Source organism: Arvicanthis niloticus, chromosome 26 (genome assembly GCF_011762505.2).
Source record: "Arvicanthis niloticus isolate mArvNil1 chromosome 26, mArvNil1.pat.X, whole genome shotgun sequence".
Taxonomy (NCBI): domain Eukaryota; kingdom Metazoa; phylum Chordata; class Mammalia; order Rodentia; family Muridae; genus Arvicanthis; species Arvicanthis niloticus.
Window position 1 is genome coordinate 14542893 of NC_133434.1, and position 139761 is coordinate 14682653.

The 139761-nt window shown below is 47.8% G+C and overlaps 7 protein-coding genes, 1 long non-coding RNA gene and 1 pseudogene across 12 annotated transcripts; 5 read left to right on the top strand and 4 right to left on the bottom strand.

Annotated features, from left to right (window-relative positions):
- Positions 1-849: 849 nt before the first annotated feature.
- Positions 850-2721, top strand: Apoa1 (apolipoprotein A1). Its single transcript, XM_076925024.1, has 4 exons — positions 850-944; positions 1159-1220; positions 1367-1520; positions 2060-2721. Exons 2-4 carry the CDS (start codon positions 1178-1180, stop codon positions 2655-2657), a joined length of 795 nt encoding a protein of 264 aa, XP_076781139.1. The 5' UTR covers positions 850-944; positions 1159-1177; the 3' UTR covers positions 2658-2721.
- Positions 2722-5529: 2808 nt separating this feature from the next.
- On the bottom strand, positions 5530-7733 carry Apoc3 (apolipoprotein C3). Its single transcript, XM_076925026.1, has 4 exons — positions 7642-7733; positions 7045-7112; positions 6802-6925; positions 5530-5809 (listed from the first exon to the last, which is right to left on the bottom strand). Exons 2-4 carry the CDS (start codon positions 7097-7099, stop codon positions 5695-5697), a joined length of 294 nt encoding a protein of 97 aa, XP_076781141.1. The 5' UTR covers positions 7100-7112; positions 7642-7733; the 3' UTR covers positions 5530-5694.
- Positions 7734-12941: 5208 nt separating this feature from the next.
- Positions 12942-15608, top strand: Apoa4 (apolipoprotein A4). Its single transcript, XM_076925025.1, has 4 exons — positions 12942-13093; positions 13290-13387; positions 13670-13796; positions 14461-15608. The coding sequence occupies exons 2-4, from the start codon at positions 13339-13341 to the stop codon at positions 15446-15448; spliced, it is 1164 nt and encodes a 387-aa protein (XP_076781140.1). The 5' UTR covers positions 12942-13093; positions 13290-13338; the 3' UTR covers positions 15449-15608.
- On the bottom strand, positions 14610-18291 carry LOC143439139 (protein SET-like; annotated as a pseudogene).
- An 8651-nt stretch (positions 18292-26942) lies between these two features.
- On the bottom strand, positions 26943-30826 carry LOC143439136 (uncharacterized). Its single transcript, XR_013107533.1, has 2 exons — positions 28446-30826; positions 26943-27242 (listed from the first exon to the last, which is right to left on the bottom strand). It is a non-coding gene; the product is annotated as an uncharacterized LOC143439136 (long non-coding RNA).
- A 9874-nt stretch (positions 30827-40700) lies between these two features.
- On the top strand, positions 40701-43767 carry Apoa5 (apolipoprotein A5). 2 transcript variants are annotated; one of them, XM_076925028.1, is made up of 4 exons: positions 40701-40761; positions 41214-41268; positions 41357-41456; positions 41881-43767. In XM_076925028.1, exons 1-4 carry the CDS (start codon positions 40729-40731, stop codon positions 42845-42847), a joined length of 1155 nt encoding a protein of 384 aa, XP_076781143.1. In that variant the 5' UTR covers positions 40701-40728; the 3' UTR covers positions 42848-43767. The 2 variants fall into 2 exon arrangements, with proteins under 2 accessions (XP_076781143.1, XP_076781144.1); XM_076925029.1 differs by lacking the exon at positions 40701-40761 and adding an exon at positions 40845-40983.
- Positions 43768-44421: 654 nt separating this feature from the next.
- Positions 44422-53336, top strand: Zpr1 (ZPR1 zinc finger). Its single transcript, XM_076925027.1, has 14 exons — positions 44422-45312; positions 45412-45573; positions 45991-46081; positions 46404-46474; positions 47479-47565; positions 47845-47967; positions 48332-48379; positions 48629-48695; positions 49009-49079; positions 49818-49907; positions 50479-50589; positions 51432-51518; positions 51680-51745; positions 52822-53336. Exons 1-14 carry the CDS (start codon positions 45142-45144, stop codon positions 52954-52956), a joined length of 1380 nt encoding a protein of 459 aa, XP_076781142.1. The 5' UTR covers positions 44422-45141; the 3' UTR covers positions 52957-53336.
- A 1481-nt stretch (positions 53337-54817) lies between these two features.
- On the top strand, positions 54818-75569 carry Bud13 (BUD13 spliceosome associated protein). 3 transcript variants are annotated; one of them, XM_076925031.1, is made up of 11 exons: positions 54818-54996; positions 57435-57525; positions 57908-57992; positions 58774-59466; positions 60928-61145; positions 67646-67748; positions 68058-68196; positions 68427-68611; positions 68833-68914; positions 74528-74603; positions 75185-75569. In XM_076925031.1, the coding sequence occupies exons 1-10, from the start codon at positions 54854-54856 to the stop codon at positions 74601-74603; spliced, it is 1815 nt and encodes a 604-aa protein (XP_076781146.1). In that variant the 5' UTR covers positions 54818-54853; the 3' UTR covers positions 75185-75569. The 3 variants fall into 3 exon arrangements, with proteins under 3 accessions (XP_076781146.1, XP_076781145.1, XP_076781147.1); XM_076925030.1 differs by lacking the exon at positions 74528-74603 and having other exon boundaries at positions 54819-54996; XM_076925032.1 differs by lacking the exons at positions 54818-54996; positions 74528-74603 and adding an exon at positions 57688-57821.
- A 2470-nt stretch (positions 75570-78039) lies between these two features.
- Positions 78040-92920, bottom strand: LOC143438869 (uncharacterized). Of its 2 annotated transcripts, none has more exons than XM_076924540.1 (12): positions 92596-92696; positions 88279-88356; positions 87102-87190; positions 86210-86328; positions 85635-85872; positions 83864-84002; positions 82784-82934; positions 82008-82181; positions 81147-81285; positions 80939-81055; positions 80485-80624; positions 78040-78295 (listed from the first exon to the last, which is right to left on the bottom strand). In XM_076924540.1, exons 2-10 carry the CDS (start codon positions 88308-88310, stop codon positions 81000-81002), a joined length of 1137 nt encoding a protein of 378 aa, XP_076780655.1. In that variant the 5' UTR covers positions 88311-88356; positions 92596-92696; the 3' UTR covers positions 78040-78295; positions 80485-80624; positions 80939-80999. The 2 variants fall into 2 exon arrangements, with proteins under 2 accessions (XP_076780655.1, XP_076780656.1); XM_076924541.1 differs by lacking the exon at positions 92596-92696 and adding an exon at positions 92819-92920 and having other exon boundaries at positions 78041-78295.
- Positions 92921-139761: the final 46841 nt, after the last annotated feature.

Below are 139761 nucleotides of genomic sequence, written 5' to 3' on the forward strand. Positions count from 1 at the left end.
GTCTCCAAAAGGAAGGAAGAGAGGGGGGAGAGAAGGAGAGAGAAAGGAAAGGAGGGAGGGAGGGAGGGAGGGAGGGAGGGAAAGAAGAAGCTGACAGCTCCATGTCGGCCTCTGTCATTTCTTCAGAAGTGTCAGAGGGGTCTTGGCCCTCTGCCTGGGGACCTGAGCCCCTCTGCATTTCACCTGGCCAATTACCAGATGCCTCAGTTGCTCTTGGATTTGGGGTTGGGAGTTTGGCTAAGCATGTGGCATCTGGAGAGATGAATCCCCAAACCTGGGGGAACAGAGTGAGGTGAAAGGGGGAACCCCTTGGAATGCAAGAAAACTTTGGTGTGAGGATTTGAGTGCAGGAGCCCAAAATTCCTCACTCCCACTCTGTTCCAGGCTCAGGACACTAGCAACAGAGGAGCCCAGGAGTGGGCTACATGGAACTATCTTTTTGTTTGGTTTTGTTTTGTTTTTGTTTTTTCGAGACAGGGTTTCTCTGTATAGCCCTGGCTGTCCTGGAAGTCACTCTGTAGACCAGGCTGGCCTCGAACTCAGAAATCCGCCTGCCTCTGCCTCCCAAGTGCTGGGATTAAAGGTGTGCGCCACCACCGCCCGGCTACACGGGATTATCTTTAAGAACACATACAGAGCAGGATGGGGCAACTGCCTTACCCCTAGGGACCCCTGGAGTCTGCAGTCACTCCCTGCTGCCCCCACCTGAACCCTTGATCCCAGCTCTGCAGCCCCCGCAGCTTCCTGTTTGCCCACTCTGTTTGCCCAGCCTCAGGAACAGAGCTGATCCTTGAACTCTAAGTTCCACATCGCCAGCAAAAGCAAGCAGTGACAGGGCCAGGCTGAGCTTATCAGTCTCCCGGCCCAGCCCCTGCCCACACACATATATATATAGGTCAGGGAAGAAGAGCTGGACACCCAGACTGTTAGAGAGCTCCAGGGAGGTAAGTCCTACCGTAGGCTACGCTAGCTCCCCAGGGCCGCCCAGCTGAAGCTCCGCTGTCCAAACCAATACCATGGTCAGCCAGCACCTTTTCCCACTCTAGAGAATTCTTCCACGGGCTTGAATGTGTGTAGAGCCTCTCCATGACAGTGCCTCCCTTCAGCCCAGCCCTCCTCCTCCTCTTCCTCCTCCTCATCCCCCTCCTTCTTCTTCAGGTCACCCACACCCTTCAGGATGAAAGCTGTGGTGCTGGCAGTGGCTCTGGTCTTCCTGACAGGTAGGTGCCTCTTGGCCTCCGTGGTCTACCTCCCTGGGCAGAGAGAACAGAATTCCCACTGCTCTCCTCCCTGACTGCAAGTCTGACATTTCAGCTCAGGCCCCAGCCAAGAGCTGACCTAACATGGGTCTCCCCTCCATCCCCAGGGAGCCAGGCTCGGGTCTTCTGGCAGCAAGATGAACCCCAATCCGAATGGGACAAAGTGAAGGATATGGCTACTGTGTATGTGGAGGCGGTCAAAGACGGCGGCAGAGAATATGTGTCCCAGTTTGAATCCTCCGCCTTGGGCAAACAGCTGAAGTAAGGAAGGACCTAGCATGGGGCCTGGAGCAAGGCAAAGGCTGTCCATCCAGGGTGGGCAGAGAGACCTGTGAGAAGATGCTATAACTGAGCTGGCTAGACCTTCACCTGCTTTCCTACCAGTGAGGCACTAATGGCAGGTTCCGATGAAGGTCTAGGGATGGGATCCATCTGGCTGTTTGGGTAACCAGAGGCCCTCATTCAGCCTATGAGTGCAAAATCCCTTTTCCCTAGTAGCCCCCAGTACTGGTCAGACAGCACAAAAAATGAGACTGGCCTCGCAACCGACACCAACCGCATCTGTGTTCTTGGTGCCTTAGACCATATGTACAGAGGGATGGGGGGAGGCAGGGAATTAGAGGGTTGAATGTTCAGGAAGACTAGGATCATAGCAACTGCACATTTGGGGACAGGTGGCACCCAGGCCTGACCCCAGGTATCACGTGCTTCGATCTGCAGACCAGGGGCAGTGCAGGATGCACTGGTAAAGGAATCTGATTTACCTGGGGCCATCTCTCAGTCGCTCTCTCCCCCTCTAGGCTGAATCTCCTGGACAACTGGGACAGTCTGGGTTCAACTGTTGGTCAACTGCAGGAACAGGTGGGCCCATTGACTCGGGAGTTCTGGGAGAAACTGGAGAAAAAAGCAGATGGGATAAAAGAGGTGATGAATACGGAGCTGGAGGATGTGAAGCAGAAGGTGCAGCCCTTCCTGGACGAATTCCAGAAGAACTGGCAAGAGGAGGTGGCACTCTACCGCCAGAAGGTAGAGCCTCTGTGCGCAGAGCTGCATGAGAGCACGCGCCAGAAACTGCAGGAGCTGCAAGAGAAGATGAGCCCTCTGGCCGAGGAGTTTCGCGACCGCATACGCATGCGCGTAGACTCGCTGCGTGTACAGCTAGCGCCCCACAGTGACAAGATGCGGGAGCACCTGGCCCAGCGTCTAGCTGAGCTCAAGGACAACCCTACCCTGATCGAGTACCACACCAAGGCCCAGGACCACCTGAAGGCAATTCGCGAGAAAGCCACACCCGCGCTGCATGACCTGAGCCATAGCCTGATGCCCATGCTGGAGACACTTAAGACCCATGTCAAGAGTGCGGTCGACAAGGCCAGCGAGACTCTGTCCTCCTGGTGAGGCGCCCGCCTTCACTCCCCACCCCTGCATTGGCTTTCTTACAATAAATCTTTCCAAAGTGGAATAGCTTCTTTCTTTGGGGGACATAGGGAGGGCACTAAGGGGACATCAAGGGACATGGGACATGTACTTCAGTGAGGATTTCTTTATACGAGACTTCTCAGCTCTTCAAGCTCACTCAAGCTGGGCACCTGGCTGGTTTACAGTATGAGACAGGATCCCTTCCTAAGAAGGCTCAGAGGGAAATGGATGGTCAGGCAAAGCAACAAGGGACCCCAAAAGGGCCCCACAGAGGCTCAGACCACTAGTGCTGTAACCCAGGTTGGGAGTGGCTGGGAATAGGACTGGCTTTGAGAGGACTGGTTTCTTATGCTAAAAGTGTTTTCCTGGTGGGGTCCACAGGGTACTGAATAGGAGTCTTCCATTCCCTAGAGCCAGGATTCCTCTAGGAGCCATAGAGACTTGAATTATTGGGTGGCTGCTAATAAAATGCCTGGAGCTTAACCTGCTCGCAGTCGCTCACCCCAAACCTCTCAGCAAACAATTCCCTTTGACCTTTCCCTCTGCACACCCACACAGTGGTTTCCTCATCCAGAACCTGGCGGGCTGCAGCCGCTCTACCTGACAGCTGGGTACAAAATCAAACAAACAAGCAAAAAAAAAACAAAACAAAACAAAACAAAACAACCCACTTCGGGGTGTTGATCATCACACATTTATTAAAGAGACCTTCATATCCGTGTCTAAATCCTGAAGAATGGCCTGTAAGTCCACATCAGCTGGGGAAGCTGAGCTGGGAGGTCCAAAGTTGGTCACTGCAGGAAAGGCGGGTCAGGATGTGTTGTTCCTTCTTTAAAAAAACCTTTATTACATTGAGCTGGTAAGGTGGCTCATCAGGTAGAGACACAGAAGCCTGAGGACCTGAGTTCAGTGCTTGGCAGACACACACACACACACACACACACACACATCCCACAAATATAAATAAGGTTAATTTAAAATATTTAAATTTGGCTGGGCGGTGGTGGCGCACGCCTTTAACCCCAGCACTTGGGAGGCAGAATCAGGCAGATTTCTGAGTTCGAGGCCAGCCTGGTCTATAGAGTGAGTTCCAGGACAGCCAGGACTACACAGAGAAACCCTGTCTCGAACCCCCCCCCCCAAAAAAATTTTTTTTCTGTATTAGACTTATTTAGTGTGTGTGCGCTTGTGTGTGCGCTTGTGTGTGTGTGTGTGTGTGTGTTCACGTGCCACAGAACATGTATGGAAATCATCAGAGGCCAACGTGCAGATACCTCTTCTCTTTTTCCACCCTGTGGGTCCCAAAGATCAAACTCAGGTCACCAGGATCAGTGTAGCAAGTGCCGCTATTAGCTAAGCCATCTTGCCAGTCCTTATTTATTTACCTTTGTAATCATTTTATTTGGAGACAGTGTCTCCAGTAGCCCAGGCTGGAAGAGATGAGCTCTGATCTTTCTGCCTCCATCTCCCAGGTACTGGGGGTTACAAGGATGACCCACCACTGTTATTCTGTGCTGAGACTCAAACCCAGAGCTCTGGGCACGCTAGGCAAGCAGTCTACCACCTGAGCCACATGCCAAGCCCAGGCTGATCGTTATTTAGATCAGCCTGCTATGGGCACCCACAATTATTTTTTTTAAAAAAAAATATTTTTAGGTGTACCCAAGCACTCATGTTTATGAGAATGAGGATGCATGCAGAAAGACTCTCACTCCAACAGTCTTTCTCTCATCTGGCCCCTCTTCATGCCTGTGTTGGTATGCAGGCGGTCTTCAGCCATCTGGAGAGTCTTTCTCCATCTCCGGTGTATCTTCATGAGCCCCTGGATACAGGGGCAGGTTTTTAAATCCACAACCACGAGGATCCACATTAGACATTAAGCCAGGTTTGGGTAGGAAGAGTTCCAGGTGTGGAACACTGAGACTTCCGGCTCATGGCGGACAGGAAGAGAAACCCCTGTTGGATTTCCAGAGAGAACATAGTCCAGTCTGCTAGTTGTACCAATGCAGTCTGGACAGGAGCCTCCAACACCTGGCAGAGGCTTTTCCCATGCCAGCAAAGTGGAAAATGGAAAGCCCTGCTGTGTGCTTGGTCTTGAGACAGGGCAGCCACTGGCACTCTCTGAACATTGGTCTTTCATTCTATAATGTGCAAGACCTATTTTGTGACACCGGGTCTCTTTGAAGTGAGTGTTTAGGGGTGGTAGAAACATAATAAGCAGTCCCTTTGGGAGTCTGAGGACACTGGGTCTCCATTCCAGTCTAGGAGGTGACCCAGTGTAGCTATCACAATGAGGACTGTTTGCTAGGGGCGTGCAGATGCAAAGCCTTCTGCTTTTAGACGCTACCATCCCACTTCCATGACAAACCTTCAGCGGAGGGGCAGATTGTACCCACTTTATTCGTAAGAAATGGAGGGAGCGACGATGCAGTGGGGTTGAGACTTATCCAACCAGCCTCCTGGCCTGCCTCCTTCCTTTCAGCCTGTTTAAAGGGGCCAGGCAGCCTGGGCCCTGCAAACCAGCTGCACAGGTTTGGTGATCACATATGACCTTAAGCCTGGAGGTGACATGAAAGTGCTAGCTAGACAGATACTACACTCCAGTCCCACTGGCCATGCTGTCCCACACTCGACAGGGTTAGCACAGATTGTAATTGCGAGTCTGTTACACAATTTGCTCTTTCACATAAACCCATCAAATCAAGTGGGGAAGCAGAGTTAGTCCGACTTACAAGGGAGGAATCACCCCAGAGACCACTAAAGAGATAGATGATCTACAGTCCCAGGCCCACCCACTCAACAGGTCTAGCTCATTCCCATGCCCAGACATCAAGGCACATGGGACACCCACTTGTGGCGGCTTCTTATCCAGATTTATTAGCTTGTTTAGTCGAGGTCTGGGGAGGGGTGAAGACATGAGAATATACTTTCCCCTTACAGCAACCTTCAGGGGCCACCTGGCAGGCCTAGGAGTCCAGCAGGATGGATAAACAGGCACATTTGGAACATAGACATCTCACGGCTCAGTTGGTTGGTCCTCCTCAGGCATAGAATCCCAGAGGCCAGTGAACTTGTCAGTAAACTTGCTCCAGTAGTCTTTCAGGGATCTGAAGCGATTGTCCATCCAGCCCCTGGGGGTTAAAGCAGTAAGAGGCATCCATAGGGGAGGGTGTGTGAGAGGATCCTCTGTAATCAGCTAGACCCAGGACTGCACCCAGGGCTCCACTGACCCCCTAAGCCACCAGCACCACCCTACCTAGCACCACCCCAGAACCACCTGCAGCTACCTCCCAGAGCGGAAGAGATGGTGAAGGAGCACCCTAAGAAACCCCACCTTCATCAAGTTTGGATCAGACCCTCATTGCCTCCCATCTAATCTCCTCTCAGGCCTGAGGCATCAAACCCTGGGGAGGTAGATACTAAGGTCAGCCTGCCTTTGTAGTCCATACAAATAGTAACCTTGAGGCAGCCCATTTGTGGCTGTAAGTGGGTGGGGCAGAAGGGGGCCAGTCTCTCATTTGAAACATTACTGGATGGCTTTTAAGCTGTGCGATCTAGGCCAGGTTACCTAACTCTTTATCTTTTGCAAAACTGGGTATGTAATATCCTCCCGAGAGCCTGTTCTGGGGAAGGGACTGTCAATATCGTTTGCTACATAGATAACTATAAAATGTCAGCCAAAGCCATTGGCCAGAGTGTGATGTTTCATAGTGGGCAAGATGCCTAACTAGACTGAGCCCAGGGATGGGAAACAAGGCAGACCCCCTCATCCCCCAGCCCCCACTCCCCCCACCTGACTCCTTACTTCTGACCCCTACCCCCTGCATACAAGCAGAAACCAGAGCAGGCAGGCCTCCCAGAGTGTGCCCTCTTCCCTGTGCTCAGAGAAGGAAACCTGCAGCAAGGCTAAATGCTCCTCAGACTGCTCTGAGGAGAAGCACAAGATATAGTGGAAGCCTGCTTGCCCTGCCTGTCATCTTAGTCACAGCATCCAGCAAAGGCCCCATGAGGGACCAGAGGCTTAGACAGGTCCCAGGCCCTGGTGGGCCATAGTCTCTGTGCCAGGGTCTTAGCACCAGGGCAGGAGAGGAGAGGACACAGGAAAGGAAGCCAGTGTGCATACCTGGTCACCACAGCTATGTCAGATGTCTGCATGCTGCTTAGTGCATCCTGGACCGTCTTGGAGGCCTGCTCCATGTAGCCCTGCATAGAGCCCAGCAGCAAGGATCCCTCTCCCTCATCAGCTCCTGCAACAGAGCAGAGTTGAGCCATGTCAGCCCTCAGCTCCTGTCCAGCCACTGCTTATCAGGGCAGGGTCCCCAGACCAGCTCACACAGAAACCCCAGCCCCACTCCCACCAGCTTACGGGCAGATGCCAGGAGAGCCAAGAGGGCCACAACGAGGAGCATCCGGGGCTGCATGGCACCTATGCACCTGAGAGAGACCATCTTGTGAGAGGGAACTGTGGGTCTGTCACATCTAGGCACTTCCCTAGAGAATGCCATAGCCCCTGGGCCATGAATCCCAAGCCTTTTCTCCTATTGATATGGGCTCTCAGACAGAGAACCACAGGAGACCCAGAGCCCCAGATAAGGTGGAGCATAGAGCGAGACACCTACCCATTCTCTGCCCTGATATGCTAAGAAACAACAGGTTTCTTCTCTCTAGGCCTCAGTTTTTCAGTCTGGGGGAAGCATAGATACCAAAGACTTCTAATAGCTCAGGGCAAGCCAAACGAGGGACAGCATGACCCAGTTCCAGTCAGCTCTGCCACTACCCAGTGCAAGGCTTTTGCTCCAGTGGTCTCCCTTTCCTCAGCTTCTAGCCCTCCCTCACCCACCAGGAACCCAAGGGTTGAGGCCATGAAGCCCAAGCCTCCTGTGGGCTAGCTAGCTGGGTGGCAAGAGCTTCCTCCAGTTCTTTGTCTCCTCGGCCTCCTTCCTCTCCTCCCCAGGGGCATTACCTGGAGTAGCTAGCTGCTTCTAGGGACAAAACTGAGCAGACAAGCAGGAAGGCCTCTGACCTGTTTTATATTGGCTCCAGGATGGAACAGCAGGCACAGAAGGCCCAGTGAGCTGGTCAAAGGTCACCTGCTGAGCAGTCCAGACCAGAGCCTGAGGCAGGGAGACCATGCAGCCAGCTGCCAGAGGAGTTGAGAAATCCCTCTGAGATTGTCCATGCTTTTCACGCCCACCTCCACAACCAAGGGATCAGCTACTGGCTCACCTAGATAAGGCTGGTGAGACAGGAAAAGACAAGGGACAAGCCTTGGACCTCAGGCCCACTTTAGCTCTTCACACTTGACTATCCAGACCCATCTCTCCCACCCAAAGCCCAAACAACAGCCTGGAGCCAGTGACAGGCTCCTTCACAGAAGCCACCTGAAAGAAAGCCTTACAGTAGAAAGGAATGGGGAATCTGTGGTGCAGCATGGAACAATGGCAGAAGTCGGGTGGGAGGTGACAGAGTGAAGGTCACATGCCCCCACCCCACCTTCACCTCAGGCCTCCAGTTGTGGCTGTGTTCCCAATAGTCTTCTCTGCTGTAGGGGGTTAGTGAGAGAAAGACAAAGGTCACATGAAACCTAAGGCCTTGCCCCTCCCCCACCTCCTCCACAGGCCTCTTCTTGCCCTCTGGACTTAGTAACCCTGAGATAGGAGCAGGGCCCATGGCTGGATGATATCTTACCCCAACATAAACCCTGGTTGTGAGAATCTACAAGCAGCAAGGTACAGAGAGGCCATTCACAAAGAAGGTGAGGATGAAGAAGGCACTCGGGGGCAACTAAGATGTCCCCTGAGCTAGGACTGAGACCCACAGCCTAGTCAGGCAGCATCAGAGGACATTGTCTTCTGGATGCAAAGACTTTGGAGCCAGGAAATCCCAGGTTTGGGGTTTTTTGTTTGTTTATTTGGTTGGTTGGTTTTAATTCTTTAATTCTTTTTTTTTTTTTTCTTTTCTTTTTGGAGACAGTGTTTCTCTGTGTAGCCCTGGCTGTCCTGGAACTAGCTCTGTAGACGAGGCTGTCTTTGAACTCAGAAATCTGCTTGCCTCTGCCTCCTGAATGCTGGGATTATAGGTGTGAGCCACTATCTGGCAAAATCCTAGATTTAATGCTACCTTTGGGATTGGAAAAATAGGCCAGTTGGGTAAAATGCTTATCTTGTAAGTAGGAAGACCATAATTCAATCCCCAATACCCATGTACAGCGTAAGTGTGGTGATGTCCCCTTGTAATCCCAGCACTGGGGATAGGAAAATAGGTAGCAGGCCAGGAGTTGATAGCCAGCCAGTGTAGCTTCTTCAGTGAGCCCCAGATACCACTGAGAGACTTGGTGAACAGCTCTTGGAGAATAATACCTGGAACTGACCTCTGGCTCCACAGGTGTGCACGTCACACATGCCTATGCACTTCACACAAACACATTAGCAAGGGATGCCTTTGACACTGACTCACAGGGTCTGTGGTCAGATGTCAACAGGATGGGACACTGATTTCCCAGAGTATAGAGAAACACAGCAGCTGGCTCAGGGAAGGACTCAGTTTCCCTACTTCCCAAATGCTGACAGCCTAGTCAGAAGCAGCAGGAGGTTTCCATGCAGAAACGGGGGCTTGCTGTACGCAGCAACCTCTCTGAACGAAATCTCAGCCTGAGAAAAGAGCCTGGCTCTCCCCTCTGCACTCTCAATCTCTGTCTTTGGCTGAGACTCGAAACTCATCTATCAGAAATTCATTCTTTTGATGTAAGACTGTTGTCTGGTGTAGCTATGAGAGCATTTGCTTATGAGTCCAGCACTCAGGAAAACCATGTTGGAGGTCAGCTTGGACTACATAATGTGACTCTGTCTCAGAACAATTTGTTTTCTGGTAAAATGTAAGTTGTCCAAATTATCTAACTTAGACATTACTCATTCCATTTTATGGCTAAAAAAACCAAAGGCCCAGTGGGGTGAAGGCCTGCTCAACACATACCACCCAGCAGTGGAAAATCTGGATCTCAGCACCCGAGCTGGTCCTCGGCACCCATTTATACCTAAGCTTCCTCTGAGAAAAGTCCTTGGTGAAGCTGCACTGTGTGTGGCAGAGGGAGCTGCTACGTTCGTTTTTCTTCTCAACTGTTTCTTGTTCCCGGGCAAAGGCCAAATAAGGATCAGATCCCAATCTGGGGTGTGGTACCAAGCCCTTGGCCCTGAGAATGATGTTAACAGGCTGACTGGGTAATTTCCCATTGGTAGGGAGGGTCTGATAAGCCTGCCATCTCCCCTGTATAGAACATGGTCACTGAATCAAGAAAAATCAAAAGATACCAATAGAGAGTTCCAGGCATGTGACACTTCGCAGCACAGAGAACTTAGGTGTATGAACCCCACATACTCGCTGGCATGCAGGTGATACCTTGGAACCTGGGTTCTGGAACTTAGTCCCTTCTAAAACACTTGTGCCCTCTCGGCCATAGGAGGCCTCTTGGTGGCTTTCCGGCCTAAGGTCCTCTTGAGAGAGGACCTTACAGACCCAGTGCCATGGAGGAATCAGCAGTGGGGGAGTGTCATAATTTCTTTTCCTGTTGCTATGATACAATATCCTGATGGGAACAAAGTGAGGGGTTATCCTGGCTCCCACGTGGGGAGTCATGGTGGCAGGAACTTGAAGCAGCTGGTCACATCACATTTACAACTAACAGCCATTTACAACTAAGAGCCATGAGATGTCAGTTCTCAGCTCAGCTTGCTTTCTTCATTGTGTATAGCCTGGGATCCTCCCATCCAAAGGCACCCCCCCCCCCAAATCAGGTGATTCAGGATTCTGTCAAATTGACAGTTAAAATTAACCACCACAGTGTGGAAGATGTCTTCAATGTTTGGGCTGAGAATGGCCCTCAGGAGTGAATTGCCATCCTGTTTCTGGCTAACAGCAGGTTGGGTACATAAGAGTCCCAGGGCTCTATTCGGATCCTGTATGGACAGAAAGAGATGAGATACAGCTATCAGCCTTACTGGCCATGAGCTCTGTATGAGCACAGGCGAGGAGACTGAGGATCAGACAGAGACGTGAGGCCAAGACCATTTGATCCTCTGTGTCCAAGGCTGGCTATAAGGTAGCCTGTTCTTTTCCCCTAAAGCTGAGACATGGGGTTCTCATTTTGCCTCAGCCTCTATGCAAATCACCAGCAGGTACATATGAAGTATGCCCCAGTCTTGGAGAAGTCAATATGACAATTTGTGACATGCCAGGAGGCGGTACAACCTCCCTGCAGGGGCTGGTGCCTACGTGAGTGCTGGACACACATGTGTGCACGATGTCCCAGTCTCTTAGCTCAGAGTCAAGTTCTGTGCCCATGGACAACTCAGATATATATGCATATCAGACAGTCCATCACTGGCAACCATTCTTGAACAAATTTAGGTAACACAGGTCTTCTCAGAGAGGGTACGAATGGGCAAGTACCTCTGGACCTGTCCCACGCTGATAGCACCTGGTACTCAGCTTGCAGGTCCAAGAGGTGGGGCTGTAGCTCAGGTGTCCTACGTGACTCGTCCCCCATCAGTTCTGACCTTTGGGCCCAGCAAAGGCTGGACCAGGCCTGATTAGACAAAGCAAAATGAAGATCAATGAATGGGTCAATGGTACAGAGAGACAAACCTTTTGAGGCAAAACATAGCTAATATTCAATGAGCACCTACGGGAAGCCAGATTATCTCACAGAATCTTCGAAACCAAGGCTCATCCAAAACCACACAGCACATACTGTATGGAGTTCAGATGCAAACGCAGGGAGTCGACTCCAGAGCCTGGACTCAGAAAACACTGAAAAACCACCAAGATGACTCAGTGCACAAGGTCACCCGGCCTGATGACATCAGTTCAATACCCTGGAAACCAAACAGTAGGAGGAGAGGACATTTCCAGTTCTCATCTGACCTCTAGTCATGTGTTGTGCTGCATCCTCACCCCCCACCAAATATTAGTAAATAAAAAAGATTATTATTATCATTGTTTTTGCTTTTTTGAGACAAGGTTTCTCTGTGTAGTCCTAGCTTCCTGGAACTCACTTTGTAGACTAAGCTGTCCTTGAACTCACAGAGACCCACCAGCCTCCACTTCCTGAGTATTGGGATAAAAGGCGTGCACCACCACACCTGGCATAAGTTAAATTTTTAGAACTCACTAAGCATGGCTGCTCTAGGAAGAAGTGAGCTCCTGGCCACTCGGGGAAGCTAGAGCAACGTGAGGAGCAGTGCAGTGTAGTGGGACCCAGAAGAGGAGGGTAGGTGTTCACCTGTCTTCAGTCCCATGAGACAAGCCAATCTGGACACTTTTTTTTTTTTTAAATGGATGGCAACACAGCAAACCAGATTGGGCACAGTCGTGGTCTATTCTAATGGCTGTCATTTCACAAATGCTGTCTTGTGTACAGCAGTCAATGGGACAGTATAATGGGTGCCATCATCTAGTCCCTGGTGTGGTCCACCAAGGCTCCACACTGACCGCAGCCTGGCATCTTTCCTGTGGCTATCTTCTGCAATTGTATGTGTGGACATATTTGGAGTCTCAGTAGGAGGTCAAAAAACTCACTTTCCACAGTAGTGTCTGTCACCTTCTTTGGGGGGGGGGAGTTTGAGGAGAAAGAGAGAGAGAGAGAGAGAGAGAGAGAGAGAGAGAGAGAGAGAGAGAGAGAGAGGGCATTCTGTATGGAGGCTCTTGCATATGGCTGGGGACAGTGGGACAGCAATCAAGCCTTAGCTAGCCCCACTCTCTCACTTTTGCCTCTAGCCCACTTGGTGACCCTCTGAGGGAAAGAGTGGCTCTCCCTCTGCCACCATCAGAAGAGGGTCGTGTTCTCTCCTACCTTCCTATAATTTCAGCCCTTACTCTGGGATAACCCTCCCTCCCCCCCCCCACACACCAATTTCACAAGTACCACATATTTTAATGTAACAAACTACACATTATTCAAAGGAGAAACTTGAAGCTTCGGATAACTAGACGGAGGTGACCTAACTTGACAGTCATGAGACACAAAGCACACTTATGATTAACTCCTTTGATCCTGGGTTCTGATCCTCTCCTGACCAAGGGAGTCACAGACACCTAAATTGATGGTCACTGCTTGCTGCAGCCCCGTGCCATCTCTGGGCCTGGTACAATTTCTGTAGCTGATGTTCTGAGACAGAGTTAGGGTTGCTGTCAGCTGTCAGAGTGGAGGCTGTCTCATTGCAGTGGAGAGAGGAGACCTGGACCTTGTTCTCCCAGACTGGCACAGACCCAGGGCTGCCAACAGAGCCCTTGGGGCCTCAGTTCTGCTCAGGGACTCCCCTAGATTCCCAGGCTGGCTCCTCCTGGAGCTTCTGGGTATCCTTTCCAGCCTCTTGGACAGGGTGGAGCCAACCCAACAAGACTGCTTCCTTCTGCTGCCTGTGAGCTGTCAGCTTCCACGTTGTCTTAGGGTCACTAAAGTCCAAGAGGCCTCCTGGGAGTGTGTCACCCTCCAACGTGGAGTCACACTGGGGAGGAGGCGGGGAGAGAGGGCTGGAGGGGCTTTAAATGAGTGGCTGGCCTTGCCTGCAGTCAATCTTCACTGCAATACAGGTGAATCGTTTCTTCTGACTCTAGGAAACATCCAGTGTAGCTGAGACTGTCGCAGCCCAGTGAGGAGCCCAGGATGTTCCTGAAGGCGGCGGTGCTGACCCTGGCCCTGGTGGCCATCACCGGTGAGTAGACATTGCTCTCCAGCAGTTGTAGCGTATGAGAGGTAGCAAGAAAAGCCAGCTCCAGAACTGGTGGACAGCTCAGGGCAGCCTTGCGTTTGTCCAGCAGCTCATGGGAGAACAGGCCTTCGTTCTCCCTGGCACCCGTGCTCCCTGGGTTATCCCAGGAATGGGGAAATAGTTTGGGTTCTCCAAACTCCAACATCATCCAGTTCAGAGCTGAGGCAGAGGGACCGGGAGGAAGATGCATCCTCATAAATTACTTACCTTCTGCTCTCTGCCCAGGCGCCCGGGCTGAAGTCACTTCAGACCAGGTGGCCAATGTGATGTGGGACTATTTTACTCAGCTGAGCAGCAATGCCAAGGAGGCCATGGAACAGCTTCAGAAGACAGATGTCACTCAGCAGCTCAAGTAAGTGGATCAGTCTGCAAGGCTAGGCCTTCTTGAAGCCCATAGCTGTCCTCAGAGGTGGGACACCAGCCCTTGGAGTCCTTCTGTCCTCACTAAAGGAGTCTTGTCTCCGTGGACCTAGATCCTCCCTATAAACAGGGAAGCTGGACCCAGGGATCCATCCCTATAGTACCTTCCTATCTGCATGTGCTAGAGATCGGTATATAGCCAAATCCCATCACAAAGTCTTGGTAGAAAGGACATGAGCTGCCTGGGCAAACAGGGGAAGGGAAGCTGGTATTTTGGGGGACACACTGAGCTCATGCAAGGACATCAGACCCTGTGCCACTGGAAGACATGTGTTGCACAATGTGACCATGGGCTGAGAGGGATGTCAAAGTCCAGTCCCATTCTTTATCCACAGGAAAGGAGAGCAAACTTCTCGTCACATGGTGGGTAGATAAGGATGCAGAGGCTCAGCAGAAACCTTGCAGATAAAACTCCAAAGGCAAACTAATCCTAAGAAATTTCCTGAAAGCATGACCTACCCCAAGGGAGGGCCAAAGGGACAAGGTGGGGGGTCTCTGTTCCCATGGACACACTCCTGACCTAGGCAGGTGTATAGAACTAAGCGTTCTACAAGCGTATCTAATGGTGTTTTCTTCTCTCCATCCTTTCCCTGAAGTACACTCTTCCAGGACAAACTTGGGAACATTAATACATATGCCGATGACCTGCACAACAAGCTGGTGCCCTTTGCCGTACAGCTGAGTGGGCATCTAACCAAGGAAACCGAGAGGGTGAAGGAAGAGATCAAGAAGGAGATGGAGGACCTTCGTGCCCGCATTATGCCCCATGCCAACACAGTAAGCCAGACGTTTGGTGAAAACATGCAGAAGTTGCAAGAGCACCTGAAGCCCTATACCACAAACCTGCAAGCTCAGATCAACACACAGACCCAGGAAATGAAGCTCCAGCTGACCCCCTACATCCAGCGCATGCAGACCACGATACAGGAGAATATGGACAACCTGCAGGCCTCCGTGATGCCCTTTGCCAACGAGTTAAAGGACAAGTTTAACAGGAATATGGAAGAGCTCAAGGGGCACCTAAACCCCCGGGCCGACGAGCTGAAGGCCACGATCGACCGGAACCTGGAGGATCTGCGCAGGAGCCTGGCCCCTCTTGCCGTGGGCGTGCAGGAGAAACTCAACCATCAGATGGAGGGACTGGCCTTCCAGATGAAGAAGAACGCAGAGGAGCTCCAGACCAAGGTCTCCACAAATATCGACCAGCTGCAGAAGAATCTGGCCCCGCTGGTGGAGGATGTGCAAAGCAAGCTGAAGGGCAACACGGAAGGGCTGCAGAAGTCTCTGGAAGACCTGAACAGGCAGCTGGACCAGCAGGTGGAGGAGTTCCGGCGCACTGTGGGGCCCATGGGGGAGACGTTCAACAAGGCTCTGGTGCAGCAGTTGGAGCAGTTCAGGCAGCAGCTGGGTTCCGATTCGGGGGACGTGGAAAGTCACTTGAGCTTCCTGGAGAAGAGCCTGAGGGAAAAGGTCAGCTTCTTTATGAGCACCCTGGAGAAAAAGGAGAGCCCCGATCAGCCCATAGCCCTTTCCCTCCCGGAGCAGGTCCAGGAGCAGGAGCAGCCCAAAACTCTGGAGAGCTGAGCTGTCCCTGGTGCCCTCAGCCCATCACAGCAGCAGACACCTGCCCTGCCCCACCTGTCTGTCACTCTGTCCCCAAGCACTTCTTGTACCAGTTTGAGGACACATGTCCTGTGGGAGATGATGCTTCATCTCACTACTCAATAAAGCAACTGAGAAATTAGCCTGTCGGGTTGCCCTGCAATTCCTTGGGGGCTGGCCTGAGGTGGGGAGGAAATCAATGCTTGGCAAAGCCGAGCAGCATCTGGCATGAACTGGGGGATATGGAGGTAGGGCCAGCAATGAGCCTGTGGGTGGGTCAGGGGGTTGGTGTGCTAGAGAGGAAAATTCAGAAAAGATACCACTATCAGAAAACAAAACATATCCCCCTTCCAGCCGTTTAGCCAGCAAACAGTTATCAAATGTCCTCCAGGTTCCAGTCAAGATTCTGAGCATCAGTCAAAACAGCCTTTGTTGCATTGTGTGCCTGGAGGTTGGGTTTCATGCTGACAGGGACACTTGGAGAACAGCAAGATACAGTCCCTGACTTTAAAGAATTAACTGTACAGCAAGTCGCTTCTTTGTGTGTGTGTGTGTGTGTGTGTATGTGTGTCACGCGCATATTGATTTTATTGTAACAAAGCAGCTTGTACACTTCAACATTTAAAGTGAACATCTTTTTCCTTCCAGTGAAAATCAAAAAGAGGAAAAAAAAAAAAGAAAATAAATTAAAAATAAAGTTACAATAGAGAATGTCAACTCCAAATAAAACCCTACAGGTTCTGCTGATTCTCCCATTGTGTGGCAGGGCTCAAGTCATCATCAGGAGAGAATTTTATTTTAAAAGTGTCACCTTAAACTGCAAGGATGTCTGTTAGCCATCACAATTAAACATGCCAAAGGAGAAGCCATGTTGTCAGATGCCCACCTACCCCTTCCCCCTACACCTCAAACCCACCCTTGTTCACCATCTATATCCCCCCTTTTTACTTTTTTTTTCTTTTTATTAAACAAGAGAAAGTAGACAGTTATGTGTTGGTAAATGCTAACTGTCTGCATTCACATAGAGACACAGTGTAATCTCTGAGCCCAATACACAGAGAAAAGAAAAAAGCTAGAATTCTATACACTACTACCCAGGGGTCTAGCACCCTCCAGCCCCCAGCAGAGCCAAGGGAAATGGAGGGCTTTTCTTTTTTCTCAACAGAGCATGGTGGTGGTGTTGAATCCACAAGTTTTTGAGACAAGAAAGGATAAAAATGAATTTAGGACAGAAACGTGGAGATTCTTTTCTTGCTGTATTTTGCTCAAAATATTTTCCCCCAAATTAGTTGAAAACCATGAAGTTGAGACCTCAAAAACAGGGTGACTGAGCACAGAGGGACAGGGCGGAAAGGACTGCAACTTGCTCCCAGGGACTGGAGAAAATTAAAAAATAGAAAATAAAAAAGAAAGTTGGAATCCGTCAATCTTCTGTGCTAGTCATCCTCGCCTCCATCCTCCTCTCCTTCATCAATATCTTCCAACCCTTCTTCCTTCTTTTCCTCCTCCTCCTCCTCTTCCTCTTCCTCCTCCTCTTCCTCCTCCTCTCCCCCCTCCTCCTCCCCCTCCTCCTCCCCCCCTCCCCCTCCCCCCTCCTCCTCCTCCCCCTCTCCCCCTCTTCTTCCTCTTCCTCTTCCTCTTCCTCTTCCTCTTCCTCTTCCTCTTCCTCTTCCTCTTCTTCTTCCTCTTCTCTTCCTCTTCTTCTTCTTCTTCTTCTTCTTCTTCTTCTTCTTCTTCTTCTTCTTCTCTCCTTCTTCATCATCCATATCAGGACCCAAATACTACAGCAAGGGATTTGGCCAAATATCATCTTTGATGACCTCTCCTAACTCGTCAGCACCTGCATCAGCATGGTCAGTAAACCAGGCTAAGAAGCTCTCCGGCTCTTCCTGCTGTCTCTTCCTGCTGGCCTTATTCTGCGTTTAACTTGAGCGTTTTGTCAAATCCTTTCCGGATTTCCATTTGATTTTGGTGGACTTTGAAGACGGGTCACCACTGTCATTCAGATGAAATTCTTTGGAGAGAACTTTATTTTCAAAGAAAGGATTTTCATCAAAATAAACACCTATTCTGTAACCTGATTTAATGTCTTCAAATCCTGTCACTTCAACTCTAGTCAAACAGTGCAGAGCCTCCTTGTCTTCCTCCCCAAGCGGTGCAGACACTTGTGGATGGTTGACAAATGTTGTCACCCCGAAATTTGGGATTTTGGCGATCAATTCTGACCTCTTCTGAAAAAATGGTTGGTGGAGTTTGTTATATTTTTGTTCTACTTTCAAAATTTCCTCACTGGCTTGTTCAGTAATTCTGTCTATTTCATTTTGTACTTCATCAATATATTCAATTGCTTCTTGCTGTTCTTTTTCTCCCTTAGGCAGGCCCGGAGAGGCCAACTTGTCCTCCAGCTTCGGGGCAGCAGCCGGTCTGGGTTTCTTGGGCTAAGGCAGGATGGCAGATTGCTGCCATGGCCGGAAGACAGAGGCCAGAGCCCCAATGTTCATAGCAGGGAGAAACTCGCAGGAACTGGCAAGTCGCTTCTTGTATGTGTCTGTGCCTTTGTACTTATTTATACAAAGGTAAGCCATTCTATCCCACTGTAAAGTATTCATGCTTGCTAGAGAATTTTCTCCACCTATGGATAAACCTGTTGACTCCAGAGTCGTATAATAGATGCCACAGGATATGAACCAGTCTTGGCAGCAAAGGTGGAGCAGGTGCTGGAGCTTGCAGAGAATCCTGGCATGCTCTGCCCAGGAGCCTCCTGATGGACGGCTTGCCTGTCTATGACAGAACTGGTGGTTGCTGGGGCTAAGAGATGAACCCATCAGAGGACCCAAATGGCTTTCAACCACAGGTGGCTGCAGTCTCTGGAATGAATTCTCCCCTGCCCTTGGAGACTTAGAGCCTCCCCAAGGAGGGGGTCTCAGAGTAGAGCTAGTTCAGGGGTTCCTCCCAAAGGATTTCACATACTGGCTGTAACCTCTGACTCAGGTCTGCAAGTCACACCCCTCTGCCTCAGAGCGGGTAGAGTCCCCCTGGGATGAACTGGAGCATGCTGTGGGTGGTCCCAGCTGCTCTAGCCTTCTCCTTCCCTTCCGAGGCTTCCTCTGGGTGTCATAAGCCCAGGCCTGGGTTTGCATCCTAGTTTCCAGATACCTACTGGGTAATTTGGGGCAGGTAACAAAACCTGTTTTGGAAAGGAAAAATGAGGAAAATGGGGCCAGAGTTATTCAGGAGGTATGATGGTGCCAGCACTTAATACAATTATAATAACAATGTAAATACTAAACAAGTGTGTGTGTGTGTGTGTGTGTGTGTGTGTGTGTGCACGTGTGCTGTGCTGCCCTAGTGTAGCAGACACCTAAGAAATGTCCTCTTTTGCTCACATCCCCAGACACCAGATCCAGGCCACCAAACACTTCGAATCCCCCCCTGCCCATGCTAACCTCAGCCGATTGGGCCAAACTGTCACAGTTGCTTCCACTTATGACCCCTAGCAGGGAAGACACAGGTGACCAGGTGATCAGGTGACCAGGTGACCACGTGATCACACTCAGCAAGGATACCTGACAGCAGGAGTCTGGCTGACTGGCTTTAAGAAATGCTTGCTTAGAACCCTGAGGCACTAATAGGAGACAGGACAAAGGCTAGTTGGTGTTCTGAGCTGGTCTGGAAGGTTCTGGTAGATCCTTAGGTGAGCTCTGCCTCTCAAAGCTCCTGAGTCTCCCAGACCCTTGTTCATAGTACAAATCCTGAGGACCCCTGAGCTCTTTCCTGCTGTCTCTAGGACTGTCAAACACATTTCCTAGGGTCCTGCCGTACTCCTGGTTTCTCGGAACGAGGGCATACTTGCTTACTTTTTCTTGATCCAGGATGTCACTCCTGGCCTCCAGTCTTTTAGGTCACTGCTTTCTGCTTCTTTAGGTCACATGCTTCTGGGTCACAGCATTGCTTTTGGCTGCTTTAATGGACTGGGTATTCCTGTCCCCTCAAATTCATGTATTGAAGTGAACACGTGTGGTGCATGCGTGCGTATTTGGGTGGACGGTTGCATGTATAGGTCAGAGGAGAACCCTCAAGAAAACCACTTGTTTCCTTTGGGATAGGGTCTCCCATTAGCCTGGAGCTCACCAATTAGGGCTGACAGGCTGAGCAGTGAGCGACAAGGACCCACTTGCCCAAGCCTCCCTGAAATGAATGTTTGAACCATTCCTAACATCCATGTGATGCTGTCAGGTCAAGTATGGTGGCACATGCCTTTAATTCCAGCACTCAGAAGACAGAAGCAAGTAGATCACAATGAGTTCAAGGCCAGCCTGGCCTACTGGGGAAATTCCAAGCCAGCCAGGGCTATATATAATGAGACCCTATCTGAAACAAAAACAAAGAAACAAACAAAAGAGACTGCTTCAGATTGGTTTATTTTACCTCCTATTGTTGCTATTCAGAGATGTGTAAACCAACTGTGGCCCCTAGGTCTTTTCAAATGTCCTATGAGGAAAACTCCCCTCCAGATTCAGCTGGCTCCCAGCCAGAAATGATAATGAAGGCCTCAACCCAGTATCAGGTTTCCCTCCCCTCTACCAGTAAATGGGTCCTGGACGCAGGACAGGAGTGGAAGTATCTCAGGTGGAAAATGACCTAGATGCCACTGTCAGGGCAAAGAGACACACTAGTAAAATTGAGAAGATGGCGTCAGCTTAAAGGAGAACTGAGAGGCAGTTTAAGGGAAATCAGAGAGAAGCAGGGAACACTCGGCTGCAACACAGGGCATGGATGGGCTCCTTCTGAGAGTGCCAGAGTAGAAAACAATTTCATCCAATTGTGTGCGGTGGCGGCTCACACTTTTAATCCCAGCACTCGGAGGCAGGCTGGGAGGCAGCAACTTTGTGAGTTCAAAGCCAGCCTGGTCTACAGAGTGAGATCCAGGACAGCCAGGAACTACACAGAGAGACCCTGTTCCCTACACACACACACACAAAGAAAAAGAAGACAATCATTGCAAAGAGACTCAATTTAGGCTTAAATCTTATATTCTCTTCCTTTAATTTTAAAACTACATTTATTTGTGTGTGTGTGTGTGTGTGTGTGTGTGTGTGTGTGTGCATGTAAGCCATGAGCCTCTCCCAGACTTGCCCCTGGTGGTCTATAAGGATTGTGCGTGGTTTGAAAGTATACACATGACCTCTTTATACTTCTAGTCATTGATTTGACCTAAAGAAACTCTAATGAGTCTCAATTATTCCCACGTGCTTTAGAAGCTTCAAGCGTTAGATGAGACATAACAACTTCCAACAATGCAAATAAAAGGCGGGAAGTTAAGGTTAGATTAGATTAATAGGTCTTCTTCTGGTTTTTTTTTAAAGTTTGCAACAAAAAATAATTTGTGTTCATTAAAAAAAAAAAAAAAAAAGAGCTGCTATCAGGAGCGGAGGCCTTTGGGAGAGGGTGAGGTCTTTAAGAACAGGATTGGAATTCTCACTTATGGAAGGATCCCCATGGAAAGTCCTCCTTGCTTCTAATGTCAGACATAGCTAGACAGCGCCATCTATGAGCCAGGAGGTGGCCTCCACCAGATAGCTGATTGCTGGAACCTGTGTCATGGAGAGTCATGGGCTATGGGAGATAAATGTGTGTGTGGGCGAGAGAGAGGGATGGGGGCGGCGGGAGAGAGAGCAGACAAGCAAGCCGGGTCTATTTGCTTATTATCATTGTGAAATTCGTGTTTCTATGAGCCTCCGTGTCTATGGTATTTTGTTAGAACAGGCTGAGTAGGTTTCTGACAACAGCTACCCAGCTTCCGAAAGTTCCTTGCCTTGCCTGGGGAATTTCCCTTTGAGGAAGTTTTGGTTTCTGGGTTCTTGTTTTGTTTTTTTGTTTGTTGTATGTTTTTTGAAAAAGGGTCTCGGGTATCCCAGACCGGTCTCAAATTTGCTATGTAACCAAAGATCACCTTGAACTTCTGATCCTCCTGGCTCCATGTCCCAAATGATGGAATTACAGATGTGCGCCATCACCTCTGGCTCTCTGGTGAGTTTTATTTTTAATTTTCTTATTTACACATTTATTTGTTTGTGCATTGGTTGACTGATTGTGTATGTGTGTATGGACACACGCACCTGAGTATATGCATAGGTATGTATGTGTGCACTCCAGCCCTGGTATGTATGTAAAGGTTTGAGGACAACTTTCAAGTATGGGTTTTCTCCCTTTACCATGAGGGAGCTGGAGATTGGACTCAGGTAATCTGACTTGACAGCAAACACCTTTACTTGCTGAGCCATCTCCCTTTTGAGGGAGGTCACCTGTGACTCCTAGTATAGATGCCAAACAGCGGCCTCTTACAGCCTGGTATGGTGTTGCAGGCCAATACTCCTAGAATCAGGAGGCTGAGGCAGGAGGATTATGAGTTTGGGGCCATACTGGACTTCACAGAGAGAACCAATGTGGAAGGTAGGAAGGAATGAAGGGAGGGAGGGAATGGAGGAGGGAGGAAAGGAAGAAGAGAAGAGGGGAAGGAAGAAACTAAAGAAAGGAAAGAAGGAAGGAAGGACAGGAGGAGGAGGGACAGAGAGGTGGCATAGCTCTCCAGTGGTGTGGTTTATGGTGCCAACAGCTAGATTTTTCTCCTGCTTTCCCTGATGCTGCTTTTCTAAGCTATGTACTCCAACTTTGCAGAATATTTGAAAACTTAGTTCAGTCAATTCAACTTTGGCTCAAATCTTCCAGCACAGGGGTCCATGGATAGCAAATAAGAGCCTCACCCCACACGCCTACCCATTCTTTCTTTGGGAGTCCCACATGCCTTGGCCTTTGGAAGCCATAGTCTCTTCTCTGCCCGCACAAGTCATGCTGGCCTGTTGGCAGGAAGCTCAGTCCTCAGCAGATTGGAAGCTCCTCAGGGAAAGAGCCATCCTCCTTGTGCTAAGACAGTGACTGGATTTAGCTTCTCATAGCCCAGGTAGGCCTAGGTCATCTCTAGCAGCTAAATCACTGGACAAATGGAAAGTGACATCTGTCTGGGCTTGGGTGACCAGTCCCATCTGTCCTGTTCAGGGACCCTCTGACAGCTGCTCTTAAAATTTCCATGAGGTCCTGAGTCCAAGGGGAAAGGAGGGTAGTCTTGATATGGGTCTAAGAACTTCTGTGATTTTTTTAGAGAGAGAGAGAGAGAGAGAGAGAGAGAGAGAGAGAGAGAGAGAGAGACTCTAGAACAGCTTGGCCCTGAACTTGCCTGTAGCTAAGGATGACTCTGGAATACTGATCCTCCTCCCATCCCCCACCTACCACATTCTGAGATTATGTCTGGTTTATCCAGTGCTGGAGCCTGAACTTGGAGTCTTGTGTATGCTTGTCAATCACTCAACTGCTGGAGTCACATTCCCAGCTTTGTTATTATATTTGAATGTGTGATGGTCTGGCTCCATAGTCCAGAACAGCCTTGAACTCCTGGCCCAAGGGTCAGCCCCTAAATTCTGGGATTACAAATGTACATCGCCATTCTCAGATTAAATTTTTATTTATGAAATATATATCCCAAAGATTTTTAAATTAAAGATATGTTGACAATTACATAGTACTTGTCGCCATGATGTCCTGCCTCGCCACAGGTCCAAAAGTAACAGGCTAACTGGCCTTGGAACCTCTGAAACCCTTAAAGAAAACAAACCGTTTTGTTTTGCTTTTCGTTATTAGGTTGATTTATCTTGGGGTATTTGTAATGGTGACAGAGAGCTGATGAACACAAGATTGTATTCGAATGTGACAGCCTAAGACAGTGAAGAGACTCTTAAGGCAGTGAAGAGACTCAGTCAGAGAACACTGTTAAATAGTGCGAGTTGGGTGCTGAACAGGAGACCCTGAAAAATGGCCGGAAGGAGATTTGAAATCCAGAGGGCTTCAGCAGGCCTTTGGAGAGTACAGAGGGAGGAGGGGTTGAAGAAGGGGAAATGAAGTCCAAGAGAAAGCTAACCACACTTCTGAGATTGCCGGTGAGAAATGCCCACTAGCAAGGCCTGTGGGGTTTTCTTCTGGTGACAAAGCCAATTCTCGTTCACTAATGTGAGGTGCTTCTGAAAAACACTTATCTGTGTTAAGTGAGTTGTATAATCCTTGTAACAGACGGCAACCTCAGTGGTGAAGAGGAGAGGTAAAGGCTGTTGGGTCCCTGGGGGTGGACCTGGGATTCGAACATGCGATATACCACTTTTCTGTTAGCTGCCAAGCTGTGACAGTGAAATCTTCACAGATGAGTAGGGACACTCCCGTCTAAGGGGCAAGCTTGGGTCCCATCTCATCATGTGCCAAGCCCAGCATCAGGCTTTCATAGGAAAAATGAAGCCGGAAGCTAAAGGAGCGGCTCCCGGGACTCTTGTGAGGAGGAGGGGGTTTCCATTTTTATTTTATAAATTTCTAAAACATTGGATTTTTTCCCTGTTTTTATTTATTTATTTATTTATTTATTTATTTATTTATATCCCAAATGCTCTCCCCCCACTCCCCCTGAAGAGTTCCACCCCTCCCCTTTGCCTCTCCTCTGAGAAGGTAGTCCTTTCCCAGGTACCCCCCAACCCTGGTGCATCAAGTCTTTGCAGGATTAAGCACATCCTGTCCCACTGTGGCCAGACAAGGCAGCCCTCTGCTACATATGGAGGGGGGAGGCTCAGACCAGCCTGTGCTTGCTCTTTGGTTGGTGGCTCAGTCTCTGGGATCTCCCGGGGGTCCAGGTTAGTTGACACATTCTGTGGGGTTTTCCTGGTTTTCCGAGACAGGGTTTCTTTAAGGATCCCTGGCTGTCCTGGAACTTGCTCTGTAGATAACACTGAGTTCAACTTGTGGGATTTAAAATGTGAGCCACCACCACCCTGCAAACATTAGAATGTTTTCAAACAAGATTGATTTTTATTTTCTGTGCATGAGTATTTTCCTTGCGTGCGTGCGTGTGTGTGTGTGTGTGTGTGTGTGTGTGTGTGTATCACATACGTGCTTGGTGCTCACAGAGATTTGAAGAAGGCATCCGATAGCCTTGAACTGGAGTTACAGACGGTTGGGAGGCACCACGTGAGTGCTGGGAGCTGAGCCCAGGTTCTCTGAAAGAGCTGCAAGTGCTTTTAACCTCTGAGACATCCTTCCAGACCTGGACAATGGAAAAATTTTTTTTTAAGATTTATTTTTGTTTTATGTGTATGAGTGTTTTGCCTGCATGTGTGTATGTGTACCACATGTGTGCCTGGTGCTTTCAGAGGTCAGAAGAGGGCGCCAGGTTTTCTTGAGCTAAAGTTACAAACACTGTGAGTCACCATGTGGGTACTGAGAACCAAGACCAGGTCTTCAGCAAGTACTGTTAACCACTGAGCCATCCTTCCAGCCTGAGATTTGGGATATAAACATGAAGTTTTGTACTACTTTTTCTTTCCTTCCTTCCTTCCTTCCTTCTTTCCTTCCTTTCTTTTTTTTTCCTGTTTTTTCGAGACAAGGTTTCTCTGTGTAGTCCTGACTGTCCTGGAACTCACTCTGTAGACCAGGCTGGCCTCGAACTCAGAAATCCGCCTGCCTCTGCCTCCCAAGTGCTGGGATTAAAGGTGTGCGCCACCACTGCCTAGCTGCGTGTGGTCTTGGGAGAGGAGCTAGACAGTACACATGGGAATGGATAAGGGTAGGAGGTTCCTTTTCCACAGCCATGGGGAAATCACTATCCCAGCTGGAGGAAGACCTTTCAGTGTAGCTATTTTCTGGTCACCTATGATTCTGCTGGTAACTCCTCCCCCATTGCTTCGTAAATAAACCCAGTAAACTTATTGTTTCCACAGTGAACTTTGGAGTTGAACCTAGGTTTGTTAATGGATCTCAAGAGGAGGGGTAGATAGTTATGTCTTCCCCAGGAAAGAAACTAGCCTGGGGTTCTCTGAGGATGTCTATGTCTGAGAATAAATAGAGTGGCTTCCTGGTGGTCCTGCCAAGGATGACGAGCAGCTGATGGCAGAAAAGCACATCAGAGAGCCTGGAATTTCAGAGCCTGGGAGGGAGGTTCTGAGATGGTGGGTTAGTGCTCTGGGTATTAAAGACCTGGGACTTAGAACTGTCATATCAATGTAGGACTGGGGGGCACTTGTGTCCCTGATCATAACTGTAGACTGGTCCCTTAATTTAGGCCTCCCCTAGTTTATACAATAAACATTTGTTCAAGCAATAATGACTGGAATTTACAAATCTTTTCTTGCTAAGTCTTATGCACGTGTTCATCTGGATGAAGTAACACCAAGTTAGTTGTTTCTTGGGGGGATTATGCCCGCTTAATCTCCTCCATCCACTGATGGTCCCTGCACTCCTCCATGTTGGTACTCGCACGTTAGGTGGTCTCTCTCCTACTGTAGGAGGCTGACCTGTGTGATCAAGGAGCTGTTGTGGAAGGCAGACTGTATGTGTCCAAAGTGGGGGTGTCGAGGGCATTGCGGCTCCCCAATTCTTTCTCTGGAACCACCACAGTCAGGAAGATAGCCACGATGTCTGAGGATATTCCAGCAGAACTATGGAGAGTTCCCCATAGGAACGAATGGAAACTCTGCCCCAAACTTGCCAGCCGCGTGCACGAGCTACCTTGGAAACAGACCGTATCACCACATCCCCAGGCTCAGCCCAGCCTTTACATGACGATTGCTTCTGCTTGCAGCCTCCTGACACCCACAGAAATGGCAAGATCAGGCCGAGGAGATAGCTGGTAAAGTGCTTGCCATGAAAGCTGGGGGACCTGAGTTTGATATGGCTGAGTCTTGGATACTGCTGTTTCTAATCCACATGTGGGTGCCTCTGGCCAGTGTTCTGCTAGGATGCCCTAGAGGTTTGAGAATCCAGCGTGGTGAGCAAGCTGGAGCTCACCTTTCCCCATGGTCAGCTTAGGGCCAGCAAACTCAGGCCTGCTGAAGTCATCAGAACTGGCTTATTGGCTTCATCACTCCCCCAAAGTTCTTGTGGGTTATTCTTCCCTCTTCCTGTCCTTTAGAGTCTAAATATTTTCTGCAAAACAATCTCTTCTCTGTTTTTGTTTGTTTGTTTGTTTTCCTAGACAGAGTTTCTCTGTGTAGCCCTGATTGTCCTGGATAGCACTCTGTAGACCAGGCTGGCCTTGAACTCACAGAGATCTGGCTGCTTCTGCCTCCTGAGCACGGGGATTAAAGATGTATGCTACCTTCACCTGGCTTCTCTTCTCTGTTTTTAGGAGAGGTTCAGCCCCAAGTGAAAGCAAGTACATGTCCTCTGTTAGCCATTTTTTGGTACACATGTCTACAGAAGCAGCCTAGACAGATTGCCAAAGGCTCTGCATCCCTGGTGCTAGGCGCCTGGGAGGGCTGCGATACTTATGGCAAAGGATTTATGGACAGGATGGGGCTTGTCCAGTGCAATGTTCTTCCCTTTACACTTCCAATTGGAGGAAAATAATCACGAAGTATGTGTATCTCACAGAGAATGTTCATTATAATCTTATTTATAAGTTTATTTTATTATTTTTAAAGTTTCTATATGTACAGATGTACGTGTGTGTGTGTGTGTGCGTGTGCGTGCGTGTGTGTGTGTGTGTGTGTGTGTCTGGGATGGGGAGATGGCTCAGTAGGAAAAGTGTCTGCCTCACAAGCACAAATACTTGAATCTGGAGCCGCAGAAATCATGGGAGAGCCTAAAGAGGCAGCGCGTGGTAACCCTAGCTCTGAATTCTGAGGCTCGTTGTCTGGCAGCCAAGTTGAATCACGTACGTGAACTGCAGGTTCAGTGAGAGCGATTCCTTCAAAAAATAAGGTGGAGGGTGGTTAGGAAACTGCTGTCCTGATGTCAGCCTCTGCACGCATCTGCACACACATCTGCACACACATGTACACTGCATATACAATACAATAAAAACGTATACGTTAACATATTCCCAGATAAATAATATAGAAGAATATATACCTGTTGATCGTAAAATTATGAGGGAGTGTCTTTCTATTTGTTTATGTATATCTTCACATTTTCTGTATTGTGTCCTTTTATAAGATGAACTTGGGAAGGGGCAGAGACAGAGGAACCCAGTATGAGTTCAAATGTAGCCTGGTCTACATAGCTTATTAGAGCTACACAGAAATCCTGTCTCAAAGAAAGAGATAGAGAGATGGAAATGAGAGAGAGAAAGAGAGATAGAGAGAGAGAGACAGAGACAAGAGAAGACAGAGACCCAAATATAAAGCTTTTGGTTAATTTATGCATTTTAATATTTTAATAGGTAAGATCTCATACTCCAAAGGGCCTGTTTATTTCTACCTTTGGATTGTGTCAGGCCACTTGGAGCTTGTCCATGAGTTTACTTTTACTGTTTGTTTGGGTTTGTTGTTTGTTTCTGTGGTGCAGTATACTGCGGACTGAACCCAAGCTTGAATATCCTGGACTGGCTCTATGCCTTGAGCCAGTGACCTTTTATGGCAGTGTTGTATTGACCCCAGGACTGCTTGTCGGCTAGGCAAACACTCTGTCAAATGAGCTACATTCCCAGCTCCGTGACTCAGAAGACCCGCTATACAGAGGTGGGAGGGTCCCTTGAATCTAAGAGTTTGAGGCCAACTCGGGTAACATTGTGAAACCTTGTCTCAGAAATAATAGTGTGGAGCGGTGGCTCGTGGCTTTATTCCCAGCACTCGGGAAGCAGAGGCAAGTAGACCCCTGTGAGTTTGAAGCCAGCCTGGTCAACACAGTGAGTTTCAGGTCAGCCAGGGATACATGGCAACATCTTGTCCAAATAAATAAAAAACAAATAAACACCCTCTGAGCTATTTCTTTCATGCTATTTGGTGAAGCCCTCTTCTGTGAACCTGGCATGGCTTCTTTCTGGTTATGATCATTATGTAACTGGTTGAACCATCCTCTTCCCAAGATTCCAGGAAACCCAGAGCCAGTGTGAGGGTCAGGTCCTACACGTTTGACACCTCTTACTGCCTCTGTGATTGGGTTTTCTTACCAGCTCATAATCTGCTGTCTTGACATCGTTCTCTGGTCATCAGGTTTTCCTCTCTCGTCCTCTTGCCCTATATCTCCACCTATATCTCTCTCTGTCTTCATTTCCTGTAACCTTAGATCTCTGTTGATGAACAGGGGTCTCTCTAAAGACAAGCGGCACAAATAACATTTATCTTGTCTGGCACAGGGGCACGGTGTTTACTCACAGTGCTGGGTACATCTTGTGGTATCAGTCTACGTCATTGGCCCCACCTAGCGTTGCGCCATCAACAGGTGTCACTGTCATAAACATCAGGTTGAGGTCACTTCACAGACTCCGTGGACCATGGCCTCAGAGGGCAGACCGGTTAAAGAGGCATGTTGGAGGCCTGGGAACTTGGTGTCCTAGCTGTAGCTAGATTGACTTCTGACTATGAGGAGTTTGAGGGAGGAGGGAGACTGAGGAGGAGGAAAGAGGGCAGCCCCACTCTCAGAGTGACTTGGTAGCCTGCACCTTGACTTGACTGGCTAGCCTCTGCCTGGACCTGGGCTTCTTTTCCTGTCTTCACATCAGTTAGCATGTGTCTCCAACAGCCTTCTTCCTTGAGTCATAAATACCATGGGACAATGGGAAGGTACCTGGCTTTGTCCTGAGCACTGGCTTCTCCCACTGAGAAGAATAGATGCTTCAGCTGTTGCTTTGGGTAGGAGATGAGTTCTTGATTAGCCTCTGAGTACAAGACGGTGAGCTGAACTGGACGTCAGAGGCCATAGGCCTGAAATTGACCCAGGATAAGACCTTGAACAAAAGCTGACATCTCTTGGAACCCAGGTTTCTCTGTAGAGAGAAACCTCTGCCTTGGAGTGTTGGCTTGAGAGCTAAGAGATACACAAAGTTTATGAGGGCACACAGTAGGTGCTCATTTATGAGGGCACACAGTAGGTGCTCTGTAAAGCAGACTATCCATCAGTTTTCTCCAGTTCTCCTGGGGCCAGACTCAGGAAGGCTGGAAGACATAGGCCACCTTCCCCACTGATTCTTGTCACTCTAGTTAAATGCCTTTTCTGGTACACTGATTGGGGGGCTCATATTGTATCTTATGACTCTCCAAGACTCGGTAGCGTGTGTCCTTCCATTTCCAGCCTTGTGGGCCTCTGTGACAATGCTTGCTTACATAGGCTCTGGGTGTGTCTGACACTTCTCACCCAAATCTACAGTTTATTACATCTCTTCTGGGAACAAGGGACCCCTCCCATATATCCCAGTGAGGCAGGGCCTCTGTTCCAGCCACGTGGTTTAGATCCAGTTCCCTCTGCCCATGCTGCTCCATTGGTGACTTTCATATCTACTGGGAACTCGGCATCTTATTCCTCAAAAGGCTCTTCTTTCTGGAGCTTGTCATTCTTTCAATGGCCTTTTAGTCCATAGAGAAAACCCACTTAAACCTATTCTATTCCTTCCGGAACTCTTATCTAACCCTGCTCTTCTCTCTTACTGGCCTGCAGGGGGTGCAGCCTCTCTTCCACCCAGGGTTTATTCCTTCGTGTATTTTTATGTGGCCACAGTGACTTGCACCAATGGTTTATAACCAACTCCAGCTCCAGGGGTTCAAACCTCTCTTCTGGTTCCAGATACATACACAGTGCACTTAACATACATGTAGGCGAAACGCCCATACATATAAATATAAAAGTGAACACATCTTGCCAGACACAGAGGCGCGCATCTTTCATCCTGCACTAGGGAGGCAGAGGCAAGTGGATCTTTATGAGTTCAAGGCCTGCCTGGTTTGCAAGTGAGTTCCAGGTCAGCTAAGGGTCACACGAAATCCTGTTTCAAAAAACCAAAATAATAAATTAATTAAAAATAAATAAAATAAACTTTTTTTGAGACAGAGTTTCTCCATGTAGTTTCGGCTGTGGGGATGTGGAGAACCCGGTAGAGGAACAAATGGGAAGCAGAACAAAGCGCCATAGGCTTCATCCTGGCACGCTCGTGAGACAATTCAAAGGGCCTGAAACCAGAATGGTGGCTCCTTCCCCTGTCTTCACAGAAATTTCCCCAGATGACAGGGCCCTGCCCTACAGGTTCATGGGTACACAGGTCAGATTCAGCTAAACAACACATGTTGTGCCCAGATTTGCCCTTGAATACATAAACATACCCTAATTGGCTGAAAAACTGTATATACGTTTATGTGCTAAACAATAAAGTTAGATCTGGACCCCCGATGCTGGTCTCTGGAATCCAAATCCCGGGGAATCTTTGTGGGCTCTGCTTCCACTTCCCCTCCATTTCCGGGTCCCTGTTCCCACACTTGGCTGTCCTGGAACTAGCTCTGTAGAGCAGGCTGGCCTTGAATTCACAGGAATCCACCTGCCTCTGCCTCCTGAGTGCTGGGATTAAAGATGTGTTCCACCACCACATGGCTTAAAAGAAATAATTTTTAAAAAGCATCGTTTCAGTATGTAGCCCTAGAGTTGGGTACTGGTATTTATTGCCTTCCTTTTACAAACAAGGGCAAAGACCTAAAGAGTTGCAACATTCTAACTTTTCAGTGCAGCTCTGTGGCCTCAAACTATGTAATCTGGCTGTGATTCATTTCTGACTTTTGCCAACTCACTCTGCACTTTCTATCAATCATGGCGTCCTTTGCTATTCACCAGCGTGCTGTCCTTTGATCGTATTTGAGTTCCCATGTTAGTCAACAGAGCCATATATCCCAGGCTGGACTTGAACACACTACACAGCTGAGGAAGACCTTGAAATCCTGATCCTCCTGCCTCCATTTCCTAAATTTGAGGGCTACAGATGCGCGCCAGCATCTCTAGTTTCTGTGGTCCTGGGGATTAAATGCAAAGGCTTGTGCCTACTAGTCAACCACTCTACAACTGAGCTATACCTCCAGTCCATTAATGAGCGTTTCTCGGTTTTTGGTCCTTGCCTTCCATATTGTTTGAGACAGGGTCTCTAGCTGTCTGTTGCTGAGGCCTAGCTGGTCCGTGAACTGACTTCCAGGGCCAGTCTCTGTCTCCTAGTTCATCAGTGCTCTGCCAGGACTACAGACATGGGCTGCTGGTCCAGGTCAACATGAGTTGTGGGAATCTTCATGTTTACCCACCTGAGTTATCTCCCCAGCCCAATTTGCTTTTTCATCGCTCTGACGAAATGTCCAAGGAAATGGTCTAGGGGAGGGAGGATTGATTTGGGCTCCCGTTTCTAGGATTTCAGTGCCTGGTCAATGGGCTCTGTGTCTCTGGGACTGTGGTGAAATAGAACAATACAGGAAGAAGGGCAGAGGAACAAAACAGCTCACCTCAGAGGAACCAAGAAGTAGAAAGGCAGAGAGAGGAATTAGGGACAGGTGTACCCTTCACAGGCACAACCCACAACTAAGTCCCACATCCCAAAAATTACAACCGGCTTAGAATTGGTCCATTGATTAAGTTAGAACCCTGGGACACAGTTGCTTCCCAGAAGCCCCACCTCCACAACCTCTGTACATTGACTGGAGACAAGACATAATTTGGGGAAAAGCATTTCCTATCCTATCCCTGACCTCCCACAAAGGCCTATATCCAACTCACAACACAAAATGTATTTAGCATCTCTCTCTCTCTCTCTCTCTCTCTCTCTCTCTCTCTCTCTCTCTCTCTCTCTCTCTCTGTAGACCAGGCTGTCCTCAAACTCAGAGCTTTACCTGCCCCTGCCTCCTGAGTGCTGGGATTAAAGGTGTGCACCACCACTGCCCTGCAGAATATTTCCTATAGTCTTCAAATTTTCACCAGTTCTATCATACAAAAGTCCAAGTCCAGAGTGTCCTCCTTCACTCTCAGCAAACACCTAGCAATGAGCACCTATAAGAATAGAAATAAAGATAAAAAAAAATACAAGGTACAGACTTCCATATTATGTGAGGTAAATATCCCTGTTCCAAAGAGAATAATGGAGACATAAAAATGGAGAGTGGGGCCAGAACAAGATCCAACCCCAGCAGGGGAAACAGCGGATCCTGTACCCTGTGGGCATGTAAGGCTATGATGTGGGACTTGGGCAGCCCCACCTCAGTGGCCTAGGATGTGGCTTTCCTTGGTAGACCTTCCACTGCTGCCATCTCTGACTTCCTGGGGTCACAGCAGCATGGCCTCCATTGTCACTGTTTCACCACTGTCTTCCCAGGGGGCTACAAGATTCAGATTCTGCCGTATACTGTCTCACACCTGCACCCCCGGATGTTGAAATCTGTGTGGAAGCCTTGGTGACCCCATAACTCTCCCATTCTGTGTATTGCACAACTGTCATCACATGGCTAACTCCAAGACCAGCCAAAAGCTCTAGCAAGAGCCAGGCCTACTTGGACCACATTGCAATAGACTCCAGATGCATGGGTGGCTGAGGGGATCAGTCTCCTGGCAGCCCTGACTGAGAAGAGGTCCCTGGGGAGACAGAGATCCACCTACTTCTGCCTCTCATGTGCTGGGATTAAAGTATATATCACCATTCTTGCTCATGTTTGCCTCATTATTATTATTGTTATTATTATTATTTTATTTTTTTATTTTTTAAATTTTTTTGGTTTTTTGAGACAGGGTTTCTCTGTGTAGTCCTGAGTGTCCTGGAACTCACTCTGTAGACCAGGCTAGCCTCAAACTCAGAAATCTGCCTGCCTCTGCCTCCCAAGCGCTGGGATTAAAGGCGTGCGCCACCACCGCCCAGCTTATTATTTTATTTTTGAGACAGGATCTCACTATGTAGAGAACAGGCTGGCAAACTCACAGACATTTACATGCCTCTGTCTCCCGTGTGCTGGGATTAAAGACATGTGCCACCACACCTGGCTATGCCAGGCATCTAGATTACTGACCCATTAAAGAAGCCTTCAAGGAACTCTTCACACTGGTACCTGAAGACAAAAGCAGGCAGTTTCCTTTAACACCAGGAAGCAGTGGGTCTTGTTATAATTCTGACTTCCAAGTCCAAAATGATGTAAGGTAAATTTGAAGGCCTAAATACTAAGCAGCGTTCTATATAACAAGCAAAAAAAAAAAAAAAAAAAAAAAAGAATGTTACTTAAAGTAAAAGAAAGCCTGGCTGGTGAGTTGCCTCAGTTGGGGAGGTGCTTGCTAGCAAGCCCCGATGAATTAAATTTCATCCTCAGGTCCCATTGGGGAAGGAGCGAACTGACTCTTCAAAACTGTCTGCTAACGTCCACATCGTGGGATGTTATACACACACACACACACACACACACACACACACACACACACACGATAAATGGAGGAAAAAAGGAGAAGAAACTAAAAGGTGATTTGCAATTTATATCACTGTGGTGGCTGTTTTGGATTGTAAACTTGACTACATCTGGAATTAACTAAAACCCAAGCAACTCTCACATTTGTGAGAGACTTTTCTTAGTTAAATCATTTGAAATGGGAAAACCCACCTTTAACCTGAGCCACGTCTTCTGGTGGCAACATATATTAAGGACATGGAAGAAGGAAGTTTTTTCTCTTTGCCTGCTTGCCCTTGCTGGCAAATCCATTCTTCACTGGCGTTAGAGCCTATTTCTTTGTGATTCCAGAATATACTGAAGATCAGCTGAGACATCAAATCTTGTGGACCGAACAAGAACTAGATTCTTGGCCTTTCCATTGGTAGACAACCATTGTCGGACCAGCTGGATCACAGCCTGTAATAAATTATGTATATTACATATATGATATATATGATATATACGTACATATACATGTGGGACCGTGAAAGGATAGCTTGGTTCTTGGTTGGGCACAGGTCTCAAACCCCAGACCCTGATGGGACAAATCAGGGACAATGGCAGGTATTCAGCCATGCCCCCAGAACCCAGGGTCCTGACACACGGTCTAAGATCTCCATTGACCTGTGCCTTGCAAGTCTTGTAGGACATGGCTCCTACCAGCCCCTCCACAGGTAGAGGGCGTGACTACAGGCCTCAGGCCCTAGAGAGATTTACAGACTAATGAGATACCTAAAGGCCAGAGGGCATAGTTAATTAAGTATTCTTTCCTAGACCCTCCTCCATCCCTGTTTAAGTCAGGCCTGCCCTGACCTAAGGGGGGTGCACATCCAGATTCAACTACCATCTGTCATGAACAATAAAGCTTATGAAAACCCACGAACTTCCTCGTGTCCCGCCATGGAGGCTCACATCTTCAAACAAGCAGCAGCCTTTCAGCCAAGCGAGTAACCAAAGAATCCTTTCCAGCGGGTCACCGCCAGAGCTCTCTCTCCTCCACTAGTTTCTCTCAGCTGTGGGCCAGCCTTGTAGCTCCTTGTCTCCATTCTGCTGCAGCCTCCCAGCAGTGTCTGGGAGCCCCAGAATTGAGGCCAGTCAGTCCTCCACCGCCTCCTGGCCCGGGGATCCCCACTTGAGAGCCCTGCCTCTGCCCTCCCCCCTGCTCCCACTGGTGCTGCGTGCAGAACCAACTCAGTCAAATTCCAGTGCTGATGCCATGCTGAGCTGCAGTTCCAGCCGACTGAGCTGTGGCAGACACACAGGAACAAGACCGCCCAACAAGATTCATATCCACAAGCGGAGATCCACGTCCACGCGCACCACGTGTGAGCCCTCATTTTCCCCACATATACATATACATATACATATACATATACATATACATATACATATACATATACATATACATATATATATATACATATACATACCCTTCATTGTATCAGTTCTGGTCCTCTAGAAAACCCTGACTGATGCAATCACTAATAAGAGACAGATCATCATTATATAAAAAAAAAATGTTGTGAATATAAAAGATAAGATTTTCCAGTAGGAAATAAGGGAAAGATATGAGCAAAGCACTCACAGGAAGGTCAAATAACCATTAAGACTACAACATATGCCAGCTTTACCCATAGTGGGAGAAATAGCAGAAGTACATGAAAGTAGATTTTCTCATGTGTCAGATGGTCAGGCATGCTTTTGTTATTATATTCATTTAGTGTGTGTGTGTGTGTGTGTGATATGTGGTATGTGTATGTATGTGATGTGTGTATGTGTGTTTGGTGTGTGTTTGTGCGCATACATGTGCGCATGCCATGGTGCATATGTGGAGGTGAGGGGACAACTTGTAGAGGTTGTTTTTCTCCTTCCCCATTGGTTCCTGAGGATCAAACTCAGATAGTCAGGCTCAGCAGAGGCACTCTTACCGGCGGAGGCATCTTGCCAGCCCAGTTTTTAGGTTTTTTTTATTGTGTCTGTGTGAGACAGAGTCTCACATGGCCTAGAGTCTCACACTGGATTTGTAGCTGAGGATGACCTGAATTCCTGATCCCCCGCCTTTACCTCTCTAGCCCTGGGATTACAGGCATGTGACACCACTCCAGGCAGGTAAAGCAAAACCAAACCAAGCCAAACAAACAAAAGACACTCTTAGGCAGGGCTTGTAGACTCACAAAACAGAACAATTCCTTTAGTGAGAAATATCAGACAATACCCAGCACTCATGGTTGATCCAACAATCTCACATCTAAGCATCTACCCAAATGTAAGATCTCCAGAAGTGAACAGACACAGAGAGTCACTCACCATGGCATTAGGTCGCTATAACGTGGACCTGAATGACACGTGCCCCCAGAAGCCGGTGTGCTGATGGCTTGGTCTTAGCTCATGCTTTGCTTCTTCCACTATGAATGAATCTGGATTTTACCATGGGGTAAGGCAATCACAAGTAAATTGTTTTGGTTGTCAAGATATTTTATTTTCTTTAACTTTTTTTTTTTCAATTTTTTTCAATTTTTTTTTTTCAATTATAAACCAGGTGTGGTGGCACATGTCTTCAATCCCAGCACTCTGAAAGGCAGAGGCAGATAAATCTGTATGAGTTCAAGGCCAGCCTGGTCTACATAGTGAGCTCCAGGACAGCCATGGTTATGTAGAGAGACCCTGTCTCAACTCTTCCCACCCCTCCACCCCACACCTCGTTTTAAAAAAATTACGATTTTATTCCATGCCTAAGAATGTTTTGCCTGCACACATGTATGTGTACCTCACATGTGTCTGGTGCCTGCAGATGCCTAGGGAATGGAGTCACAGACAGTTGTGAGCTGCCGTGTAGGTGCTAAGAATTGAGCCTGGGTTCTCTAGAGGAGCAGATAGTGCTCTCAACTGCTTAGCCATCTCTCCAGCTCCATGCATTGTCTGTCTTGAGTAAGTGACAGAGTCGACACCTTTTGTATCCCCAGACTCTTGGCAACTGATGAATTTGGAATATGAAGAGATATTTGCAGGCTGGTGAAGTGGCTCAGAAGGTAAAGGCATTTGCTGTCCAGCCTGAGGACTTCAGTTGGATCCCTCATGATAGAAGGAGAGAACCAACATCTGTATGTTTTCAACGTGTGCACGATAGCACATACACTCATAAACTATCACACACATACTCACTCCCTCCCTCTCTGTCTTAATAAAAAAAAAAAAATTTTTTTAAACAGAGGTTTGCACAGAAGCCTCCGGTGCTTGCGTTCTCAGTTCTTTCTCTGTGTTCCCCCAGAGCTAGGCGATTGGAAGGATCTGACATGATGTGCCTCCCAGTGTGGTGTGATGGGCGGTCCCCACCCCTCCCTGATAATATTCCTACCTGAAACACTTTAAACATAACTTGGTCTGTGGTACCTGAGGCTAGAGGGTTTGTGAGTTCTGGGCCAGTTAGGGCTACACAAGACTTTGTCTCAAAAACAACTAGAGACAAGTGGGGAAAGGTTAAGACTGATATTTAACTGTAGTCTAGAATTCCCCCCCCCCCCCCCACCTTTTTTGTTTTGCCAAGATTTCTCTGTATAGCCCTGACTGTTCTGGGACTTACCCTGTAGATCAAACTGGCCTTAAACTCAGAGATCTGCCTGCCTCTGCCTCCTCAGTACTGTGATTAAAGGTGTGTGCCACTCCCCTACCCTCCCACCCCCGCCCAGGCATGAGGTAAGGCATGTAGAAGACAAGCATCTGGTTTTCTGTTGCCGTACTGGAGGGACAGTGACTTTACTAAGTAGAGCCAAAGGAGACAGTGGTTTCTCCCATAGACTCTGAGTCAGTTGCTGCTCTTTTGACGCCATTGTCCCCTGTACTTCTAGAAGAGTCTGTTGCTGCTGTCTCTGAACTTTGGGAGGAGTCTGTCCTTCAGGTTATACAGTTTCCAAAATGTTGCTGCTTGTGTCTCCTTTTCTGTCCTCGTGGACTTATGCTTCTTTAAAGGGAGCACTTTGATGACATTTTACTGGGCTTTCAGGAAACAGCTCGAGGCGAGTGTGTGCGATCAATCCATCCATCAGCACCCTTCACTGGCAGCCAGCCCGACGTTCTTTACTGTCTTTCCCCCATTTACTAGTTTGCAAGTTATCCTTTCTTTCTACTCATCTGATGGGTTCTCTTTAAAACTTTAATGATGCTGCCTGAAGTAAGAAGGAAGAGACGATCAATATCCTGTCTTCTCCCTGGATAAAGCAAGGCTGGAGAACGCTTTCACTTTGATCTGACCGTTCCATTTTCTACATTATTTTGGTTTAATATTTTAGTTCCCCATTGTTCAAAGGAGTCCCAGCATCAATATGGTGCATTTTTAGCAACCCTGCCTTTGTGGTACTTACAGATCCATGCACTAAGAACACCATAGTGCATTATAGTAAAAAATTACATATGAATAGAACTTGTTAGGTAGAAGTACATGAAATTGCCGACATTTGATCACTTTTTTAGTTATCAAGACTGATTTCATTTATACAGACCACAAAACAAATACACACATACTTCCAACCATCCTAAACCCATCAACACTGAGGCTCCAAGGTACTGGAAGGCACCCCCACCCCCACCCCACAGACACATATACACAGATTTTTTTTTTTTTTTTTTTTTTTTTTGGTTTTTTGAGACAGGGTTTCTCTGTGTAGCCCTGGCTGTCCTGGAACTCACTCTGTAGACCAGGCTGGCCTCGAACTCAGAAATCCACCTGCCTCTGCCTCCCAAGTGCTGGGATTAAAGGCGTGTGCTACCACTGCCCGGCCCATACACAGATATTTAAAAACAATCTCTTAAAAAGAAAAAAAACAAAATTTAAGACTAGCTGATACAGTAAATCTGGACCGGAAGTTTACTAAAACACATTATGAGATAGGCTAACACATGAATATTAGAAGAAATAAATAGTCAGAAAAATGTGAGATGTGTTCAGATGTGGGCTCCTCAAGAGATGAGTGGTTCACTGTGTTTACAGTAGTCATACATAGGACTTGAATGAGGTTTGACATTACTATCTTATCAATGGGTATCAGGGTACCTGATAGTATAATAATCGATTAAAAAGTTGAGTCCGTGTTACTTTGTTGTAAACAGTGTTGTTTGAGATTTTCAGGCAGTGTCTGGAGAAAGCAAGGAGTCCTTGCCTGAGATTCTATATCCATGTCTATTTTAACATAAAGCATCTATATATGAAAGGAATAGCAGCTATGTCAGCAGCCTTTATAGTGAATGAAAAAAATAAAAAAAGCAAAAGGAAAGGAACATGACTGCTCCTAGCAATGGTGGAGGAGACGGCTTATTGTAGATACGTGGGAGAGCAGAGCCAGAGGAGAGCACATCTGGGAGAGTCTAGACAGACCAGACTGAGCTAGGCCATATGGGGAGAGGGAAGGGGGGAAGGGAAGGGAAGGGAAGGGAAGGGAAGGGAAGGGAAGGGAAGGGAAGGGAAGGGAAGGGAAAGGAAGGGAAGGGAAGGGAAGGGAGAGGAGAGAGAGGGGTGCAGCCAGGAGGCCCAAAGGTACAAAGAAAGTGGGTAACCAAAATGGTTAGATTATTTAGGGTAGAGCAACACAGCTCCCTGGGCTGGAGAAGCTTAGGGTAGGGGCTGGAGTAGGCCAGCCAGGAGGGCCCCGTAACGGGTTAGGACTGAGCAGTGGTGTGGTGGCTACGTCCCCTTTGATTAAATAGGCATCTCAGCCTTCTGTCCCAGTTTTAAAACCTAAGGCACAGCAAATGGCAATCCTGTAGGTAATCTTGCTTAGGTGAGAGGATCCATTCTGATTCTAGAATGAGTTCCTGTACTCTCTAAATCCCTGCAATTTCCCTGTCTCAGGATTACAAGCACACGCCTATAATCCTATTTTATGTGGTACTGGAGATCAATCTCTGGGCTTTGCGTATTCTAGTAAGTACAGCCCATCTTCAGTGTCTCAAGTGCTGGGATGGAGTGCCAAGTTCTGCAGCTTCTTTTTCTTTTCTTAGTTTTGTTGTTGGAGACAGGACCTTCCACTGCAGCCCAGGCTGGCCTCAAACTTATAATCCTCCTGCCTCAGCCTTCTCAGTGCTGTGATTATAGGCATACATTCTCATGCCTGGTACATGTGCCTGAGAGGTTAAGTGGCTCAGGGAGGGACAGGGTTTTGCGTGGAAACAAGGGATGTGGCTGAACTGGGTCACGGTGAAAGTCGGAGAGAAGAATCGGAACTGTGGCTGTAGAAAGTTCTGAATGCAATCAAGAAGAAAAGCCACTGTGACCCTGCGTGGGTGGAGGCAGGGGGATGGACTGAAGGTTGGAGGCATTGAAGAGAAAGGATGAAACAACTCAGGTGCTTCCTCCTTTACAAGCCTCCTCCAGTGCAAGCCTATGGAGGAAGCTTGTCATAAGAAAATATCTGGGCTTCCAGGCTTCCCTCCTCAGAAGCCCGGGGGGGGGGGGGGGGGGGGGGGGGGAGGGGTGTGGAGCCCAGCCTTTCCTGTGGGAGAAGACTCCTGAGGGATTAACCCTTGACACCCAAAATCCCTGACCCAGATGCAGCTTGCCCATCCATCTTCAACAGGACCTGGCTTCTCCAGCTCAATCCTGGAGAGACAGGAGGGTTTGTAGCCCTATAAATACTGGCTCTTCTCAGGCTGTCACAGTGGCCATGGTGGGACAGGTAAGGCCAGCCCAGGCTCTAGCCAGTCCTGGACATTGTTCCTCTGGCTGGATGGTGAGTGCAGAAGACACTGGGGAGTTGAGTAAAGGCAGGGCCCTCAGTGTCTACTGGCAGGCCAGTCAGCAAGTAAGTGGTCACAGGATTTGGTGGGTGAGTCTGCCTACTCTTAGTAAAGGCTCCAGGGAGCCACGGTCTACTGGGGCAGCCTCCTGAGGCTGGGGAGCTTATTAACCCCGACAGTGCCAAGAGAGTGGGGAAAGGTGAGTGTGCTAGTAGCCAGCTGGGGTCATCCTTCTTTGACCCTCCACGTGGTGTTTGCTCAGAGGAATTGTTGTCAGACTCCCTGGCGCCTAGAGTATAAAGCAGAATGTGGGTTCTCTCTGTGCCCAGAATTGAGCAGGTGAGCTTGCATGGCACAGGGATGGGGTGGGGGTGGGGTAGTACGAGAGAGCTGCAGATATGGGCTAGCCGAAAGCCTGCCACATTGTGTATGCCCGTTCTTAGCCTTAAAATGGGCTCGGAGGCAGGAAGACAGGCAAACAAGGGAACTAGACTGCATTGAGGTGGATGGGTAATCTCTGTAGGGCAGCCTGAGTTCCAGGCTCCCTACTTTGTGACAGAGGTAAGGAGCAAGCCACCCCTGTTGTCTGAGGAAGACATGTCTTCCCTCCAGCCTCACTCCCCACCCCACTAAGTACCTAGTTAAGTCCTCTAGAGCTTTCAACATGTTACCTACACATTGGGAAGGGTTATCAGGATTTGGGGCAGGCAGCCCGTAGAGCAGGCTTCCTAGTTCTAGTCCCTTGCTTTGCCTCTCCTCCTAATCAAGCCTCCACCTACCTTCCTTCTCAGCTCATAGTGGAAAACATGGCTGCAGTCATCACTTGGGTCCTCGCCCTCCTCTCAGGTGGGTCTTCTGGCCGACTTCAGTGTGGGCTTGGGATGGAGGATGGACTGAGGGGCCTGGCCCTTAATTTTCTCATCATTCTCTGCAGTGTTTGCAACCACTCAGGCACGGAAGAGCTTCTGGGACTACTTCAGCCAGAACAGCCAGGGCAAAGGCATGATGGGCCAGCAGCAGAAGCTGGCACAGGAGTAAGTAGCCTGGGCAAGGAATGATTCCTCAGCTCTGTGGTGAACATGAAAGTTGACAGAGCCAGCTCTGCTTATACTATCAAACACACCCCAGTCATCTTGGGCACCCTCTGCCCAAGTCTCTCCTGCCCTGTGGCTCCACTGGGGTATGGCACCTGAGATTAGCATGTCCCAGAATGACAAGATGGTGTGACTCTTGGCATGTGTGTGGCACCTTCTTGGATGGTGTCGTAGGGCTAAATGCCATTTTGTGCTCCGAATGTACCAGTGCAGTTGGCTGGGGTCAGGACTAAAGACCCTGGCTCTGGGGCCACTCCTCCTGTCCTGTTTTCTGCAGAGTATTGGTGTCCCACAGCTCTGGGGCACGGGAGATTTCAAGGCTAGCTGTCTAATGGCCTGGTTCTCTGCCTTTCTCCTTCTCCAGGAGCCTGAAAGGTAGCTTTGAGCAAGACCTCTACAATATGAACAATTTTCTAGAAAAGCTGGGACCCTTGAGAGGGCCTGGGAAAGAGCCTCCTCAGCTGGCACAGGATCCAGAAGGTATTCGAAAACAGCTGCAGCAGGAGCTGGGGGAAGTGAGCGCACGCCTGGAGCCCTACATGGCTGCGAAGCACCAGCAGGTAGGCTGGAACTTGGAGGGCTTCAGGAGGCAGTTGAAACCCTACACGGTGGAGCTGATGGAGCAGGTAGGCCAGAGTGTGCAGGAGCTCCAAGAGCAGCTGCGCGTGGTGGGAGAAGACACCAAGGCCCAGCTCCTGGGGGGCGTGGATGAGGCGCTGAACCTGCTGCAGGATATGCAAAGTCGAGTGCTGCATCATACAGATCGAGTCAAAGAGCTCTTCCACCCTTATGCAGAACGCTTGGTGACTGGAATTGGGCACCATGTGCAGGAGCTGCACCGGAGTGTCGTTCCTCATGCGGCTGCCAGCCCCGCGCGACTCAGTCGCTGTGTGCAGACCCTGTCCCACAAACTCACGCTTAAGGCAAAGGACCTGCACACCAGCATCCAACGCAACCTGGACCAACTACGCGATGAGCTCAGCGCCTTCATCCGAGTCAGTACAGACGGGACAGAAGATGGAGACTCCCTGGACCCTCAGGCTCTCTCTGAGGAGGTCCGCCAGAGACTCCAGGCTTTTCGACAGGACACCTTCCTGCAGATCGCTGCATTCACGCAGGCCATTGACCAGGAGACAGAGGAAATCCAACACCAGCTAGCACCGCCCCCACCTAGCCACAGCGCCTTCGCTCCTGAGTTGCGACACTCAGACAGTAATAAGGCCCTGAGCAGATTGCAGAGCCGACTAGACGACCTGTGGGAAGATATTGCCTATGGCCTTCATGGCCAGAGCCATAGTCATCTGGGTGACCCTGAGGGTCACTCAGGTTAACTCTCCAGCTCATTGTCTGGACCCTGAGCCGCTAGCATGGCCAACTAGGTAGAGGGTGGAGGGTCCTGCACACTATAGGTGAAGCCACCAAAGGTGCTGCTGTCCCAACCTATCCAGCCTCCTCAACTCCCCCACTCAGGTGCATTACACTCAGTAGGTTTTGCAAACCCAGCTTCTGGTGCTCATTTGGGAGTAGCAAGAGTGGGGTGAAGGGAGTGGGGAGATGGGTGTGTGGGGGAGACTGACTGCAAACCAGTACCTGACCGTGCTGGAAACCTGTGCCATGACAACCTGGAGTCCGGCTCCTGTTACTTCTCGATGCATGATGGTCATTGTTACTGTTGGTCCACAGAGAGGAACTCTCCAGGGTTGTCATGAAAGCTTTTGTTGGAAGAGAACAGAAGGAACACGATGCAGAGAGCATATAGTGAAGATTATACATCCCCGGCAGTGGTCCTGCCGCTGGGTCAGTGATGGGATGAATGTGTACATCTCTGGCAGTGGTCCGGCTGCTGGGTCAGTGATGGGATGAATGTGTAACATCCCTGGCAGTGGTCCTGCTGCTGGGTCAGTGATGGGATGAATGTGTACATCCCTGGTAGTGGTCCTGCTGCTGGGTCAGTGATGGGATGGATGTGTACATCTCTGGCAGTGGTCCTGCCACTGGGTCAGTGATGGGATGAATGTGTACATCCCTGGTGGTGGTCCTGCTGCTGGGTCAGTGATGGGATGGGGCAGAGCCCCTATTTCCTTAGAGAACTCTGAACCCAAAGAAGGAACTGAACCACCCACACAATGAGGGCTTCTAAAAACCCTGTGCAGAGCAAACTGTTGGCCCTCCTCATCATACAGTCCCTACCTCCTGACTCTCAGGGTGGAGCTGACTTTTGGTTGGAATGAAATAGATGCTGGTGATGGAATTCTGTTGGTCTGGCGTGATTCTCATTGGAACATGTCTTGAGAGCAATCGCCTTCTTCCCTCTGCCCCAGAACACACTCACCATCCACTCATACCCCTTGCTCGCTTGTTCTGTCTTTTTTCCATTCCTGGTCCACTGTGGGTGAGTTCTGCTGTAGGACTTCTGGCTAGACAATGGCTGGCACATTTATTTGGGGGGCGGGGGGTAGGCTGTCTTGTGTGTCTATGCATCACAAGACAGTGTGTATGCTGTCACTGAAGAAGCGTGCCCTGCTCACCTGAAATCCCTGAGGGATCTTCCCACCCTTGGTCCTGTGTTCCAGATTCTTCATGCCTTCTTGACCCTCTTCTTGGGATGGATTACCAGCCCCCTACCCTCCCATCCCCCCACCCCCGCCACCGAGACAGTGTACTATTTGTTGGCCTGGAACATATTACATAGATCAGGTTAGCCTCAAATTTATAGAGATCTGCTTGCCTCTGTCTCCTAAGTGCTAGGATTAACAACATGCCTAGAGACCTAAAAACTCTCAACTCTCTTTTCATATGCACACTCACTCAGATATCAAAGATCACTGGGGACCAGTGACACAGGACGAGGGAGGGGAGAGGAGAGCACACACACGTTTCTTTCTATACTTCTTTGCCTTGCCTAGCACCTTTTTTCCCCAGCTCAGCCTGCCCTGCACAGGATTCTTCATACCTCCCCACTACAGATCCTATATGAAGCTGGGCTCCACGTAACCACACACTTGTTATCCTCGATATTGGAAATATAGCCAGTTTCAGCCATGGAACTGGGTTGTGGTCCAAGACGTGGAGAGGTAGAAAGAAAATGCTAGAAAGGAAACTTGAAAAAAAAAAACCGATTAAGTAGGGGGTTTTTGTTAGGGAACAAGATAGGACAGTGAATGCGGTGCGGATGAGAAGCAGTGTATTTAGGGTTGGGGCGGTGCTTAAGAGGACAGAAATGAGCTGGAGGGGAAGAGAGGCAGTGAGGGGAGAAGCTAGCTAACCGGAGCGGGGAGCCAGGCAAGGTCTGGCCACAGTTTTGAGGGCACAGCTTAGGGGATTCCAAGGCAAGCCGGTACCCATGTCCTCGGACATTTTACATAGACCTGGGGACAAAGAGGCTACCCGTGCAGAGGAGCCACAACTAGCAAGCTAAGAAATAAACTGGATCAGAGTAGGGCCGGTCTTATCTAGCTACGGAAGCGGAAGCGCAGTCCAGAACCCGGAAGTCTTTGTCAGAGCTCGACCTAGGACGCGCAGGGTGTGCGGCCTCTTTAAGAAGGGGCGGGAACAGCGGCTGGAGGAAGTGAGGCCGCGGGCCCCGCGGAAGCCGGAAGTTGCCGCCTGAGCTGCGCGTGGGATCATGTCTGCCAGCGGGGCTGTGCAGCCCGGACCCCCGGGGGCTGCCGTCGGGCCCTCGCCCGCTGCGGCTGGGTCACCGGCCACCGGGCCTTTGTTCCGGCCCCTCAGCGCCGAAGATGAGGAGCAGCAGCCCACCGAGATCGAGTCACTGTGCATGAACTGTTACCGGAACGTGAGTCTGAGGCCGGGGGAACCACCCAGAGGCAGCTCTGGCGTACAGGGTGCAAACAAGTTGAAGTTATTCTCTCCAACGCTGCTTCTGCTTCCTTAGGGCACGACGCGACTTCTGCTCACCAAGATCCCCTTCTTTAGAGAAATAATCGTGAGCTCCTTTTCCTGCGAGCACTGTGGCTGGAACAACACCGAGATCCAATCAGCAGGCAGGATCCAGGACCAGGGAGTGCGCTACACCTTGACCGTGAGGAGCCAAGAGGTGAGCGTAGACCAGAGAAGGTATCCCACGGTTTCAGAGAGAGCATTGGAGGCCAGTGTCGATAACTGGTTCGGACCATCGGACCTTCATCATACCTGTACCAAGCCCTTAGTACCCTCCTTTGGCAGTGGTGTTGGTGCTTTCGTCTGCTCGGCTGCTTTGAGTGGTGAAGGTGCTTTGCGAATTTTGTGGGAGCGATGGAATGAATGAGCTGGACTTTATGGGTGGTGTTCTTACCTTCTGGGTAGTCAGGCTGACACCATGTGTACTATTTTGAAGTAGTTTGGACTCTTCTGAATGGAAGGCCGGAAGAAGAAGCATCTGGGTTGGCCTCTGATGGAGAGATGGTCTGGTTATCTTCAGTTGTATATTGCTGACCTCTTTTGCTAGAACTTTTTTTTTTTTTTTTCTGTCTAGGACATGAACAGAGAAGTAGTGAAGACAGACTCGGCCACCACAAGGATCCCGGAGCTGGATTTTGAAATTCCAGCTTTCAGCCAGAAGGGAGGTGAGTTTTAAAATCAGGTATGTGAGCTGTTCACACATTGCTGAAATGTTTCCTCCTTTCTTGCAAAGCCTGGTGCTAGGCAGGCCTAGTGGCTTGTGTCTGGCCATGTAGTTATGGTGGATTTTCATCCTTTAATATGAGTAGAAAGTTACAGTAAAATCTCTTGAGAGTCCCAGTAGTAAGGCAGGCCATGGTGCGCTTCTTAGTTTACAACTTTGTAGACGAGGAAAAGAAGGCCTGCAGAGTTCAGGTAGAGTGCTGAGGGTCACACAAACAAGTGATACCATGTTAGCACTCACATGTTTTATGTTTCATTCACAAGCTTTGACCACGGTTGAAGGACTTATCAGCCGAGCAGTCTCTGGCCTGGAACAGGACCAGCCCACACGACGGGTGAGCAGGGACAAGCAGAGATTATTAATTGAATTGTAGCAACTCAAGGGCTCATTAAAGTTTGCGCCGATATAGAGTCAGATTTCTATGTGGTTGAAGTGTATCAGATCAAATGTTGGGGAACCTTTTTTTTCCTTTTTTCGAGACAGGGTTTCTCTGTGTAGCCCTGGCTGTCCTGGAACTCCCTCTGTAGACCAGGCTGGCCTTGAACTCAGAAGTCCGCCTCCCAAGTGCTGGGATTAAAGGCGTGCGCCACCACTGCCTGGCGTTGGGGAACCTTTTGACAAAGCACATAAAGGAGCTAGTTCTCCATGTTGTCCTGTCCCATCCAGTGTTTCGATGTGTGGTCCCCCCATACTCATGCTTCACTTCAGATAATGTAAAATTACCTTCCTGAGTATTCTTTATATCTATACTTATTATTATAAAAATAATGTAATTGTATATGCTGTCATCCGGCTCTAACTGGTTAGAGAGGCGTAACAGAATTTTGGACTTCTGAAGTTGGGTTGTTTTTTTTTTTTTTTTTTTTTTTTTTTTTTTTTTTTTTTTTTTTTTTTTTGAGACAGGGTTTCTCTGTGTAGCCCAGACTGTCCTGGAATTCACTCTGTAGACCAGGCTGGCCTCGAACTCAGAAATCCGCCTCCCTCTGCCTCCCGAGTGCTGGGATTAAAGGCGTGCGCCACCACCACCTGGCAGGAATTTATTTTTAATTGTTTGCTATGTGCCTGTGTGTGGGTATGATGTGTATGTGATGGTAGATACCTTTGTAGGCCAGAAGCAACAACTCCCCATGGAGACAGAGTTACGGTGCAGTGGTAGAATGAATAAGAAAATAAGCCCCACCGCCTACCCCAGCATCTTTTATCTGACTGTGAAGTTGGGGTCCCTGTGCTCCCAGTCTAAGATGGATGCTAAGGATCTGACAAAAGGGATGCGGCTGTGGGAGGGTTGGGGCGTGAAGTGTACTGCTAAGTCCGCAGCTTTCATTCTGTTCCTGCCAGGCAACGGAAGGTGCCATAGCAGAAAGAATTGATGAGTTCATCGGTAAACTGAAAGACCTCAAGCAAATGGCTTCCCCTTTCACGCTGGTAAGTACTGAGCAACTACAGCTGCTTTCAGTGTAAGGAGGGAGGGGAGAGTCCATTGACACTGACTGATGCCTGTAACCTCGGAGCTTGGCAAGTGCAGGCAAGGCGATCAAGAGTGTGGACTCAACCTTGACTTTATAGCACGTTATAGGCCCAGCTGGGCTATGCTGAAGCCCAACCTCAAAATACAAAAAACTGACCAAGAGTCTTCTAGCATGGTCTGGTGCTGGGTGAAGGTTATACACGGTTTGTTTTGCTCTTTTCTCTCTTATCTGTTAGATTATTGACGATCCCTCGGGAAACAGCTTTGTAGAAAACCCACATGCTCCCCAGAAGGATAATGCCTTGGTGATCACATACTACGACCGGACCCCACAGCAAGCTGAGATGCTGGGGCTCCAGGTAAGTGGACTGACTGAGTCAGGGGGATGCTCTGGAGTTGTTCTGGGTTCTGGGTTGCCTGGTGTCACTAAAGTCACTTTGCTATTGCTGCTGCCACCACCCAGTGCATCCTGTCATGGCCTTTCATCATGCTCAAGTTATGATTCGTGGTGAACGTCACATGGCAGGTGTCAGTCACAGGAACCCACAGCCTTGAGCCTCTCTTCCCCTTGGCTGGGGATTTGCTTTGGCTTCTCTATCCGTCCATCCTGAGTTGGCACCTTATAGGGAACAAAGGCATTCTCTCTCTCTTTAAGTAGGGCAGGGGTCTACTGTAGGCTGAGGTCTGTCTGCCAACTTGTGGTTTGTGCCTCTGTCCTTTTAGGCAGAAGCACCAGAAGAGAAGACGGAAGAGGAAGACCTTAGAAACGAAGTGCGTGGTGTTGGCTCCCTTTGAAAACGTAGTGGAGTTGTGGGTTGAGACTGACTAATGCCCAGTTTGTCACTGTCACAACTCACTTGGGTGTCCCCCACCCCCCAGTGTCTTCAGCTTGAAAATGGGTGGGGGTGCTCAGTCTGTTCCCTGTGTCACTCTCACAATTCACGTGGGTGGCCCCCCGAGGAGTGTGTTCAGCTTGAATGGGTGGGGGTGCTGAGTGTGTTCCCCCATATTATGTTCTAGGTGCTCCAGTTCAACACAAACTGCCCAGAGTGCAATGCTCCAGCCCAGACCAACATGAAGCTTGTCCGTATCTTTCATCAAGCAGTTGGGTTGCTCTTCAGCTGACTCAGGCGTGAACATTACATTAAAGATGGGAGCCTTCCCTTCAGGGAAAGCCAGTGCTTTATCCTCGGTGGTGAGGATGAACCTTTGATGACACTATATACTACATTCCTTGGCTTCTCTATGTGGCCAGGTCTTCATGTTTGTGAACACAAGTCCAGTTTATTGTAGTCTTGGGTCCAGTGTCTGTCTGCATGGGACTTGGCTTTTCTTTCCTTGGCGGAGGGAGGGGTTTGGTCCCTTTGAAGCAGATGGACTTCTTTAACTCCATCTTCCAGAAATCCCCCACTTTAAAGAGGTCATCATCATGGCCACCAACTGTGAGAATTGTGGGCATCGGACTAATGAGGTGGGTGGGCTGTAGCAGTCCGCCAGCTTCCAAGATCTACTTGAGGATGGGCATATGCTGTAATTGGGTCTTCTGGGGACTTAGTGTTGGGGAGGGAGCCACTGAAGGAGCTGAGAATTGGCCGGAGAAAAGCTGGAAATACCATAGATTGCAAGATGGATGGAAAACTGATCCTGTGGAAGGGGCTATGGTTGCTCAGGGCTGGAGGTTGGACTCAGTGAAAACTCAAGGGTTGGTAATCGATTCGGTGGCTGCTGTGGAGGTTTATAAGCCCTCCTTCCCCAAGTGTATTGATCATAAGCTGATTAAACTTTTGGCAGGGCCAACAACTGACAGCAAACCTGGGGCCTCATGCAGACTAGGCAAGCACTCTGTTAGTCCCAGAGCTATGTCCCAGCCCTGATGGAGTTCTACGACTATGATAGCGAATGCAATGACAGACAAATGCTTAAAAGTCATGAAGACAGTCTCGGTTTTTCTTTTTCTTTTTCTTTTTTTTTTTTAAAGGTATATTCTGGGTTTCTTGGCAATTCAGTCTCAGTTTGTCCTGCTACCAGGGCTGAGCACAGCGCTCCTGTGGACTCTTGATGGATTTTGTTTCCATCACTGTTGCCCTTGCTGGATTACAAGGCTGCCATGGGAAGTTGTTAATGGGAGCGTACATAAAGCCGGAGTCTTTCTGGCACCAGGTAAAGCTTGGTCTTCTCTGGTGCTGCTCCTGACCATCCGTTTCTACAGGTGAAGTCCGGAGGAGCTGTAGAACCTTTGGGTACCAGAATCACCCTCCACATCACAGATCCCTCAGACATGACCAGAGATCTCCTCAAGGTAGCAGCCTACTTGGAAAATAGCTGTCGTCATACTACAGCTGCTTCTGTCTAGAGAAAGCGAACATTTTAGTGTTTAAGAACACAAGGAACCCCATAACTCCCCTGGGCTTGCTTGAGTGACCCTCAGTAGGCTTTCTCCATGATTGGGACTACAGACTCGGGAGGTGGCCCCTAATCTTTCTGAGCAATGGCTTGTCTGCTTTTTAGTTTCCATTGGTTATATGGGCTCTTCTCTGATCCTAATGACAAGGTAGCTTGTAGGTGTGACCCAGTTTCAGTTTATTATGCTAGCTTTGCGTTGGTTCAGATGGGGGAGTGAGTCCCTGGCTTTCAGCCAGGTATTGAGAATAAACTAGCATTCTAGCTTTGTCCTTAAACTGTCACTGGTTTATTAATTTGGTTGGCTTTCTTTGTTCCTAGTTTAAATCAGTTTCTCTCCCTGTATGTCTATCCATCTGTCTGGTGCTATGGATTGAAACTGGGACCTCTGTAACACTAGACAAGGGCACTTGGATGAAGCTATGCTGCCACCCTGTGATTTAATCCTTATTTGACCTATTGTCTTACAGTCTGAGACCTGTAGTGTGGAAATCCCAGAGCTTGAGTTCGAACTGGGAATGGCTGTACTTGGGGGCAAGTTCACCACTCTAGAAGGACTGCTGAAAGACATCCGAGAGTTGGTGAGTGTGGAGTGTGGAGTGCAGCTTCTGTCGTCAGTTTGGCAGGGAAAGCACAGTCTCTCCAGGTCCTATGACGCACGCCTGTACTTCCAGCAGTTGAGAGGCTGAGGCAGGAAGACAGGATTTGAGGCCAACCTGAGGCCCTGTCTCAAATGCCCCCTACCAAAAGAAATTCTGTTTTGTTGCTTATAACTGGGGATTTCTTTGTCTTAAAGATGGCTCAAGTATGGATTATGAAGAGGTTAGTTATAGGAATTTTTAATGGAAATTCTCAAGGCTAGCAGTGGGACAGTATAGCTATTTTTTCATCTGAAGTCATTTTTCTCATTACAAAATTTGGCATCTATCATGAATATGTGAAGATTTAACTTGTTGATATTTCCTAAATAGTAGTGTATAATTATATTAGATCTTACAAGTGTTTATTTTATTTATTTGAGAGATGGCTTTGCCATGTAGTTGAAGCTAGCCTTGCGGTGACTGTCCCCCTGCCTCAGCCTTCCATGTGCTGGCACTACAGGCCAACATGCAACTATGCCTGGCTTCTCTTTGTAAATTGTATATTGCATTTCTTTTCCAGATTAGGATTAGATAGTAAGAACTCCTCTGGACTCCACTTCCTATTGCCAGTTTTCTTCTTGGCAAAGCAGTCTCATAGACATCTTCTCCTGTCTTGTTCTCTGCCACCTTCTTCCCCTCCTCTAAGTCAGCAAGGCATTGTGGGAAATGGAGACCAGGCTTCTCCCACTGGGTATCCACTGCTCCCCACCGCTGGTTTGTGGTTGAGCGCGTAATGATCCATACAGTCGGTGTTGTGGTAATCCAGTTGTCGTGTGCTACAGGTGACCAAGAACCCATTCACACTGGGCGACAGCTCTAATCCTGACCAGTCAGAGAAACTGCAGGTGTTTAGCCAGAAGTTGGGGCAGGTAAGAGGACCCGGGCCATTTCTGTAATCCTGATTTCCCTGTTCTTTAAACTTTCGGGGACTGCACCTTGTAAACTGGACTGGCTCTTGTCTGGCAGCCACGGCCTCTTCCTTCTGGGATCTTTGTAAGAGTTACCCGCTAAGTCCTCCTCTCTCCTGCAGATCATCGAGGGGACGATGAAGGCCCACTTTATCATGGATGATCCAGCAGGAAACAGTTACCTGCAGGTAAGTTAGGCCTTCCTGGCGAGATGTAGCTTCGGAACTTCATAGATTTGCATGATAGCCCTTAACAAGGAAAGCCTGGCTTCCAAGTCTTCAATTGGGACTTTGGGGGGACTTGGAAGGTAAGGAAGAAAGGGGACGGTGGTGGTAGTGAGATTTCAAGTGTGTAACGGAACAAAAGGTAAATAGGCCAGACCTAGTGCAGGCCTGCACTCTTAGGGACTCGGGAGGCCATGAAGATGGAAAGTTCAAGACCAGCCTGTGCAATTTATGGAAACTGTTAAGATAAAATAATGTTAAGAAAGAGCCAGGAGTAAGCGGCTGTCTGCTTGGTGGGTGTGCTCAACGCCCTAGGTTCAGAGTGAATACATGAGAAAGTAGCAGCTTTTCTTCCTGGGTCTGCTTGTCTTGTTGTTAATCTCATCCTCCTCAGCATTGGGGTTTCCATTCTGCATCTCTGACTGTGAAGTAAGGAGCAACAGGGACCTGTCAGAGGTCAGGACAGGAAAAATGGATATATATAAAACTACAGCAAAATTTTGTGGTTGGCTGTGGTGTTGGGTTTGAACCTGTGGCCTCATCCTTTAGTATTAATGAGTGCTGATGGGCGTGGCAAAACTGCCCTAAGTTATTTACATCATTAAGACTGTTGTACCCTGCCCCCCCTTCCACCCACTTTTCTTTTTCTCTCTTTCTTTTTCTTTTTTTTTCTTTTCTTTTTTTTTTTTTTTGAGACAAGCCTTTGTTATGTAGCCTGACTGGCTTTAAATTTGTAATCTTTCTGCCTCAGTCTCCAGAGTGCTGGGATTATAAGCAATCACTAGCTTTGGCTACATTTTTTTTTTTTTTTTTTTATAGGAAGGCTGATATATAAAAATACTTAGAACTTGAGGATTAAACAGTTGCATACCATGTACAGGGGCACACAGACACACACACTTTTGCAGACTCTGTAGCCATGGGCTCTAGAGACCCTACAAATCCTGTGCACTTCCCAGGGGATTCAGATTTAGCAGTGGGAGGGGATGGTGGGGATGGCGGGATGCACAGGCTCTGATCGGTTGCCCTTGACCCTGCAGAATGTGTATGCACCTGAAGATGATCCGGAGATGAAGGTGGAGCGGTACAAGCGCACCTTTGACCAGAATGAGGAGCTCGGCCTCAACGACATGAAGACAGAGGGCTATGAGGCAGGCCTGGCCCCACAGCGGTAGCAGTCGGCAGCTCACAGGCCAGCTGCAGTGCCACTCACACTGCAGGGTTACTTGTTACTGTTGGAAATGATGAATGAAATCTAGGCACATGAGGTTAGCAGCTGACGATGCAGCTGCAGGCCTACTGTGCTCCTTGACCTTCTTTTGGAGGTTTTGAGTCGGTGTGAGAAGAACCCCAGAAACACCATGTGGTCTGCCATCACTTTTTGTCTGTCAACTCTATGGCCTCCAGTGCTGGACGTTAGAAACCTGGGGAAGTGAAATACAAACTTCAGCTTGCTTTAGGCACATGAAGTACTGACTTCAGCAGGGAAGAATGACCAAGGGGCCTAGCAGACACAGATGAAGAAGCTTACATTAAAGTGATGGCTTTTAAATGATACCTGCCTCTGTGTTTATGTCCTTACTGAATACCATGGTGTTAGAGTCCAGTTGCCTAAGCTGGGTCACACGGAGTCACACCTGCAGCCCCAGCACCGAGGAGACTGAGGATGACTTGGGCCATGTAGTGAGATTCTGACTTCATGAAAAGAAAGTAGGAAGAGAAAAAAATGAGTTTTCCCGAACAAATGTTTGTTCAGGTGGCTGCTGTCACTGAGCTGTCTGGGCAGCATTTCTTTTCATTCACTCCAAAACCAGACCACCCTGTCTGCTTTAGCCTGATACACTTGAGTGGAGTCTAGTGGGTTTCATGCAGCTTAGTCTGGTGAGTATGGTGGCACGCACCTTTAATCCCAGCAGAGGCAGCTGGGTCTCTGAGTGTGAGGTCAATCTGGTCTTACAGAGCCAGTTCCAGAACAGCCTGGGCTACATAGAGAAACCTTGTCTCAAGACAACAGATTCAAACTGGATAACCTGCACCATCATCCTTGGTTGGCCTCTGCTAGCAGAAATCAGAGCCAGGCAGTAGGAAGATGTGTGGGTTCCTGTACTTGGCCAAAACTTTATCATCTATAAAGGAGACTAATAAAGCCAAAAGCTAGGGGCTGGAGAGATGGCTCAGTGGTTAAAAGCCCTGACTACTCTTCCAGAGAGGTCCTGAGTTCAATTCCCAGCAACCACATGGTGGTTCACAACCATTTGTAATGGGATCTGATGCCCTCTTCTGGTGTCTGAAGAAAGTGACTGTGTACTCATATACATAATATAAATACTATTAAAAAAAAAAAAAGAAACAATTGTGAGGGTTAGGTGGGAAGTCACAAAACACTTAAGTCTTTACAGAAGAAATGCTAGAATCTTAGTAGCTTTCTTTGCCAAACTGACAACGAATCCGTGTCATTTCCACTGGGGAGATTTTTACATCATTTTCTTGAGAGCCAATAGATACCAAAGGTGAGAAGGTCAATACAGGTTTGATAAAACCTATTAAAATTTCATAGTCACAATACTAGGATGGGTTTTGACTTCCCCTAAATGGTACCTGGAAGCCTGTTCCAGCAGACTTCCCACAAAAAGGTATGTATACCAATAAAAGTGATTGCAGTAAACTAATCAACTGGACACTTTGAAACGTTTGGCACAGCATCCATCATTAAAATGCTGTTCAAGAATTTGCTCCTCGTGGTACAGCTATAATAGGTCTCGCATTCATACAGGTGTTCTTCCTTACTTTGGCCCTGATGCCGCCAGAGCGGGATCTTGTTACATCGGCCTGTGGCTTCTCAGCTGAGACAATGTGGGTTGCAGGCTGTTGTACGGATGCCTAATCACAGGAAAGCACAACCAGCCCGAGATGCAAGCATGCTCCCCTTGAGCCTGTCAAGGCTCACACCCATCGGCTCAGCAGTACAAAAGTCCTATTCCTAAAACTTCCGCTTCTGGCTCCACCCCTACCGTTTCGCGTTGAAGAATTTTGTCCCTCACGACGAGCTGTTGCCCCGCCCTCGCCGCTGCCATGGCGGCAGCTCCGCCGGTCTCCAAGGCTGAGTATCTGAAACGTTACTTGTCTGGGGCAGATGCTGTCTTGGAAGGAGGTCCAGAGTCCGGTCGCAAGCGGCGCAAAAAACGGCCGAAGCCGGGAGGCTCTGGCGGCAAGGGGTGAGTCGACCGGTGGGGTGTCGCGCTACCCGGTTGAGCCCTCGGCCGCAGTTCTTCCTCGTCCTGGCCCGCGCGGTGCTCCGAGCGCTGCCGTCCCCTGCCCGACCCCAGGCCGACCCCAGGCCCCTCTCCGCTTCCCCGGGGCGGGCTTGTAGCCGCCACTGGCAGCTCAGACCTCACCCTCTGAGCAGTACCTTCCTTAGGCAGCTAGAACTTAACTCACTTTCTCCCCACCTTTGTAGCCTTAGATCGTTCCGTGTACAGATCGGAAGCCGTGCCCCGAGAATGGCAGAGTTAATTCAACCCCCCCCCCCTTTTTTTTCTTACTTGATCTCTCTCTCTCTTCCTCCCTCCCTCCCTCCCTTCCTTCCTTAATTTTAAGATCCAAAAGTCTCTTTCTGGAGGTTCCAAAGTACCAGGAACTGATCTGGAATCAAAACACCCATGTCCTGTTACATCTACTGCTGACCGTAACTACTAACATGGGGACAGTTGGCATCATGTGCCTGGCCTCTTTCTAAAAATTTTGACCATGTAACTTTCAGAACATTGTAATGAAGCAGACGGTTGTTTTAAATGCTATACTTCCAGGTTCTAAAGTGATGTGCTGAGACAAGAGTTCAGATGAAATATCCTTTAGTAACTTGGCCACTGGGATCTGGAAAGGTAGGGATAGGAGAGCCAACATCAGTTCCCAGAACAAAGGAAATTTCTATATTTGTAGACTTTAGAGCAGCGGCCTTAAGTTTAGAAGCTTACTGAAGGTACTATCTTGGATATAAAGTTGAAACTCTGGAGGATAATTCCATTCTCACCCACTCCCCTGGGTCTGCTAAGAGCTTATTGGTTTAAAGAGAGTACTAAGGATACAAAGTGTGGCTCACCCTGTCTATGGGGCAGCATCATGATCTAACAGCATTATTCCCAGATGGCCCATTGACCTGGGTAGAATTATTCCCAATTCCCACATTGGTCTTCATTTGGAACTTGAGCATGACATGAATTATAGATGGAATCTTCGTGGTGTTATCAGTTAAGATGAGCCTCTGTTCAGTTAAGGTGGGTGCTAAATTCAGTGGTTGATATCCTTGGAAGAAGGGGCAATGCCATGCAGGGAGAATAGTTTAAGCTTTGGAGCAATACCGATCAGAATTCAAATCCTAGCTGTGCTACTTTATAGCCCGAGTGGTCCAGGGCAAGAGAGTTGATCTCTCTGAGACTCATAGTCCTAGCCCTTAAAGTGATCTTACACCTTACTACTTGTCTGAAATGGTTGTGGTGATTAAAGCTGTATCATGTGTTCCTGACATTTCAAATAACCTCTCTGCGGCACAGTTCATCTCTGTGGCACACATTTATCGGATGCACCATCTCACAGTAATTGGGGGACCAGTTCCCGGAGTCCATAGATACTTAAGCTCTTTCACAAAGTGATACACTATTTTCATGTAAACTATTCACATCCTCTTTAAATTATCTCTAGATTACTTAAAACCCACTACAACTTAGATGGTATTCCAGTATTTACATTCTATGGGCCATTGTAACCAAAGACAATCTGTATCTATTTAATATATTGGCTATTCCTTTTCCCCCGAGTATCTTTAATCTGTGGTTGGTTGAGTTTGCAGTTGCAGAGTCCATGGGAATGGAGGACTGAGTCCCTCCCGTGACAGTTGTTTGAAGAGGCCTTGATGAACAAAACATGGATTAGTCAGCAGGATGTGGTGGTAGATGGCTATAATCCCAGCACAGGGGAGGCTGGGCAGGAGGCTGGAGAGCTGAGAGCTAGCTATGGGAGACTATCTGGGGACAACAGCAGCAAGGCAATAAATAAAAGAATGCCTCAGTCCTTGGCTGTTGGAGCTTAGATTTAATGGGAACATGGGCTTATGAATACACAGGGAAGCATTTGAAGTCTGTGTAGAGATGTTTCTACTCTGGGGGCAGGAGGCAGTGAGCAAGAAAGATGAGTTCAAGGAGGTTACTCAGGGCTGGGGCCCAGAGAAAATGAGACTCGTGGTTAACAGCAAGGAGAGTGGGGTTGGCAGAGGAAGGGCTTGTGTTTGTGAAAGCTGGTATTGCCAGAGGTGGACAGTGATGTAGTACATTGACAGTCCAGGACACACAAACACTGAGCCATATGTTCAACTTTGAAAGCTAGAAGGGAGCCAGCGACATGGCTTTGCACCTGACAAGCCTGACAACCTGTCAGTCCCTGAACCCACATGGTGAAGAGAGAGAATTGACTCCTGCAAGTTGTCCTCTCACTTCCGTATGCATGCCTTAGCACATATATACACCATCACTGACACACAGACACACAGACACACACACACACACACACACACACACACACTGTCAACGAACAACAGGTAAATGTATGTAGGCCCGTGTCCTAGAATGAATTCCTTTCTGAGCTTTTCACTCTCATCTAGAATGCGGATCGTTGATGATGATGTGGGTTGGGCAGCCATCTCTACCGCTAAGCTGGAAAAGGAGGAGGAAGAAGATGGAGATTTGCCTGTGGTATGTATCTTGTGGAGATGCTTATCGGAACTTTGAAATGATCCAAGCTTCTCAGCCTTGATGCTGAGCAAGGGGAGAGGTGACACTCAAAGAGCTACGTGGCACTGTTTTCTTCTATGGTGCTTTTATAAATGGTCCTAACTTAATGTTTTGACTGTGCAGTGGTGTGGACGTGATACATTTTCAGCAGAAAATGGTTTTGATTTTCCGGCTAGCACTGTTTGGTATGATATCCTCATGATGGGCAGTGGAAGTCAGTCATTCGATCACAAGGAGAAGCAGGCAGTTCTCTGCATGTAAGCTGTGGCTCTAGGCTCTTGAGGCAAGTGCTCCTTGGCTGGGTTCTCTGGGTTTTCCTTACGTGATGCCCCCACTCCTGCAGGTGGCCGAGTTTGTGGATGAGCGTCCAGAAGAGGTAAAGCAGATGGAGGCCTTCCGCTCCAGTGCCAAGTGGAAGCTTCTGGGAGGTGAGTGTTGGCAGCAAATACAACTATACGTCTCACTTCCAGGGTAGGTCCCTTCTGCTTCCTTGCCTTAGAGGAATGTGTGGTTTGTTTTGTGTCAGTAATGATGAAAAACGTGGTGGGAAAAAGATGTCAGAACTTCAGAAGAAGGGCATGGAACATGAGAGGCTGACTTGTTAGAGCATGGAGACCAGGCTTCCCACAATTCTAGAATGAAACAGCTCCCGTGGCCAGGGCCCACAGTTTTGTCTTTTATTTTGTGACTATTTCTCTGTTCTCCTGACTTTTCATAAACAAAGCTCTCCCATCTCCTCCTCCAGCACTCTTTGTGTTTTCCTTTTCTTTGTTTTTTCTTTTTTTTTAAACCTTTGAGATAGCCGGGCTGCGGTGGCGCACGCCTTTAATCCCAGCATTTGGAAGGCAGAGGCAGGCGGATTTCTGAGTTCGAGGCCAGCCTGGTCTACAAAGTGAGTTCCAGGACAGCCAGGGCTACACAGAGAAGCCCTGTCTCGAAAAAAAATAAAAAATAAAATAAAATAAAATAAAAATAAATAAATAAAAAAAATAAAAATAAACCTTTGAGACAAAGTCTTAATATATAGTCCAGGCCACTGTGATTGGATCTTACTTCTTGGGATCTATTTAATTACAGAATACTCCTGGTGCTTGCTCATTTCTCATACATAGGTGATAAAGGAATTGTCTCCTAAGTGGGGTTTGGTACCCTCTGTGCCGCTAGGCCAGAGCACATTATGGGACTCTTACTGTTTGCTTTTGTGTTTAGGCCATAGTGAAGATGGACATTTTCATCATGATGACCAAGATCCATCTCCTCCCAGGAGGGTCCGTCATGATACCCCGGACCCATCTTCTCCCAGGAGGGTCCGCCATGATACCCCGGACCCATCTCCCAGGAAGGCCCGCCATGATACCCCGGACCCATCTCCTCCCAGGAGGGTCCGTCATGATACCCCGGATCCATCTCCTCCTAGGAGGGTCCGTCATGATACCCCGGATCCGTCTCCTCCCAGGAGGGTCCGTCATGATATCCCGGATCTGTCTCCCCCAAGGAGGGTCCGCCATGACTCAGATGCTTCTCCCCCTAGGAAGTCTCATCGTAATTCTTCAGCTGTATCTCCTAGGAGAGGCCATCATGGTTCCTCAGGTACCTCTTCCCCAAGACAGGCCCATAACCACTCTCCTACTGCAGCCCAGCATAAAAGGACTCTTGACTCTTCAGGTGCACAGCATCTCAGGAGGACTCGTCATGATTCCCCTGATTTGGAACTGCCCAAAGCCACAAATAGTAAAGCTGCAGAAAGACCCCCTAGCAAGACTGTATCCCAGAGTGAGCTAGGACCCTCTCACCCACCACTCTCCACGAACAGCAAGTACGAACATGACTCTGACCTTTCTCCTCCACGGAAACGGCAAACAAAAGCCCATTTTGGAGCTAAGAAACAGCTTGATTCTAAAGGTGAGCACAAGGCTGTGCATAAGAGGAACTGCATCCCTGTGAGTGTAAGAACGAGTTTCAGATGGGGTGGGCTCAGAGCCTCAGTGGGTAAAGTGTTGGCTTCATTAGTGCTGTAAAAGGAGAACACTGACTTCTGAAAGTCATCCTCTGACCTCCACGTGGGGACGCCTGGGTGCATGCACACATGCACACATACAGTCTGTAAAAGGAGAGCACTAAAGTCATCCTGACCTCCACACGTGGATGCCTACACTCATACACAAGTGCACACATACAGTAATAATAAATACAAATACACAAAAGTGTCACAAAATTGTGTCATTTGGACAACATCATTGCTAGTGTGGTAGCCAGTGTCCCTGGGTGGTTTTTGGTGGCCAAGTTGGGCGTGGTTGGGCCTAGCTATGTAGAATGTACTTGTCACCTGTGTAATCTTCCCTGGTCTCTCCACTTAACAGCTTTCCCTGAGTTTGCTCTGAGGGTATTTGACAGTCATCTTGTACATACACTGATGGCACAACTGCAGATTGTTTCTTTCTTTTTTTTTTTTAAGATTTATTTATTTTGTGTATATGAGTACAGTATTGATCTCTTCAGACACACCAGAAGAGGGCATCAGATCCCATTACAGATGGCTGTGAGCCACCATGTGGTTGCTGGGAATTGAACTCAGGACCTCTGGAAGAGCAGTCAGTGCTCTTAACTGTCGAGCCATCTCTCCAGCCCTGGATTGTTTCTTATCTGAGATCTCCTGGGGATTTGACTGATAGGTTCCTAGAAAATCAAGCAGTTATTTACTAGGTCAGAATGTGTGGCTGTTGCTACTACCTAGTACCTGCTGTATGGCAGCTTTTCAGGAGGTGACTGGTGACACTGTCATCTAGAACAGGCCCATGCAGGAAAGGGTTTTACATCATCATTTGCTCTAGCTACAGCTTTAATTTTAAATTGAAATTACTTTGTTACTCTTGACTCTGGGGCATCACATATACTCCAGGTCGTCTTCCTGACTCTGCCACACTGCCCAGGGCCAACTCGGCTCTTCTACCAGTTCTGAAGAAGGTGGCAGAAGAGACAACAGTATGAACCAGTGTCTGAGATCTCATACACTTTTCAGAGTCACACTAGTGGCCAGGAAACAGAGCCTTGCCTTTGTTCTTCTGTTACTTGTGCCTGTGTTTTGGTTAGTCATGTTTTTTCATAGGATGGCTAAAAAGACACTGAACCCAGCTTGGTAAGTTCCTTTAAATATTCTTCTGAGGAGATTAACTTATTCTCCCTTCCTCTCCTGTGCTGGGGACCAAAACCAGGTTTGCCGCACTAGGTGGGCACTTTACTACTGAACCATCTCCATCCTTAATTCCTTCTTTAATCCCTAGATTCTATTAGACACAGAAGATCGTAGAAGCTTTCAACCTAGGAGCTATCGCAGTCATTCTCTGACTGTTCTTTTCTGCTTAGGTGTCTACCAAAAAGCCTCTGGTTCAGATCTCTCTCCTCCACGGAAAAAAAACAATTCAGGGCACCAGGATTGTGATTCAGATCTGTCACCACCACGGAATAGACCAAGACACCAGAGCTCTGACTCCGACCTCTCCCCACCCCGGAGAAGACAGAGGACCAAATCTTCCGATTCTGACCTCTCTCCACCTCGAAGGAGTCCCCGTCCTGGGAAGAAGGTAGGTTTCCAGGAGTTATGTCTTTATCAGCATGACTCCTCCCTTCTGGCTTGACAGACACCACAGAGGTTCCAGCCAGACAGTGAGAAAGTGGTACAGGAAATTGGAGTTAGAAGCATTTCTGGAACTTTCTTAGAAGGAGACATGAGTGTAACTCGTCTTAGCTGGGCTTGCTGTGGATCCAGAATGTTGGAGGTTTGAAGGCTGTGCAGTTACGGCACCTAAACGGTGCTCAGAGTGGTGTAGATTTGGGATGCATTTCTGGTTTTGGATCAGGAGTGCACAGATGGACCAGATTGCCCAGGGGGCCCCTGCCTTTCAGAGCCTTGTAATGCCACTGGTCTCATCTCAGAGTCTCTAGAAAGCCTCAGTGTCTTGTCTTTGTTGTGTTCAGTGTACTCCAAGGCTGGCCTTGAACTTCTGACCCTCTGCCTCTTCCCACCTGCTGATGTGCAGGCTGGCACCACCTGCTTTCCTAATAGTAAATCGAGGCTTGCAGATTACAGAGTACAGTTGGAAGTGCAGAACCCTGTGAAACCGATCATAGCTTTAAATTGTACTTCTGCTACTTAGTATCTGTGAGATTGGGCAAGAGGCTCACTCTGTTCCTCTAAATCTCAGCTTTTTGCTTTTTAAAATGTACATAAGGGAGTTCAAGGCCAGCCTGTGCTCTAGAGGACTCTATTTTAAAAACAAAAAAACACAAGTCGTGCAAATTTAGTCCATACTATGTGCCCCATGTTTGTGTTTCTATTTGCATTAAAATTTGATACCATGAAGTGTTCTGTGAGATTAGATGTTTCCCACGCTATGTTGTGAGCCCTGTGGTCAATAATGAGAATTATTAATTCAAGAAGACAACAGGCTTTGGGTTGCTTATAGCTGACAGTCAGGTACGTGAACACTGGTGTTGCCGCCTGGCAAAATGGTGTTGCTGTTGCCTCTTATCTTGCAATGGCTTCATACTTGTTTTACTCTTGCACAGACTGCACACTTGTATTCCACATGCACAGATTGCACATTTGTATTCCTTTTGCACAGGCTGAACACTTGTATTTCACATGCACAGACAAACTATTTGTATTCCCAATGAACACGCTGAACATTTGTATTCCCCGTGCACAAACTGCACATTTGTATTCCCCAAGCACAGATTGCACGTTTGTATTCCTTTTGCACAGACTGACCATTTGTATTCCCAGTGAACAGGCTGAACATTTGTATTCCCTGTGCACAGGCTGCACACTTGTATTCCTCTCGCACAGACTGCATTCTTGTATTCCCTGTGCACAGGCTGCACACTTGTATTTCACATGCACAGGCTGAACATTTGTATTCCTCTTGCACAAACTGCACACTTGGTTTCCACAGGCACAGATTGCACATTTGTATTCCACATGCACAGATTGCACATCTGTATTCCACATGAACAGGCTGAACATTTGTATTCCTCTCGCACAAGCGGCACACTTGTATTCCCCATGCACAAATTGCACATTTGTATTCCACATGCACAGATTGCACACTTGTATTCCCAATGAACAGGCTGAACATTTGTATTCCTCTCACACAGGCGGCACATTTGTATTCCACATGCACAGATTGCACATTTGTATTCCACATGCACAGATTGCACACTTGTATTCCCAATGAACAGGCTGAACATTTGTATTCCTCTCACACAGGCGGCACATTTGTATTCCACATGCACAGATTGCACACTTGTATTCCACATGCACAGATTGTACACTTGTATTCCACATGCACAGATTGCACATTTGTATTCCCCATGAACAGGCTGAACATTTGTATTCCACATGCATAGATTGCATATTTGTATTCCAAATGCACAGATTGCACACTTGTATTCCACATGCACAATTTGCACATTTGCATTCCCAATGAACAGGCTGAACATTTGTATTCCACATGCACAGATTGCACATTTGTATTCCAAATGCACAGATTGCACACTTGTATTCCACATGCACAGATTGCACATTTGCATTCCCAATGAACAGGCTGAACATTTGTATTCCACATGCACAGATTGCACATTTGTATTCCAAATGCACAGATTGCACACTTGTATTCCCCATGCACAGATTGCACATTTGTATTCCACATGCACAGATTGCACATTTGTATTCCCAATGAACAGGCTGAACATTTGTATTCCACATGCACAGATTGCACATTTGTATTCCCCATGCACAGATTGCACACTTGTATTCCACATGCACAGATTGCACATTTGTATTCCACATGCACAGATTGCTCATTTGTATTCCACATGAACAGATTGCACACTTGTATTCCACATGCACAGATTGCACATTTGTATTCCACATGCACAGATTGCACATTTGTATTCCCAATGAACAGGCTGAACATTTGTATTCCTCTTGCACAGGCGGCACACTTGTATTCCCCATGCACAGATTGCACATTTGTATTCCACATGCAGATTGCACACTTGTATTCCACATGCACAGATTGCATATTTGTATTCCACATGCACAGATTGCACACTTGTATTCCACATGCACAGATTGCACATTTGTATTCCACATGCACAGATTGCACATTTGTATTCCCAATGAACAGGCTGAACATTTGTATTCCACATGCACAGATTGCACATTTGTATTCCAAATGCACAGATTGCACACTTGTATTCCACATGCACAGATTGCACATTTGTATTCCACATGCACAGATTGCTCATTTGTATTCCACATGAACAGATTGCACATTTGTATTCCCCATGCACAGATTGCACACTTGTATTCCACATGCACAGATTGCACATTTGTATTCCACATGCACAGATTGCTCATTTGTATTCCACATGAACAGATTGCACACTTGTATTCCACATGCACAGATTGCACATTTGTATTCCACATGCACAGATTGCACATTTGTATTCCCAATGAACAGGCTGAACATTTGTATTCCTCTTGCACAGGCGGCACACTTGTATTCCCCATGCACAGATTGCACATTTGTATTCCACATGCAGATTGCACACTTGTATTCCACATGCACAGATTGCATATTTGTATTCCACATGCACAGATTGCACATTTGTATTCCCCATGAACAGGCTGAACATTTGTATTCCTCTCGCACAGGCGGCACACTTGTATTCCCCATGCACAAATTGCACATTTGTATTCCACATGCACAGATTGCACATTTGTATTCCACATGCACAGATTGCACATTTGTATTCCACATGAACAGATTGCACACTTGTATTCCCAATGAACAGGCTGAACATTTGTATTCCTCTCACACAGGCGGCACATTTGTATTCCACATGCACAGATTGCACATTTGTATTCCACATGCACAGATTGCACATTTGTATTCCACATGAACAGATTGCACATTTGTATTCCCAATGAACAGGCTGAACATTTATATTCCTCTCACACAGGCGGCACATTTATATTCCACATGCACAGATTGCACACTTGTATTCCACATGCACAGATTGTACACTTGTATTCCACATGCACAGATTGCACATTTGTATTCCCCATGAACAGGCTGAACATTTGTATTCCACATGCATAGATTGCATATTTGTATTCCAAATGCACAGATTGCACACTTGTATTCCACATGCACAGATTGCACATTTGCATTCCCAATGAACAGGCTGAACATTTGTATTCCCCATGCACAGATTGCACATTTGTATTCCACATGCACAGATTGCACATTTGTATTCCAAATGCACAGATTGCACACTTGTATTCCACATGCACAGATTGCACATTTGTATTCCACATGCACAGATTGCACATTTGTATTCCCAATGAACAGGCTGAACATTTGTATTCCTCTTGCACAGGCGGCACACTTGTATTCCCCATGCACAGATTGCACATTTGTATTCCACATGCAGATTGCACACTTGTATTCCACATGCACAGATTGCATATTTGTATTCCACATGCACAGATTGCACACTTGTATTCCACATGCACAGATTGCACATTTGTATTCCCCATGAACAGGCTGAACATTTGTATTCCTCTCGCACAGGCGGCACATTTGTATTCCACATGCACAGACTGCACACTTGTATTCCACATGCACAGATTGCACACTTGTATTCCCCATGCACAGATTGCACATTTGTATTCCACATGCACAGATTGCACACTTGTATTCCACATGCACAGATTGCATATTTGTATTCCCCATGCACAGATTGCACATTTGTATTCCACATGCACAGATTGCACATTTGTATTCCCAGTGAACAGGCTGAACATTTGTATTCCTCTCACACAGGCGGCACATTTGTATTCCCCATGCACAAATTGCACATTTGTATTCCACATGCACAGATTGCACATTTGTATTCCACATGCACAGATTGCACATTTGTATTCCACATGCACAGATTGCATATTTGTATTCCACATGCACAGATTGCACACTTGTATTCCACATGCACAGATTGCACATTTGTATTCCCCATGCACAGGTTGCACACTTGTATTCCACATGCACAGATTGCATATTTGTATTCCACATGCACAGATTGCACATTTGTATTCCCCATGCACAGATTGCACATTTGTATTCCACATGAACAGATTGCACATTTGTATTCCCAGTGAACAGGCTGAACATTTGTATTCCTCTCACACAGGCGGCACATTTGTATTCCCCATGCACAAATTGCACATTTGTATTCCACATGCACAGATTGCACATTTGTATTCCACATGCACAGATTGCATATTTGTATTCCACATGCACAGATTGCACACTTGTATTCCACATGCACAGATTGCACATTTGTATTCCCCATGCACAGGTTGCACACTTGTATTCCACATGCACAGATTGCATATTTGTATTCCACATGCACAGATTGCACATTTGTATTCCCCATGCACAGATTGCACATTTGTATTCCACATGAACAGATTGCATACTTGTATTCCACATGCACAGACTGCACACTTGTATTCCACATGCACAGATTGCACACTTGTATTTCCCATGCACAGATTGCACATTTGTATTCCACATGAACAGATTGCATACTTGTATTCCCCATGCACAGATTGCACATTTGTATTCCACATGCGCAGATTGCACATTTGTATTCCACATGAACAGATTGCACATTTGTATTCCACATGCACAGATTGCACACTTGTATTCCACATGCACAGATTGCACATTTGTATTCCCCATGCACAGGTTGCACACTTGTATTCCACATGCACAGATTGCATATTTGTATTCCACATGCACAGATTGCACATTTGTATTCCCCATGCACAGATTGCACATTTGTATTCCACATGAACAGATTGCATACTTGTATTCCACATGCACAGACTGCACACTTGTATTCCACATGCACAGATTGCACACTTGTATTTCCCATGCACAGATTGCACATTTGTATTCCACATGCACAGATTGCATACTTGTATTCCCCATGCACAGATTGCACATTTGTATTCCACATGCGCAGATTGCACATTTGTATTCCACATGAACAGATTGCACATTTGTATTCCACATGCACAGATTGCACACTTGTATTCCACATGAACAGATTGCACATTTGTATTCCCAATGAACAGGCTGAACATTTGTATTCCTCTCACACAGGTGGCACATTTGTATTCCACATGCACAGATTGCACACTTGTATTCTACATGCACAGATTGCACATTTGTATTCCCAATGAACAGGCTGAATATTTGTATTCCTCTCACACAGGCGGCACATTTGTATTCCACATGCACAGACTGCAAATTTGTATTCCCAATGAACAGGCTGCACATTTGTATTCCTTGTGCACAGGCTGCACACTTGTATTCCCCAAGGACAGATTGCACATTTGTATTCCTCGTGCACTGGTTGCACACTTGTATTCCTCTTACACAGACTGACCATTTGTATTCCCAATGAACAGGCTGAACAATTGTATTCCCCGTGCACAGGCTGCACACTTGTATTCCTCAAGCACAGACTGCACACTTGTATTCCCCATGCACAGGTTGTACATTTGTATTCCTCTTGCACAGACTGCACATTTGTATTCCCCGTGCACAGGCTGCACACTTGTATTCCCCAAGGACAGATTGCACATTTTTATTCCTCGTGCACTGGCTGCACACTTGTATTCCCTGTGCAGAGGCTGCACATTTGTATTCCCAATGAACAGGGTGAACATTTGTATTCCTCGTGCACAGATTGCACATTTGTATTCCTCTTGCACAGGCTACACACTTGTATTCCTCTCACACAGACTGCACACTTGTATTCCTCTCGCACAGGTTGCACATTTGTATTCCCCATGCACAGACTGCACACTTGTATTCCTCTTGCACAGGCTGCACATTTGTATTCCTCTTGCACAGGCTGCTAACTTGTATTCCTTGTGCACAGATTGCACATTTGTATTCCTCTTGGCCACACTGCACACTTGTATTCCTCTTCTCTTGCACAGGCTCCACATATGTATTCCGGAGTGAAGACTGGATTGGTCACTGATGTTCAACGGGAGCACCAGGAACTCAAGAAACAGGACCAAGCCACCCCTGACCTCGGAGGTACAAATGTGGGTGTGCAGGGCCACTTTTGGCTCCTGCAGCTCTCTTTCCTGTTGTTCAGTGTGGCTTGTCGTATTTGCTAGCGGAATGCTTCTGTGTCTCTGCTCTGCTTTTGTGCGGTACCTTAACCTCAGTAGTGCAAGCACGTCTTTCCTTCCCAGTGTGAAAGAATGTTAGTAGGAGCCACTGTGGTCTGTCTCAGAGGTCTTCCAGCAAGAGGTTCCCGGCAGTTGGCTTCTGGTGCTAGAATGTCATTTCTGACTGTGATGCCCAGTGTGTATCTTTAAACTGTGATTTTTTCCTTCAAAGCTCAGTTTGAGTTCACTGAAACTGTATTTCGAGACAAGTCTGGTCGGAAGAGAAATTTGAAGCTGGAGCGCCTGGAACAGAGGAGGAAAGCAGAGAAAGACTCAGAGCGAGATGAGCTGTATGCCCAGTGGGGGAAAGGGTAAGGGTGCCCCTGAGCACAAGCTAGACTGCCGGACCAGAGCCAGCCATTACCTTGCATTTCTGGAAGCTGATACGGGGTAAGCCTCAGGTGCACAGTCTCTTGAGATGGTGGGTTCAAGACACCACTTGGGATTCTGTGGCTCCTAGAGAGAGGGAGTCCTCCAGGGCAGCATTGTGGTCTCGCACTGTAGGAGAGAATTCTCAACCAGGATGCTTCTTTTTGCCCAGGCTTGCCCAGAGTCGGCAGCAGCAACAGAATGTTGAAGACGCGATGAAGGAGATGCAGAAACCTCTGGCCCGCTATATAGATGACGAAGATCTGGATCGGATGTTGAGAGAACAGGAAAGAGAAGGGGACCCGATGGCCAAGTTTATAAAGAAGAATAAGGCTAAGGAGAACAAGAATAAGAAAGGTAAGCTTGGGGTTGCTGGAACCGGAGGTGACTGAGAGAGTTGTCAGACTGCTGTGCATAGCTTTCCCAGAGAAGGCTGCCCCACACCTACTCTAGTGCCCTTGTGTTGGGAGTTTGGATAAAAATAATAGGGACCTTCCATGAAGGATTTTCTCCCATAGCCATAGCTCTGAATGAAACTGTGTCAGTAGCTAACTTCCTTTTTCTCGTTCTGTGTTTAGAGAGGCCTCGATACAATGGTCCTGCTCCTCCTCCCAATAGATTCAACATTTGGCCCGGGTATCGCTGGGATGGAGTGGACAGGTGGGTCTATTTCCTGTATTTTTGTTTTCTCTTCTGCCTGACCTTAACCTTTTCTGGTTTTCTTTTTTTTTTTTTTACCTTCTTTTTGAGACAGGGTCTCACTCCGTAGCCAGGCAGGCCTCCAATTCATGCACTACCTCCTAGGTTCTGGGAATACAGCATGGGACCCATAGTAGGCTTTGTCTAATGTCTGAGATCCCTCTACACTTGCCCTCCCTCTCTGCAGTCACACATGCGATGTGTGCTTCAGTCCTGAGCTCTATTTGCCAAGGCCTGGATTTCTCCCGTTTCCTTCCCATAGATGTTGAGAAGCTCAGGAGGAACAACTGAAGTGGCTCTGACAAGTCCCACTTTGTTTCACACATTGGTCACGCTCAGTATGTTCTAAGGGTTAGAGGATGAATGAGGGCTGTGGCCTTGAGCCTTCTCTGTGGTGTGTCTTTAACATGTTGTGTTTGAACATTAATTCTCTATAATCCTGGGAGGAAACCCTGCCACCTCATCTGGTTACCTGCTAGCATCTCAGAGTGTGCTCGGGCTTGCTGACTGGCAGGATCGCTTCTGCCGGTTGTTGCACATCCCGTCTCCCCTTGCCCACATGGAACGTTAGCACGTAGTGTGATGGTTCTCAGAGCTTTGAATCTCAGGGCCCTTTTACACTCTGTGTTAGTGAGATGGCTCTGTGGGCAAAGGCGCTTGCGGCCAAGCCTAATGATGTGAGTTCAAGTCTTGATACCCATGTGGTAGGAGAGACCTGCCTCTTCTTGCAAATTGTTCTCTGACCTCCACACATTTGAGTGTGTGTGTGTGTACCTTTATAAGTAAATATAATTTTTAAAGAAATTTTTGGGGATCCCAAGAAGCTTTTGCTTATGTTTATTATATATTTATAGTTACTATATTAAAAATTAAAAGACCATTTATTCACTATATAGAATAAAACTATTATATACTAATATAATTACCATTATTTTTAATGAGAAGTAATTATTAAAAAGAACAAAAATAATTAATTTAGCTTTTTGCAAATATCATTAATGACTAGACTGATAGGAGACAGCTGGGTTCTGACTTTGTCTATTATAAAGTGTTTAGTTGAAATGGAGGAGAAACCCAGTCTGCCACGTCACCAGCAGAAAAGGAAGATGTGACACAGAAAAGCTGTATCCATCAAGGCTGTTGTGTAGGTCTGAAGTCATGGAAGGAACTTTTGATACTTTTGCATTAAAATTTATAATCTTTTTTTTTTCCTTTGAGACAGGGTCTCTCTACATAGTCCTGGCTTACCTGGAACTCTCTATATAGACAGGCTGGCTGTGGACTCAGAGCTACCTACCAAGTTCTGGGATTAAAGGCATGTGCTGCCACGCCTGCATAATTCATGGTCTTTTTTTTCCTCTTTATTTTTTATGTCTGGGTGATTTGCCTATCTAGAAATCTGTGCAGGAAGTAATCTTGGCAGCCAGAAGGGATTGTCAGATCCCTTGAGACTGGAATTAGAGTTAGGTGCAAGGAATTGAACCAGGTCCTCTGGAAGAGCAGCTCCTGAGCCATCTTTCCAGTCATAGTCTTTATTATACTTCACATCTTTACCAGTGCACACTATGAATCACATATTGGTCATGTATAACATGTAGGTTGCTGAGTTGTAAACACCTTCCAAAAGCACTTGAGTAGGATATTGAGGAAGTTCTCTGGAATCCGTGTTGAATGTTTTCACATTCCTGTGACTCTCCCTAGTGACTGATGCCCTTACTACACACTGAGCAATTACTTGGGATAATGGTGATTTATAAACATCTGTTAGGCTAAGGTGGCTTCAGAGTTTACAGAATGGTCCTGATACTTTTTTTTGGAAGATAATTTTGTAATTATATTTATGTACTGAAAACTTAGCGTACATTTAACTCAGTTTAATGACGAGTTCTTTAGCCTTTGCCTTTTCCAGCTTAGCAGTGCGAGCCACAGACGTAGAACCAAGGACATGGCCTCGCCAGTGGCGGCGGATCTCGTCATATCTGTGGTTATAATTGGTCCTAATAGCTTCACCAGCTTAGCCAGAGCACCCTTGTCTTCTGAGTTAACCTGTGTGAAGGCAACAGTGGTGCATGTCTTCCTGTGGACCAGGCGCCCCAGCCTGGCCTTTCCCTTGATGATGCAGTAGGGCACCCCCATCTTTCAACACAGGGCAGGCAGGAAACCCACCAGCTCAATGGGGTCTACATCATGGGCAATCACCACCAGCTGAACCCTCTTGTTCTCCACTGACTCCTGCTCAGAGGACAGGTGGTCTCTTAGTTGGGATGTCCCCTTGCCAGCAGCCTTCTTCTCAGCACGGGCCAGTAGCCTTTGCTTCTCCTCTTGCTTTGTCTCTGGCCTGTACTTGTGGGCAAGCTTAAGCAGCTGAGTAGCTGTTTGCCTGTCCAGGGCCTGGGGGAACTGGCTAATGGCAGGAGGTACTTTGAGCTGCTTATAGAGGATGGCTCTTTGCTGCTGCAGCCTGATGTATCAGGGCCATTGGACAACGCGTGTTAGATCTCTTTTGGGCTGGATATCCTACTCAATGCCGAAGTTCTTAGGCCTTTTCTTGAACAAAGAATTGACCACCTTTTTGGCCTCCTGTTTCTTGATGATGGCGGGGGTGGGGCCACCTTCTTCCCCTTGGCCTTCTTTCCTTTGGGCATCTTGCTCGGCTGGAGGAGAGAGCTGGTCCTGATATCTTAGTTGTTTTCTGTCAGTTGCTATTATGTTTCAGCTGCTTTGAGTCCAGAATTCCCATTTGATGGCTTGTATGTCTCCACTGAGATTTCCCATCTGCTCACTCATTTAGAGACTGTTTTCTCTTTTTGAAAAATATTTATAAATGGTGTTTTGAAGTTTTGTCTGCTGATTGCAACATTCTGTTCACCATAGAATTGCTTTCTGTTGATAACCTGTCCCGTGACTCCCCTCTCTTTTGGGGACAGGGTCTCACTTTGTAGGCCAGTCTGGTTTAGAGCTGGCTATGTAGCCCAAACTGATCTTGAACTCAGACCCCTCCTGCCATAGCCTTTTGACTGTTGAAATTATATGTAGGTGACACTGTAACTGGTTAACTTTTTTTGAGTACATGTTATTTTCCTGTTGGTTAATTTGTTAGATCTTTTATTTATGAGTGATACATAGTGGAGATTTGGATTCTGCTCCATTTTCTGTTGATTTTGGTCTGGAGTTTTACTCCACACTGATCCTGTCTCCTTTGCAGTGGGCAGCAGCTAACATTGGCTCAAGTCTTCCCTCTGGCTGCTGCACTCTGTCTGACAGTGCTGGTAGTGGTCCTCTGCACAAGCATGAGTCACCAAAGCTCGGTGTGACCTTTGCTGTAGATAACCAGGCTTTATCTCCTTTGCAGAGTCTCTCTCCCAGGACTTCTCCTTAATTGTAGCTGCTCTTCCCACTGTCATAACACCTCAAGCCAGTCAGCCCGTGGTTCTGCATGTGGCCTACTTGAGCTGTGTGGACTGAGAGCTTACCCTCTGCTAACCCACTCCTATTGGATTTTTTTTTCCTGCTTTAGTGGTCACCCATGCCTTAAACCACTATTTATTTTGTCCAGGTTTTATAATTGCTATTTGTGTGTCAGAATCCATTTTTCACTTATGTCAGCCTAAGGCATTATCTTCTGTCCCTCAGGCTGCTTCTGGAATCTGACTCCAGTTCTTCCTGAGGTCAAGAGCCTCGGAGGGACTGCACTTGTAGGCTATCTGGCTACCGTGCTTGTGGGTCACCCTGCAGAATCTTTGGCAGGAGGGTTTTCCTGAACTCACTTGCTCATAGCCACTGGTGGATCTTGTTCCAGCAGTGCCTGCCACCAGAGTGCCTGATGTGCTGTTCGTGTCGGCTTTATTTGGAGCCCCCAATACACACATTTCTCACACACAGTTTCGTCTCAAAGGAAAATAAATAAATACTACAATAAATAATGAAAAAGGAAGGGGTGGCAATTTGGAGAGAGAGGGTGGGAGTGGGTTTGAAGTTTGTGGTCCGCTCGCTGTGTACTTGAACCTCCTCCAGAACTGGCTTCCATGATGACATGATGACCTGTTCCTGTTGTTTGTCCTGTCTTGGCCCCTGTGAGCACCTTTCTCTGTTCCCCTTCTGTGCTCTTCAGTTCTCTTTCTGGAACACCCCCCCCACCCCACCCCCGCCGCTCTCACTCCTGCTCCTACTGGTTGCCTCTTTCCAAGGCAGGCCTTCAGCCACTGTATGTGGTTCCAGTGTGTAGTCGGTCCTCTGGCCCTGTGCAATTGAGGTGCCTCAAGTGCTGTTCACACAGGCAGAACATACCCGCCTTCGAGGTGAGGTCTTCACTTATCTGGTCTCTCAGATTACTGACCCTGAGGCACACCGTTGGCTGTGACTACTCAGTTCCCCTAGATGGCCCCCGTTGCCATCCCTACCTGGCATCACTGCCTGATCACTGCCTTCATCTGTTGCGCAGGCCTCCGTGCTAATAGCTTTCTTAGTGCACAGCTCTACACGCACACACACACACACACACACACACACACACACACAAAATGGGGGGGGGGGTGTTGAGACAGGGTTTCTCTGTGTAGCCCTAGCCGTCCTGGAACTCACTCTGTAGACCAGGCTGGCCTCGAACTCAGAGATCTTCCTGCCTCTGCCTCCCAAGTGCTGGGATTAAAGGCGTGCACCACCACTGCCCGGCTTTGCACATCTCTAGAGATGTCTCTGAAATGCAGTTTTAAGTCTATCTTTCTTGGATGAAATCTGTATTTGTTTTTATGATGTCCTAAACTCACTGGGATTTGGCCTCTCCCTGTCTTTCCAGTGTTGACTTGTGGCCATACCCTTTGTCACTCGGTAGTCTCTGGCCACCAGTGAAAACCCCACCCATTACCCCTTGCAGAGACCAGGGCTCTTGTTTCTGTGCCTGTGTGTTTGTTGCTTTCAGGCATAGTTTGGGGCCACTCCCACAAAGGCCCTTGCTTAGTCCTTCTGACCCTTTTATGTCCGGTATTTCCCCACCCCCACCCCCACTTCCACGAGCTCATTCTGTTTTTTGGTATCCCACACATATATCTAACGGTTTTTCCTTTTGTTTTATTTTTTAAATTTAACTTTTAATTTTTTTGTTTGTTTTTGTGGGTGTTTTAGCTTTGTGTCTGTGCATCACCCTTAGGGCAGCAGCAGCTTTGGATCCCCTGGGACTAGAGTTACCGATGGGAGTGAGCTGACATGGGTTCTCCAGAGGAACCCGGTATTCTTAACTGCTGAGCCATCACCATCTCTTCAGTCTGGATTGAGAGTGTGTTGTGTGCGTGCGTGCGTGTGTGTGTCTGTGTGTGTCTGTGTGTGTGTCTGTGTGTCTGTGTGTCAGTGTAATCCAGAAGAGGGTTTGGATCCCCTGGATCTTGATTGTGAGCCTGTCCAATAGTGCTGGGGGTTCAAAGTTTGGTTTTGTAAGAGCAGTAAATGCTTTTAACCCCTGAGCCATTTCTCAGCTCTGGCCTTTGCTTTCTAGTCATCGTTTAAATGTCTGTGTTGCTTGTCTGAGTTTGTCAGGACAGGTGCTGTGTCCTTCATTTTCCTGCCCTGATTCTTCCATAGCACCTGCTGTCCAGTGAGAACTCGGCACATATGTAACGGATGGTTAAATTGTGCTGCCTGTGGACACCAGCCATGAGTGAGTTGTGCTTTGGTTTTGGATCATGTATTGAACTCATAGCCTCGTAGGGGCTCTGCCTCTACCACTGAGTGACATCCCCAGCCGTCATTTTACTATTTATTTTGAGGCAGGGCTTCATGAAATTGTCCAGGCTAACCATGAACTAACTCTGTAGCCCATGCAGGCCTTGGATTTATCATGTTCCTTCCTCAGCCTTTGGAGAATCTGGGCTTGAGGCCGAGCTGTGTTGAGTCTTTGTAGAGAATAGTGAAGGTTTGAAAGACTTGTCTAATAAGTCTGAACCAGGACTAAGAAGAGGGTTAATTTGTGTTTTGTTGCTTTGATTTTTTTAACATATGGTTTAAATATTTTCCCATGAATAGCTTTCCTTTCTTTTTGTTTGTTTGAAACAGGGTTTCTCTGCGTAGCTCTGTCAGTTCTGGAACTCTCTGTAGTCCAGGCTGGCCTCAAACTCAGATCCACCTGCCTCTGCCTCCTGAGCGCTGGGATCAAAGGCGTGCGCCACCACGCTCGGCTCCTTTCCACTTTTAAATAAATGTTGAGAGTTTGGCTGACTAGAATTTGTCTTTTGATTGCAGATCCAATGGCTTTGAACAGAAGCGCTTTGCCAGGCTTGCCAGCAAGAAAGCTGTGGAGGAGCTTGCCTACAAGTGGAGTGTTGAGGACATGTGACCTCCCTGAGGACATGTGACCTCCCTGAGGACATGTGACCTCCCTGAGGACATGTGATGCTGTGGTGCTGGTAGTACCACCTCACATCCAGCTCTGATGGAGTCCTGCTAAGAGACTGAGACCAGCAAGTTGCTGTCAGTCTGACCTTTGGACTAGGCACCTAATCTTGGCTGTGTCCTTGCTATCTGTGGCTGGCTTTGGCAAGACACGGTGACTTCTTTGTCCCAGGGTTTGTTCTTGGCCAGTGCTTTCCTTTTTCTTAAAAATAAACACATATTTATTTTTTTGTAATCATTTCCTAACTGGGTATTCTGCTTGGGAAAGAATTCCAGCTAATATCAGACTTTTGGGGGTCTTGGGAGTAATGAGTGCTTGGAGTTTTCATTAATTTAACTGTGTGAGTAAAAACATTCTTTTGTGAAAATCAGAATTTGGTGTTAAACCAGGTTCAGGACTATTGGACCTTGTGTGTGATAAGGTAGTGTTACGTGTTAGTGGGAAAGGTGGCTGCTGAGATTCAGAGAATGAGGTTACATGGACAAAAATGAATTGGGCTCCCTCTCTCACACCGAGTCAGCACTCCTGAAGCGATTAAGGCCCCGGGTGAACGGTACAGTGAAGCTGCAGTGTGGCACAGAGGGGGCCCTGGGTTTCTGACCCCAGACAAGTATTAATAAAATGTGATGGGAGCGCGTGATGGCTGTACCTCACACAGCAAACCAGAAACCGATTGCTCTGGCTGCTGCATCATGTGGGGCTCTCTGTGCAGCAGAGCAGGTCATGTCAGAGTTAAGGATGACTACAGACACCGAGAAGACACTGGCAATGTATAACAGTGAGGGATTGCGGACATGAAGGATTGACTTCGTGACCGAACTCTACAAATCAGAAAGGAAACGACAACTGGGAAAATAGAGAAGTGGAGAGAATCAGACCTAGATAGCTAGGAAGCACATTGTCCCACTCCCAGTTAACTGAATGCAAATACAAACATTTTCTATTCTGCAGCTATTAGTGTGGCAAAACCAGCTCTCGTGGGGGAGGGAAACAGCTGGTGTCTGTTGAGGGACGCAGGACATGTGGGAAGTAAGACTGGGAAGCAGTACTGTGTGTCGTTGAGAAGGGGGCACTGGCGTGGGCTGCTAAAAACTGCTAATGTGACCTGTGAGCTGTTTAACTTCTCTGAGCCTTAGCTGACTCTGTGAACTAGAAGAGTGCCCGCCTCATGCCTGGCATATAGTGACTGTCCTTAGCTGTTAGTGTTCTCCTCATTAGCGTCAAGTGTGGTAGGCAGCTTCCAGTGGCCCTCTGGGTCCCTGCTCTCTGGCACTCAAGCCCTTGGGTAGTCCCCTGTCGGAGTGAATAGAGCTGGCTTGTGTCATGACTAATATATGTCAGAACCATGTGACTTCTGAACAGTCGTGAAAGACATACACTCTGCCCTTTCTTGGATGGCTTGGTGTGAAAAAAGATCTCCCCCATTGAACACTCCAGCCCTCCAGGGAGTCATGTGGAGAAGACTGAGGCTTTTCCCAGGGCAGCAGCAAGCAGAAGCCAGTTAGGTGCCTACAGCCCTCATCTGTAACTGGACACAAGCCTCCAGGAGTAAAACTACTAGTTTAAGCTCTGTGACTCATAAAAGCTATGATAATAGATGTTTTCTATTTTCTTAAAAACATAACAAATCCATAACTTTATTAGGTTAAATCAGTTTATGGTCCTTTCGCATAGAATCAGTGGGCTTTGATACATCATGGGGAGGTGTAGCCGTCAGCATGTGAATTTGAAATATTGTGGATACCAGAAACTTGTGTCCATTTCTGGTCATTTCCCTCACTATCTCTGCCCTGGGCAACCCCTGGCCCACCCAGTTTCTCCCAAGAAAGATTTGGTGCCTTGAGACTTATGTAGCGTGAATGTGAGTACACGTGTCACCTAATCTGTGGCCTTCCGTGTCTGCCTCCTTTCATGTCACATGTATCCAAGTTCGATGTGTGCCTCTCCTTTTTGACTGAGTGGTTCCGTGTGTGTTCATCACACACCTTTTATTCATGATTTGGTGGATACAAATGTTTCCACTCTTGATTGTTATGAATACGCTGCTATGAATAATTGGTATACAAGGTTTTGGGTGGATGCTTTTATTTTCGTGTGTGTGTGTGTGTGTGTGTGTGTGTGTGTGTGTGTGTGTGTGTATGCATATACAGACTTGGGAGTAGGGTCATCAAGTCATATGGAACTCTATGTTTTGACTTGTTGAGTAAGCGCCAGGTCTCTTCCCAAGAGTATATGAGAGTTTTGGCTTCTCTGCAACCTTGTCTGTACTACCTGTTTTTACTACAGCTATTCTGGTAGATGGAAGGTACTGTGTGATACTAATTTCCATAATGGATGCTGCTGCTGACCATCTTTATATATCTTCATGTTCATTAAGAGACTTCGCCCATTTTTCATGTATTTATCTATAAGGTTGTGAGCCACTAGTATGGTTGCTTGGAATTGAACTCAGGACCTCTGGAAGAGCAATCAGTGCTCTTGACTGCTGAGCCATCTCTCCAGCCCGCAGGTACTACTTACTGCCAAGGAAGCTGGTAAAGATATGAATTCCTATGGTGGAATTTTCTTTTTTAAAGTTGGGGCCAGTGAAATAGCCTGAGTTTGTTCCCTGGGACCCACATGGTGGAAGGAGCCTTTACACACTCACATGTGTGCATGCTCACAAACACAAAGGTAATTTAAAAAAAGAACAATGAAGACAGAAGCCAGGCCATGGTGACATGTTTGTAATTCCAGAATTTGGGAGACAGGCAGGAAGATGGGGGGTTTCAAGGCCAATTTAGGCTACTGTCTCAAAAAAAACCAAGTCAGTGCTCTATCTCCAGGGAATAAATGAGGGCCCCTCCCCACCCTGGCTCCCATGGGAAGTCAGCACAGGCTTCTCACAGTGGCTGTGTTGTCCTTGGGCTTCCGTTACTTCTGTAAGAAGATTATACCTATAAATCCCCACAGCCAGCAGCCTGGTACAGTGTTATTTAGGAGGGTCAAGGAGGAGAAAGAGGAAGAAGAAGAGGAGGAAGAGGAGGAAAGAAAAAGAAAATGATTATGTATATAATCAATATTTATGAGATGAAAATATTCTACAAGTTAGACTGTGGCCACTGGGACCAGAGCTGCTGGTTTGTACTCTACACAACTCTTGCTCATTTTGTCCTCTGAGAAGCCGAGGGGCTAGAGATGTAGCTCCCTTGCTAGAGTGCCCTATATTCAATCCCCAGCACCACAGAAACTAGATGTGGCTGTATGCTCATCACTTGAGAGGAATAGGCAGGAGGCTCTGAAGTTCAAGGTTTTCTTGGACTTGGGGGTCAGCCTAGTGCTACATGAAACCCTGTCTTTAAAAAAACAAAAAAAACAAAGAACAGCCAAAACAGATTATTAATGGAAAATCTAATGGTAAATTTAGTTTTTTTTTAGTTCATACAAATTACTAGTGTTCTGTCTCCCAGTTTTCTGATGTCCTTTAGTTTCTTAAGATGTCAAGCTAAGAGGAAGGAACACATTATGCTGTCTCTACAAATATCTTTAAGTGTAAAATTACCCTCTGCTTCCCCCACCCCACCCCAAACAAAAGACCTCTAGGACCAGGAAGATGAAAAAGGGACTCGCTGCCAAGTCAGATGACCAGAGTTCGATCCCCCAGTTCCACATGGTAGAGGGAAAGAACTCCTGAAAGTTGTCCTCGGATGGACCTCCAACATGGCATGCACCCCACGTGCCCACACACAACAAGGAAATAGAGGTATAATTTAAAAAATAGTTTTAAGAGGTGTTAAAATGCCTCCAAGGGACTCCAGGAGGAATCCTCAGGCCGCCAGCCCAGCCCCTTTCCTTGGACACAGGCGGAGGTGAGCACATTCAACTCCTAGCCCAATGTCACAGGCTTTCTGTACAGGGGCTTCTCGAGGTACAGGTTCATGTTATAACTGCAGTTTTAAGGGCTTCACAGTTTCTAGGGGTTTGTTATGTTTTCAAGCAGAGATTGAAGTGTAGGAAGAGAATAAAGACTGTTCTGGGTGGGCTCTGCGTCTGTTGACCTTAAGATGTATACTGCTTCTCTGCCTTAGGAGAATGCCAGAGACCACAGTCGGCCTTGCTTGCAGCTGGCTGACATTCTCTAGGCTGGTCACTAGAGGACAGTATGGCATGCTTTTTCTCAATTGAGGCTAGCAGTGCCGTGGTCTGCATAAACTTCAAAATTTTGGGTTGTAGTGGTGCACACCTTTAATCCCAGTACTTGCAAGGCAGAAGCAGATGGATCTCTGTGAGTTTGAGGCCTGTCTAGTTTACATAGTGAGTTGCAGGAAAGCTAGGCCTATGAAAATAAAAGGAGAGCCGGGGTTTGCACAGTTCCAAGAGTAAGGAGGCTAAATTCACTCTCTGTACCTTGACTTTACAACCACACCTAAGAGCATAGTTTCAATATAGTCTCCTAGTAATTAGATTTTGATCAGAATCTTTCTTGGGTTTGGGGGACCTTTCTGTCTGTGCCTAGAAGATATTTTTAAAAAAGTTTATTGTTATCCTGTGATTGTGTTTGTGTGTGTATGTGTGTGTGTGAATGCAGGTATGGCATGCCATGCATTTATGTGGAGATCAGAGGACAATTTTGGGAAGTCAGGGCTCTTCTTCCACCATGGATTGCAGGGCTTAAACTCAGATCACCAGGCTTGTGCAGCCAAGCGCCTTCACCCCGAAGCCCCCTTTCCCCACTGTTTTTTCCTTTTAATAAAATTAATACCTTTGTCCTCTACTTTATCTTGTGCCTTCTCTACGCTCAGGTTTTGGCTTTTTTATTTATTTATTTATTTATTTATTTATTTATTTATTTATTTTTGTTTTGTTTGAGACGGTTTCACTATGTAGATTCCCAGGCTGGGCTTGGAATCACAGTAATCTTCCTGCCTCAGCCTTCCAAACACTGGAATTATAAGTGGGTACCACTCCCACACGGATTTAAGCAATGAACCACCAAGCTGTACGTGTTAAAAGGGTTATGGTGTGTGGATGTTTACACCTCGGTTTAAAAAGAAAAACAGAACAGGAGCAGCCTCTCTAGTGGCTTGAGCAGAGTGGAACCCATGGGGAGGGCCAACTGGCAAAGCCTGGGTGCTTTGCCACTGCCTCACTGATTACAAACATTACTGACCTTTCTTTTCAGGTCTTCTGGAACACAACTGTTCTTCTGGGACAATGGAACAGCATTCCTCCTCAAAGAAACAACTCAACCTTCTTCTGCTAGCATTCCAAGACATTGCACCAGTGCAGCAGCTGCTCTGAAAGCTGAGTCTAGAATAAGGTAGTTAAAGACCTTGTGTTTGTTTGCTTGCCTCCCTTCCTCCCTCCCCCCTTCTCTCTCTCTCTCTCTCTCTCTCTCTCTCTCTCTCTCTCTCTCTCTCTCTCTCTCTCTCTCTCTCTCTCTCTTTCTCTCTCTCTCTCCAGGGTTTTATGTAGCCCAGGCTATCTTCAAACTCTGTAAGCAGTACAGGAATCCTCCTGCCTCCGCCTCCCAAGTGCTGTAATTACAGTTGTATCCCATCATGCCTGGGATTTGTCTGTGTGACAGGGTCTCACACTATGGCCCATGCTGGCCTAGAACTTACAGCAGGTCTGCCTCAGCGGAGTTGAGCTTGCAGGCTTCTGTTGTGATTTCCAAGAATTTATTCAGGCAGTCCTTCCCTCCAGATGTTCTTTTTGGGAGGCCAAATTCTGAAGCTGACCTGGGAAAGCAGGCAGAGAGATTATAGGTCCAAGATGGAGCTGAGTCCCTAAGCTACTATCCCTGGGGATGACTGGGCCTCACCCTCATACCTGGTTGGTTTTTCTTATTCAGTTGAGAATGTGTTTGTCTCAGGTTTGATGCAACTGTTTTGGGGCTTACAAACTTCACTCTTTCAGAAAACAAGGGCATGTAGGTGACCTTCGTGTTGACTTGATCCTCAAATGGTGCCTGTGAACCCAGGGACAGAGTCAGCTGATAAAGGACTAACTCCCCTCTTCTGCATCACAGTCTGAGCCCATTTGTTAGTTAAGGAACCTCAAGGATCTTATTCTGCCCCAGGTAAAAATGGGATCTCTAGGCTGGACAGATGCTCAGTGGTTAGGAGCAGTTGTGTCTTTACAGAGGACATGAGCTTGAGTCCCAACACCCACACTGAACAGCTTACAAACCATCCAACTCCGGCTCCTGGGATCAGACATCTCTGGCCTCTGAGGTCACCTGCATTCAAATGTACATATTCCCACACAGACACAGACACATAGATACATACACATGTGTAGTAATAATAATAATAATAATAATAATAATAATAATAATAATAAATAGATATAAAAATGGGCTCTCTAGTGTTTAGTAAGCAGGGTTAGGAGATAGTCTTGTTCACAATTGAGATATTAGCTGCTGGCAAGTGAGATATTAGCTCAGTTGGTAAAGCCACCTCTACCTGGTGATGGTCTAGAGAGATGGTTCAGTGGTTAAGAGCACTGGCTGCCAGCTCACAAATGTCACTCCAGTTCCAAGTGATTTGAGGCCTCGTCTCCACAGGCACCAGGCACACGTTGCACAGACACACATGCAGGCAAAATACCCATGCATATAAAATAAAATAATAATACAAAAAAATTTATTTTTTTTAAAAAGATTAACTTCAACTGCTTTGCGGTTCCTACCAGGAGCTTTTCATTGCTTCCAACGTGCCCTTGGGCTGGAGCTCTCCAGTCTTGGAAGAAATGCTTGCTGGTCAGTTCGGATTGTAATCTGCCTTGGAAGATCCCAGATGTGTTGGGGGGACACCTACTCTTCACTTTTTTCTCCGGGAGCTTGAGAGGTGGCAGACAGGACATCTGGGAAAGAGTGACAGCTTTTCAGTGCACTTGTCAGCTGGGCAGTGTGGAGTGGTTGTGGACCAGAGAAAGCCAGAAATGTATTTCCGCATTTCCCAGGGTAATCAAAGTGGTGGCAGGCCCCATTGTTCTCTTTCCCCTGAAGGAGGAGTTAGGACCCTACCCCTCCCAGACAGGGTATCTCTGTGTAGCCCTGGCTGTCCTGGTATACGCTCTGTAGACAGGCTGGTGTCAAACTCACAGAGATCTGCCTGCCAAATTCTGGGATTAAAGAGGTATACTATCACCACCTGGCTTTAAAACACACACACACACACACACACACACACACACACACACACACACACACACACAAAACAAAACAAACAAAACCCAATAGTATCTTGTAGCTTAAGCAAGCCAATATGTAGCCAAGGATGACTCTGAATTTCCGACCCTCCTGCTTCCACGGTCAAAGTGCTGAGACCACAGACATGCACCACTATGCCCAGTTTTTATAGTACTGGAAATTGAACCTAGAGCTTGATGCTTGCTAAGTAAGCACTCTGCCATTGGAGCCCCAGCCCTGGTTACCTCTTGACAGGAAAGCTTGAGCACTTTACCCTGGCTGTTGTAGCTTCATTAAACTTGGTGGTTCTCTTTGTCCCCACAAAGGCTATCCCATGCTTTTTCTGGCTCATCTCCTGATGTGTGTGGGTCATGGACCAACCAGGTACCAGTTCCCTCTCCCTCGACACTTGCTGGGTGGATTGGCTGCATAGAGAACAAAAGATTCTACTGGTGATGACCTCTCCCTCCCCCTGAGCCAACCCAGGTGACCTAAACAGAAGGGCCTGTGACATGGATTTGCCTCCTCACCTTCTGTTTGTGGGTCTGCCTAAATAAAACAATATGTTTTTAGGTACTTTCAAGTTAAAAAATTTCTTTATTGCTTCTCTAGAGAGAAAAAATTCAATTTATTTTATGTTCCTTTTTCATATTTCTCCGTTATCATGCTGTGATTTAGCAGAGAAGTCGAGTCATTTGCTGCCATGGGATAGGACCACAGGGAGCATACTACCTCCCCCGACCCCCAGCAAGTAGCTAAGGGGCCGCAGCTTGAGACTGGGGGAGTTGGGAAAAAGGGAGCTTGGAAGTTTGTAGCTTCTTTTGTCATTAGGCTCTTGACTAGGTCACTTTAAGGTGGACATCATTTCTTCAATCTACAGCTGTGGAACGTTTGCAAGGCACATGGTAGTGTCTCTGGGTTCAAGTTGGGCTTCCTAACTGAATAGGGATGAGGTAAAGGACCGTCTGGGGCCATAGAGGGCCGTAGCAGGTCAAAGATATTCTGTACTCCTGTGAGACTGGTAAGCCTGGGCTTTTCTAGCTTGCATGGGGCGGGGGGAGCTTATGTCTTCCAAGAATGCACAGGGGACAGGGCTGACCTTGAATTTAGGACCCTCACTTCCCTACCAGTGTCTTTGCTCAGATCTCAGGTGACGTCAGAGGTCAGGTTAAACTTGAACTGGAGGGAAGCCTAAGACTCCTGCTTTACTACTTAGCAGTTGTTTCTCTGAGATGACAGATGGTGAATGTCGGAGAGCACCCGTGCCTTGGGAAATAGTTCCCTCCTTCCCCTACTCCTGCCCACACAGCCCTGCATCCCGGGCATGGGTTTGGTCTCAGCTCCACCTACTCACATGACTCCCTGACTGCTCTTGTCTAGACCAGGGAAGAGGGCTTGACTCCACACTAGGGCTTGGGTGTCCTGGTCCTGGCTGTCATACTCCGAGTGCCTCAGTTGTCCTCTTAGTGTTATTCTTCTGCCCTGGTTGTGACCTGGAAGTATTGTGTATGTAGCTGAGGATGGACTCGAACTTGGGATCTTCCCTCTTCTACCTCTCAAGTGCTGGGATTACAGGTGTGCGTCACCATGCCTGCTTTATGCAATGCCGAGTCAGGCATGGCCCTGGTGGGGACAGAATGACATGGTTCCTGCCCCTGGGACATGGCCAGCAGGCATGGGCCTCCATGATTGTTGATGACTGCTGTGCACATATGGCTTATTTGTATAATAACGTACATATTTTACCTTCCTCCAGCCAGGACTGTCTTCCCTGTTAACATTAATGACTCTGCGATAACCAGAGACAGCACGAGTCCAAAGGAGGCAAAGGTGTGTCTAGTGTCAGCAAAATGGTAAACACTGGGACCTTCGGGACAGCCCTTAAGGCTGGGTTCAAAAATATATAATTTCTCAAAAAAATAAGGATGCAATTATACATTCTATGAGGGGCTTCATGAATTTAAAGGAACAGGAGCAGCTGCACTGTGAGCCAACTTGTCAGAAAAGAAGATACTAAGAGGGAGAAAAAGAGATTTAGGGAGTGGTGATCGCAGGAGATTCCACCCAGGAAATTTTTTGGTTTGTGCTTACAAGGGCAGACATTCCTGAGTTCGAGGTCAGCCTGGGACAGAGCTAATTTAGGTCTGAGTGTAGTGGAAAAGGTTGATTTCAGGCTGGGGTCCCACCCAACTAGTTCATGCTAGTCTGTGCTTAACAGAGGCAGGCAGATCTCTGAATTCTCTTGCAAGGTTAAAAGAAAATGAGTGCTTGCTGTCTCCTAAGAAGTAAGGGGCTGGGGTTACGAGATGCTGGCTCACAGGGTAATCAAAAGGGAACCTGGTGTAAATGACTGGGTTGGGATGTAAAATAGAAGACTGGGCTGAAGATTTGCAAGAGAGGAGATATCTAGAGAATTTTTTAGAATAGTAAGAGATAACTGCTTGAAGAACTGTCCTTAGCAGCAGCAGCAGCAGCAGAGAGAGAGAGAGAGAGAGAGAGAGAGAGAGAGAGAGAGAGAGAGAATAGAGATCTCCAGAGAAAGCAGATCAGAGAGGAAGAAAGCAGACTAGAGAAAAAGCAGGTTGGAAAACAGTCTCCCACAGAGCATGGGCCACTGGCTTCAACCCACAATTTGACTTCGAGTCATTTTTGCCACTCCCAGACACCCCTTCTCTCAGAACCCCTCTCCAAACCAAGGCTGGTCCTTGGCAATGCAATAATGGGGCTCGGACCCAGGGCTTCACGTATGATAGGCAATCAATCTGTCCACTAAGCTACATCTGAGCCTTAGTCCGCCCCTTCATTTTAAAAGCCCGGGCTGTGGGGCTGGGCTGCCATCAGGCCTAGTCAAAACACAAGGAGGGAAGGCAAAGGAGGAAAGGTAGACAGTCTGGCACCCTCCAGAGTGATCCTGGCTGACCTTGAGCCAGGCAGTGCCTGAAGGGGTACTGAAGGTGGGAAGAACCAAGCGTAGGCTCTGTGCTGCACTCTACTGGGTTGGTGGCCCCACCACTGGGATCTGACAGGGACAGAGATGCTCCTGCATAGGGTTAAACAAGGGGTCTGGGAACAAGGGCTTTATGTTCAGTACCATCTTCCACCTCATCCCCACCCATAAGCCCTACCTGAGTGGGAGTACTTGTCCCCAGGAGTTGTCACATTCTCCATCTTCCAGGGCTTGGACCATTCTCTCTGGCTTTTGCTGAGTGGGATCCATCCAGGCTTGTGGCCCTGGCTGTGTACACTGGAACTCTTGCTTCGTAATGGGGCCCCCTCGGGGAGCTGCAGCCGGTATTTCACGTCTGTCGGGGCGATTTCCTCCTCTTCCAGGTCCTCAAGGACAGCCCCGTGCTGCTGCTGCTTCTGCTGGGAGGTTCACTCGGTCAGAGGGGTTATTACTGGGTTAAGTAGGGGAATGTGAGTGTGGATATGTGTATGTGTGTGGTGGGGAGGGAAGTCTCCTAAACACTTGCCGGTGTCCCCTAGAAAGTTACTTGTCTGCGCTACAATGTCCTTACTTACAAAATCAGTAAAATATGTCCCTTTCTGGGTTCCCAAGGAGATGGGAACTAAGGCCTTAGTATCATGCTTGGCATGAGTAAGTGCTTGATAGTCTCTTCTCTTAAAATGTTTATGATCTTGCCGGACAGTGCTGCCTTGGTGGCACGTGTTGAGGCTTGACTGGAGTCCTTAACTTTACCTGACCTCTAGAGGCACTGTCCTCAAGCCCCATGGGGACAGCCAGGGACTCTCGCTGGATGGAACTGGATAAAGAGTCATCAAGCAGGCAGGATCTTCTGTCTCCAGGAGAGAGAATCTCTAGAGTAGAGAAAAGAGCAGAGGACCATCTCAGCCCTCTTACCTATGGGCAGCTTTTTGCTATCCACCACCCTCCAAGGGGAGAGGAAGGAAGGAAGGGAGGGAGGGAGGGAGGGAGGGGGAGGGAGGGAGGGAGGGAGGGAGGGAGGGAGGAACAATGTCCAGATGGGTCCAGTTTTAATTTATTTGAGACTAGATCAGTCTGAGAACTGGAGTGGAAGGGTTGGCATGGAATGGGGCTGGCTGTCTGCATTTAGGGCCACATGACAAAGGAAATCTATCTTCCTTCCTTCCTTCCTTCCTTCCTTCCTTCCTTCCTTCCTTCCTTCCTTTATTCCTTCCTTCCTTCTTCCCTCTATTCCTGTCTGTCCACTTCCCTTCCTCCTCCCTTCTTCCCTTCCTCTCTTCCTCTCTCTTTCCTTTTTCCTGCTATCTCTCTCTCCCTTCCTTCCTTCCTTCCTTCCTTCCTTCCTTCCTTCCTTCCTTCCTTCTTTTTCTTTTGAGAGCGCCTTATATAGCTAAGGTTAGCCAAGAACTCTCCTCATAGTGAAAGACAGCCTCGAGTGTCTTATCTTCCTGCCTCCACCTCCCAAGTGATGGGATTACAGACCTGGTTTGTCCAGCAAATGTAACCCAGCACTTCATACATGCTGGGAAATTGCTCTAAAAACTGAGCTACATCCCAAGCTGCAAAAACAGTCAGACATTCCAGGATTGGTTTGGTTCTTTCTTTTGACCTTGAATGTTGTGACTGTTGAGAGTGGGTGGCTTACGGTAGAGATGGCTGACACTGGGCTCCTGGAGAGTCAAGCAAGACAACCTTTCATTGACGCTGGAGTAGGCACGGTGTTGTCCATGTCTCCTAAGGCGTAGAGAAAGGAGAGCATCAGGGTTTTGCTGCTTGCTGTCATCAAAGTTACAAATGTACACCCCAGGACCTTGATGAGGCCACTGTAGCTCCACAGGGACAGGAAGGAAGGATGGGTCTGTGAGCTGATTTTTTTTGTGGTCAGATATTAGACCCAAGTGGAAGGCCAAGTGTTTGAGGCTCAGGAAAGACCGGTAAAGAAAGGACAGACAGCCTTTAGCTGTTAAAAAAAAAAGGGGGGGGGCATTTTTGATTGGTGTGTGTCAGGTAGAGTGGGCAGAAGGGATGAGAGTGAGCGAATCCTCAGATAGAATAGCCTTAGGCTGTTAGGTGCCAGCGTGTGGGCAACTGCAGCTGTAGTGGGGACCTAGTCACGTGAGGCCTGTTGGAACAGGACAGAAACCTGTGTCCTCTGCCAGCATTAGAGAGGGGAAGGAATTTTGGGGGTAGAGAAGGGTTGAAGAGGTGGCATATCAGGCTGGGAGATGGCCAGAGGACAGCCACCCACAGTCACAGAGCATACATAGATGGCTGAGGGGAAGGCTGTGACCCACTGTGTCTGCTCACTTTGTCCTCTGTTCTCCAGCTCTTGAGTGATACACAGACATCAGCTCTGAGGTTCAGTGTCGTAGGCTGCCGTGGAACTTCTCTATATGTTAAGACCACTGTACTGGCTTCAGGAGAGGGACAGGAGACAGCTGTGTCCCCAACAATAGCCTGTTCTGACCAGCATCTAGGGGAATGGGTGACTGTGGGAATAATCAGGCCTCACCTCTGCCACTCATCTCAGGTCTAACTGTGAGTTTCCACTGTGTATGCATGTGACTGACTATACAGTGAGTCGTAGTTCGATATACGTATGCACAGAGCCATAGGCATGTGTGTGTGTGTGTGTGTGTGTGTGCGCGCGCGCGCTCAGTGAAGTATGCATGCATGTGTGTGTATGTGACTGTCATGTGTGTGTGTGTGTGTGTGTGTGTGTGTGTCTGTCTGTCTGAGAGGGTGTACAGCATAGCCAAGCTCTGACCCCTCAGATGTCTTTCCTGTCCTTACTTCCAGTCCGCCCAGCCCTGCACACCCACCAAGCTTCTTGAGTCAGAGGGTTGAGCTGCATTCTTCCAGTTGCGCTGGTTTGCCAGTACCTGGCTGCTTTTCAGAACCTGCAATCACAAAATAGGACCCTGAGTCTGGAAGGTGACTTGCTCTTCATTCAGCCTTCCTACCCAGCAACTCGAAGACATTTGTTGTCCTTTACTAGCTCAAAGTGTCCCACCCTGGTGCGTGGACTCGCAGTGTCAATTACACACTGCAGCCATGAGTCCCCGCACCAATTCCAGAACTGTCTCTGTTAAGTGCCACTCCCCCACATTTGGACACTTCCCTCTCTGCCACCCCTCTTGGGACAAATGTATATTCCATTCTGGAGCAATACTAGCCATTTTCAACTGTCTTTCCCCATGGCTTCACCATTTGTCTGAATTATCCATCCCAAGGCTTATAAAAACAGACTCTTTTTTTTAGTAGAATTTTCCAGCTGAGCTAACGCTTCTGTGAGCCAGAATGTCTGCAAGCTCAGGGGGCCGTGGTCGGAGTGTGGTCTGGTTACCTCCCACAGTGTCAGAGTTTAATCAGTACTTTTTAAAATTTAAATTTTATCATTATTGTTCATGTGTGTATGATGTAGAACATGCATGCCACAGCCTATGTGTGGAGGCTGAGGGACAGCCTTGTTGAGTTGGTTTTCTCCTTCTTTCATCATGTGGGCTCCAGGGATCAAATTATGATAGTCAGCCCTTTAAAGCAAATGCGCTATCTGCTGGGGTATATCTGCTACCCCTAAGTTCATCAATGCTTTTAAAGCAAACTTTTATGATGTGTGTGTGTGTGTGTGTGTGTGTGTGTGTGTGTGTGTGAAAGTATATGAGAGAACAGCTATGGGAATCAGCTCTATTCTTCCACCATGTGGATCCCAGGCATGAAATTCAGATTGTCAGGCCTGGGCACAGGTGCCTTTCTTTCTATGGCGTTGAACTTGCTATGTAGCCAAGAACAATCTTGAACCCCTGACCCTCTTGCCTCCACCGAGAATGTGCTAAGATTACAGGCAGAAGCCATCATGCCTGGCCAGCACTTAGCTTGAGTCACAGTTTGGATCCTCCTTGTGAAAGTGTGACAAAGTCACCACTCAAGCAGCCACCTGGGCCACTAGGTAATGTCCAGTTTGTCACAGCTACAGAGGGGTCCAGTCACCCAGTTCTACTTAAGAAATTTGCAATGTTTCCATCATAGGATCTGATTGAGTCTTTCCTGAGCTTCAAGGGACTCTGAAGATAACATTTATCCTGTTTGGGGATTGTGGGGCCCTTGGGTTCATAACCAGCTGGGTGGGAAATGTGGGTGGGAGGAGGCCAGGATGCACACAGATCTTTTGCTCTCCATCTCATTAGAAGGGTTCTCATTGGCTAGGCTAACTGATGGTCCCATGTACTGGGTCACATAACTGCCATATTAGCACATGGAACTGTCCAATCAGATATTTATGAAGTAGCTTTGGCAGGCCCAGAGGCAGGGAGTCTGTGGCTTTTTGTGAGAACGGGGAGGGAGAAGCAGGAGCGCTGACACCAGAGAGAAGGCCATGGTTAGGAATGACTTGCTGGAAGCAGGTTCTGGGAAAAGCCTTCATGTAAGGCCCGGCATGCTCAGCCTTTTCTGGAGAACCTTCACAGCCCATGGGACTTCTCTACCTTCTCCTGACACTCCCTGGACCACACATACCCTGAATGAGCATCACTTCCAGGCCTCTACTTCCCCCAATCCTCCCGCTCTTAGCTTTTGGTGCCCTGCTCAATGTCACTCCCTTCCTGCGAATTCTTCCCGTCTCTTGCTGCTGACATGGTGGCACCAGGGGCTTACTCTCATGATGAGTTATGTTCCCAACTCTGGTAGAGGGCTCTGTCGTACAGTGAACCTCATGTTTTCCTTCACCTGTGGACTTAAGAGTTTATTAAAACCAGAGGCCACAATCTTCAGCAACCAGAACAGAGCCTGGCCCATACAAGACATTTAATATTTGTTGAATTCATCCGGAGGCTAGCGTAAGATTTCTCTGGAGGTAAGAACTGGGCGATCAAGAATGAGCTTGCAACCTGGGTGTGGTAGCCTGTGCTAATCTCTGCAATTTGGGAGGCTGAGTCAGGAGGATTATTGGGAGTTTGAGGCCAGCTGGGGCTAACATAGTGAATTTGAGGCCAACCTTCAGTACAAAGCAAAATTAACCAACCGACCAAGCAACTAACCAAGCAACTAACCAAGTGTGAACTTGAAGACTTAGTGACTAGTTCATGAATGAAGTGTCGATGTGGACTGAACATCTTTGAAGGCATCACATCTTCCTGGGATTTGGAGATCTTTATTCTTCCTTTTCTGAAAAATCCCCTTCTGCCTAGGGAACATAAGACTCCAAATTTTCTTTATCCACATGTCTAGGAAGTCTTGGACAGATAGTGAACTAGGTGGTCTGGGACTGGGGCCCTGGGACAGCAACCCAAGCTTGTGATAGTAATATGCTTGTGTAGGCAGGGTGTGCCTTCTGGGACTTGTCCTAGTCTGGCCCCTGTTTTGCTTGAAGGGGACTCAGAAGGAGGAGACGCCGGAGACCTGTCAGTAGCAGCTCAGGTTCTCTCTGCTTGACAGAGCTCTATGAAATGGCAGCCATGGCTGCTGCTCCTAGCTCCTCAGATTCTGCAGATCCTGATGTTAAGTGGATATTACCCATCACCATGCTGCCGCTATACATGCCTATCTCTGAATGACAGAACATGGAGATGTTCCCCCAGAGCACACCGGTCTCTTCACCTCTGTACTCAGAATCCTTGAAAAAGGGTTCCCTCAGAGCTTTGCATCACCCAGGCACTGGTAAAGGACAGAGGGCTTCAGGTATCCAACTCTCTTGGAGCTAATAGGCCTGGCTTCTCTTCTACTTTTCCTCTCCTGGAGAGGGTAGGTACAGACAGGGCTTATGAAATGTATTCTTTAGTGATTTTGTAGTTTAGCCTAAGGACTCATCTGGGGGGGGAATGGACCAAGAGCAGAAACAGAGAGAGAGAGAGAGAGAGAGAGAGAGAGAGAGAGAGAGAGAGAGAGAGAGAGAGAGAGAGAGAGACTGCAGGACATCAGAAAGCCTTTCCTGGCTCAGGCAGGTCCCTTCCACAGGCTGATGCAGACTGCTCTATGTTGCCATCTGCTGGACACATGCATCCATAGCGTGTCATGCCCTTGGCACTCCCTACCCTCTGGATCTGTCTCATCCCTTCTACCCTCTTCGGCTAAGGTCCTCCCTCCTACTCAACACACACCTGCTTTCCATCTTCTCCATGGTGGGACTGTCAAAAGCCTTAGTCCTAGCCCAGGAGAGAGGACTCTAAATTATTCACTCCTGTGGTCTGCTGAGAGAGATGCTTTGCCTCTGGGATCAGAGATCTTAGCATGCCACCTAGTTCTCTATATATTCTTGAAGGCTTTCTGGGACCTGGAACTTGTGACTGAAGGCTACTGAAATCACGTGTGAACTGTGGTACTTCTGAGGATGAGTTCTCAGCATTAATAGTGACGCTGAGAACCAGAAGTCAACAGGACCATTCCAAACAACTGGGATGCAGGGCTCCTGGCACGGTGTGGAAGGCAGAGGTTGCCAGCAGAGGCTGCTGTAGCACTAGCCATGGGCCTTACTACTTCTAAAAGCTCCTTTCTTTCTCATTCCAGGGTGTAAGGATACAGAAACAGGGCTACTGAAACTGGTTAGAGTTGATTATATACAAATCTGGGTTTTCCTTAGTACTGATAACCCCAAGTGATGCTCTGGCTTCCTGTAGTCTGTCTGGGGCTATGAGGCTGAGTGCTTTCTCTAGCTTGGCCTGGGGACAACAGATCACAGTCCCAGGCCTGGCTTCTCACTGCTTCCCTGTCCATTCTGTTTTTTTGTTTTTGTTTTCCGAGACAGGGTTTCTCTGTGTAGCCCTGGCTGTCCTGGAACTCACTCTGTAGACCAGGCTGGCCTCGAACTCAGAAATCCACCTGCCTCTGCCTCCCAAGTGCTGGGATTAAAGTCGTGCGCCACCATTGCTGGCTACCCTGTCCATTCTGGATTGGGCTGTGCCTTTCTTAAATCCTGATGGCTCTTATTGCTGTCCCTTCAGGCAGACACTAGGTGTGTGGGCTCCTAGATCGACCAAGTCTGAGGCCAGTGCCTTCCTTGTGTATCAGCAGGAATTAGTAAGAGGGAAGATATCCTGAGCTGAAGTGGATCCCAAGAAGGCCGCCCCCTCTGCCTGACCTGGCCCACTGTAGGTAGGGGCTTCAGAGTCACTTGGAGGAGAAGGGTGTTGTCAAACTCTTCCTACCTAGCCTTCCTTCTGGCGAGATCCCTTTTCCTCTTTCCCTCCTGGGGGGACTTTCCTGATTTCGGTCCTCATGTGCAGAGTTGAAAGCCCTTGTCTGGTGTGGGGAAGAGCCTGGTGGCTGTGCTGATGTGTGGTTCCCAGCCCCTTGGCTGTGATGGATGGCCTGACTTCATAATGTTTGTCCAGAGCCCATCTCTGGGAGCCATTGTCCATCCTGACTCACCTGTCTGGACAAACTGGTGTTGGGTTTTACAGAGCTTGAGCATATCATAGTAAAAAGAAAGGTGTTCTAACCAGGCTGACGGGAGAGCTGCTCTGCTCAAGCAGAGAATTCTGGAGCAGCAATGGGTATCCTTGGTAGCCTAGGGATCACCATGGCAACAGGAAAGGCAATCCAAAGGGAAGCAACGATAGAACAGGCCCTCCTCCAGGCTGAGGCTGAATTCCTGGTGTGATTAGAAGAAGGATCTAGGGTCAGAAAGTGATCTGTAGAAAGTGATCACAGCTGCTTCTAATTTAGGGGACATGTGGCCCCTCTGCTGTCCCTTGTCATCGGAAATCCCTTACTCCCTGTTCCTCACCCATGAGGCACCCAACTTGGGCAGAGGACCTGCTGGTGTGTGGAGAAGCAGGGAGAAGAACCGGAGTCAGCCCCAGAGAATTGTCTTGCACGTTGAAAGAGAGGCAATGAATGGCATTTTAGGCTGCTCCAGCCTGCTTCCCTACCCGCGGGACTCAGAGCCATCAAAGTTAACCTAGTCTAACCGGGGATCAATGGCTGGCCTATAATGTCCCCTCTAGTGTTCTCTTACAAAAAGCAGCCTATTTGGGAAAAGAAAATAAATGAAAAGCACTTTTCTTGCTCTCGGGGTGCCGCTGAGCCTGTGACCCTCCTCCCTCCTTGGCTGCCCCTACCCACTCCTCACTCATTACCACTGCTCAATTAGCTACGGCTGGCTTAACCCCTTCCGCCTCAGCTTTGAGTAAGGGTGATTGCTTGTTACCTTCTCCACAGGCCCTGGTCTCAGCACGGTTCTCAGGAGCACAGAACGGGCCAAGTCCAGTGCCTGCCAACCTCCTCCGTACCCTCCCTCTGGCTGCCAAATCTGACTTTGATTAGCGTGTGGAGGGGAAGAAAGCAGGAAAATAGAATATTAAAATCTTAATTCAATTTAAAACACTGTCATTCACAGGCATGCCAAACAGTGAGATGACTAATTATTATGCAAATGAGGGAGATAGAAAAGTGATTAATAATTGCACAAATTAAAAATTATTGTAAACATCCTGTGACGAGCGATAAGTCCGATGGAGAGGCAAGGGCGGTGGGCCGGGGAGGCCATGGAGGAGCCAGCTCCTGCATCCGTTTTTCCTCATTAGGGGGATTTAATTAGCACCCAGTGATGGGCTTGTGCTGCCAGGGCTGGGGAGTATGTGGCCAGCACCCCAGCTGTCTGTTGGTTCTCATTTCCTCTCTAGTTCCTCCTCACTACCCTGGGGTCTTCACTAGAGTCAGCTGAGCAGGAAGAAGAAAGGTTGGCTACTATGAAAGGCAGACACTGTGCAAGCAAGCCTGCTGCTTTCCTCAAGCCTTAACCACCTACACTTGTTTCACCTGCTCTGGGTTGGGATCGAAAAGAGGCCCCTTGACATGATGGTGGAGATATCCTGGTCCAGCTAGCAAGTAGTTCTAGTGAAGGGACAGAGGGTGTCACAGTGTGTGTGTGTGTGTGTGTGTGTGTGTGTGTGTGTGTGTGTGTGTGTGTGTACACCTGTATACACACATGCCTGTGTGTCAGGCTGGAGGACAATCTTGGTGTCACCTCAGAAAACTTGTCTGACTCCTTTGAGACAGCATCTATCATTGGCCTGGAACTCACCAATTAAACTAGACAGACTGGCCAGCCAGCCCCAAGGTCCCTCTTTTCTTTGTCTCTTATATTGGCTTAGGAACAAGCGCCATACTCTAGCGGTTTTTACTGGATTCCGGGGATTGACCTCAGGTCCCCCTGCTTATAAAGCAAATTCTTTACAGACCGAGCCACTGCTTCAGTCCAGCTGACGTATTCTTATTAAAAATTTTCCTTACCAGCCATAGCTTCCTCCTACGGGGGTCTGGCAGATGGGGCTGGGACTGGGTGAATGGTTGCTATCTTTTCTGTTCTCTATAAATCCTGGGCTTTAAGAGAATGGCTCTTGATGTCCAGAGAGGCCACAGGAAAAGTTATGGAGTCCAAGGCTAGGTCTGGAGGGAGCAGTGTGGGGCAGTAAGCTGTTTAATTGCAGCTGCTAGCCAGTTTTCCTTCTCTAGAGCATAGGACTGGCTATGGCTTCCTCTTGCCCCCTGCTGGCTGGACTCGTCTTGGGTTCTCAGTTCATCCTTGGCTTCTGCCTAGTGTCTTCCTGGGGTTTTCTGAGACAACCAAGGGTGGTGAGATGTGGTATATAAGTCTCTGTGTGACCTTGGCTGAGTTGCCTCACCTCTCTGGGTCTGTTTGTTTTTTTACAAGAGTTGGGCTGGGGATAGCCCTAGTGGTTTGCCTAGCCCGTGTAAGGCAAGAGTTTGAACGGAAGTGCCACAGGTAAATACATAAGATGGGGAAGCGTCTACAATTCCACGGGACTTTCCCACCACTCCTCTTTCCTCATTTTCATCCATCGATTTGCTAGGCAAGACCTTGTTTCTCTGTATGGAGTGCCAGAGGTGCAATCAGTGTACATGGTGTCCAGGACCTTGAGAGCACCGGGAAAGAGATGAAGGAAGGGCAGGATCGAAGGCCCTGGGATGAGAGAATAAAAGAAGTTCAGAGATGGTTAGGGGCCGGGGGAAGGCTACACTGGGGAGTGGAGGAGCTGATCGATGCTTTATTCTGGGAGATTTTGGTCCTATGTTGAGGACCTGGGCAGAAAAGAAAGGACTTGATGTTGAAGGAAGGCATGATTAGAATTGGCGTAGAAAGGTCACATCAACCTCATTGTGAAGACAGATAAAGTTGGAGGTGGGGTCCCCATTGGTCCCCACCTGGAGGCTGTCATAACCATCTGCAAGAAAGACATGAGCCATGACCACGGAGGAAGAGATGGTAGGAGAAAAGGTGGGATCTCAGCGATGTGTGTGTGTGAGGGTGTGTGTGTGTGTGTGTGAGGGTGTATGTGTGTGTGTGTGTGTGTGTGTGTGGGTGTAAGGTGACACTGGACTTCCACCCAGAACGTGGCATTCTGGGGGAAAGGAGAGGTAGCCGGCCATCTTGTGACACCTGGTCTCTTCCCCTCAGAAGTGGTAGGTGCTGGGTTAGAAGGGCAGCTAAAGGTAGGGTCTTGCCTTCCACACCCTCTCTGCTCCAACTCCTCAGGGAGGGGCCAAGGGAGGTGAAGGGAGAAAAGTTGTAAACCCTGATCTCTTGGGGGCAGTGAACTTGGGACTGGACATTCACAAGCTGATGCAGGTTAGCTGTGGAATAATGCCACAGAGAAGATAAGAATCCACAGACAAGGTGGTGTGGGGCCTGGGATCTGTCCCTCCCTCTGTGTACATTCAAACCCAAAATACATTTCTCTCTCACTGTCTCTCAACCTCTCTGTCGTGTCTGCGGACTTGTGGGCAGCTTGCTCCATGGGGCAGGCTTAGTGCCAAATATCACCCTTGAGGTGTGTGTATGGTGTTGGCGGGTGGAGAAAAGCTGAGCGAGAAGACCTGGTTGAGGCAAAGCCTTGTGAGAAGACAGAGTCTTGTTCCCTCCAAACGTCAGGGATGGGAGCGGGAAGGGAAGCCAAAATAGCCAAGTGCCTGTTGTTCCTTCTCAATTCCAATGACACCTCAGGTAATCAACTGCTAATATCCTTGTTAACTGAGTGTCTTATGGTTTTACTGCTGTGGACAGACACCATGACCAAGGCAAGTCTTATAAGGACAACGTTTAATTGGGGCTGGCTTACAGGTTCGGAGGTTCAGTCCATTATCATCAAGGTGAGAACATGGCGGCTTCCAGCCAGGCAGGGTGCAGGAGGAGCTGAGAGTTCTGCATCTTCATGTAAGACTCTAGCAGAATACTGACTCCCAGGCAGCTAGGATGAGGGTCTTAAAGTGACACACCTACTCCAACAAGGCCACACTGCCACACCTCCAAATAGTTCCACTCCCTGGGCCAAGCTTATTCAAACCATGACACTGAGAATGGGTCTTCTCTGGCCACCCGAGGAAAACTGGAGCACAAGGGCCAGAAGCTTGGAGGAAGGCTCTATGGCGCTATGGTTCTGGCAGAGCTATCTGTCGTGTGCTTGGCTTGAGCTGGAGGGGAGAACTTGCTTGAGCTTCAGATGAGGGCACATGAAAGACTGATGGCCAAAGAGGTTGAGAGACACCTGGGTCCTTTTTAGCTACTTCAGCTTTGGGGAACAATGGAGAGTTTTATGTTATCTAGCCTAGGGTCTTATCCTGCTGGGACTGGCCACTGGTGTTAGTTCCTGATAACCTTAGTCCTGTTGAGGGTCCCATTCTCATCCCTATGCTTTCTCCGGCGCAGGGATGTGAGGTAGATTTAGTGAAGGAATCAACTTCTGAATGATTGAAGTATTAAGAGTCAAGGATCTGTAACAGGTGTTTTCAACTTAAAAGATTTATTCACTTAGTCATCTGGTAAACTTTTGAAGTGTAGCCCAGGATTTAATGATGCAGAGACACAGAAGATACAGTCTCAGCCCTGCAGGGGTGAGTCCCTTATGGTCAGAGTCAATCAAGGAAACTCGTAATCACTGCGTATGTTATGCAGAAAAGAGGTAAGAAAACAGTTAGCTTTGTAGGGGATGGAGGAGTGGGGAGGGTGTGCGTTACAGAAGGCTCTCCAGGGGAAGGGGGCATCTAAATATCTAAGTCTGAAGGCAGGTGAGAAGGGGCAGGAGGGCCGCCATAGCTGAAGGAGGAGCAGAGACATGGGAGGCCACTCATGCTGGGGAATGGAGGTAGTCGGTTGTGGCTACAACCCAGGGCAAATGTGGGGTGCAGAGGTCGTTCCAGAAAGGGAAGCAGAGGCAGGTCGTGAAAGTTTGCTAGGATTCCTTCTGAGAGCTGATGTTCTTTGTCCATGTAACTCAGCTGGTTAGGTGTTTGTTCTGTTTCTTCCCAACTTGACACAAGCCAGGGTCATCCGGGAAGAGAGAACCTCGATGGAGAAGATGCCTGCACCGGATTGCCCGTGTGCGAGGCTGTGTGTGTGTGGGGAGTGGAGGGACGTTTTCTTGATTAGTGATGGACATGATGTGAGGGGGCCCAGCCCATGGGGGCAGCACCACTCCTTGTCAGGTGGTCTTGGGGTGTACACGGAAGCAAACAGAGCAGGCCATGGAGAGCAAGCCACAGTCTCTGCTTCAGTTCCTGCCTCCATGGGCCTGCTTTGAGCTCCTGCCCTTATGTCCCTGAATGATGGACTGTGAAATAAAAGTTCAAGCCCAAGGCCCCCTTTCCCCCAAACTGGTTTTTGTCCGTGTTTATCACAGCAACAGGAAAACAAACTAGCATGGAATTGGGGTTGGGGGACAGAGGTTCCCAGAAGGCTTAGCAAGGAGCTGCCCCAAGTTTCTCCACTTTCCTCCCTCAGTTTTATAGATAAACAGTAGTTGTTGAGGGAGGCGCATGGGAGCTGGAGCTCCAGCTGTCCTGGTTTGGTTTTGGTTTCCCTACAGTGTCCTACAGTGCTTAGAGACCATTCTGGAAACAAGGCTTCTGTTCTCAGAGCTGTAGAGAAGGCTGACCCTTTTGGGGGAAGCCACAGCTCAGAGAGATGCTCTAGGGGGACTCTCCTGCTCTCTGAGGTGCCCACCTCCCTTCCCACACCAAAGTGTGGGTGAGACCTGAGCAGAGGGGATGTGTGGCAATCGTAGGCTCACCATCCCTGGTAAGAAGTCGTCCAGGAAAACCCATTCTACGATAGGACCAAAGCTGCCCCCGGCAACCTCTCCTAGCAACAAGCATCGTCCCTAGCAGCGGTGGTGGGCAGCACCTCTAGCTTCAGACTTCGGCTTGAACAGTGCTAGATCCTATTCTTTGAACCAAGACAAACAGCCAAGCTCTGTCTCCTAATGAAACTGTTGGATGTTAATTAATTATGCAGCTGTCTCATTTGCATGTACAGACTGTAGCTTCCTGGCTTCCCCCAGCCCCCTTCTTCTGCCAGGAGCCATGTTTGCACCTTGGGAAAAACAGATACTTGGTACCATAGGTATGTGCCTGCCGACTGGCAGCTCTCTCTCTCTCTCTCTCTCTCTCTCTCTCTCTCTCTCTCTCTCTCTCTCCACCATTTGCCCCCATGGGGAGGCGGATTTGAAAGGGAGCTGATGAAGTCACAAGGTGAAGCACACATTGCAAGCCCTTGAACCAACCCAAGAAGCTAAGGCCCTTGAGTTTTATCTTATTCTCTTGACTGACCAATTAATTGTTAAACACAGGGGTTAACTGGGTTTCAGTGGTTTCTCCTATATAATGGGAAGAACCTTAGTACTTCAGAGGACTATGTCTTGTCTATCTTTCTGTTTCCCATGTTGGGAACACAGAAACTATAAAGGGGGTTGGGTTGAATGACTGGCTGAATCAAAAGTACTGAATCAAAAGTACTCTTTGGGACCCTTTAAGATGTTAACAGGATTGATTCCATGGGAGCTCACTTTTCCTAGTTCCCCATTTCTGCCTGGTAGGGCTACAGGCCCACTGACCTCTCTCACTGGTCATAGCTTGAAAACATCTATTGCGTGTAGTGTCCAGAGGTCATCGTAGATACCTGCAAAGCCCTTGATGGCCCCAGGTTCAGACTTTGTTTAAGAGGAGACAGGCTGGAAAGAGGACTGGTTCTGGTATCATGCCAAGCCCTGGGAAAAGGAACCCAAAGTCTGTGGTGCTGAGGTGACATCTGTGGTAAAGGTCATGTGATGAAAGCAAGATGAAAGCTTGGTGCAGATTGTGTCAACCTGGATCAGACTTCGGGGAGTCTACTAACAGGCAGTTATCACCAATGTACTTAAGCACAATATAATTCAGAAAAAGGTTTTCCTGGTGTAATATAGTCTCCATTGCACAAGGCAGCATAATTACATTGAAACTCAGCTCAGGGTAAGTATCATTTTTCCCAAGAAGATGGGTTCTAGAGATAGGCTGCCTTGCTAGCTTGAGGGCCTAAGGGTCTAGTCTGGTCTCAGTCATACAGATAGCATAGAGGTCATTTAGGTTATTAGCCACCTCTGGGCCTGGTTGGGGCTGCCTCTGGCTATGAGGGTCATTTAGGTTACAAGCCACCTCTGGTTCTGCGTAGGAGCGCAATGTGGCTGGTCCAACAGAAAACAGACCACCAGGCTGTCAATCATTTCCAGGTCTCAGCTTTGTAGATGGAAGAACGAATGGGTTTTTCATCTTTCCTATTGAAAGGACAATTCAGCTTAACATTCCTGGCTTCTCTGGAGATCTGTCATCTCAAGGACCTTAATGCTGTACTCCCCATGTGAGGCCTCGGGTTCCAGACAGGAGGGAGGAATACGGGGAGTCTGGAGCTTCCCTCACCACCTGAGCCCTCAGAGAGATGGGTGTCGTAACTGCCACCCTGAGATTGAAGAGGTGGGGGCTGGCTTCTGGGAATATAAGGAACAGAAGGGTGGGTGAAGTGAGACTTGCTTCTGATCTGCCTCTAGATGTCTAGCTAGTTTGGGGATAAATCATGTTTGTGTTCTCTCTCTCTCTCTTTCTCTCTTTCTTCTTCTTCTCCTTCTCCTCCTCCTTCTTCTTTTTTCTCTCTCTCTCTCTCTCTCTCTCTCTCTCTCTCTCTTTCTTCTTCTTCTCCTCCTCCTCCTCCTTCTTCTTTTCTCTCTCTCTCTCTCTCTCTCTCTCTCTTTCTTCTTCTCCTCCTCCTCCTCCTCTTCTTCCTCCTCCTCCTTCTTCTTGTCTCTCTCTCTCTCTCTCTCTCTCTCTCTCTCTCTCTCTCTCTCTCTTCTCCCTCTCTCCCCAGGGTTCTCTGTATAGCCCTAGTTGTTTTGGAACTCACTTTATAGACCAGGCTGACCTTGAACTCAGAGACCCACCTGCCTCTGCTTCCCAAGTACACTGTTAAAAAAAAACATGTTTCACCACTGCCCGACTTTCTTTTATTTTTTCTCTTTCCCTCCCTCCTTCCCTTTCTTTGTTCTTTTTCCTTTACATTTAAAATTTTTACTCTCTGGCGCCTAGGTTGACCTCAAACCTACATTAATCCTCCTGCCTCCTGCCTCAGCCATCCAAGGATCGGGAGTTAGTCATCGTTCCTGGCTTACCTCAGTTTCTTGTTCTGTGAAATGGGATAAGCCACCACCTGTCCCTTCCCCTGCCTGTTGGCCTATATCCATCTATATTTCCACCCACCCTATTGGTTGAATGTCACCTCTGTGCCCTGTGTGACCCGCTGAGCATACACGACAGTGCCTTCCTTAGTGTCAGAGTCGTGCCAAGGAGGAGAGTTGTTAAACGATGGTTATGACAGACTGTCGAGGGCTACACTCATGGCACCCCATGTGACAGGCAAAAGCTCCGGCTAGTCAGAGACTTCTGTTATCCCAGATGCTCAGCTAGATGGGAGCTAGAGAGATCTCCAGTTTGTTGAATTTATAACTCAATACTGAGCGCAACACCTCTGCCCCATCCCTATTGTCACCCTCAGCCTGCTCGCGCCCTCTGCCGCCTGCCTGTGGCAGCTGCGCCTTCCCTGCTGGAGGGAAAGGAAGCTGCAGAGCTGTCTGGTGGAGGGGTAGGGTTGGGGGCAGCTGAGCTGATTGCTGTTAATTGGTAGCATGGAACCTTAGCCCAGCTGAGGAGGCATGGAGGAGGGGGGCATTATGTGGGTAGGTGGGTGCTCTTGGTAAGGGGGTCTTAGGCCCAAGGTGCTCCCTCTGTTGTTCCCAGATAATATCAGAGTAGAGGAGGAAGAGGCAGATGGCTCGGATGGGAAGGCCTGGCAGCTGTGTATTTTCTAGATCCAGGGAGGCCGCTTCCTGTCTTCAGTGTCCTCCTCTCCAGGCTTCTCCATGTAGGAGATCCCCCGCCCCCACCTTCATCCCACATGCCATGGATCTTCTCAGATTTGGGTGGCCATCTCCACTACCAGTCTGCCAATGCTTGTCTGGAAGTAGCCCCCTTCCTAAATGCTCATAGCGCTGTCAGGCAACCCCTAGGTCCAGGCTCCCCCTGGCCTGGCATGCACCGGTATGATCTTCATGTTTCTCTTAGGACAAATGACTAATTCTCTTTTGTATCATACCTACTGGTCTCTCAGGCACCCTTAGGGAGAATCCCCAGCTAAGTCCCTTCTGTATCTACTGCATCTCAAACAGTGCCTGGGACTTCCAGGTGCTGCGTATTTACTAAAACACACAGGGATACATGTCTTTGGGACTTTGAAAGAACATAGAGGTTCAGTCCCATTCCACAGATGAAGAAATGGAGGCTCTGGCAGGCTAATGCTTTTCTCAAAACTAGACAGATAGGTTGGAGAGCTAGCTCGGTGGTTGAGTCCTTGTTGTTTTCTAGAGGACCCGAATTTTATTTCTAGATCCCAGGTCTAGCTTACATGTCTAGCACCCACATCTGGCAGCCACATTGTGTGGCTCACAACTACTGTAATTCCAAGGGGGCTCTGACACCCTCTTCTGGCTCCAGTGGGTACCTGCATGCATGTCTGCATACACATATACACATATGCATACACACACACACACACACACACACACACACACACACACACACGTGTATATAAACAAAATCCCCAACCAAAAAAGCCAGTGATAAGTAGATAGACTTCAAACTCAGGTCTGCCTCACTCAAATCTTTTATTCTACCAGATGAAGTAGTTATTTGGGGGAATTTTTTGTGGACAACATAGTCAAGGAACTAAATAATACCGAGTGATAGAAATGACTAAGCTGGGCGATGGTGGTGTACAACTTTAATCCCAGCACTCAGGAGGCAATGGCAGGTAGATCTCTGTGAGCTCAAAGCCAGCCTGGTCTAGAGTTTCAGGATAGCCAGGGCTACACAGAGAAAGGCTGTCTCAAAAAGGAAACAAACAAACAAACAAACACCAAAAAAGGCAGGACTTCAGTGCAGTCTAGTTGTTGTTTCTGAACTCTTTCTATCTGCTGTGTACCACTGTGTCGAACCAGGGACATACTTGGTTTCTACATGTTGGAAAAGGAAAGCGGGCTGGCGAGGCAGTTTGGCAGGTAAAGCCACTTCCTTGCAGTCCTGACAACCTGAGTTTGATCCAGGATCCCACAAGGGGACAGAAGAGAAGTAACTCCCGGTTTTCTTTGTCTCCAACTTTGCATGAAGGAACCCATCTTTTGTACATAAAAAGACATATGAGTAAGCACACACACACACACACACACACACACACACACACACACGGAGACAATTTTGGAATTGAGAACATCTTCAAAAAGTAGAGTGTATTTATCGTTATGAAACTAAATCACCAGGGTCCTGGAGATGGCTCAGTAGGTCCTGGAGATGGCTCAGTAGGTCCTTGCTGCCAAACATGGTGGTTCTTGCCTCCAAAGCCTGACAACTTAAGTTCCACCCCTCCTGGTAGAAGGAGAGAACTCACTCTTGTAAGTTGTCCTCTGATCTTGATGCCTGTGCTGTGGTATACACACACAAATAATAACATGTAACATTATTATTATTATTATTATTATTATTATTATTATTATGAAAAAACCCAAACTCTTAGCTCTCCAGTTTTTTCACAGGTGGAAACTTGTCTCAGGGCTTGTGTCTGACTGCAGCCTTCTGCTTGGGAGCCATAGATTCACCCAAGCGTTTCTAGCAGACTGGATTGAAGGGGAAGGACTCAAGGGCACGTTATGGTGCTCTGCCTCTAGTGGCAAACCTGACTTTAAAATGAGGTTGTCTTGTCCAAGTGACTGCTGTATAGGACTCACGTTTGAGAAAGATCTAAGGTTCCCCCAGGCCCAGCACGTTCTGGAAAGTGTTTGGCTCTTTTTCTTCTCAGTCCTCCCAGAAGAGCCAGGGTGCTCGGGCGAGCGCCCCCTGGAGCATGGGCGTGTAGGTGCATGAGCAGAGAGTCAGCAGCAGGTTCCCAGGCTTGGCCTGGTGTGAGCCACGGGGGCCTTATCTTGACATTAATGGTTTTCTAAATTGGTGGCAGTGGAGCAAAAAACCCAATTTGCGCCTGGAGCACGCATGATTACTATTGTAATAACCTCAGCTAATAAGAATATGATGTGGGGCTAGGCTGCGAGAGAAAACACATTTCTCATTAGCTCTTGATTAATTACTCTACATAATTCTTCGTTGTGGTGGCCAAGGGGGTGGGTGTCGCCATCCCTTAGCCTCCCTTTAACCCCAGCATCTAGGGGGTGTGGGGTTCTCAGTGGTTGCTGGTAGCCACCAGGAGGGGCATTTTTTACTCTCCATTCTTTCTCTCCTTCCCTCCCTTCTCTGCCTTTTCTCATTTCTCCTCTCCAGCACTTGGTCTCCTGTTTCTCTTTCAATCCGCCCGCCACCTCCGCCTTGCCCTCTTTCTCTTTCCCACCCTCCTTTTTTTTGAGGGCTCCTGCGTCTTCGAACTCACTATACATGTGGCCAAGGATGCTCTTGAACTCCTGATCCTCCTCCCTCCTCTTTAAGTGCTGGGATCGCATGTGTGTATCATCGTGACTGGTTTTATTTGGTGCAAGCATCTACTGACCCGATCTACACCCGGGGCTCGCCATCTGCCTCCCCTCAGCCTTTCCCTTATCCTCACCGGAGTCTGAGTGGGCATCGGGGAGAAGGATCATTTGCGCGTTCCCTCTGCTAAAAGGGGCCTGCGGGAGCAAGCAGGAACTGTCTCCGGGGGCTCCTGGCACCATCCTTACGTGGTCACCCCGCTGTTCCACCACGACCCTTCCCTGCCACTTCTGACATTTCACGGGCCATTGTTTGAGGCCTAATTGCCTGCCAGTGCGATCCGCTCGCACCTCCCTCCAGCCATCTGGTCCGTGGCTCCTGCTGTTCGCCGCGACAGCTAGGCCGAGAACAAACAGCGAGCCCCGGGCGGTGCTGCAGCTCTTTGTGCGCGCGCCAAACTGCCGTAGCGTATTGTCTCCTCTGGGGACATCAGGCCTGTTACTAAGATGGGTCCGGTGGGCCGGGGGACACACAGAGTCAGCATAGCGAGGCTGGAACGGTCTGGGTAAACCCAAGGCCCTGAAGATGGGCGCCTGCGGATGCAGGAAAACCGGGAAGATCAGCACTCTGCCTGGTCACTTCCCTGTCCTTCTCCACACGGTCCCCGCAGCCCTCTCCCGCTCCCATCCTCTGACTCCTTCCTCGGCCTCCTACCCCTGCGGGCAAGAGGAACTCTCACTAGAGAGTCATGTAAAAATAGATGTATTTCTGGATACGCAGCGAGCCTGAAAAACGGCTGAGCCAGAGTCTGCTCCGTTGACAGAAGATCTATGTACCGAATTCCTCTTCAAAATCTATTTCTCCGGAGATTTATTTTTGCAGGGCTCTAGCGAGCCAGGGGAAGTTCACAGCACCAGGGCACTGCGCGGCCGCTACTTCCCGCCTGCGCCAGGGACCTCCTTCCTGGTGACTGTTTCCCAGCGTGAGCAGTGATCGAATTAGGAGGCTGCTGATAGGCCCGGGCAGGAGCTGAAAAGTCAGGGCTGAAATGCAAGAGAGATTTGAATGGCAAAAAGGTCATTCTCTTGCAGTACCCTGACGAGGTCGGAAGCCTGTGAGACACAGCACGACACCCATCCCTGCGGCTGGGAAAATAAGTGATGGCTATATTTATGTCTCCATCTAAATGCATGGATCAAAGCAGACACTTTAATCTATTCAACAACAGCCGGAGGATTAAAAAGTTGCAGGCAAATCACACTCTTAAATTGGTAATATATTTTTGCTTGTCACTTCACAAATCATTTTACAGAGTGACTCCAGGCCTGATGGGAGATCTGAGGACTTGAACTTAGCTCGTGAATCTGGAGAGACTCAGCCCTCTCCCAGGTGTGGCAAGAATCACCTCGTTTGCTTTAGTATCCTGGGCTCCAGCTGCAGTGGATTAACGTGGGTCATCGGGCTCAGGGTCACCCTGACAAATCTCTTTCTTTTTTTAAGACTTATTTTATTTTTAATTAATGTGTACTGTGTATTGGTGTGGGTTCGCAATATGCATGCAGTTGCCCAAGGCGACCAGAAGAGGGCATCCAATCCCTTGAGGCTGGAGTTACAGGCATTTTTTTTTTTTTCTTCCAGCTGACCCATGTGGCTGTGGGGGAATTGAACTCATGTCCTCTGGAAGAGCAGCAACCATTCAGCAACTAAGCAGTCTTTTTGCCCTTAGACAAATGCGCCTCAGTTCACCCACATTATGACATAGAAGCTGGGAGACACCACTGTTGTCCTCCTGTCCTGTTGTCAGGAGACAGACAGGTGGCTTGCCCAGGCCACAGAGTGTGGGAGTGGATGCAAAGCCACATGTTTGGATTCTAAGAGCAATGGCGCTGGTTCCTGCCTTTCTGCTGGAACAGCTGGAAGAGAGAGAGAGAGAGAGAGAGAGAGAGAGAGAGAGAGAGAGAGAGAGAGAACATCCTTCTCTTCTTGGGAGCCCAGGCAGGGTAGCAGAGATGAGCAAAGTCCCTTTAGTCCTTTTGTCACTGGTCCCTTTGCTCTCCAGTCTGTCAAATGGGGCTACTGAGTAGCCACCACCTGGGGTGAGCCATGAGTTGGCGATGGAGCTACTTAGCAGACTCCTTGGCCTTGCTAAGAACTCAAATTTGCACTGAACTCTGAAACTCAAGATGGAGGGAGAGGAACTCACAGCAGGTCTTCAGGAGGGTGCGGGGAGGAGCTTAACCATTCTGTTAGAAACAAAGTTGCCTCCTTAAACAGATTGGCTTATGAAAAGAGCTGACCTATTCGTTTCTCCTGTGCTCTGTCGCCGGATTAGTTACTTTGTGGCTGCTACAAAAATACCGACCAGAAGGAACTTAGGAAAGGAAGGGTGTAAAGTTTTGGATCAGGGTGCTGGGGGGGGGCGGGGGGACACGGGACACAGTTCATCATGGCAGGGAAAGCCGTACCAGCAGGGGCAGAAGCCAATGGTCACGTTATGTTTCCAGTTAAGAAGCAGAAAGAGATAGAAGCTTGTGCTCCCTCACGTTCTCTCTCATTTTTATTCAACCCCAGAACGCAGACCACAGAAGGACCCCAGCCCACAGAACGAGCAGTGTTACCCACACTTAGGCTGGGTCTTCCAACTCCCTTTATGTAATGTAGATAATCCCTCACTGATGTGACCAGAGATTTGTTTCCATGGTGACTCTAGATTAGCACAGTCTCTGAGGACAAGATGCCTGCAGGCAGGAAGTGTCCCTTTCTATACCTCTAAGATGGCCACCAGATAACTGTGAACTTTTATAATGTCGTCCCTCACTAAATGACATGCTCCAGTGTCCTGATAGTTGACAACTATGCTATGATGACAACTAGAAAGAACCATCAAAGGAGCCAGAAGAGGTGGCCCCAGGATTCCTGGGGAACCTCTATCCACTCCCAGAGAAGATGCACAATTCCATTCATCACCAGCCCTTCTTTCTTATACCCTGTAGCTATGACTTCTGGAACCCAGCATCTAGAGAGGTTGATTTGAGAGCATATTGCCTGCTTCTCCTGCTCTTGGCCAAGAGTCTCCTTTGATCTCATGCTTGGTCTTATAGTTGGTTCTGAGAGGTGAAAAGGACCCACTTGGAAACTGGTGACATTTGACTTGCTCTAGGTAGTTCCAATAGGGACAACTGGATCTTTGCATTTCTTGGTTTATATATAGATATGTTTATTAGTGTGTGTGTTGTGTTTGCAGTATATGCACACATGTGTATGTGTGTTCATGCACAGGTGTACACACACAGGTCAAAGGTGGGTGCCCAGTATCTTCTATCGCTCTGTCTTATTCCTGTGAGGTAGGGTTTCTCCTTCAATCCAGAGCTCGTAATTTTCAGTTAGTCCAGCAGTCAGCAAGCCCCAGTGATTCTCCTGTGTCTGCCCCACCACCCTCACAGTTTGGGATGACAGGCACGCAGGAGAGCAAGCCTGGCTTGTTATGGGTGGGTGGGGGATGAGTTCTAAACTCAGGTCCTCATGTTTGTGTAACAAGCTCTCTTAGCTGCTGAACCTTCTCCAGCTTTCGATTGGATCTGTAAGGAGGCAGAGAGGTTTCAGGTAATGAGAGCAAAAAGGGCACAGTAAACTCACCCGATCGTGTTTAGAGTTGTTTCATGGTCCCTTCTAAGCAGGAGAATCTACAGTTCCAAGAGTGGTAGAGTCAACTCACTATTCCCTGTGTGTGTGTGTGTGTGTGTGTGTGTGTGTGTGCACAAGAGGAGGCAGGTATCAGCATTGGATGCCATTTTGTGTGTGTGTGTTTTCAGATTTATTTAATTGTATTTGTGTGTACCTGTATAAGTTTATGTGTACTATGTGTGTGCAGGTGCTCAAGGGAGTCAGAAAACAGTGTGGGGTCCCCTGGAATTGGAGTTACAGGTGTTGTTAGCCACGTGGTATGTGTGCTCGAACTGAACTGACTCCTTACAAGATTCATAAGCATTCTAGCTACTGAGTGGCCTCTCCAGCCCCACCACCTTGCCTTTTGAGATCTTCCTGACCTGGACCTCAACAGTTAGGCTACGATGGCTGGCTAGTGAGTGAACCTCAGGGATCCCCCTCCTTCTGCCCTTCCTAGTGCTGCCATTAGAAACGTGTCACCAAGCCTTCTGGAAGTCAGACTTGTTCTCTTTCTCACAAGGCAAGGCTTTTATTGACTATGTATCTCTCTAGCCTTGTTTGTTTGCTTCTTCAGAGAGAGGGTTTATTTACATAGCCCTGGCTGTCCAGGAACTAATTATGGAGACCAGGCTGGCCTAGAACTCGTAAGTTCTGCCTGCTCTGCCTTCTAAGTGCACCACCATGCTGGGACAGCTCCTGGTTTATTTAATTTTCTTTCTTTCTTTCTTTCTTTCTTTCTTTCTTTCTTTCTTTCTTTCTTTCTTTCTTTCTTTCTTTCTTTCTTCTTTCTGTGTAAAAGTTTCAATGAATACCCTAGGTTGACCTTGAACTCACAGCAATCCTCCCGACTTGGTGTGAGTTGTGGGAATTATAGACCATGTCTACCGGGGGACAACTTGCAAGCATTGGTTCTCTTCTTCCACCATGTGAGTTCTGGGGAATCCAGCTCAGGTCTTCTGGTTAAGGAAGCACCTTTGTCCACTGAGTCATCATGCCAGGCCTCTTTGAACATTTTTTAAAAAAATGGGATCTCTGTATATCATCATTGAATCCTGGGTTAGGCTTGACTCCGATCTCCACTAACCTTGAATTATTTGGAAGGCACAAGTTGTGTGGTGTGTGTGTGTGTGTGTGTACATGCACAGATATGGCAAACATCCCCCTGTCCCCAAGGAACACTTAGGCACCCTTTGCCAGAGGAGTCCTTGAAACTATTGCAGCTCCAGATAATGTAGCAGTGGGTTCGGAGAGACTTGGGTTTCTGTCTGGTGTATCCTTCAAACCACCTAATTTCTCTGAGCCTCAGTTTCTCCACAAGAAGAGCAGGGAGCCCAGCTCTCTTACCTGTTCACAGTTCAGAGGGCTGGTGAGCAGCTGAAGCTGGAGGCCTGCATTGAGCGAGGGCGCACTACACTAGGAAGGAAAAGGGTTCCTTGTCCCAATCCTCCGGCTGTGCTCTGGTGCTGGAGTTCTGGACTGGCTACACACTGGCGTGCGGTAGCTGTGCGTTTGGTCCAGGCAAGCGTGGGGAAGTGGGGCGGTGCAGAGAGGTTGCACCATCTGCCCTCTCCAAAGTGGAGCGCAGGTGTTGGGTCGGGGCACAGGTAATTGCTGACGGCTGAGCCAGCTCTCCTCGCATCTGGTCCTGGAGCGAGGTGAGTCCTGGGCGCTGGAGGGATCGGCCAGCATGGCTCCAGCCTGGCCGAGTCCGGCATCCTGCTGCAGCCCCGTAGCCGCTAAGCCATGTAGGTCAGGGCATTATCGGATTCGCTTTGCCAGCGTGGAAATCGAGAACAGGAGAGGTTAAATCTCCGGCTGAGGTCCGGGAACCAGTCAATACCAGGCCTGAACTAGACCTCTGGGTCACTCGACTCTTAATTCCATTTTCCTCGCGTGATCCCGTGGCACCACGCAGTTCAGGAAACATTTACGTAGAGCCTTTGGTGGGTCAGGCTCTGAGCTAGATGTGGGGTGTCACAGGTTCTCTGGTTCTGTTCATGCCTGGACAAAATCTACTGTCCCTATGCCGTTCCTGGGTGGCGCCGCTTCGATGTCTACTATCTGGCCACCTGAGATATTTTCATTACCTGATTTCCTTTCTCTCCCGAATTAATTGATTTTGACTGATTGATTTTGAGATACTGTATAATGTAGCCCAGGCTGGCCTTAAACTCACTTTGTATCTAAAGAAGTCCTTAATCCTTCTGCCTCCACCTCTCTGATAGCTGGGAGTTAGAGCCCTGCCCCTCCATGCCAAATTTTGGAGGTACTTGGGACGAAGTCGGGGCTTAAACATTCTACCGGAAGAGCTAGACTACCAGCCCAACAGGCACAGTTATTACCTATTTCCACAGCTGGTGGTTTCCTAGCAACAAAATTTTTGGACTGTGGCAGGAGACCTGAGCCTGGGAGATGTCAGTTCACTGTCGCTCCTAACCTGCCCTCTCGCTCCAGGAGCCGTGCTACAGAGGCCCGCGCCCTCTGTTCTGCTCCGGCTCCTGGGACAGCAGCGGCTTTTTCCAGTTCTGTATCTGACTACATTGACTCGTGCTTTCAGGCCTAACTCAATGAAGCCTCCTCGTTCCCTTTCCAAGTTCCAAAGCTACTCTCCAACCTCTCTCCCTGGACCGTGGCTCTTCAGGCCTGGGCCTTGCTAAGCTCTGCACTGTCTCCTCCTCCTGCATCCTACTCAGGGACACAAATGGGCTATATATGAAACTGTGCTGCCAAGCACCCCACAATGCTAATACTATTACTGATAAAACCAAAAAGTAGCTACTAAATTATAGCCAGTGGGATAGACCGTCTATCTCAACAACTCTGAAAATTAAATATATATATTTCTTTTATTTATTTACTTAATGTTTTATTTATTTTATGTATGTGAGTACACCATTGCTCTCTTCAGACACACCAGAAGAGGGCATCAGATCTCATTACAGATGGTTGTGAGCCACCATGTGGTTGCTGGGAATTGAACTCAGGACCTCTAGAAGGGCAGTCAGTGCTCTTAACCACCAAGCCATCTCTCCAGCCCATCTTTTTTTTTTTTTGAGATTATAATTACATAATTTCCTCCTTCCCCTTCTTTTCTGCATCCCACCCTCATGTGCCGCTCTTCGATCTCTTTTGAATTCATGGCCTCTTTTTTTCATCTTTGTTATGTGATCGTGTGTATATGTTCCAAAATACATAAATGAAACCCGTCCAGTCCGTATAATGTCATTTGAATAGATGTTTACAGTGCTGACCATTTGGTACTGGGTAACCAATTGGTGTCCTGCTCCCTGGGGAAGTCTTTTTCCTCTTTGTGACATTCCTTAGCTGCCTGTAGTTCCTAGCTGCAAAGGGTCGAGGCTTCACCTTAGTCATTTACACTCATTCTTGTTCAGCTCATGTTTACACAGTCATGTTGGAGACCCTTCATGGTGCAGCTTCTGACATTTCTAGGAGACCTAATCTCACTGTAAACTCTCTGAGCGAACCATCTTTCCACCCCCTTTCCTTGCAGTGTGACCCCTTAGGTGCAGGACTTGTCTTAGAGATATATCTGTTCTGACTGGGCTCCACAACCCTGCATTTTGATTGGTTGTAGTTTTCGGGGCTATCCTTGAGAATTCTTAAGTCCTAGATTATTTTCAACACCAGTGTGAGAGTACCCAAACAACACAGCCAACACTTTGCCTGGCAATCATGACTATAACTAACATTGCTGTAAGGACAGACAGGCCCGTGGGTGTACTGCGTTCTCTTTCAGTGTGCCACTGATTCACAAGCCACAGTTGGGATAAGACTGAGGTGGTGCCAGCCATCCTTGCATTTCCAGAGAGTCTTACTCAAATGAACAAAATGTCCCTCCATGAGGCTTCTGTGACCTTGGGCTCTCAATGGCTTCTGTGGACAGAGGCTATGCCTGTCAAGTGTTACAACTGGGTCAGGAGATGACCTGTGGCCTAGGAATCTACTCCATGCTCTGGGCATTGCCCTGCTTTTGGGGGTGCAAAGCAGAGGGCCCCACCTTGCATTGTAGAACATGTCTACGGGAGTGTGGGTGGTGCTTTGGGCGTTTTAAAGAGCTCGGTGGCTCTGTGAGACTCTCAGTGTGCTTTTATTAGTAGTATTATTTTTAGATAGATCAGGTTGGCCTTGAACCCCCAGCGATCCACCTGCCCCTGCCTCCTCAGTGCCAGGATCAAAGGCATGCGTCGCCATACCCTGCTTCAGCGGCACTGTTTATTTTTAATTCTCAACAACAGGAACATGCTGAGATTTCTGTCCTTTTTAGCATTTCTGGAGGAAACGTGCATACAAACACAAACAAAGAGGATTAAGGGCCTGCCTCCATAGGGGACAGGGCTCCTGAAGCAGAAGGAGGGTGTGTGTGCCCACGTGTCGTCAGTTGGATTCTGTCATTCAGATACAGCATTCGGGAACAGCGATCTTGTTTCTGAGTTGGTTCAGAGAGCATGGACTCATGGGTTCCATGTGTGTTGCCACTTGGAGATTGTGTTCTGAATCTGGGTATCTGAGAGTGTCCTCCTAAAGGCCTAGGTGACACGGAAGCCGCTTTGTCTTGGTAAAACGGGTTTCTGTGTACCAGGATAAAGTGAACTTCCCGGGCGTGTCACCTGTGTAAATAGATGTGTGTATCTTGAAGTGTGTGTCTGGATCTTTCTCGGTCTGTGCTTCTTTTCATGGGGGGTATGAGTGAACACTTATGCAGGAGGCTGTATTTGTGTAGGTGGAGGTGGGTCTGAGTACAAGTCTGTTATGCTTTAGGTGTGTGTGTTCACAGTGTCCGTGTAGATGTGTTTTTCGAAGTGTGTGTCGGTCCAGGTGGGTGGGTGAAGGACGGTGGCAGGTGAGTGGCTGAGCTGTGTAGACAGGTCCCTGAGGATTTTGCAGGCCCAGATTCGGAGGCTCCTTTTTGGCTCCGTTTGCTGCTGGTCCCTAGCGGTTCTGCCTTGCTGGTCCGCAGAGAGATCAACATCCTTCAAACCGGCTGCCTCGTTGGCTGCGGCTCACTTGGTCCGCCTCCTGATGCCTGCAGTTGTCATGGAAACCAAAGTAGGTCTGCTTCTGTCTGCCACTGGGTCCCTGGGCTAGGGCAGCTATGGGCCAAAGCCACTTCGATAAGGGCTGGCCAGGGAGAGGGAGGGTGGTGTCTGTGAGGTCCTCTGAGCCTGTTTTCTTTTGAACTCTCCTGGGGCCTCTTTTCTGCCTCCAAATACAAGGTCAGATCACCTGCTGTCAGACAACTGGAATCAAAACAGCCCTGTCAGAAGAGGGCCCGAACAAGTTGACTTTTCGAACACATACAAAATTCTTTCCTGAAAAAAAAAAAAAAGACATATGCTAATTCCACATTACTGTGGGTGTCATTTGTACGATATTAACTCTGTGCCTAAAATAAAGTGGCTTTCAGGAGAGAGCCCGAGCTCTCTGACGGGAGGACTCCACCTGCTTTTGTGGTTGGCTTTTCTAGTCAGCAGCTGCTCTGGGTTCACAGCATAGGGAGGCAAGCAAGACTGGAAGGCATGGAAGAGACCATGGGTTCTGTGTAGTTCTGGAACTGGAGTAGCAAACACACAGCTAGCTGAACAAGCAAAGGACGATAAATTCATTATTGGGGAGACCCTGAAAAATGATGCAAACATGAAACAGAGCAAGGCAGTGCTTAACATAGAGGGGATGGTGGTTAACTTGGGGTGGGGGTAGGTCTTGGGGGAGGGGCTTAGGCAGGTGATTGGCTGGTGTTCTTTTCAGCCTGCACCTATATTCCTACATTCTTCTGGGTGTGTGGTACATACTGTGATTAATAAAAGGACTGAGTTGGGTGTGGTGGTACACCCCTATAATCCCTGTACTTGAGAGGAGGAGACAGGAAGACAGTTTAACGTCACCCTCAGCTACATAGTGAGTTTAGAGTCATCTGAACTACCCGAGATCTTGCCTCAAAGAACAAGACAGAAATATGAAGAAAGAAACAAGCAAACAAAACAAGGGTTACCAGCATAGAGCTTGTGGCTTCTGGGGCGATTTAGTGGTGGTAGGTAGTTATGGGGTCAGTGAGAGACTCCAGGGTGGGGGGCCATAATTGGATCAGTCTCTGGCCTTGCCTCTGGCCCTGACTGGAAGTGGCCTTGGGGAAGCTAAGCATCTTTCTCCAACTGCAGTTTCTGCATCCAGAACATGACAATACATCACATTTCTTCATTTGATGCTAAGTTAATTTTGAGTTTTCCGTGTGCCAGGCACTGTGCCAGGAAGAGTCAGGTACACATCCCCCAGGTGCACCGGTACAGCATGGGTGCTCCTGAGGAAAACTGAGGCCCTGGTTGGGTAGGAGCTAGGGGAGGGGTTATGACAGTGAGCCGGGGGAGGCCAGGTTTGACTGGATTTTGAAGGCTGGCTCATAGTCTGACAAAGTGGCCCACTCCTTTAATCTTAGCACTCGAGGGGGGTCGGGCAGGGTCGGGGTCGGGGGCAGTGGTTTCTCTGTGATTTGTGGACAGCCTGGTCTACATAGTGAGTTCAGGCCACCAGCCAAAAAAAAGTGAGATAAAGTTGAGTTGGATGAGCTTTAGACAGGATACAGACACAGTGTGGCAAGGACGGAGATGCCACCTCTGCCAGCAAGATCCCACCACAGAGAAAGATGGAGGTAAAGGACAGATGTGGCTCGTTGTTAGGGAAGGGGTTTCCCCTCTTCTGTCTTTATTGAAAATAGACTTCCTCCTCACAAATATATCAACTTATTGTATCCCCTCCCTCTGGTCTTCCCGGGTCCTCCCACCTCTGGATCTAGCCCCTTTCTGTCTCTCATTAGAAAACAATCTTTTCTAATAAGGGATACTAATAAGATAAAATAAAATAAAATAAAATAAAATAAAATAAAATAAAAAGAAAGCAAGAACTAACACATCAAAATAAGACAAAGCAAACAGACAGAAAAGAACTCAAGAAAAGGCACATGAAACAGATTCAGACGCAGCGACCCTCTTGCCGACACACTCAGGAATCCCATAAAAACACTAGACTGGAAACCATAATGTACATGGGGAGGAGAGAAAAATATAAATAAAATAAAAAGTAAGATGAAATTAAAAAGACGAGAGCAGAGGCCCTGACTCTCATGCGAGCTATGGCTGGCTTGGAGTTTGCGTTTCTCTTTGGTAGTGTGCAGCGTACCCTCCTGCACCAAAGGAGGACTGGAACGTGCGTGTGTGTGTGTGTGTGTGTGTGTGTGTGTGTGTGTGAAGGCTCCATGTAGGCACCAGTTCCACTTCTTCGTGTTCTGTGACTTGTGTGTGGGCTAGCCTCAGCCATGGGGACTTGCTGTCAGCAAGTCCTTGTGGAGAGCAACCTGTAGTCTTGACGACAGCCTGGGTTGTTGAAGGGTTCCCACAGGGACTTATTTGGATAAGAACTCAATTAGATGTACAAGCTTCATTTGGTGACAAGGGATGTCTAGTTAGGGCCTTGTCTCTTCCATTATTTGGTGATTTCACTTAGACTCCTTTCATACAGTGAATATCTTAGAAAGCTTCTACTGTATATGGCTTCCATACAAATGGTTCTTAATTTGCGTTGTTTCTCCTCATATTCCCTTCCTTGTCTCCTCTCCTTCACAACATTATTATTATTATTATTATTATTATTATTATTATTATTATTGGTTTTTGAGACAGGGTTTCTCTCTATATCCCTGGCTGTCCTGGAACTCATTCTGTAGACCAGGCTGGCCTCGAACTCAGAAATCCACCTGCCTCTGCCTCCCAAGTGCTGGGATTAAAGGCGTGCGCCACCACCGCCTGGCCATCTCCCCCACAACTTGATCCTCTTGTTCCTGTCAGGCCCACCATCCATAACTATCTATTCAATTTCCCTTTCCTAAGGAGAGCTATCTGTTCCCTCAAGTTTTTTATTCTACCCACATGTCCATATATGAGAGAGTACCATAATTGTCTTTCTGGGCCTGGAATATCTCACTCAGGATGATTTTGTTCTAGTTCCATCCACTTACCTGTGAATTTCATGATTTAGTTATTTTAATGGCTGAGTAACATTCTGCTGTGCAAATAGTCCACATTATTTTCCATTCATCTGTTGAGGGATGTCTAGGTGGCTTCCAGTGTCTGGCTCTCAGGAATGGAGCAGCAATGAACAATGAGCAAGCATGTCTGCCATAGGATAGGGGTGCATCCTTGTTGAGCAAGTGTGTCTGCCGTAGGATAGGGGTGCATCCTTGTTGAGCAAGCGTGTCTGCCGTAGGATAGGGGTGCATCCTTGTTGAGCAAGCGTGTCTGCCGTAGGATAGGGGTGCATCCTTGTTGAGCTAGTGTGTCTGCTGTAGGATAGGGGTGCATCCTTGTTGAGCTAGCATGTCTGCCGTAGGATAGGGGTGCATCCTTTGGGTGCGTGCCCAAGAGTGGTAGAGCTGGATCTTGAGGAAGATTGATTCCCATCTCTCTGAAGAACCATGACACTGATTTCCGTAGTGACTGTGCAAGGTTGCATTCCTACCAGCAACGGATGAGTGTTCCCCGTATCCCCACCTCTTGTCAGCATGAGCTGTCATTTGTTTTATTGATCTTAGCCATTCTGATGGGTGTAAAATGAAATCTTAAAGTAGTTTTGATTTGCATTTCCCTGATGTTCCCTAATGAACATTTAAAAAAAAAAAAACTGCTTCTCAGCCATTTGAGTTTCCTCTTGAGAATTCTGTTTAAACCTGTATCCATTTTTAATTGGGTTATTTGCTTCCTTCCTTCCTTCCTTCCTTCCTTCCTTCCTTCCTTCCTTCCTTTCTTTCATTTTTATTTTCGAGACAGGGTTTCTCTGTGTATCCCTGGCTGTCCTGGAACTCACTCTGTAGACCAGGCTGGCCTTGAACTCAGAAATCCGCCTGCCTCTGCCTCCCAAGTGCTGGGATTAAAGGCGTGCGCCACCACTGCCCGGCCTGGTTATTTGCTTTCTTGATGTATAGTTTTTGAGTTCTTTATATATTTTGGATACGAGGCCCCATTGGATGTGTCCTTGATAACAATCTTTCCCCATTCTGTAGGCTGCTGCTTTGTCTAATGGACAGTGTCCTTTGCCTTACTGAAGCTTGTCAGATTCCTCAGGTCCCATCCATTCATTGTTGGTGTTAGTGCCTGTGCTAGTGGTATTCTCTTCAGAAAGTTGTCTACCACGCCAACGTGTTACGTGTTCAAGGCTATTCCCACTTTCTCTTTTATCAGGTTCAGTTATCTGGTTTTGTTGAGGTCTTTGACCCATTTGGAATTAATTTTTGTGCAGGGCGATAAGTATGGATCTATTTGGATTCTTTTGTATGAAGCAGCCACAATTTGTTGAAGATGATGTCTTCTCCCCCCCCCCCCCCACTTCCCCCAGCCACAGTGTGTATTTCTGGCTTCTTTATAAGAAAAAATCAGATGTCCATAAGTATGTAGAGTTATGTCTGTGGTTTCAATTATATTCCGTTGATTAATGTGTCTGCTTTTGTGCCAATACCATGCTGTTTTTATTACTATAGCTCTATAATATGATTTGAGGTCAAGGATGGTGATATCCCTAACAATTCTTTTATTTTTCAGCTATCTTTAGTCTTTCTTGTGTTTCCATATTGTCTTAATTAGGGTTTTCATTGCTGTGAAGAGACACCATGACCAAGGTAACTATTATTATTATTTTTTTAAAGATTTATTTATTTATTTATATGAGTACACTGTAACTGTCAGACATACCAGAAGAGGGCATAGGATCCCATTAAAGATGGTTGTGAGCCACTATGTGACTGCTGGGACCTCTGGAAGAGTAGCCAGTGCTCTTAATCTCTGAGCCATCTTTCTAGCCCCTGCAAGGAAACCCTTATAAAGGAAAGCATTTAATTGGGGCTGGCTTACAGGTTCAGAGGATCAGTCCATTATCATCATGGCAGGAAGCCTGGTGGCATAGAGGCAGACATGGTGCTGGCGGAGCAGAAAGAGTTGTAGGTCTTGATTGGAAGGCAGCCGACTTTTTGAGAGGAAGCCAGGAGGAGGCTCTCTTTCCACACTGGGCAGAGCTTGAGCATAGAGACCTCAAAGCCCAACCTAGTGATGCACTTCCTCCAACAAGGCCACACCTCCTCCCATAATGCCACACCTTCTTTTTTTTTTTTAAATGTTTTTTTATTTATTTCTTTATTATATGTAAGTGTACTATAGCTGTCTTCAGACACCCCATAAGAGGCATCTGATCTCATTATGGAGAGATATGGTTGCTGGGATTTGAACTCAGGACCTCCGGAAGAGCAGTCAGTGCTCTTAACCACTGAGCCATCTCACCAGCCCCAATGCCACACCTTCTAATTGTACCACTTCCCCTGGGCCAAGCATATTCAAACCACTACACATATGAAGCTGAAAATTGTCCTTTCAGGATCTGTGAGGAGCTGTATTGGAATTTTGATGGGGATTGCATTGAGCCTGTAGACTGTATTTGGTAGGATAGCCAGTGTTACTATATTAATCCTACTGATCCAAGAATTTAGGGGATATTTCCATCTTCTGATATTTTTATTTTCTTTCTTCAGTGTCTTAAAATGTTTATCATACAAGTCTTTCCCCAAGAAAAGACCCTTGTTTATCATACAAGTGTCACCCCAAGATATTGTATATTATTTGAATCTTCTGTGAAAGGTTTTGTTTCTCTTATTTCTCAGAAATATACTATTGACTTTTTTTTTTTTTTTTTGAGTTAATATTGTGTCCAGCTTCTTTGCTGAAAGTGTTTATCAGCTGTAGGAGGTTGGTTCCTGGTGGAATTTTTAGGGTCACTTATATATACTATCATATCATTTGCAAATAAAGGTACTTTGACTTCTTCCTTTTAAATTTGTATCCCCTTGATCTCCTTCCCTTGTCTTATTGATCTTGCTAAGACTTCAAGTAGTGTATTGAATAGGTACGGAGAGAGTGGACAGCTTTGTCTTGTTCCTGATTTTAGTGGAAATGCTTTGAGTTTCTCTCAATTTAGGTGGATGCTGGCTATAGGCTTGCTATAAACTGACTTTATTATGTTTATGTCGGTCCTTTGTATCCCTAATCTCTCTAGGACTTTTATCATGAAGGGGTGTTGGATTTTTTTTTTAAGGCCTTTTCTGTGTCTAATGAGATGACCGTGTGTGTGTGTGTGTGTGTTTGTGTGTGTGTGTGTTTTCTTTCAGTCTGTTTATATGGCAGATTACATTTATTGATTTACATATGTCAAACCGTCCCTGAATCTCTGGAATGAAGACTACTTGATAATGGTGGATGGTGTTTTTGCTGTGTTCCTGGATTCAGTTTGTAAGTATTTTATTGAGAAAATTTACGTCTATGTTCATAAAGGAAATCACTCTGTAATTCTCTTTCTTTGTTAGGTCTTTATGTGGTTTGAATATCAGGGTATCTGTAGCCTAGTAAAATGAATTGGGCAGTATTTATTCTGTTTCTATTTTGTGGAATAATTTGAGGAATATTTGGCATTAACTCTTTTTCGAAAGTCTGGTAGAGCCAGTAGAGCACTCAGAAGGCAGAGGCAGGCAAGGTCTGTGTTCAAGGCCAGGCTGGTCTCAGAGTGAGTTCCAGGACAGCCTACATGGAGAAACATGTCATGAAACAAACCAAACCAAACCAAACCAACCAAACCCAACCAAACCAACCAACTAACCAACCAACCAACCAAGACAAAAAGGAAAGTCTGGTAAAATTCGTCACTAAATTTATCTGGTCCTGGGCTTTCTTTTGGTTAAGAAACTTAATTACTGCTTCTGGTTCACGAGGGAGTTATAGGTCTGTTTAAAGATCTGGCTTATCTGATCTTGATTTAACTTTGGCAAGTGATATGCATTGAGAAAATTACCTATTTCTTTCAGATTCTTGAATTTAGCAAAGGTTTTAAAAGTATGTCCCTATGATTCCCTGGATCCGCAGTGTCTGTTGTCATGTCCCCCTCTTCAATTATAATTGTATTAATTAATTTGGATCTTCTCTCTTTGCCTTTTAGTTAATTTGAATAACAGTTTGTCAATTTTATTGATTTTTGCAAAGAAGCAACTCTTCATTTCATTGATCTTTTGTTTTTTTTTGTTTTTTTTTTTTTTTTTTGGTTTCTATTCTTTTGGATTCATCCCTGAGTTGATTATTTCCTGCCGTCTACTCCTTTTGGATGTGACTTCTTTTTGTTCTAGAGTTTTCAAAAGTGCCATTGAATTTCTAGTATGAGCTCTCCCCGTTTCTTTTTCTTTTAGGTAGACAGTGCTATGAACTTGCCTCTTAGAACCGTCTTCACTGTATCCCGTTAGTTTGTGTTGGCCGTATATTCATGTTCATTCGATTCTAGAAAGTCCTTTACTTCTTTCATAATTTTTGTTTTGACCCATTTTTCATTTTGTAGTGGGTTGTTAAGTTTCTAGAAGTCTGTAAGCTTTCTATTGTTGACACCCAGCTTTAAGCCGTGATGATGGAGAGGATGCAGGGGGCTGTTTCAATTTTCTTGTACCTGTTGAGACTTGCTCTGTGTCCAAGTATGTGATCAAATTTGGAGAGTGTCCCAAGAGTTGCTGAGAAGAAAGCGTGTTCTTGTAAATATCTGTTAAGTTCATTTGGTTTATAACGTCACCTCCAGTATTTCTCTGTTTAGTTTTTGTCTGGATCACCTGCCTACTGGTGACTGTTGAGAACTGAAGTCTCCCACTAGCAGTGTGTGAGGGTCACAATGTGAATTAAGCTTAGTAGTGTTTCTTTTATAAACTTGGGTGCTCTTGTGTTTGGTGAATACATGTGAAGAATTATAATCTCCTCTTGGTGGTTTTTTTTTTTTTTTTTTTTTTTTTTTTTTGAGCTATAGTGACTTTTCCTATCTCTTCTGATTAGTTTTAGTTTCAAGGCTGCACCAGCCTGCTTCTTAGGTCCATTTGTTTGGAATATCTTTTCCCATTTTACTTCTCCTACCCTTGATTTTAAGGTGTGTTTCCTGGATGCAGTAGAAGGATAGATCCTGTTTTCACAGTCATCCTGTCAGTCTGTGTCTTTTTATTGGGAAGCTGAGACCACTGATGTTGAGAGTTACCAGTGGGCAGTGCTTGTTGACTCCTGTTATTCTGCTGTGGGGTGTATCTGTATGTGTGTGCATGCGTGCACTTGCGAGTGTTCGAGTGTGCGTGTGTGCATTTGTGTGTGCTTGTCACCTCTTTCGATTTGCTGGTGTGGGATTATTTATTCTTTGTGTTTTCTTGGGTGTAGTTAACCTTTTTAGGTTGAAGGTTTCCTTCTAGTGCCCTTTGTAGGGCTGGATTTGTAGATTGATATTGCTTAAATTTGGGTTTATCATGGAATGTCTTATTTTCTCCATCTATTGTGAAAGTTTTGCTGGGTATTGTAGTCTGGACTGGCATCTGTGGTCTCAGAGTCTGTGATGCATCTGGGTTTTAGACTCTCTGTTGAGAAGTCTGGTGTTGTTCTAACAGGTCTGCCTTTATATGTTTCTTTATCTTTTCCCCTTGTAGCCTTTACTATTCTTTCTTTGTTCTGTACCTTTAGTGTTTTGATTATTGCATGCTGAAGGGAATTTCTTTTCTGGTCCAGTTTATTTGGTGTTTTGTTTGCTTCTTCCTAGGCATCTCTTTCTTTAGTTAGGGATTTTTTTTTCTATGATTTTGTTGAAAATATTTTCTGTGACTTTGACCTGGGCTTTTTCTCCTTTTTCGATCATTCTTAGATTTGGTCTTTTCATAGTGTCCCAGATTTTGTGCCAGGATTTTTTTTTTTTTTTTTTTTTTTTTTTTTTTTTTTTTTTTTTTTTTTTTTTAAGATTTAACAGTTTCTTTGACCCAGGTACTAATTTCTTCTATGTGTCTTCAATGCCTGAGACTCTGTCTTCCATCTCTTGTATTCTGTTGGTGAAGCTTACCTTTGAGGCACCTCTTCAAATTTCTAAATTTTCAGTGTTAGATTTCCCTCAGTTTGGTTTTCTTATTAATTCCATTTCCACTTTCAGGTCTTTGTTTTGCTAACTTCTTTCCACTGTTTGTGTTTTTTGGTAAGTATTTTATTAATTTCTTCAAGAAATTGCCTTTTAAAGGACATCTATCATATTCATAAAGGCCATTTTAAGGTCTTTGTCCAGGTTCAGGGCCTGCTGTGTTAAGGTTTCTGGGTTCCAGTGGAGATGTGTCCTAACTATTGTTGTTAGTATCTGGATTATGAAGATTGTAAGTCACATCTGGTCTTGTCTTTGCTGGGTGGGTATTTTGCTCCTTGATTTTCGTTGTCCTTTCTCATTCTTAGGAGGGTTTGGTGGCTGTGTGTTACTTGGTAGGGAATTGGCCTGGGATTTTGCTAGGTGTGGTCACTGGGGCTTGCATGTAAAATGTGTCTCTAGGTGTTAGGAGCTGACACTTAGGAATGGGGGTAGGCTGGGGGTGGGAGCTGAGGGGGTCAACAGGAGGGAGGAGAGCAGGATGTTTTACTAAGATCTGCTTAGTTCCTTGGGAATAGGGGAGAGAGTTTGGAGAGGCCACTGTAGCTAGTCTGCTACAGAGCTGGGGAGGAGACTGGGGTCTTGGGTTTGGAGGAGAGAGGGAGAGTGAAGAACTGAAGCTCACCTACCTGCTTTACTGGCCTATTTGTTGCTCTGGCAGGTTTGGCTGGTGGCTTCCCAGGGAATGGCTGCTGGTGTTGGGGGTTGAGATAATGGGATGAGTGGCAGGGGGACCTTTGGAGGGGAAGATCTGTGTGACTCCCTGGAATTGAGGGTGGAGAGGCAAGCGGAGGCTGCAGTAGACGGTCTGCTGTGGAGCTGGAGGTAACGCTCAGGATCAAATTTGGAGGAGAAGGATGGGAGGTGAAGGTCTACTGTTAGCCTACCTGCTTTCCTGGTCAGTGCCCAAGCAAGAAACTCTCCCCAAGAAGACGTATGACTCAGGATGGCGTGGGAGGAGGGAGCAGGAAGGCTCCAGGGTGTCATTGCCAAGTAGGTGACAACTTGGCTTTCAGGAATTAGATGCTTAAGACCTTGATTCTGACTGTCTAGGATGCCCAATTTCTGGGCTGGGAGGCCAGGGAGAAAGCTCACCTTCAAATGAACATACTTGTGGTTTGAATATGCTTGGCTGATGGGAAGTGGCCCTATTAGGAGGTGTGGCCTTGTTGGAGTGGGTGTGGCCTTGTTGGAGGAAGTGTGTCACTGTGGGGGTGGGCTTTGAGACCCTAAGGTCGAGCTCCTCCTAGTGTGGAAGAGAGAGAGAGTCTTCTGGCTGCCTTTGGATCAAGATGTAGAACTCTCAGTTCCTTTTCCAGCCCCATGACTGCCAGGATGCTGCCACACTTCCTGCCATGATAATGGACTGAGCCCCTGAACCTGTAAGCCAGCCCCAGTTAAATGTTGTCTCTTATAAGAGTTGCCTTGTTCATGGTGTTTGTTCACAGCAATAACATTCTAACTAAGATAATGCTGTTAACCCTCAGCTGTAGCTCTCACAGATCTAGCAAATGAGACCTGAACTAGCCAGCTTGGAGTCTATTTGGAAAAAAATATTATCTTGAGGTTCGGTTGGTGCCAATACAGCCCTGGCTGGGGTCCCTGGATGCTGATACAATGTCACTTGTCATCAGGCCTGACCTCACTGTGGTCTGTACCCATACCAACCTCATCTCTCATGATAATAGAGAAAGGAGCTCTTGACTTGGGACCTGTGCTGTTTAGTTTTTGTCACTCAACATTGACTTGGGAAGAGGCACCTCAATGGAGGAATTGATTTCTTTTAGCATGGCCTGTGGGTACGTGGGGGAGGGGCTTTTAAAACTTCTAATTGATGCGGGAAGGCCCATTCTGCTATGGACAGTGCCATCTCTAGGCAGCCAGGCCTGGGCTGTGTAAGAAAGGTGGCTGAGCCTGCTAGAAAAGAGACACCAGTGAGCAGGGCTCCTCCATGGGCTCTGCTTTAATTCCTGCCTCCGTGTTCCTGCCTTGGTTTCTCCTGATGATGGACTGTAAGCTGTAAGCTATAATAAAACCTTTACTTCCCCTTGTTGCATTGGGTCAGTGTTTTGTCTCAGCAACAGAGAGCAAATTTGAACAGGACCCAAAAGCTGTGAGCACAGACATCCCTTAGGAGGTGAGATATGCATCACATGGTCTCTGGAAGGACTGGTAGCCTTCTCTCTAAAGCAGCGGTTCTCAACCTGTGGGTCATGACCTCTTGGGGGGGGGGGCAGTCAAGTGACCCTTTCACAGGGGTCACATAGCAGATATCCTGATTGTCAGGTTTTTAACATTATAATTCATAACAGTGGCAAATCTGTAGTTATGAAACAGCAGTGAAAATCATTTTATGGTTGGGGGTCACCACAACATGAGGAACTCTATAAAAGGGTCACAGTATTAGGGACATTGAAAACCACTGCTGTAAAGTATGTGTGTGGGATGGTGGAGCTGGAGCCACTCAGGAACTCCAGGTTGATCTCTTGCTCCTTCCGTGTGGAACAACTTGCTCAGCTCTGACCCTCACTTGCTGGGCACTATTGTTAGAAACTATTCTTCTCTGCTTGGTGGGATGGTGTTTCTCACTGCTGAAGTGTATAAAGTGTTTTTGGTTTTGCAGGAGTGCAGCATTCAGGTTTCCGAAAATCTCTCTGGGAGACTCCTGAGCTATTACTCATCTGAGAGACTCCTATGTATACAGGAAGTCTGCATTTAGTTATTCTGGGAGTGCAGGACCTGTGGGCAGGCCAACTCTGTTAGCAAGCTGGGAACTGGAGGCTGCCTGAGATGGGCCAAGGAAACCAAACACCATTGCATAGAATCAAGGAAGAGAGAGAAAGGCCCAGGCAGGACCATGGACCCATGTAAGTAAGCGATGAAGACTCCTAGGGTTGGGTCTGATGCCTGTCATCTATACATCATTGAATATATAATACATATTTGCCTTTGGGACAAATTAATAATGGCAGTTTGTGAAGACCCCAGGAGGCACCTGTGGGCATTAAAGTTCACTGTCACTTTTAGTGGAGAGGAGGTTGGGTTTGGGAAACAGGGTCTTAGATACCTGTATACAGCACCATGGAGATTGAATGGCATCATTCAGGAGGTGGGCTGACAGGTGACAGGTGTCTGCCAGGGTAGCAAGTCCTCATGTGCTAAAACCAGATGGCGGGAAGGCAAAGTGTAGAGCTGAGGGGGTAGAAGGAGTTTTGGATCAGAAGAGGATTCGCGGGGAAGCTTGTGTGTAAGGCGTGCGGAGTTGGGTTAGCAGGAAGTCTGAGGTGTCTGATGTGTGCAAGTGTGAGAGAAGAGCTTTGGCGTGCCACGCTCGCACCAGACAGGACATCCTTTCGTCACAAAGATCTGTGTGCCTGGCACTATTCTAGCCACCAAAGGTAAAAGCAAGGGGCAAAAAGTCCAAAGCCCTGACCCCAAGGACATCACTCTGGGGGAATCTAGTGTGTGCTATTTATGTCCTCAAGCCATCATGCCTGGCACACTCGCATGATCTTGTAAGTTGTTTGCTTTTTATTTTTTAAATTAAAAAAAAAAAGTCAACCTTCAGGATTTTCTAATTTCAACTTGGACAGATGAATGAGAAAAGGGGAAAAAAAAATACATCCATGCTGACATTAGGAAAAGATAGGGAGAATGGGATCATGGGACCAAAGTAGTGACATCATCGGGGTGCCCCCATGATGACTGTGCTGGAGATCCTTCAAAGAAGTGGACACTCAGCCCTGGGATTCAGTACTCCCTAGGCTCAGTACTCCCTAGGCTGGTCTCTGTCTCTCCTTGTCAGCTCCTGCTGTCTGAGAGCTCGTGTATCTCATGGACACTGTGGCTGTGGCTTGGCTAATATGAGCCCCCGTCCCCCGACCCTAGTTCCCGACTGCCACCAACCTTCTCCACAGCCTGTAGCTCTAGTTCTAAGCCTCCTCCCCTTTTTGCCAAGAAATGAACAATAACTTTAGGGCCAAAAGGAACTCCGCCCAGCCTTTTCGTCACAACCAGTAGAATTGTCAGCGGTGATGAACAGCCAGGGTGGTGTACTGGTAAATTCTTGCTCTTGTCTGCAAGAAAGCTTTCTGTCCTGGGTGGTTTGGGCAATCCAGCTGTGGTATGCCCATCAGGCAGGGTCAGTGACCTACAGCAGGGGCCCTGGGTAGAGGCTCTGGGGCATGCTGGCTTCATGTCCAACTGGAAGGGGGTAGGTAGAGTTGTGGGCACTTTCTTCTTTTTCCTTACACTTGGACTTTGCTGGCTTCTCTTCTTCCACCATCTTCTCCCATGCCCTGCCTACCTCTGGAGCACTGAGCTGGGAAGGACATAGGCTGCGGGGACAGGTCGCCCTAATGTAGCTCTCAGCTCTGGTATTTCCCAGTGGGTGAATGTGAGTGGGCTGCTTTGTATTAGCGACCACCCAGCCTCGGTCCCTTCCAGGGTAATGTGGGTGTGACTTCCAGCACCTGGCAAGGGACTCCACCAAATTCAACAGCTTGCTTCCCCCCCCCCCCCCCGTAAACATCCGGATATATGTACTATTTTATTATTTGGGGACATATTGTTTCATGTAGCCTAGGCAGACCTTGAGTTCAGTACATAGCTGAGGACGACCTTAAACTTCTGATCTTTCTGAACCTTTGAAGTGCTGGGATTATGGGTGTGTGCTGTCATACCTGCTTATGGGGGGCTGGGGTTGAAAGTGGGGGCTTTGTGCATGCTAGGTTACCTCTCTGCCAACTGCACTACATCTCCAACTCTATGTTCTTTATTTTAAATGTTGGCACCAACAGACTGTTTTCTTTTCGGAGACCCTGAGCACTCTAACGTCCTCTATCCTCCCCCCCCCCATCCCTGTGCTTTTCAAAGGGCCTTGGGCACAGCTCCCTGAGAGGCCAGCACTTGGCAGAGAAGTGAGTCTGATGTCTGTTGGTTGGCTGGTGGGTGGGTGCCTCTGTTTGGGGAGAAGAGGGTGAGTCCTGGTCTTCAGGAGTGGCCTCTGGAGTCTCTAGGGTGGGGATATGGAGAGCTCTGAAGCCATTTCCTCAACTCAATCCCCACCTCATCTGTGTCTGGGGGCTCTCATCCCCTTCTCCCTGACCTTGTATCTCCTTGGCTCAGCCTGTCCTGCTAACGAGCTGAGCCAGCCAGCCGCCTGGCGCCTGCCTCTCCAATGTGCTGACTCAGTCGCATGCCTCCTGCTTCCTCTGCCCTTGTTTGAAAACGCCAAGTTAATTGCTTCCAGCTCCAAGCTGCCCTAGTGGGGCACAGCCCTCTTCTCCTCTCTCCTTCTTCACACCCTGAAGGGAGGCAGGCAAGTGCCCTTCAGCCCCAGACCTGCCACCTGTGCATGCTGGTTAGAATAGGTTTCCAGTCACCACTGGGGAAGAGGTGCGTGTGGAGGGGGGCAGACTGGTACCCTGGGGCCAGACTTCCATGTTTCCTGGTCCCTGGGATACAGGAGTTACCAGCTTCTGCAGGGATGATATGCATCCTGAGAGCACTTGCCAATGATCTCTCAGATCTATGGCTAGATCCAGGGCTGAGAGAGAACACGTGTTGTGAGGGAGACCTGAGGCCTCAAAGAGAAAGAAAGAAAGGAGGGGGAGGAAAGATGGAAGGAGAAAAAAATGGCAGGAAGGAAGAAAAGAAGGAAGAGAGGAGACAAAGAGGGAAGAGAAGAGGGAGGCTGGAGGGAAAGAAAGAAGGAAGAGAAGGAAAGAAAAGAATGAAACAAGAGAGCGAGGAAGGGGAGAGGGGAGGGGGCAGGGAGACAGCCAACAGACTTTCTTACAGAGTAATGCTCACAGAATTCCCACAGGATGGGCTTACAGATGTGCTACCGGGGTGAGAGTCAAAATATTTAACAACAGAATGGTATCAGCTCTGACTAATGGGATGGAAACTGAACAAAAGCTGGGCAGGGTCCTGGAGGCCTTCGGAATGGTGTCAGGCATTAACCCTTCAGTTGCTGGGCCTCAGGGAGGTAGGGCAGGGGAGAGCTGATGGTAGCTAGGGCAGGGTCTCCGTGTACCACAAGTCCAATAATGGTGATCTTTCATCTCTGCTTTCTAGTATGTACATGGTGCCAAGATTGGGCCTGGTGTCTGATAGGGCCTTTACCCTGTGTTGAAGGAATGGTGACTGTCATTCTGGAACACCAGAGTAACTGGGAAGAAACAGACTAGATGATCAGGTGCATGGAGGCTGCGGGCTGGGCAGGGCGAGTAGAGGGTCAAAACTCCAGAGGCAGTTCCCTTTGAGGTGCTGGGTGTTGGCGTCCCTGCCTGGAGATTGGGCCCTGGCTCTGGGTCCCCAAGGACAGGTAAATCCCTAGGAGATGAGTGTGTGGGGTGCTATAATGATACGTATCAGTTCGGGCATTTTTTATTACCGTGACAAAAAGGAGGAAGGCAGAGACTGGGTTGGGGGATCTGTCTATCAGGAATCACTAAGGAACAGAGAAGAGCCCCGCCCCCCATGGGTTGGCAGCAGGTGAGCCTAGTGCTTCCAGGTGGGTGAATGGGTTTTCCTTTATTTTAAATCTCATGTCTCTTTTCTTTTTCACTTTTCTTTTTTCCTTCACCCTAGCAGTCTTGGAATGAACTCCTATCTTGCTGTCTTTCAGAGAACAGGGGCAGGGCCAAGGCAGTGGGAGGAGACAGAGGTCGGCCGATTCCCTTCTAAGAGGGGGGTCACTCTATCTGCTCAACTTCCAGGTCCCCAAACCTGGAACTTCACACGGACTGCCGTCAGGTGAACCCCAGGACAGTCAGTTTCAGGGCTTGCCAGGGCTCTGGTGAGTTTCCAGTGCCCCACGCAGGCCACAGGGGTTCCCATCCTTCTACTGGGGCACTAGCCATCACGTGCTTCTCCCTCCGGGCTTTTCTCCCTGGGTCTCCAGCCAGCCCGCCGGCTTGATGAATTAGCCCCATAGATATTCCGTCGGGAAAGCAAACACATATCATATATATCTTTGACAAGTTATTATTCTCCCTTATCAGGATTCGGGTGGATCTGTGCCCGCCATTACTCAAGCTGCACACTTGTTCTGCTCGGGACCAGGCTCCAGCCACATGAGGAAGTAGTGTCCAGCCAGCTCAGCCCAGGCAGGCCCTGCCCTGACTGCAGGCTGTGCTGTGTGGGTATATGTGAGCTTAGGAGTGTGGGTACGGGTGTAGGGTATCTGCCATTGTCATAGTCCAATGGCTGACGGATCCTTTCCACGTGGAGGCTAGGTGTGGCCAAAATGAACTAACGGGAGGTGTTCCAACCGTCAACCCTTTCACCTGAGATGCCAGCTGGAGTTGTGTCCCAAGGAATGAGGTCTGATTTGGGACTCACTCTTGTCTACTTTGTGGGGCTGGACGGGACCTTGGTTATCTGTTGTGTGGGCCGTTTAGGGATCTGCTGGCAGGAGAGGTCACCCTGCTACCTGCCACCAGTGCCCGAGTTTCTCAGAGACAAAGAGGCTCCTGGAGGCCAGCCCTTAGCCCTGTGGTAGCCAAGGCTCCCTGGCCAGTGATGGCTAATGAATAAGATGTAAGGGGGTATTAGTGCTCTCAGCCTGGCTGCTGGGCTGTGATTTGTCATCTCTCACCCTGCACATTCCCATATCCCCAGAGGCAGGTTCCATATTAACAAGTCCTCTACTTAAGAATATAAATGGGATGGGCTCCTGACAGCCGGCAGGCTGCTAATGCACTCCGGCCTTGGGAGTGGGGGTGGGGAGGGCCACACTGGCTCAGCTAGCTTCTGAAATAAGAATGGTGGAAGGGAGACCTGCCTTCATTGGAGAAGGACTGCCCATGACTTCACATTGCCCCGGCTGTCAGACCTCATGGAAATGTGAGGAACCACCTCCCCATTCCTAGGCTTGTATGCCATCTGCCATTCTCAGGACACAAGACAGACCTTGTCTCCTGATGGCCCTGCAGGGCTTATGGGCTGTTTGGTGTCTGTTGGCAGGTGGCCTCCTCCAGATCTGACATTCCATGGAAGTACCTTGTCCTGTTCTGGGACTGACAGCGAGTTTCTTAGGTCCAAAGGAGAAGTCAGAGAGGAGAGGTCTTAATGAGGGTAGAAGCAACCCCACCTCTATATACAGAGTTTTATGTAGCATAGGCTGGCCTCCAGCTCACTATGTAGCTGAAGATAACCTTGAACTTCTGATCTTCCTGCCTCTAACTCCCTAGTGCTAGGATTATAGGCATGGATTACTGTGCCTTGTTTTATCTGATGCCGGGAATCAAACAAAGTCAGGACTTTGACCATGATATGACTATCACCTGAGCTATGCATCGATGAGAACTGATTCTAACACCCTGTCAGCTGGCTGGGTGTGGTTTGGCCTTTGGGCACAGTGTCCAGCCTCAGCTCCAGCGTTGGACAGAGGCTTGGACTCTCAGGGTCTGGTACCTCTACATTAGGTAGCCATCGACTGAGACAAAGGTGTTGGCTGTAATTATCATCACAGCCACTAGAGGGCAGCACAGGCTTATGTTTCTTTCTTTCAGGGGGCCAGAGGACCCAGGGAAGGATAAGAAGAGATAACGGTATTTATCTATACTGGTGTCCAGGTTGAGGTCCTTTGCTCTGGGAATGTTCCTCTATTCTTTGTAGTCTATTACTGCCAAAGTTCTTCAATTCCAAGTAAGGGAAGAAAGATCTTTAAAAAGTTTAAACCCATGGTGGTGTGGGAGGGTAAGCATTTTGTTTGATCATTTAGTCTGTATAACATTTACTTTACTGCCATTTAAAAAAACACCAACAAGAATTTCAAAGGTTAAAAGGTTTTGTAGAGTGGCCAACCAATGACTGGTCTAATTTGAGGTGCAGACAATGAGAGGGAGCCCGTGCCTAATACTGCCTGGATGACCAGGAACCAGAGTCTGGATACTTCATAGACCTAGGGTAGAAAAAAAAAATCAATAAAATGATTCCGAATGATGCAGATGCAGAGAACACAGTCAAACATTAGGCAGAGAGAGAGAGAGAGAGAGAGAGAGAGAGAGAGAGAGAGAGAGAGGAAGAGGAGAGAACCCAAATTGGAGATCTCCATTGGGTCCCTCCCCTTGGAGCTCAGGGATCCCTGCAGAAGATGGGGATGAAGAATTCTGGGAGCCAGAATCATCGAGGATACCAGGAGAGTATGGTTCAAAAACAATTCAACTAAACAGGGCTCACAGGTGCTTACAGAGACAGAACCAACAATCAGGAAGCCTGCATGGGTCTGTTCTAAGTCCTCTGCATAGATGTTATGGTTGTTAGCTTGGTGGTTTTGTGAGGCTCCTAACCCTGGGAGCGGGGCTGTCTCTGACTCTTTTGTCTGCTCTTGGGATCCTTTTCCTCCTACTGGGTTGCTTCTCCCAGCCCTGAAATGAGGGTTTGTGCCTGGTCTTATTGTAGCTTGTTATGGCACGTTTGGTTGATGTCCCTGGGAAGCCTGCTCTTTTTGGAAGGGAAGGAAGGAGCAGTGGATTAGGGGGAGGGGAGGTTGGGGTGGTGCTGGGAAGGATGGAGAGAGGGGAAGCTGTGATCAGGACGGATTGTATGAGGAAGAAAGAAAAAGGGCTTTGTAGATGATGTAGTTGGTGGTCAGAGTCCCAGGATTTGTGCCAGAGGGTCTGCTTGGCATCTCAGCTCCTCTGTTTAGTTGCTGGATGTCTGAGCCTCAGTTGTCTAACCTGTAAAGTACAGATTATAACACACATTCCCTAGGGCTACTGTATGGATAAATGTTGAATGGACTGTGTAAATGCTCTGTGTAACTCTTTAAAATTATTATTTTATCAATGGTATGTACATGCCTGCCTTAGTTAGGGTTTTACTGCTGTGAACAGACACCATGACCAAGGCAACTCTTATAAGGATGGCATTTAATTGGGGCTGGCTTGCAGGTTCAGTCCATTATCATTAAGGCAGGAACATGGCAGCATCCAGGCAGGCATGGTATAGGCAGAGCTGAGAGTTCAACATCTTTATCTGAAGGCTGCTAGTGGAAGACTGACTTCCAGGCAGCTAGGATGAGGGTCTTAAAGCCCACACCCACAGTAACACACCTACTCCAACAAGGCTACACCTACTCCAACAGGGCCACACCTCCTAATAGTGCCACTCCCTGGGCTGAGCATATACAAACCATCCATCACAATGCCCATGAAAGTGTGTGCATGCACAGACACTCCTGCACAGAGGTCAGAGGATAAATGTTAGAGCTAGTTTGCTCCTTCTACAGTGGATTCTGAGGATCCAACTCAGGTTGTAAGGTTTTCAGGGAAAACACTTTTACCCACTGAGCCCTTTTGCCAACCCAGTCCCCTCTCTCTCTCTCTCTCTCTCTCTCTCTCTCTCTCTCTCTCTCTCTCTCCCTCCCCCTCCCCTTTCCCTTTCCCCCCCCTCTCTCTCTTTCCCTCCCCTCCCCGTTCCCTTTCCCTTTCCCTCCTCTCTCTCTCTCTCTCTCTCTCTCTCTCTCTCTCTCTCTCTCTCTCTCTCTCTCTCTCTGAGTATACATCATATTTTGATGAAGGGAAAGGGTCAAATTGAAACCCAAACACTATTTTTCTCTTGCACGGATATTTTAAAGATCTCTTGTCCACCAGCAAAGGGATTGAAGGAACACTCCCAACGTTGACATTCCCTGGGACTTTGCACAGAATGAGTGGATGTCAATTTACATCTACATTTGTAGTTCACATTTCTGAGGCGAGACTGCCTGCTGGGCCTGTGCCCTCTGGCATGGGGTGAGGGCACCTATAACTTCCTCAGCTATACCCATGTGAGAGGCTGTATGGGCTAGCCTGTCTCAGCCACCATGGTACTTTCTAGTTCATGAACCTGCGGTACAGTGGTGCATTAGTACCACTAGAGGAGCTGCTGAAAGTTCCAGAGTGAAGCCCCACCCCCACAGTGGGCTTCACTTGGTGTGGACCTGGGGCCCAGCTATGGGGCTGACTGAGAGCTGCCTGGTGCTTCCCCTGTTCCTGTTCATTGCCTGACTTGACTGGATTTAGAATCTTCTAGGAGACACACCTCTGGTCCGTGTCTAGGGTGAGGGTGAGGTGGTGTTTTCAGAGGTTTAACTGAGGAGGGAAAACATGGGGTCCCAGGCTGATAAAAGGGGAGAAAGCTGACCCCCAGCATTCATTCCTGCGTCCGTCTTTCTGCTTCATGACTGTGAGTACAGCTTAACCTGACACAGTCACAGCTTAGAGATGCATCAGTACCATGCATGACTCCCTGCCATGATGGCATGAGCTAAACCATGAGCTAAAAATCAACCCTTCTTTAGGTTGCTTTCATCTGGCATTTTGTCAAAGCAGTGAGATATGTGACCTTTCCCCCTACCCCCTTTGGAAGAAGGGAGGGTGGAGAGGCTGCCAGGCCCCCAATCCCAGGGCCTCACAGAATTCTGCATACATTTGAGAAGAGTAGTTTGCCTGTGGAATACTCTTGGCTTGTTGGTGAGGGAGGCGTTGGTTTTAGGCATGGCTCTGTGATTAACTTTGTGGACTTTTTAGTAAGTGTCCTGAATCTCTGTTTCACCCAAAGCCCACCCCGGGTGACACACTTCCTCCAACAAGGCCATACCTCCTAATCTCTGTCAGGTAGCACCACTTTCTATTTACCAAGCATTCAACTATATGAGCCTATGCGGGGCGGGGGGTGGTGGGGGGCATTACTAGTCAGACCCCAACGGTTTCCTCATCTGTCTGAGGGGACAAGCAGCATCCAGTGGGACTGAGTAGGTCTCTGATATGATGTGAGGACCAGTGCTGCAACATCAGTGCTGCAGCTTTGGAAGAGCCTGAAACTATGTGCCCCTGAGCACATTCCTTCACAGAGAGCGTGTTGGCCAACAGGGCTGCTGGAGTAGAGTCCTACCCACAACATATTATCTCACAGCAATGGGCGCCATCTTAGTCAGTGTTCTATTACTGTGAAGAGACACTATAAGCACAACAACTTTTCTAAAAGAAAAAAAATTAATTGGGGCTTGTGTCTAGTTTTGGAGGCTTAGTCCATTATCATCATGGTAGGCGGTGTGGAGGCAGACATGGTAGCTGAGAGTTTTACATCTCATTCGGAAGGCAGCAGGAAGAGAGAGACACTGGGTGTGGCTTGAGCATCTGAAACCCCAAAGCCCACCCCCCAGTGACACACTTCCTCCAACAAGGCCACACCTCCTAATCCCTGTCAAGCAGCACCACTCTCTAATTACCAAGCATTCAACTATACCAGCCTGCTAGGGGCCATTTCTATTCAAACCACCACAGTGCTGAAATGCCCCATGATCCACTGGTGCAATTGACTCCTAAGACTGTGAAGATGGCCTGCTTAGGAAGACCTTCTTGGCTGTGCATGGTGTCTCTTGCCCTGTTTCACAATGTCTTCCCTCAGAGTTTATCGTGGGGCCCAAACTCCTGCTTTTCATAAAGATACCAGTTAGCTGATATGGTGGTATGTCAACTTGTCACACTAGAATTACCTAGAAGGGAGTCTCGATGAGAGGTTGTCTAGATTAAGTTGACCTGTCTGTCTGAAATTGTCTTGATGAGTGGGAAAATTTTTCCACTGTGGGCGGCACCATTCCCTCTGCTGGGGATCCTGGACTGCGTGAGTAGAGAAATGGAGCTGAGCGCTGGCTTTGCTCTCTGATCTGGATGTTGACTGTGATGGGCTGTAACCTGGAACTGTGAGGCAAATAAATTCTGTCAGGGTATTTAATTACAACAACAGGCAGTGACACCACACTAGCTGGGCATGGTGTTATATGCCTGTAATACCAGAGTTTGGGAGGCCAAGATAGGAACATCAGAGTTCAAGGTCGGCCTGGGCATCTTGTCAGTTGGAGGTTGGCCTGGGCTGTATGGTAAACACTGCACCCCCCTTTTTGTTTTGGTGTTTGAGTCTCATTATATAGTCCTGGCAAGCCTGGAACTTGCTGTGTAGACCAGGCTGTCCTTACATTCACAGAGATCCACCTGCGTCTGCCTCCCAAGTGTTAGTGTTAAAGATCCACCTAACATGTCTGGTAAGACTTTAAAAAAAGATACCCAACTCTGTAGGGCCATCTTAATGGCTTTTAGAACATGTGGCCGATTCTTTTCCTCAACAACCTCTCTAAGATATTCAAGGTCATACTCTCTAGTCGTAGACTGGAAACTTCTATGCAGTACTTTGGGAGGGAGAGGGAGGTACCTGAGTATGTGATTTGGAACACAGCAACAACATCAAACAGAACCATGTAGAGGGGGCCCAGCATGCAGGGCAATCATTTCTCCCCAGAGCAGCTCTCCCTGTCCTCTCCTGACATCCCCTCACCTGGCCTCAGTGGAGAGGTCATCTAGGTTATGGGATGTGTAAGAGGGGGCCCGAGGAGGCAGTGTCATGCAGACTAGCTTCAGGGGGCACCAGGCCCTTAGTCTCAGTGGGAAAGATGCCCCAAACATAACTTCCATAGAGTGAAAGTCTGGAGATGGGCATGTCATAATGACAGGGTTTAGGGACTGCATGGTGGCACCCTTCAGTGGCAGCCTAGGGATGCTGGAGGTTTGCCAAGTTCTCCTTTGATCTTAATGTGGCTGAGGTGGCAGAGCAGGGATACAGGGGAAGGGTGTTGGTACCACTCAGACCAGAAGGGGCTCAGAGCTTGTTCTTGTAATTGATGAGAGCAGGGGTCTGTCTCCTTCCCTTCTCAGACTATGCCCAGGGATACGCTAGACAGAGGATGTGTGGGTACACTCAGGTGCATGAACATTGATATGCGGGTTGTGGCCTGCTCCTGGCCAGGTGTGCATCCATATTAATTAGGGGTGAATCCCTGGAAAGCAGCCGGATGCTGAGTTTGCTGGGCAATCTGCTTGAGCCAGCTGCTCAGCTCCTGGCCACTGGAAGGAGATGTGGATTGTTAGCTCAAGCAGTGGGACCCTGGTTTGTCCTGTTTGCCAATTTCTGTGGTGTAAATAGTCCCACCGTGGCCGATCTCACGCTACCTACATGAGGCTGACAGGTATGGACACTGCTGAGAATTGAACACTGTGGTCCCTCCCCTCATGATGGAGGATTCTGGCTCAGCGGGACCATGCTGCCAGATTGCTTTGGGTGTGTGTGTGTGTGTGTGTGTGTGTGTGTGTGTGTCTGTTGTCTGTCTGTCTGTCTGGTATCTTCATTGGTAAGGCATTCTCTGTGACTGTGGGGCAAGAGACAGGGGTGAGCTGGCCATTTAGAGGGTAGTGGTGGGAGCTCTGCCATGAAGCCGGTGCCAGCAGGATGCACCACAGAGAGAGTTTCATGTGGTTCACCAAGGGCCCTCTTTTCTACTATCTTTAAACTGAGTGTTCACAGCTACTAGCAGGACATTTAGAACCACAGTGTTTCATAATTGAGGAAAAGGAAGCTCAGAGGGGTCACATGACTGCTCTCCAATGGCCACTGTGCATTGACTGGATGCCAGGTTTTCTGTGCTCTTTCCTTGCCTAGGATGTGAAGACCCAAGACTTTCCCTGTGTCTGATGCCAGCCTGCTTATGGACCCAGAGTTGGGTCTCTTTGACTTTGGTCTGGGATATAGGAGTCCCTCAGCAAATCCTGACACAGCACCTGCCTTGGCAAGTGATTGTCACCCTCTGTTCTCCAAGGGCCAGGTCCTTTGGTGCATGCGTGCTGGCTACTCTCAGCCACCCCATTTCCTTTTTGTTCAGGATAAGATTGTGTATTGCCCCTACCGTTCAGCTGTAACCCTCCCTCATAGATTTCCAGGTCTCTCTTCTAACTGCTGCCGGATCATGAAGGTCCCTCCTGCTTTGCTTGGGGCCTCATTTGGGCTATAGGCAGAAAGACAGACTCACCAGTAGGTGATTGGACACACCAATATGGGGTCACACAGCAGGGAGAGAGAAATAGCAAAACGCAGATGCCCAGAGCACATACACCTGCATAAATCCTTATCTTGCTTTTTGGGGTGAGCACTGTTTGATCCCCGCTTTAGAGAAGAGGTTTCAGAGAAATATGTTGTTCAACATCACATGGCCACTGGATTCAAATCTATGATGTCTGTTCTTACCGTGGCACTGTCTGGCCTGCACATTAAGGAAGGGAGGCCAGAGAGGAGGGGGCAGGAGATTGAAGGGCAAGAGTGGGTGAGATGGCCAGGTGTCCACTAGCACCCCTCTCTGCTGGGGCCAAGTTGGGCTTCTCTGGTTGAGAAGCAGAGCAGCATACATGGAGAAAAGGCACCCCGTGAGGAATCAGCTTTGTTTCTGCCAGTGTGTGGCCTTGGGCACCTCATCTCACTTCCCTGTGCCTTAGATTTTTCATTTGTAAAAGAGAACGAAACTCCCTCCTTGTTTGTCCCGCAGGCTGGTTCTAGTGGTACCAGACTGTGCAGTTGCTCCCTCAGTAAGAGTGTCCAGCCCCTGTCAGCGTCTAAATCAGTGAAGGCAAGTCAGGCGCTGCCCTATCTTGCTATCTGCTGCAGAGATCAACACTGGCCAAACAACCCGGGAGGAAAGGGTTTATTTCACCTTACGCTTCCAGGTTTCAGGCCATCACTGTGGGGAGTCAGAGCAGGAGGTCAAGGCAGGACCTTAGAGGCAGGAAGTGAGACAGAGGCCATGGAGGAGTGCTGCTTATTGGCTTGCTCCTGGCTTGTCCAGCCTGCTTTTTTACACACTCCAGAACTACCTGCCCAGGGCTAGCACTCCCCACAGTGGGCTGGGCTTTCCCACATCAATCATCAGACACACCCATGGGCCAGTCTGATGGAGGTGTTTCCTCAATTGACATTCCCTCTTCCCCCATGGGCCAGTCTGATGGAGGCATTTCCTCAGTTGACATTCCCTCTTCCCCCATGGGCCAGTCTGATGGAGGCATTTCCTCAGTTGATATTCCCTCTTCCCCCATGGGCCAGTCTGATGGAGGCGTTTCCTCAGTTGATATTCCCTCTTCCCCCATGGGCCAGTCTGATGGAGGCGTTTCCTCAGTTGACATTCCCTCTTCCCTGTAACTCTAGCTTGTGTGAAGCTGATGAAGACTAAGCCACCCAGGTCCTGTCCCAGGTCCCTGTGGGGCTTGCATGTTGTTTGTTTTGACTTTTGCATATACCATGGCACATCTGCTTCTGTATACACACACACACACACAAAGTCATACATATATACACACAGAGACACACACACACTCAGACATACAGACACATACCCACACCCACACATATATACATATGTACACACATACTCATACACATATACACACATATACACACACATATATATAGACACATATTTACAGACACACATATATACACAGATACAAACACACACTCACACAAATAGACACATACACTCACACACACATACACATACACACAGAGACATACATATACACTTAGACATGCACACACTCACGTACATACACACACACACACACACACACACACACATTCATACACAAACATACACATACACACAGAGACATACATACTCACACAACTACACCCATACCCATTCACTAACACATTCACATACAAAAACACACACACACATTCATATACACAGACACCCATGCTTATTCACACAGACAGACATATAGACAGACAGACACCCTATACACACACACACACACACACACACACACACACACACACACACACACGGGTTGCGGGGAGAGAATGAATTGGTTATTTTGAGGGCTTGGGTTAGGAAGATGAAGGTGCTCCAAGAGTCCTTGTGTAGAAATGGACAGGAGATGGAGTCTCCTTAAACACACCTTGAGAGCTTGCCTCTTCTCTCTCTTGCCCTTCCTCTCACCACGTAGCCCAGATTTACTTAGAATTCTACATCCTTGCACCTTAGCTTCCTGAATGCAGGGATGGTAAACCTGGTTCCTTGACCCTCGTTTTAAAGGTGACCTTGAGAGACAGTGTTTAGTTTTTGTGCCCTAAAATCTTTTTAAATTGAAGGTAATAAAAAATTTTACTCTTGCTCCCTTCCAGAATTTCATAGTTCCAAAACCAGGTCTTAGGCTTACATTTATGGTTCATTTCAAGTTAAAGCTTGAAAAATTATTTATTTACTTTTGCATGCATACGTGTTTTGTCTGTACGTCTATGCACCACATACATGCCTGGTGCTAGCAGAGGTCAGAAGAGGATGTGGTAACCCCCAGGACACTAGTGTAATCTACCCTGTGAGTGCTGGGAATTGAACCTGTGTCCTCTGGGAAGCAGCCAGTACTCTTAGCTGCTGAGCTTTCTCTCCAGCTCCTCAGGTTAAATTTTATGTAAAGTATCCTCTCCTCTCACCACAAGAAGATATACAGTTTCTCACCGCCATTTGTTGCAAATGCCTCCCACCCCCACCACTGGATTACATGGATCTTTTGTCTGAAATCAAATGATGTGTGGCTGGGCAGGCTTCTGGCATGTCAGCTTCATTGATCTATGTGTTCATCTTCACGTCAAGTCATGCTCCGTGAGCACCGTGGCTTTGCTGTAAGTTATAAAATCAAGGCGTGTAAGACCTCCGCCCTGTGCCCTGCATCTTATTTCATTTCCCTTTGAAACAGAATGTCAATTTATGACAGGGGCCCGCTGGTCCTTGACTAGGTTTTTCATTGATCTCTACGTAGATTCTTGGGGGTGGGTGGCGTCACATCGAGCCCTCGGCTTTGCCGCTGCAGCACATCTCTAGTCTCTGTATTTTTCTCAGCAATGGTTGGTACGTTTTCAATGTGAATGTCTTACACAAATTCTGTTAAATGTTATTTTTAGCACCACTACTATTGTAGTTTTATATGTTGTTCGGGTGGGGGATGTGTGTCTGTGGATGTGCATGTGGAGGCTTG

Excerpts from the sequence above, each read along its gene's own strand:
- Apoa1 (XM_076925024.1), top strand. The coding sequence starts at position 1,178 with ATGAAAGCTGTGGTGCTGGCAGTGGCTCTGGTCTTCCTGACAG. Across the intron at positions 1,221-1,366 it reads GGCTCTGGTCTTCCTGACAG|GGAGCCAGGCTCGGGTCTTC; the intron begins GTAGGTGCCTCT and ends CTCCATCCCCAG. Across the intron at positions 1,521-2,059 it reads GCCTTGGGCAAACAGCTGAA|GCTGAATCTCCTGGACAACT; the intron begins GTAAGGAAGGAC and ends CTCCCCCTCTAG.
- Apoc3 (XM_076925026.1), bottom strand. The coding sequence starts at position 7,099 with ATGCAGCCCCGGATGCTCCTCGTTGTGGCCCTCTTGGCTCTCCTGGCA. Across the intron at positions 6,926-7,044 it reads GGCTCTCCTGGCATCTGCCC|GAGCTGATGAGGGAGAGGGA; the intron begins GTAAGCTGGTGG and ends GCTCTGTTGCAG. Across the intron at positions 5,810-6,801 it reads GACATAGCTGTGGTGACCAG|GGGCTGGATGGACAATCGCT; the intron begins GTATGCACACTG and ends TTTAACCCCCAG.
- Apoa4 (XM_076925025.1), top strand. The coding sequence starts at position 13,339 with ATGTTCCTGAAGGCGGCGGTGCTGACCCTGGCCCTGGTGGCCATCACC. Across the intron at positions 13,388-13,669 it reads GGCCCTGGTGGCCATCACCG|GCGCCCGGGCTGAAGTCACT; the intron begins GTGAGTAGACAT and ends CTCTCTGCCCAG. Across the intron at positions 13,797-14,460 it reads GATGTCACTCAGCAGCTCAA|TACACTCTTCCAGGACAAAC; the intron begins GTAAGTGGATCA and ends CTTTCCCTGAAG.
- Apoa5 (XM_076925028.1), top strand. The coding sequence starts at position 40,729 with ATGTGGGTTCTCTCTGTGCCCAGAATTGAGCAG. Across the intron at positions 41,269-41,356 it reads GGTCCTCGCCCTCCTCTCAG|TGTTTGCAACCACTCAGGCA; the intron begins GTGGGTCTTCTG and ends CATTCTCTGCAG. Across the intron at positions 41,457-41,880 it reads CAGCAGAAGCTGGCACAGGA|GAGCCTGAAAGGTAGCTTTG; the intron begins GTAAGTAGCCTG and ends CTCCTTCTCCAG.
- Zpr1 (XM_076925027.1), top strand. The coding sequence starts at position 45,142 with ATGTCTGCCAGCGGGGCTGTGCAGCCCGGACCCCCGGGGGCTGCCGTC. Across the intron at positions 48,380-48,628 it reads AGGAAGACCTTAGAAACGAA|GTGCTCCAGTTCAACACAAA; the intron begins GTGCGTGGTGTT and ends ATTATGTTCTAG. Across the intron at positions 48,696-49,008 it reads GACCAACATGAAGCTTGTCC|AAATCCCCCACTTTAAAGAG; the intron begins GTATCTTTCATC and ends TCCATCTTCCAG.
- Bud13 (XM_076925030.1), top strand. The coding sequence starts at position 54,854 with ATGGCGGCAGCTCCGCCGGTCTCCAAGGCTGAGTATCTGAAACGTTAC. Across the intron at positions 61,146-67,645 it reads GTCCCCGTCCTGGGAAGAAG|GCTCCACATATGTATTCCGG; the intron begins GTAGGTTTCCAG and ends TCTCTTGCACAG. Across the intron at positions 68,915-75,184 it reads CGCTGGGATGGAGTGGACAG|ATCCAATGGCTTTGAACAGA; the intron begins GTGGGTCTATTT and ends TTTTGATTGCAG.
- LOC143438869 (XM_076924540.1), bottom strand. The coding sequence starts at position 88,310 with ATGCAGCTCAACCCTCTGACTCAAGAAGCTTG. Across the intron at positions 85,873-86,209 it reads ACAGTGCCTCTAGAGGTCAG|AAGCAGCAGCAGCACGGGGC; the intron begins GTAAAGTTAAGG and ends ACCTCCCAGCAG. Across the intron at positions 84,003-85,634 it reads GGACAAGTACTCCCACTCAG|GTCACAACCAGGGCAGAAGA; the intron begins GTAGGGCTTATG and ends CAATACTTCCAG.